Source organism: Denticeps clupeoides, chromosome 3 (genome assembly GCF_900700375.1).
Source record: "Denticeps clupeoides chromosome 3, fDenClu1.1, whole genome shotgun sequence".
In the NCBI taxonomy this organism is placed as follows: Eukaryota; Metazoa; Chordata; class Actinopteri; order Clupeiformes; family Denticipitidae; genus Denticeps; species Denticeps clupeoides.
In genome coordinates this window covers 13531203-13636838 of record NC_041709.1, presented here as the reverse complement: position 1 = coordinate 13636838, position 105636 = coordinate 13531203, and the positions used below count along the sequence as shown (strand labels likewise).

General features: G+C 41.9%; 6 protein-coding genes and 1 long non-coding RNA gene across 19 annotated transcripts; 3 read left to right on the top strand and 4 right to left on the bottom strand.

Annotated features, from left to right (window-relative positions):
- The first annotated feature begins 8660 nt into the window (after positions 1–8660).
- Positions 8661–14959, top strand: LOC114787143 (macrophage mannose receptor 1). Its single transcript, XM_028974969.1, has 17 exons — positions 8661–8911; positions 9026–9200; positions 9284–9505; positions 9847–10016; positions 10087–10157; positions 10261–10361; positions 10471–10590; positions 10685–10831; positions 11267–11421; positions 12098–12197; positions 12280–12515; positions 13141–13330; positions 13447–13695; positions 14139–14321; positions 14456–14512; positions 14661–14806; positions 14915–14959. Exons 1-17 carry the CDS (start codon positions 8732–8734, stop codon positions 14957–14959), a joined length of 2547 nt encoding a protein of 848 aa, XP_028830802.1. The 5' UTR covers positions 8661–8731.
- A 276-nt stretch (positions 14960–15235) lies between these two features.
- Positions 15236–48255, bottom strand: aff1 (AF4/FMR2 family, member 1). 2 transcript variants are annotated; one of them, XM_028973946.1, is made up of 20 exons: positions 47922–48247; positions 41053–41173; positions 39575–39634; positions 38819–39200; positions 31914–31955; positions 31265–31351; positions 30869–30905; positions 29342–29390; positions 26523–26694; positions 25024–25851; positions 23996–24102; positions 22199–22439; positions 21597–21688; positions 21248–21311; positions 21036–21172; positions 20851–20922; positions 20626–20719; positions 20208–20248; positions 19846–20066; positions 15236–18214 (listed from the first exon to the last, which is right to left on the bottom strand). In XM_028973946.1, the coding sequence occupies exons 2-20, from the start codon at positions 41163–41165 to the stop codon at positions 18090–18092; spliced, it is 2964 nt and encodes a 987-aa protein (XP_028829779.1). In that variant the 5' UTR covers positions 41166–41173; positions 47922–48247; the 3' UTR covers positions 15236–18089. The 2 variants fall into 2 exon arrangements, with proteins under 2 accessions (XP_028829779.1, XP_028829778.1); XM_028973945.1 differs by having other exon boundaries at positions 38819–39634; positions 47922–48255.
- An 8248-nt stretch (positions 48256–56503) lies between these two features.
- On the bottom strand, positions 56504–60109 carry LOC114787139 (uncharacterized). Of its 2 annotated transcripts, none has more exons than XM_028974936.1 (5): positions 58809–60109; positions 57819–57988; positions 57621–57701; positions 57329–57471; positions 56504–56934 (listed from the first exon to the last, which is right to left on the bottom strand). In XM_028974936.1, exons 1-5 carry the CDS (start codon positions 58958–58960, stop codon positions 56779–56781), a joined length of 702 nt encoding a protein of 233 aa, XP_028830769.1. In that variant the 5' UTR covers positions 58961–60109; the 3' UTR covers positions 56504–56778. The 2 variants fall into 2 exon arrangements, with proteins under 2 accessions (XP_028830769.1, XP_028830770.1); XM_028974937.1 differs by having other exon boundaries at positions 57819–57985.
- A 2994-nt stretch (positions 60110–63103) lies between these two features.
- ppef2b (protein phosphatase with EF-hand domain 2b) lies at positions 63104–71282 on the top strand. Of its 2 annotated transcripts, XM_028971669.1 has the most exons (19): positions 63104–63733; positions 64228–64284; positions 64383–64475; positions 64618–64626; positions 64854–64981; positions 65197–65251; positions 65344–65519; positions 65630–65744; positions 65823–65869; positions 65956–66122; positions 66234–66270; positions 67250–67399; positions 67480–67800; positions 68680–68865; positions 69045–69187; positions 69433–69539; positions 69712–69875; positions 70344–70431; positions 70669–71282. In XM_028971669.1, the coding sequence occupies exons 2-19, from the start codon at positions 64239–64241 to the stop codon at positions 70947–70949; spliced, it is 2313 nt and encodes a 770-aa protein (XP_028827502.1). In that variant the 5' UTR covers positions 63104–63733; positions 64228–64238; the 3' UTR covers positions 70950–71282. The 2 variants fall into 2 exon arrangements, with proteins under 2 accessions (XP_028827502.1, XP_028827504.1); XM_028971671.1 differs by having other exon boundaries at positions 63110–63733; positions 64458–64475; positions 64618–65251.
- Positions 71283–71670: 388 nt separating this feature from the next.
- Positions 71671–81414, bottom strand: nup54 (nucleoporin 54). 9 transcript variants are annotated; one of them, XM_028971672.1, is made up of 15 exons: positions 81333–81414; positions 79948–80049; positions 77460–77537; positions 76822–76986; positions 76128–76211; positions 75673–75828; positions 74935–75158; positions 74629–74816; positions 73971–74167; positions 73828–73882; positions 73366–73459; positions 73024–73131; positions 72812–72931; positions 72557–72667; positions 71671–72365 (listed from the first exon to the last, which is right to left on the bottom strand). In XM_028971672.1, exons 1-15 carry the CDS (start codon positions 81376–81378, stop codon positions 72237–72239), a joined length of 1857 nt encoding a protein of 618 aa, XP_028827505.1. In that variant the 5' UTR covers positions 81379–81414; the 3' UTR covers positions 71671–72236. The 9 variants fall into 9 exon arrangements, with proteins under 9 accessions (XP_028827505.1, XP_028827506.1, XP_028827509.1 ...); XM_028971673.1 differs by having other exon boundaries at positions 72226–72365; positions 74935–75155; XM_028971676.1 differs by lacking the exon at positions 76822–76986 and having other exon boundaries at positions 72226–72365.
- Positions 81415–82141: 727 nt separating this feature from the next.
- On the bottom strand, positions 82142–102359 carry scarb2b (scavenger receptor class B, member 2b). 2 transcript variants are annotated; one of them, XM_028971549.1, is made up of 12 exons: positions 102050–102359; positions 95279–95439; positions 94244–94391; positions 93946–94137; positions 93769–93860; positions 93471–93590; positions 90889–91067; positions 86998–87116; positions 86571–86644; positions 86402–86453; positions 86121–86273; positions 82142–84347 (listed from the first exon to the last, which is right to left on the bottom strand). In XM_028971549.1, the coding sequence occupies exons 1-12, from the start codon at positions 102164–102166 to the stop codon at positions 84276–84278; spliced, it is 1479 nt and encodes a 492-aa protein (XP_028827382.1). In that variant the 5' UTR covers positions 102167–102359; the 3' UTR covers positions 82142–84275. The 2 variants fall into 2 exon arrangements, with proteins under 2 accessions (XP_028827382.1, XP_028827381.1); XM_028971548.1 differs by having other exon boundaries at positions 82142–84318; positions 102050–102358.
- An 859-nt stretch (positions 102360–103218) lies between these two features.
- Positions 103219–105309, top strand: LOC114785378 (uncharacterized). Its single transcript, XR_003749055.1, has 3 exons — positions 103219–103265; positions 103366–103401; positions 104264–105309. It is a non-coding gene; the product is annotated as an uncharacterized LOC114785378 (long non-coding RNA).
- Positions 105310–105636: the final 327 nt, after the last annotated feature.

The window sequence follows — 105636 nt, the reverse complement described above, 5'->3', positions numbered from 1 at the left end:
CAAGAAAAAACTGTCAGAAATTTCCTGATTAGAAATTAGAAACTAGAAATCCCTCAGCAGAAAAAGGTTAATTTTCATAATGGCTATCAGTTAAGACTTAAGTTTTTTTTTTTTGTAGCTAATCCACCCACAAGGTGTGACATAGCCAGTGGCTGGCACCAGTATCAGTCCAACTGCTACAAGCTGAGGTCCCACCTGAGGAAGAGCTGGGTTTCTGCACGTACCGACTGCTTACGGGAGGGAGGGGACCTGGTGTCCATCACATCTGCAGAAGAAGAGCAGTATGTTTTAGGCCGCCTTGATCCTTCTTATTTGGACATCTGGATTGGTTTCTCCACTCTGGTAAGGGTTAGATCTGAGTGAACCAGTTGATTATCCAATTGAAGAAAGGAAATAAGAGACATTCATGCAAATATATTCTAACAGTTCTAGTTAGGATAGGCCTTGTAAAACAATCACATTTAATGTGGTGCTGTGTTGTCTTTTTTGTTGTTGCTGTGTCAATGGTAGTGTTACGTGTTTGATGTCTTTGAACACTGAAGCAACGATACCTGACTGCATTCTTCTATAAATTAACAAAACTAAATAGGTTAATAATTTGTATTGTACAGGCATGTACTACAATATCCTGTCAAGTACAACCAGACAACACCCAGTTCACCTGGTCTGATTCATCCGATCCATCTAAATATGCTAACTGGGGATCAGGACAACCTGATGAAATGTGAGTAGAAGATAATTGGTTATAATCTACTCAATGCCTTTTTTATAACATGCACATCATTAGTAAAAAGGAAAATATTATATCTGAAAAGATATTATATCTGAAAAAGATATCCTGCAACAGTAACAACATAGTGGTTATGTGTGGAATCAAATGTAAACGTTGATTTGTCACATTCACTATTTATATGCAGTGGATATAAAAAATATTAGAAACTCATAAAGAATCTGTCTTTTTCTTATAGTGATAAGCAAAATGGATTGTGCACCACTGTAATAAAGGACTCCGGGGATAATTTTGGCAAATGGAGAACTCATGTATGCCGTTATGAGCGCCCTTATATGTGCAAAAGAGGCCTAAATAGTAAGTCTCAGCAAATGTTACCTCATGTTAGTTCCCTAAGATTACCCTAAAAGCAAATTTCATAAACTGATGTTAAATTGGTAAAAATTAGAACGCAATTCAATTATTTGCTTAGATCTGAATTCCTGGAGGAAATGAAATTGACCACAGATTCAGATTTCACATTTATAACAGTTCTGCAGGTCACAATAAAACAGAACTTTATTTGGGAGTGTGTGCTGGTTTTATGTATCATGGATGCAGCAGCACCCACAAAGATGCAAACCTGCTGTGTTTAATTGGGAGAAGTCAATATAGAGCATAATATGTGTCTAATATGTGTTTTCTGCATCAGCCGTTTGCCCAGCTGGGTGGATCAGCTTCAATGGGAACTGCTACTGGACCGTCAGCAACATCAATCTACTCACCAGCTGGCACGAGTCTATGACCAAGTGCACCAGTGTGGGTGCAAACCTTGTGACAATAAAGAGGTAAGGACAGCCGTGCATGACAAATCTGTTACATTTCTTTTTATGTGTGGATTGGCTTGTGCCGTATTATGCATATGTTTGTATCTATGGATATACGCATAGTGAATTTAGGAAATTGCATGTTTTTCTGTAAACCTCAGTTGTCTGGTTTTCTGTTTTTCCCCCATCAGTCAAGATGAGCAGCTATTCATCAATGCTCTTCTCCCTGATTTTCATGAAGGGGGTGTTCCTGACATATGGATTGGCATTTCAGGTATGTACTTTTATTCTATAACGTCAGTAAAATGTTTTTAATGTGAATTTTTTTTTCAAATGCTCCAGTGAATATTTTCCTTTTTGTTCACGACAGATAAGGACCAGGATGGCAACTTCAAGTGGGTGGACAAGACACAAATTGAATTTTCTAACTGGAATGCAAATTTTCCTCAGAACACAGAAAAAAACTGGGACTGTGGTCAGATATTCACAGGTGAGGGACACTTCAAAGCTGCAAACAGATCTGAGCAGAATTGTGAAGTGAATAAGAACCTGCTGCAGGATACATTTCATACTGATAAAGACATAGAATACGATGCCCCCTGTAACTGCAGTACAGCTCATTTCTCTACTTCTGCAAACTTCAGGTACTTATTCAGGAAAATGGGAAACTACCAATTGCTTTAAAAACCTGGGATATATCTGCAAGATGTCTGGGGGTCAGAATATCAAACCAACTGCACGTCCAGGTCAGTAGAAGACTCAACAAATATAGTACAATGTGGTACAATCCTATACGCATATATTTCTCAATATATTATGTTACAATATATTTTGTGTGTATTCATATATTGTGAATGGTACATAGTAATATATGTTGATATATTCTATAATAATATATTTTATAGGCAATATATAAATATGAAATAGGATATATGACAATATATGAAAATACTGCAATTATTGCCATTTTTATATATTGAATAAATACATTGTTATACTATTTAATATATTATTATATATACTGAAAAACATTACATGAGATTATTTTTTGAAAAGGCTTTGCAAATGTATGGGAAAGTTTATCATATATTGAAATGTATTTACATTTACATTGCAACATAAATTCTGTTAAATGGCAATATACGTTTGTTTCGTACGTTTGTTTGAGCTGTATGCTTCAGTGGTGCACTCCAGAATGTGGAGTGCACCATTCTAAACCCCGAAATTGTCCCCAGACTCCCACTGTGATGAAGGTTACCTGCTGTTTGGAGACCACTGCTACCACTTTGAAACTGAGATGACCAAGAACTGGAATGATGCAGAGGCTTATTGTGTCAATCAAAATGCAAATCTGGTTAGCATTCATACTGCAGAACAAGTCAGCTTTTTGACAGGTGAGCAAAGGTTATTGTGAACCTTTTTTTTATCACAGTGGCACAGTGGCATTTGATAAGGCTAAATATGCCTGGAATAGATTTATTAAGCCGTCTTCTGGTTTGTGAATACAGCACATATGTCTAGGTCCTCATGGGTCGGCCTGAATGACATTCAGAACGAGAATCACTTTGTCTGGTCAGACGGTTCACCAACTGTAAGTAAAGGAATCCCTGTCGGATCCTTTTTGGATGTGAAGCTGATTTTTATGCACATGTTGCTCAAGAATTATGTTTTCATTGAATCCTCCAGGATTTTCTCCCTTGGGAGCCAAATCAGCCAGACAACTGGCAAGGCGATGAGGACTGTGTTCATATGCGAGGTGTGGAACACTACAACCCCGGGACCCTGAATGACCTGCCCTGCACGTCTTCATTCCCTTTTATCTGTCAGAAAGGTACACTAAGTATATTCATCTCTCTCTCTCTCTCTCTGGCTATCGTAATGTAAACCAAACCCTTGCGTATGATTCTTGGTTTCTCCTTTGTTCAGCGAAAGGGCAAGGACCTCCACCCGTCCCCCCCACCTCAGGCCCTGGTAAGACATGTCATGTTTGCTTGATATGACCAACCCTTGTAGTCAAGAAAAGTGGTATAAGAATGTCTGCTGAGTACTCTCTGTTTGTGCCTTCAGGCTGGAATGAGAAGTGTGGCTTCTGGGTGTCTGATCCCTTCAATGATTACTGCTACCTTTTCAACTCCCTATCCATGAGGGGCTGGGCGGAAGCTCGCCATGACTGTCTGAACCAGGGTGGTGACCTGCTGAGCATCACTGAGCCTTTTGAACAGGGTTTCATCCATGGTAGAGTACAAATTGGACTAGTTGTTGTGCTACATACTTGCTACCATGAGATTGCAATGCCTGTTATTGCATAAATACACAGCCCCGTATTGTCATGTGCTCTTAATCTGATGTTGAGACCTTATCAGGACAATTAACACTTCTATGCTTGGCTGTGTCATAGCTCAAGTGCAGATGATCCCCACGGGTGTGTCCATGTGGATGGGAGGTCATGATATGGTCACGGAGGGAGGTTGGGAATGGACAGATGGCTCTCCTTTCCGATACATCAACTGGAACTCAGGTGAGCGATGGCACCACTATGATTCAAGAGAATCTAGAACCTGGTTTAGTTACAAAGAACAAACGGCAAAGATTTTCCAATTAAGCATTTGAATACAGTACAGGCCAAAAGTTTGGACACACCTTCTCATTCAATTAATTAACACATGTGAAGTTATGTACTTAACAAAAAAGGTAAAATAACTGGAAACATGTTTTATATTCTAGTTTCTTCAAAATAGCCGCCCTTTGCTCTGATTACTGTTTTGCACACTCTTGCCATTCTCTTGAGCTTCAAGAGGTCATCACATGAAAGGGTTTTCCAACAGTCTTGAAGGAGTTCCCAGAGGTGTTTAGCACTTGTTGGCCTCTTTGCCTTCACTCTGCGGTCCAGCTCACCCCAAACCATCTCAATTGGGCTCAGGTCCGGTGACTTTGGAGGCCAGGTCTCCACTTTTTAAGTACATAACTCCACATGTGTTCATTCATAGTTTTGATGCCTTCATTGATAATCTACCAATGTAAATGGTCATGAAAATATTTCATAAAGAAGTGTTAATTGACCTGTACTTTATATGATGTGTCAAGTTTCTTTTTTCACTTTGAATTGCCATTTAACATTATTTGAAGACTACAATCAAATTGACCAAATTTTTAAACAAATGGATGACAGTGTTTACCACATTTTTACAGTTTTCTACATTACAAATAGGCACCAACTCCTTTTGTGTGATCATTATTAAGTAATTAGTTCATATTCATTTGCTCATAGGAAGAGCTTATCATGTGGTCACCTTTCCATGTATTATCTTCTTATTTGTTTACTGTGGTGAGGACCTGGGTAATTGGGGAAAGTGTCATTTTTTTTTATTCACTCCATGGGCTCTTTAAGGCAACCCTGATGACTACTATGGGGAAGACTGCCTTTCCATGCTGATTAACTCAGGCTACTGGAATGATGACAACTGTAGCAACAAAAGAGGATACATATGCAAGAGGCGAGGTACATTAGCCTTGATCCTGGAAAGGTTCTTACAGATTTATCTTTTGTTATGTGACATGTAAAATGTAATTCTTTTTTTTTATTATTGTTCATAGGAAACACCCCAGAGCCTCCCCCACCACACCATGGTATTTTAATATTATTATTACTAACATGGCAATTCAGCTGATAGAAGCTAACCATCAGTGACTGAAAATAACATTAACAGAGTGATTCTGTTCACCATCCTGCAGGTTTCACCACAGCGTATGCCTGTCAGGACAGCAGCCTCGTCCTTCACTGTGCCGTGAACAGTGTTATCAACATCCAGTCTGCTTTCTATGGGCGGAGAAGTGACAAAATCTGTCCTCATGGTGATGGGGCCTCAGGTTCTGTATAATTAATTGTCATCAATCAATTTCAGTCAATTGATTAAAAATTTACGTTATTAAAAATGTTTTTTTTTTTGTAGGATCTTGTACTGTACAAGGCATCATGCCTTTAGTACGGAAATACTGTGACAACAGAGAAATCTGCTTTGTGTTTGCGGCTGTTGAACATGATCCCTGTCCAACCATCTCCAAGTACATGGAGGTGGTGTTCAGCTGCGAGCAGAATGGTGAGAGTTCTGGTGTAATCATTACAGTCCATTCTTCAGTCATTCTGGTGAGTTTGTGTGCTAAGAAATGGCATATTTTTTCCAGTATGTGTCCAGGGACTCGGGATGGAGCTTGGTAACATCACAGACTCCATGATCACAGCTTCATCCTCCATGTCTGGGAAAGGTCCGGAACACGCACGGCTCAAAGGCAGTTCCTGCTGGATGCCTGCTTCTTCCTGTGAGTGCAGCACCACTGTAACACGGCACTGGAAATTCTGTACATATATGTTCATGTCAGTTATGCAAAGGACCTGGAACATGCATTCAGATTAGCTTTATGTACCCACAGCCACAAGCTCCTGGATCCAAGTGGACCTTGGAGAAGCCAAGAAGGTCACTGGAGTCGTCATCCAGGGATGCCCAGCTACAGACCATTGGGTGACTACATTCAAGATCCAGACCAGTGTAGACGGCACCACATGGAAGGACTACACTGAAGATGGAGGGGTACAGAGAGTAGTTCAGCCAGGTTACTACACAGTTTGAACCTCAGATACTACAGATACTAGATGTGGTTTGTGCTGCTCCCTGATCCCATGTAGGAGTTTGTGGGCAGTGTAGACAGGAACTCTCCTGAGACTCGGCTCCTGGGCACCCCTGTCTCGGTGCAGTTTATCCGTATCCTGCCCCTAACATACAGTGGAGAAGTGGGGCTACGCCTGGAGATCTTGGGCTGCACTCCACACTGTGAGCACAGATACAACTTTTTTTTTTCTGCATTGATAGAATAAATTATTTGTTTAAAGCAGTGCAATAGCCAATGCCTTTGTTTTACTAATTTTCTGCAGATGCCATTTCTTGCAATTCAAAGGTCAATTTTGACCATTCCACTGATCGACGGCTGTAAGTGAACGTTCTTGTTTAATGTATAATGTCTATAATATAATGTCTAATGTTTATAATATAATGTCTCTGTGTGTATGCAGGGTCCATTGCCCTGCCGGATGTGCCTCTCAGCCCTACAATGTGTTTGGAACCATGACATATCGTGGAGTATGTGCCAAATGTTGCCGATTGTGTTATCATCATTTTATTTGCTTTATATTAAAGCATCTTTTGTGTATGTGTGTGTGTTGCTCCTTGTAGGACTCTAATATCTGTGCAGCTGCAATCCACGCTGGGGTCATTCTGAATGAGAACGGTGGTGATTGCACCCTTCTCAAATCACCTGGCCTATCGTTCTATCCCGGCTCAACCCGCAATGGCATCACCTCCAACCAGTATGTCCCTAACTGCATTAGGCAGAATTTACATGATGCTGTGTTTATGTAGATAAATACAATAAATTCTGTTCTATATCATAGATTTGATGGTGACTATCAAGTTTCTTACGAGTTTGCGGATGGAGGTAGGCTGTGCTACAGAATAGAACATAAACACTTTTTTTTAAATATTGATATTCTCAGATAAAAACGAGAAACGCTTTCTGTAAGGGAACCTATCATATCTCTGCTAAAGCCTTTCTTGTGTCTCGTGACTATGTTCTCCAATGCAGAGCTACGTTGTGCCGGGCCAGACTGGTATGAATTTGGGGAGTTCTGCTACAAGCCTTTTGAGGAAAAGAAGACGTGGTATGCAGCACGATCGGCCTGCAGGGCCATCAATGCTGACTTGGTTTCCATCTCCTCCCTTACCGAACAGAGTTGGCTGGAGAGTTACCTGTACTTGGGTATGAGAAGCCTGGTGTCTTGTAAAAAGAGTGAAGCTACTTGAATTTTGGAACACAGCCTCACAGACCCACCCTCCTTATTCCCTTTTAGCAACCAATGATGTCTGGATTGGCCTTAATGACCTTGACTTTCCTGGCCTTTTCATCTGGTCTGATTATCATGAGGTCACTTTCACGCACTGGGCACCTGGGGAGCCCAACAACCACCTGGGCTTCAAAGAGGACTGTGTGGAGATGCATTATCAGGTGTCTGTCCCACAGCATCCATTTATTTCTGTACATTCAGTACCTACTGGATCATTTCCCCCTGGATGGTGGGATCTGAAGCAGGGTTATTAGTCACTAAGCTCCAGCCAATTTAGACATTCAGCATTAATTCTCTTTTAACTTTAGAATGGCAGGTGGAATGATGTGACTTGCACTGAGCTCAACACTTTCATTTGCAAGAAGCCCAAAGCTCACTTTCCAATGCCTTCAGTCAAACCCACTGTCTACGGATGCTCACTAGTAAGGCTTCTTCTCTTTTTCTCCAAATTAAAACGAGAAATGGTCCTGAGTTTACGTTCTTTTGTCCTGTTCTTGACTCTAGGGTTGGGATGCCTTTGAATACTCCTGCTACTGGTTTGAAGAGACTCCTAAGACCCGTGAGGAAGCTAAACAGTTTTGTGAACATCAGCATGGAACACTGCTGCATATATTGGACCGGTGAGTCCCTGATGGTCAATGTCCTATTCCAAAGCATGGTCAAAGTCCTATTTTACAAGCACTGGTTAACTTACTCTTTTATCAATAAAATATGTGCTTTTTAATCTGAAATAGTATATTATATAAGAAATAGCGTTGCCACTCACTTTTTTTTACTTTTTTGTTATTTTTTTGTTCTCCATGGTCCATTTACATTGGAAGTGTTGTAAAGGAGGGAAAGGGTTTACATTTTGTGTTCTTCAGGGATGGGATTGGGGAGCAGTAAAAACACCTTTATGCAAATATATATCAGCACGTGTGAGTAGGTGAGTGGAAATGATGCTGAAGGTGAGATACTCTCTATGCTCTGTGGCAGCTATGAGCAGGCTCACTTCACGGTGAAGATGAACAGCTACTCTGGTGACTGGTGGATTGGGCTGAGGGGCCATGGAGCTCTCGTTGGGGTGGATTACTTCTGGGACAGTGGAGCACCACTGAGCTTCACCCACTGGGACAAGAACCAGCCTGGTTGAGTAGAACCCGTGGAACACAATCTTACTAGACAATCACTGCTACCGCAGATTTGGTTATTTAGCGTGAAGAGTAATTCATTTGTGTAATGATGACATAAATAATGGCTTGAGAGCACGGTGCATAAATAACTTCTGTATGCATAGATAACAATGGAGGGTACTGTGTTACCATGACAACGAAACCTGTGGCTGGGTTCTGGGACAACCGGGCCTGTGAGGAGTCTCACTCCTTCATATGCGAGAAACCACGAGATGGGATTTCCCCTCCCACGCGACCTCCCACACCTCCACCTGCACAGGGCTGCGAGACTGGCTGGACGGCGCAGCCGCACTTCAGGAACTGCTACAGGGTGAGACCACTATCCCTTTGAAACCTAAAAATGTATGTGAATAAGACACATATTAGACATCTCACTTTCCAGCATCAGCGTAACTTGGTTCTACGTGTTTGGTGCTCTGTCCAGCTCTTCTCAGTTGACTACTCAGAGAAGAAGAGCTGGGAGGCAGCGCGTCTGGACTGTGTAGCCCGCGAAGCCGACCTGATCAGTATCCACAATTTCGAAGAGGAGAATTTCCTTGCAACGTACACGAAGGGCAAGACCTCATGGATCGGCCTGAGGCACAACCCCATAGAGAGCGGTAAGAATTGACAGACCGTTTGCATTTGACAACAGAATTATCAGTGTCAATTAGTATAGACTGATCTTATTGTGTTATTCAAGGTTATGAATGGAGTGATGGGTCACCTGTCAGCCATACCAACTGGGGTCACGGTGAGCCCAACGACCACGGTGACCGTGAGGACTGCGTGGAGTTGGTGACCACAGCAAATGGCACATCATTTTGGAACGACATCAACTGTGATGCCCATCAGGACTGGATCTGCATGATTGCCAAGGGCAAAAAGCCTGTCAATCCTCCGACGGCCCCTCCTCCTTCACCAGGTAATGAGGACACAAGTCCTGCACAGCTTAGAACTTTCCATGTTCTACCACACCTCATTTAACTCAAGAACTGTGTGAAAACGAGTACAGAGGTTCAATCAGGCGAACACAAAAATGTACAGGACAAGTGCCCTCCAGGACCAGGGTAGGTGACCCCTGGCCTAGACGTTATTGACCACAATATCTGAATATGACTGCTTCCAATCTGTTAAAAGACATATGGTGTTTCTAACCCATGGCCAATGTGAAGAATCTTTCAAACAATAAATTAACCTTGTGGCCAGAGGACTGTGAGAGAAAATTGTGGGACGGAGCCAATTTGGATCTTTTTCATCTCTCAGCTCCTGACTGTGGCTCTAACCCTGGTTGGAGGAAGTACAGAGGAGTCTGCTATTACTTCAATGACACAGATGTTGTGGACTTCTACCAAGCCATGTACAAGTGTTATCAGGAACACGCCCTGCTTGCTTCGATTGCCGACCAAGAGGAGCAGACCTACATTGTCAGCATGGTATGTGTGGGCTCATGTGTGCAAATACAGCCATGGTCAAACCTAAACAGATTCCATTTGTTTCCTGCAGGTTGGAACAGGACAGGTCGAGGCCACCTGGATCGGGATGCGCATGGTTGGAGTAGCAGGTGGAGATTACCAGTAAGTGTCCAACAACTTTCCTTCTGATGTAATTATGTAATTGATTCCCTCTGTATTTATGGAAACATCATGACATTTCTCTTTCTCTGTATACGTTCTGCAGCTGGGTGGACATGTCACCTATCACATATGTTCACTGGGGGCCAGGAGAGCCCAATAATGCCAACGGGGAGGAGCAGTGTGTGCAAATGAACCGATATCCAGGTCTGTCTACAACAAAGTGGTGCACTTTAGGTTCTGTGTAGTTCACTTTTTAGGGTTTAATTTGAGTGTATTGGTGTGCAAATGTAATTTCTCCATGTTTTCCATGCAGGTTCCTGGAATGATGCCAACTGTGGCCTGGTGAATGCTGGCTATGTCTGTAAGAAGCTGCCTGGAGAACACCATACACACGCACCCCCAACCCCAGCCTGGTCAGGAAACTGCCCCAATGGTAAGTCAGTAAATGCCTCTAACATTTCATCACATGACATGACATGCCATGTGCGGATGATCTAAGTCTAGTTCTGCTTCTTCCGTTGTGCCAGGATGGATGCTTTTCCGGAACAAGTGCTTCATATTTAAAGGAACAGCCTCCAAAAAGGAGAACTTCAGAGCTGACTGGTCCACGGCTCGCAAATGGTGCAAGGACAATGGAGGAGACCTGGCTGTCATCGATAATCACTATGAAAATGGTGAGGTTATCTCTTCTTCTTAAAGTTGCTCAGCAGTTGGTAAATACACTTATGATGAACTGAATAAACTGTGACCCTAAAATCAATAAATGAAGCTTGTTCACTCATAACAAAGAACATGATACAGATGAAAAAAAGCAGATGCAAGGCCAAAATTCCAGAGGGAGGCTGCAACAAAATAAGAGACTATTTTCTGTGATTAGCAGTGAAACATTTATCTTATAATATTAATGACATGAATGCTCTGGCCCCCTCGACAATCCTAAACGAGCTAGAAAACAACATTGCATATGTGATGCTCAATTTTTTTTTATTGTTTATATTGTATTGTTGATGTTTTTTCAATCTGTATAGTGAATAAACAATTTTTATGCGCATGTGTTTAAAAAGGCAGCAGTTGCCTCTGCATCACTATAAACCCCATTTGTGTTCCAGACTTTGTATCCAGTTACCTGAGGGACCTGGTCTTCCCAGCATGGATTGGCCTTTCAGACAGGCTCCAGGAGGGCAAGTTTACTTGGAGTGATGGTGTGAGCCAAGTCCTGTACACCAACTGGGCCGACAAGGAGCCCAACAACAATGATGGCGAGGTGGGCCGTGTGCATGGGGTTACATCACTCTCATTGTGCTGAATCATAGATATCTGGACCATGGTACGCAGGGTTTGTTGGTATCCAATATATAATTCAGTAGCACCTTCAGATGAATGATTTACAGATGTAGCCTTCTGTTTTTGCTGACTGACTTTAAGAAGCCTGCAGTAAATGTTTACCACACCAATCACAATCATCTTTTATATGGGTGATTTAAAAAAAAGGGTGAACAGAATGTCATTTACAGATAGAACCAATCAATGATTAAATACAAGGAAAGACAAAACCTGTTTAATCATTGGATAAAATGATTACACTGTCTTAGATGTTCTGTAAGGTTTAAGACAATTGCAGTGTCAATTGAATGTGTCACATATTTTAAATGACCAGACAAGTAGGACAAGCACAGTGAAATGTTCCTACAGGACCATGCTGCAGCACACAACACAAACTACACACAACACAGTACAGCATACAATGGAGAGTTGCAATTGGATGTTGTCTTGGCCTGAAAAAGCGGTGTCATCTTACATTGTGGGTCTTAAATCAATTAATCAATGATTAAAATAGAATAGTGGTGTGAATGTTTGTGTGGAGCAAAGTTATATTTTAAGAGTTTGATGACGTATGCACAACTATTTGGTTTTGAGTTCTGCCTGCTGATCTCACACAGGAACACTGTGTGGCCATGACACACAACCATCTTGTGACTGGCCGCTGGAACGATGACAAATGCAATCAAGAGAGAGGTTGGGTGTGCTCTAGGAAGAAAGGTGAGCATCAGCCCGACTGTATGACACTTTTACTGTTTCATCATCTACCTGAACTGCCCAGCTTAACCCTCCACATTTACAGACAGCAGCCTCCCACCACCACCTAGCAAGAACCCCTGTCCAGACGGCTACATCTCCTGGTATAAAAATTGCTACAAGCTGGTGGTGGATGAGCCCAAGCCATGGGAGGAAGCTGAAGCCGCTTGTAGGAAAGAGGGAGGACATCTGACCAGTGTGGACATGAGCTATGATCAGGCCTTCATAGCTGGAGCTGTTGTGCAGGGGAAGTCAGATGCCTGGATTGGCCTCAGGAGACAGGTCCAGACATTTTACATGGTCACTTTAATTACATTAACAAACAGCTCATAATCTAATGAGACTGAAATTGTAGACAAATCTGACAGACACTACATTAAAACTACCTGCCTATACCACTTCTGGAATTGTCCTGTAGTTTCCAGGACCAAAACCTTGTCAGCATATAAATATTATCCTGCTGAAAGAGACCGTGCACATCACACAGTTGTAGTAGTGTGTGTATCTTTAAGAGCTGAGAATTCCCAGTAGAACCATGGTCAGAAGATCAAACTGCCTCTGCCGGCTTGTCTTCTTCCCATAGTGCATCTTACTCTCATCGTTAGCTCCAGTTCTGATGGGCCAGAGTCACCATGGTTACGCAGCAATCTGTTATACACTTTGATGCTTTCTGACACCTTTCTGTCATGACCAGCCCCTGACTCTGTCACCAGTTCTCAGCTTGTCAGTCCTTGGACCACTTTTGGTTGGTACCGACCACTCAGTGCCAGTCAAGATTCCACAAGACCTGATGTTGAGATGTTCTGACCCATGTTGTGGGAACTGAAAAGAAAGGTTATGTGTTATATGGAGATGGGAAGTGTGTGGAAATGTAACAGAAAAAGCGCATGTGTGCTTGCTCTTGCAGGAAGACAGCGGTGTGTACTCATGGACGGATGGCTGGCCGGTCTTCTTCACTCACTGGGGTCCTGGAGAGCCGAGCAATCACAAGGGAGAGGGATGTGTGAGCATGCACGCACCATCATACTTCATCCATGGCACGTGGAACGACACGGCCTGTACTATGGCTAAGCCCTATATCTGCAAAATCAGCAAAGGTGGGTCTTTTCGAACCCTACGCCCTCCTATCATATCGGATCATGTCCAACATGATTGTCAGTAGGTGATCTAGAATGTAATATGAGGACATATGGATTTGTGTGCCCATCCTCAGAAACTCCACCTCCTACACATGCACCTGGCACTGGGAAATGCCTTCCTGGTTGGTGGCCATACGGCCGCTACTGCTACTTTGTGTACAACGGGCAGAAAGGGATGTCCTGGCCGGAGGCACGGCACTACTGTCAGCTGGGCTCAGCTGATCTGGTGTCCATTCACAGCCGAGCCGAAGTGGAATTCATCCGGAACATCAACTACACCAAATACCATAATATCTGGATTGGCCTCACCAGAGACTCCGCCTGTGCGTTTTTCCGCCTGTAATGTTTTTCTAACGGGGAAGTGGTGGCCTAGCGGTTAAGGAAGCGGCCCCGTAATCAGAAGGTTGCTGGTTCGCATCCTGATCCGCACAGGTGCCACTGAGGCGCCTCTGCGCAAAGCACCCCGGGCGCCTGTCATGGCTGCCCACTGCTCACACATTTCGTTGTGTGCACTATGCTGTGCTGCAGTGTTTCACAGTGACAATCTTCCTTTCACTTTCATGTTACGGCTATAGCACAGTTTAAACGTCATGACTTCACACGATCAGCATCGTGTGAATAGCTGCAGCAGTTGTCTATAACTCAGCACGGCATAGAAAACTGCATAGAAATGGAGGAACATATTCAATGGTGTGACACAGTGTGTAGCATAAATGCTGCTATATTATGTGATTGCTATATTATGTCTTCTGAATGCTCGTTGCAGTTGGATGGGGTTGGACCGACATGACTGCACTTGGCTTTGTGAACTGGGCTCCGGGTGAACCCAATGGAATATTCCACGGTGCGAACCTGGGCAATGAGGACTGTGTGGAAATGTACCCCGATGGCCTGTGGAATGATAACAACTGCTTGGAAAAGAGAGGATTTGCTTGTCGCCATCGGAAATGTAAACACACTTTTTTTTCTTTACAAGATAGCATTTTTTTTGTGTGTGTCCTTATATAAAGTTTCATCACATTGTAAGTATAATACTCATCTGTAGTAAAAAAAAAAATAAAATAAAAAATGTTTCTCCTGCAGACCACACCACCGATGAAGGTGGAATTGTTATACCTACAGACCCTCCTCCATATAATAGTGAGTAGTTTCAGCTGCATTGGATTTAAAAAAAAAATGCTTAATGATCTAATTAGCTGATCAAATAGTAGAATTGGAATTTTCTTGAATTATTCACTGATTTGCAGGTAAATATTAAACTCCAATTTGTGGCACTTTCCTCCCACAGGTGGACTGATCGCTGGGGCCATTATAGGAGCATTAATTTTTGCTGCTCTGATAGGTGGGCTGCTGTATTATGTCTTTAGGGTGCGTGGCGTCAAACTCCGCAACATCAGCCTCCCCAGTAGAGAAATGAAGAACAATATTGACGTGGTAAGGCCAAATAATGCCCTTTACATCTGAAATTAACTAAACCTTGTATTTATACACATACAAATTATAGCATTATTATCATGACACTTTATTTCTCTTCTTTTTCAGCCTGCATTCCACAATCCAAATTTTTCAGGAGAGTCTGAAAGTTAAATTGAGACATTTGATACTCTAAATATGCTTCAGCAGAATCACAGTGCATTTATTGTACCAGGAAATTTAACTGCGAATTTTCAAAAAAAAATAAAAAAAATTAAAAAAAAGAGCCAAATATTTATGTACAATTTAAAATGGTCAAATACTTCTTTTGATGTTATGTATATATGTTGTATCATTTTAATAAAATGTTTTAAACAATGAATTACTAAAACAGCTATTATAGGCCAAAATGCATGTGTGTACATTAAATAAATTATTCTTAAAACTTGACAGATTTTGCACATTTTCTTCATTTTATTGCCTTCGAAACATCTTACCAAGCAGAGCTGTTCAGGACATACATACCATTCATTTGAGCAGCAAAAGCTACAAAAAGTCAAAATAGCTTTATTGAAGAAGGAAAAAAGGGTGGTGGGGGGTGTTAAAGTGAACTGCCATATACATTACAGCTATTTACATATGTTTACAAGGCAAAATAAACAGCTGAAATACAAAATAATTCTGGGTATTCCTTTGTAAAAAAAAATTCAATTCTTTTAAGGTTGGGGGAAAAAAAAAAAAAAAAAAGTAGCTAGACAAGAAAATGCTCGTTTTGTAGAGCGAGAACTGACTAGAGAGAAGGTTTAGAGCTCAAGCGATTGAGACAAAAACAAGAAACTTCCCCTGTACAAAACACACAAACCAGACAGGTTTCATTTTAATGTGCAGATCTGCCTGAACAATTTGAGAAGATGTCAAAGTAGTATGCTTATATACAAAAAAGCAGCCTTCTTTGGAGGAATCAAACATGAAACAAACCTAAAAGCCACTGTACATGTGTACTCATTGTTTTTCAAAAACTGGGTGTAAAATAAATACATATTTCTTTATAGTGATTCCATGTGCAGTTCTTACAATTTCCCTCCTCAAATTCCATTGGACAACATCTCCAGTGAGTTCCCAATTCATATTTATAATATACGAAAATAAGTACCTCATGGCTCAGATTTCGCCAAATGGTGAAGTCAGCCACTATATAAGATGACTTCAGTAATTCAAATAATCATTAGATTTTAATGCTCTGTTCACCTTTCACTATGGTCAGCAGTCACTAAAGTCATGGGTTCATGATACCATGATTACAAAAAGGAAGAATTATTTCACTCAATTACATTAAATCAAATCAAAGTGCAAAAAGGGAGGGGGGCTGGATTAGTGTGAGACACTGTAAGATCACAAATGACGATATTTCAATGCCGATGTCACCAATAATAGTGAAGGAGTACAGCAGGAGTATTCAATAGAAAATAAATAAATTGGTCACTAACAGATAAGCTGCAACAATAAATATAATTCATTCAATATAATTAAAAAAAGGAAAAAAAAATAAAAATCATACCCTCACAGTCCTATTCAACTGAAACCATCAGAAGCCATTGGGCAACATGATTAAATTTTTGAAAGAAAAACAGACATCATTTAGTATATTAACCATACTAATTTCAAGTAAACCTGTCAACCGGAAACCTGATATGCTGTTACAGGATTACCAAAAAAATCCTCTCCAAACCTGTTTAGTAAAAGTTCACTGTGTAAATATAGGCACTCAAATCTAAGATTCAATGGTTAGTCAGTGGATTTAACTGATTCAAATCGTATCTATGGTAGTGGATTTAGTTTAACAAAAGTGGCCTCATCTCCTTCAATACATTTTCTTTACATCGGCCCTGCATTTTTGTAGGAAGTGATACTGGAGGGCAGAATTTCTGAGGCACCCCTTCCTGTCAGTACCTGCTAACAGGTCGCTTGCTTCTAGGCAGCAACATGTGGACTGACACTGAGGGATGGCTTGAGAAGGAGCAAATGCCGATGGCCGCTTTTTAAAAACACGTTGTCTCCAAAGCTGGGGGTCGGCCAGCAAGTCACTTTGCACTTAATCTTGCAATGAGTCACTCAGAAAATCACTATAAATAAGTCAGTTGAAGGAGAGTGGGATACATTCGGCCTTTGGAAAGAGGGGACATGGGGGACAAAATACTTTGCAACAATTCAGACACAAGTAAGGCACACAGGTAAAGACTTCATACACTGTTAAAATGCAAGAACAGGGGCAGACGTTGAGGGCCATCCACTAGTATCTCGGACAGACGTCCACCTTCACCGCATCAAGAGGTGACAACCTGACTGGTGTGACATTTTGGGTGAAATGGAGATGTCAAATGAAGGCAGCTGATCAGCTCTCTCATCAAAATGACTCAAAATCAAGATTTTTAGAAACAGTTCTAATTCTGACAAATCTGTGAAAATAGTTGGCTTTTAGACCTCCTGTCAGTTGGTAAAATGTCACTTGGTTCTAAATTATCCATGCTGGGTCTGTTGTGTTCATCTGAAAAATGACATACTGTAGGATCCATCCCAAACTCGGATTAGAAATTGAGGAACAAAAAAAATAAATACATTTTTGTGAAGGTGTAAAAATGTTAAGACTTTTGATTTCACTCATACTTTGCCATTCCAGGTAGGAGAACAATAGCTGGTTTCATACTGTTGCAACAGAAATCCATTTAACTTGGGGAAAAAAAAAACATTACATTACCACAATTTTCTTTTAATATTATTAATAATAAAAAAAAACGAGTTACTCTGGCACAATTGCAGCAGAGATCCTGGAGGCCCATCTAATCCATACATTGCTTATTAATTCATCAGTTTTGTAATATACATATTCACGTCGGCACTGGACCGGTGTTTTTTTGGTCTGTAGTGGTCTGTAGCACTGGGTAACGTTGCTGCCTTGTCCACAGTCACCATGTCAAAGTAAGACTGGGCAGAATGAGTTGTGATTGAGGCGTTCAGTCCTTCAGTGGCTAGAGTCGCTCACAGCTAGAACATGTTCAAATAAATGATATGTGCCTGTGTGTGAGCTGAGCTGTGATTATGGTGAATGCTGCTATATACCGTCCTCACTTGTTCCAGGTGCATTTGGGACCGCAGGGAAGAAATGGACAGGGCATTGACATAGTTTAGAAGTAGACAAAGTGCAAAAGAACGCAGTTCCATATTTTCTCTTCTTTCTCTCTTGTGCGAGTGAAACATCAGAAAGGGGAGAGGGGTGACTGGGTGGGTGGGCATATTTTGGCAGGGGTCAGTGGGTCTGCTGGGTGCTCAGTCTGAGGCAGTGTAGACCCTCCCGTGTGTAACGAGCCATTGTACTCACGCTGGAGGTCAGGCTCAATGGGCCCGAAGTAGAGTCCACCGCCAACAACAGCCCTACAAAACACACAAAAACATTAAACATGAGGACAAAATAAAATAGGCAGTGTTTCCAAAGCCTGGACCCTGGGTAAGTCACATGGCTTCACAACCTGCCACACTCATTATTAGGCCATTACGAAAATAAATAAATACATACATAAAATAAATGGTTACACTAGATTTATAAGTATATTTCTTCTTTCTTTTGATTTTTTATTTTCTTATTTCCTAAAGACTTTTATTTTGTTTTTGAGACCCGGTTCAGGTCTCTTGGACACATGGCGTGAGCTGTGAGAGGTGCGTGGGGTTTGTGTGCAAAAAGTTATTTCTTTCATTTTAATTTATGTACATATTAGGAATAAATTTAATGTGTGTTTAGTGATTTTTTTTATGTTCTTTTAATACTGTATATTGTAGAGAGAGGTGCAGAAAGACGCGATGTGTGACGCGATGTTCTGACGCGACCTTGCTTTTTGTACAGGGATGCAGTATTGTAAATTGTGAATGCTTTATGTTAATGTTCAGTTCTCTTGGACACATGGCGTTAGTTGTGAGAGAGAGGTGCAGAAAGACACAATGTGCGACCTTGCTTTTGGTACAGAATACACTTTGCACAGAAAATCTCTTGGGTGTCAGCTCATCATTTGTGGTTCAAGAAACGAAATCAAAAAGTTACACAACGCAGAAGAAGAACCGCTACAATATGATGACTTTCACCTTGATATTTCAGCGCGGATGTATACCTAGCCAAATTGCACTGTAGGGGACGAGAACGAGTCTTCGAACTGTGAAATTACCACATCAAACGTGACGTGGTAACATGGATGCAGCTATTAAACTGAATAAACAGTTGGTAAACACAAGTACATCTTAATGAACATAATTTATTTTCATCACCAATTATCATAGTAGTTATCATGTGATGCAAGGTGGTAGGTAGCCTAGTGGGTTAGACACTCGCCTGTGAACCAGAAGACTCAGGTTCAAATCTCATTTACTACCATTGTGTCCCTGAGCAAGACACTTAACCTTAAGTTGCTCCAGGGAGACTGTCCCCGTAAATACTGATTGTAAGTCACTCTGGATAAGGGCGTCTGATAAATGCTGTAAATGTACATTTTGGAAACAGGAGATGAGCCCCTGGTCTAATGCGCCACCTGGCTTGAGAAACCCGTTCTCAAAGACTTACTTTTAGTGATTATTTGGGTAGCACACATATTCTGAATGCCTTCGGCAGACTTCAAATGAGCCATTTTAATCTAGATTAATATAAAATATAGATTACTCTAGATTAATTCCAAGATTACAGTGAAATTAATCTAGATTAAGAAAATTCATCTATGGCCACCTCTAATATATATATTTTCTCTTCATTTTTTTTTTTTTTCCCAAAGGTTCAGCAACAGCACCACCCAGTGGCGTGTGTAGACTAGCAGTTTCTCACATATTCAAAACTAGTCCTATAAATTAAAAACTAAACCAATCCTGAACATCAGAGCTTGAACATGAGCCCTCCTTAACCCACATGGCACTCATAAACCTAAAGGTAAATCCAAACGTGTAAAACACAGTTTCCTTTGTTTTCTAGTCACACACTCCATTTTGATGATTAGGGATGTTTTGGGGGGTTAAATGTGGCCTCTTACCACTGCCTCTCTGTGCCAGCTCTATGGCCTGTTCCCAGGTGTCATGGGCATTTAGGAAGAGTGTGGTGATGTTGACGTAGGATGACGCCACCTGCTGGATGACCTGGGGTATTGACGTAGTGCTCGCTGACCCTGCCAAGCTGTGGCTGGAGCTTTGGCTGGAGCTGGCCGAGCTGGCTGGGGAAGGCAGGGGAGAGATGGGGGAGGGTGTGCCCATACTTCTAAACGTCCAGGGAGAGAAAGAGAATTTCTCTGAAATCTTCAGTTTAACAGTCATTTGAAAATCTGCATTATACATTCATTCGGAGTCACTGTAAACTGCATCTAACAGACTCCATCGCAAGGAGACAATGAGTTCTTACTTTGAGATGCAGGGGGAAGGAGCCTGAGCAGACTTGGAGCTCTAAGGAAAAAAAAAAAAAGTTGTCAATATTAGTGCTGGGCCAGTTTATTGTTGTGGTAATGCATTATTTTAAACTAACGGCTACAATTATTTTATTTATAACGCAGTTTTCTTTGATTATTTTTATTTTGAATACACATACATTTAAACCCCGGGTCAGTACTGGCTTAGAATGGAAAAAGAGTAAGTAAGCAAGAATTTTGAATTTATCATTGAATGTTGCACATAATAAAATTAATAATGATTAATCGAGAAGGGGAAATTCTATTTTTCTCGTTGCCAGCGTTGTCAGTATCCATCACATGACATTTTAGTTACTCAAACTAATATCCACAGAGTTGTGTTCATTAGTGATTGAGAACCCAAAAGCTTCCCACCTTGAAATGATCTGTGAGTGTTCTGGAGTACTTAAGTGCTGCTTCTCTTTTGTAGCGAAACATGGCCATTTGCAGAAGGGACTGGCACTTCATACTGAAAGAGGAAGAAGAAAAAGAAAAAAAAACAATGAACAAGTTACCATGGAAACCTTAATTCATGTTCTTTCTGAAAGGAAAGAAAAATGTTTACTACAGTAAATAAAATTTCTGAGCAGTGCTACTCACCATAAAACTGCAAACTCTCTCTCGGTGGCAGGAGCCGCTGGGTCGAGAAAGTTTTTCAGCTTTAGTATAAATCTGCACAAACACAAAACAAATGTCAAAAAAGACTGACACCAAGCACGACCCAAATAAATCCAACCTCTGAACTCCTCTACACTTCCAGGAACAGAATCCACTGCAGCCCTCACCTGATAAGGTCCACAGTTTCAGAGAACATGGTGTAAGCTGATTTTGGTGTGTGGGGATCTGACTCCATGGCAATGCCACTCTCCACGAAGGACATGGCAGCCTCCAGGTACTTGAAGGCTTTGGAAACTTTATCTGACTGCAATTAGGGGGAGGAACGGTGGATGATGAGCACTGACAAAGAGTGAGAAGGTATAAAAATAAAAGAACTTACCATGGCATCAGCTTTGTGCTTCAGTTTCTTGGCTTCGTTCATGTGATACTCCACAGAATTTTGTCTACAAGATTGAAAAAAGTGGCAGCATTGAAATTCAAGATTAGGTAACAATTCACTTAATTTGGTATATTACATAACTGTCTTTATCTTACCTTTCTAATTGGATATCGTTTTTCTAAAGGGTTATCTTTGTGCCAAAGACACAATTTCCTGTCCTTTCATAAACAGGATTTGTTTAATTTGTCTAAAACTATGCTCTATACTGTAAGGCCAGCGCAGCTCTACTGCTATACACCTTGCCAGAATGTGCTCCTCAGAAGCAAAACAAGTTCATAAACTACTGTACCTCTCATCACATCTAAGCAGGGCTCTGTGATGAGCTGGGGCACACGAGGGCTGGGCCGACTCCGGTACTGCAAAGCTGCCCTTTGGTGCCTTCTGTAAAGAATAAGAGAAATATATGAAGATGTTTTTTTTTGATGTAAGGTGCAGAGAGAGGTTGCAGGTTCATATTCACTTTCACTATATTTCAAAGTATGAACAGTGAGGAACTGTGAACTGTGTACATTTCTTTGCACCTGCACTGAAGCTAGCAAGACTGCGATCGCCAATCTTTCTTCAAACAAGAGAAAAAGCAGGATTTTCTGGCACACCATAGTGTCAATAATAATGTACAAAGCAGTAAACATCTGCCCTGCTATCACTATTGACAAAACCCATTTGTTTGCTTTACGTAACATCTTTTTCCTTCCCCAGGTATGATCAAAATAAAATCTTCAAAAAGAGAGAGTGATTAAGGTAAAATATATCTTTATTCAGCATTTGATCATGTGGGGTAAGTTTTGTATTTAATTTATTAGAAAAAATATAGCACACAGTCAACTTCTATTAAAATGTTGTTTCTAATGTTTGTTCAAAACATATCTACGAATGAAAAAGAGATCACACCTTGCCAGTCTTGTTCTGCTCAGATCGTTTTCCTGAGCTCTTCTTGTGCTTGAGCGTGGAGTCCCCACCCTCCTCTGGTCCTCTGAAGCCTGGAGGTTCACCCAGACTTGGTTTGTGCTTTGACCCCTTCACAGACTCTGTTGCCTGGGCCTGAGTGTCAGCTGGAAGGCCCTTTTCCTTCTCCTGCTTCTTTTTCTTCTTCTTCCTCCTCTCCTTTTGCTCTGGACTGCCTTTGGGAACCCTGTGAGGGAAGGAGCCGGGGTGCATGATTAAGACCAGTAAAGAAAAAAGCTGATGGAAGAACATAATAAACCCATGTCTGTATTGCAGGGACTTTCCTATTAACGGTCATAAACATGTCCACACCTGCAGCACCATTCCTATAGAAAATAGACTGTTTATATAGGTATATGAAACAATTTCAAAATCTTCATTCTTGCTGCCCTAATTTAATTTACATAAAGTTTTTTTTTTACGAATTGAGTTCCTGTGTGGGGTGTGACATATGACGCAGTGCAATACATAAAGATAGAGCCAAACAATGAACTTCCATGCACATTCATTAAATTTAAAGTGAAGAGATAGTCATTGTGAAACACTGCAGCACACAGTGCATACAACGAAATGTGTCCTCTGCTTTTAAAAATCTCCCTTGGTGAGCACCCTTGGTGTGATTATGTGCGCAGAGTGATTTACCTTACTGCTTTTTTTTTACTATTATGGCTCTTTTTCTCATTTCTTTAAACATTGTCTGTTACTCATTTGCACACCTTCACCCTACCAGTTACACATATGTTATGTTAAAGACATAAAAGTGTAATATTTGGTTATGTTTGCAATATTTGCATATTGGTTCATTGTTTACTTGCAACATTTGCAATACTGTGGTCTGTAGCAGTTGCAAAAAGCATTTCACTGCACATCATACTGTGTATGACTGTATGTGACAAATAAAATTTGAATTTAGAATTTAAATTGGTGTGGGGACGGTGCTTTGCTCAGTGGCACCTTGGCGGATTGGGATTCGAACCAGCAACGTTCTGATTACGGGGCCGCTTCCTTAAATTGCTGACTTGTTGTCTGTGAAAGATGCTTTACTTACTTATTTTCAAATAAAAACATGCGACTGCTGTGCCAAAACACAGGAGTAATGGGTGGTAGTGGCCTAGCGGGTAACACACTCGCCTACGAACCAGAAGACCCAGGTTCAAACCCCACTTACTACCATTGTGTCAACCCCACTTACTACTGATTGTAAGTCGCTCTGGATAAGTGCATCTGATAAGTACTGTAAATGAGTAATGTACATGCATGAAGGAGGTATTGTGGTCTTTCCATTTGAATTACTATCTTTGAAATAATTTTAAGCGTGAAAGTGAAGTGATTGTCACATATGATACACAGCAGCACAGCACACGGTGCACACAGTGAAATTTGTCCTCTGCATTTAACCCATCACCCTGAGTGAGCAGTGGGCAGCCATGACAGGTGCCCGGGGAGCAGTGTGTGGGGACGGTGCTTTGCTCAGTGGCACCTCAGTGGCACCTTGGCGGGTTGGGATTCGAACCAGCAACCTTCTGATTATGGGGCCGCTTCCTTATTCGCTAGGCCACCATTGCCATGGTTAACAATATTCATTGTTAACCATGTCTTGCCATTGTATTAACACTTCTTATTCTCAGGGATATCAAACGTCACATCCTGGTAAGCGGTGCTGAAGTCTGGAGTAGGGAAGGAGTCACATCAGACCGTCTCAGTACAAGCAGGACTGCATTGGGCACAGTGTCAGTTACTCACGCTGGTTTTGTGGAGTCCAGTTGGGCTGAGACGAGCGAGGGGGGTGGCTTGCTCTCTTTGTCCAGTTTTAACCGTTTCCTAGGCACAGATTTGTTACTCTTCTCCGCCTGTGAATCAAAGCACCATCATTGCCAATAAGCACCAATACCTTCATATGAGCAAATATGTAAAACTCTGCTAAAACTTTTGTTGATAAAAAATAAACTCGCAGTCAACACTTTAGTGAAGTCAGTCAGCGTGAGATTAATAAAAGTTACAAACATACAGCTTAGAGCAAACCACAAAGTAGGGCAACAGCATGAATAATTTGTGGCCCAGTCACTTCCACTACGGAAACAAAAAGCTCATTTGGCATGAGGGGTGCTGAGGGAAAATGGCAAGCAGCATTCGGTTTGATGTCGATGCGCTGAGATAAAGGCGGCTCAGTGGAGGGCAGATGGTTCTAACGTCAGTCTTGTCGTAACAGGACCCCTTAGGGGTGCTGTGCCGTGAGTCACCGGGATCTTGCATCTCCCGCTGGAGCAGTGTTGGGATTTTCGGCGCTAACCTGGAGCCGAGCCTGAGCTACAGCTCTCAGCCAGCGGCTGCTCAGTCTCGTCCTTTGTCTGCTGCATGCGGGGCTACGTGGAACTACAAAACACTGTTTGCTAGAAAGAGCAGGTCGGACAAGCCAACATGTTTACAGTAGAGAGTAGGCTTGCATGTCTACAAAAAATAAAATAAAAAAACGAAACGCGCACAATAAATGCATGCACCGCAATCAATAGGTATAATTGTTTTATACTAATTTCTATACATGCATGTTAAAATCACAATCATATGACTGGATTTCAATCCATAATCCTGGAGAGATCAAGGTCTTCAGGGAACTGGAATGTATGATAACTACACATGCAATCATGGAATGTCATTATTAAAAATAATACAACCTGATCAAGCATCTTTATATTAAATGAACACACACAGTATACACAATTATCAAATGATCTCAATTTCTAGAAAGTTGAAATTCGGAAAGTGCAACTCACTGGTCTCTTTTTGCCAGCTTTAGTGGAAATGTCGTCACTGTGCGACACCTTCTTCTCTGTCCTGGGTGCAGAGGGCTGCTGTGGGACTCTAGAGAGGAAGCTGAGGTTGATCTTCACCACAAGGGAGTGTGGAGAACTCGCTTGAGTCTTAGGAGGAGCGCCACTTTTGCCTTCTCGCACAGGCGAGTGACCCCCATGTTTTTTGGAGAGTTTGGGGTGGCTGCTAGCATGAACGCTGCTGGTTTTGGCCCGTGGTGGAGGAACCTGGACAGGGCTGGAAGGTGCAGGATTGTCCCCATCTTTGAAAAGAGCTGTGGTCTTAGGAACAATCTCTTTAGTTTTCTTTTTGTCAGACAAGTTGCGCTTGGTTGGCTTCTCATTTGACACTTTGTTGGCGGATGTCCTATGGTCTGCTTTCGTCTTGACTTTTGGTGGATCCTTAAAAGCAATTTCTTTGTCCTGTTGTGCCACCTCAACACTCTCTACCTGCAGCCCAGCATGGCAGTTCTCCTGCCGAGTGGCTTTAGAGGTTTTGCTCGGCTGCTTGTTGCCTATGTTTTTCCTGGACAAGTTTTCAACAGGCTTGGGAGATTTGAGGCCACAGTGTTGGCTTGTGCTCCGTGACTTCACCTCAGCATCGCTGGGCACCGGCCGTACATGTGGAGTGTGAGAACTGTAGTAGTTGGATGGCGTAATGACCTCCTCCTGGGGTTTGGATGCAGGGTTGAGGTTGTGGAGCACCTCTGACTGTGTCTCCACATTCAGGCTGGGCTGAGGCTCTTTCAGCCAGCGGCCCAACTGCCAATCAATGTCAGCAGGACCTTCATTCTGCAGTCCACACACACACACACACACACACACAGAGAGAGAGAGAGAGAGGATACCACACAGAAATTAACAAAAACCTTGAGCTTGATGTCTCACGATACATGCAATTAAATTATAGGTTCTCCTTAGATTTTTTTTAAACCACATTTTTATACTTAATTTTGTGGGAGGTCTGGGTTTGAGTCCCAGCCAAGTTTTCCTAAATTTCCTTTTGGGATCATTCATTCATACATACATACATACATATATATATGTGTGTATGTATGTATGTATGTATTTCAGTAAAATCAAACACTAATTTTTGTTTATTTGTAACCAGCAATAATAATAACATAAAATAAATCACTACAACACTACCTTTTCATGAAATGAATTGTGTAACTGAGCTGAAAGAGGACAGGGCTGAGAAGAAAGGGTTAAGAGTGCTGTGGAGTTCAAAAGGGAAGTTGTGGACAGCGCTTGGCCAAAACAATGGTTACCACCCAAATTCATCTATAGAAACCCAAAGGGGGATTCTGAATGTTTACCACATGGAGTGTTGGTTTTTGGGACCTTGTTATCTCTGCAACTGCTCGCCATCACATGTGTGAAGGTCTGTTGCACTGAGTGAGTATGTTGCACCAGACAGTATATTTTAATAAGTGCAGTCGAGCAAGAGGACCATGTTGTACCTTGGCAGGAGGAAGGCTGCTCCTGGCTGGGGGAGCAACTCCCTCTCGCTCTTCCCCGCCACTTTCGCTACTCTCACTGTCGGAGTCTGAGCTGCTCTCTGATTCGCTGGAGCTGGCCGTCTCTCCACCGCTGGAGTGTGCAGGCTGGGCGGTGCTGCAGTCTGGAGCCACACTGGGAGAGAAGACACGATGGCAGCCACAGACAACAATAATGCAGATCAGTCATATGTCACATTAATCAGCTGGAGCTTTTCAAAAACACAACCATGATATCAACACACATCCACAAGCACAAGTATTCGCAAAAGGCTATTTAACAACAGTTTATATATTTTTAATCAAGACCATTGGTCATGTGATTGCTACATCATGACACAGTCAGAGTTCTGGTCTTGGCTCTACAGAAAATAAAGCGACTAAGCATGACAGAGTGCAGACGAGAGAAACAAACAGAAAGAGCGAGTGAGAGAAGGGCGGTTAGAGGGCGAGTGCGAAACAGGAAGGTGGAGGCGGGGCAGGAGGCCTTGGATTCCAGGTTAAGCACATTAAACCCCCACTGGCTGAGGCCTGTGAAGCCACAGCAGTACATGTGCACCAAGCTGAAGAGATAAGTGCTGCAGACTGAAACAGCCAGCATTTGACCACAGAGAAAGACCCTCTTATCTAAAGCCAGAGGCCTAAATCACATTAACATGGTCTGCAAGGGGGGAAAATGAGCACACATGCTTTACTTTGTAACTGAGCTGCCTGTACTCTGCCTGCTGAAAATTATAAAACACTAATTGTCCTGATCAAATCAAGCAGTCAAGGCACCAAGACGGATAAACAGTGATGGCAATTTAGCAAAATGAATTAGGATGAAGGTAAATGTGCCTTCATGAGCAGGGAGACTTCAATCCATTACAGAGTGGCTTCAATCCATTAGTGTGGTCACCAGCGGGGTTCTTGGTGACTGGGGTCCCGGCAGCAATCAGATCTTTAACAAGCTCCTTTTGGGTAGTTGTGGGCTGTTCACTCACCATTTTCATGATGCTCCTAACCCCATGAGACAAAACCTTGCATGGAGCTTCATGGAGTCTAGGGCAATTGATTGTCATTTTATATTTCTTCCATTTCTGAATAATCATATTAATAGTAGTCACCTTCTGACTGATTCTCGCTCTTTGGTTTTGCCGATGGTGATGGAGAGGTTGTAATGGAAGAAACAGATTCTGTGGACAGTTTTATACACATGACTAGGGGCAGTGATGACCTAGCGGGTAAGGAAGCAGACCTGTAAATCAGAAGGTTGCTGGTTCGAATCCAGCACTGAGCAAAGCACCGTCCCCACACATGGCTCCTCGGGCACCTTTCATGGCTGCCCACTGCTCACAAAGGGTGATTGCTTAAAAGCAGAGGACGCATTTTGTTGTGTCACCGTGTGCTGTGCTGCAGTATTTCACAATGACAATCACTTTCACTAGATGAGATCAGGTGTATCTGTAATTGATTTATTGCAATTAGTGTACCTCACCAAACACTTTTCACTCAAACGCATATCAATTTATGACTATGTACACGTTTGTTGATATTCTGTCTCTCTTTGTTAAAATACAACTATTGTAATTAGAGACCGATCATTTCTCTGTAACAAACTTACTAAATTAACAGGGGATCAACAAAAAAAAAAAAATAAAAATAAAAAATCTCCCACTGCATATGTCTGGATTGACACTGAAATAAGAGCTGGTGGCTACTTCTACTGAAGACGTAACATGGCACTTATTGTACCATGTTTCTAGCTACTAGCTAATATCCATACTTTGCTGTTTCACAGCATATGGGTTTCCTGTCACATGAATTAAACACCTTATATATGTTAAAATGTGCAAAAGCACAATACGTTTACAATAACACAAAACACCTTTACCATAATCAAAGGCAGCGTAAGAATCTAAATGGAAATTGTGCTTTAAGTGAAACTGAAGTGATTGTCATTAGGAAATTGTCATTACTCCATGTTTGGCTTTGTAGGCCAGCATCAGTATTTTGAATCTGATGCGTGCAGCTACTGGGAGCCAGTGGAGGGAACGTAGTAGAGGGGTGGTGTGGGAGAATTTGGGAAGGTTGAAGATCAGTCGTGCTGCTGCATTTTGTATGAGTTGTAGAGGTCGGATAGTACTCAGAGGTAGAGGCTAAGACATACAGATGATGAAAAGCTCGTCCTATCATCATTGGCCTTCTAAAAGTTGAGGTCACACAGTAACATGTTGCTTCTATGAAAATGTGCATGCATTAAAAAGGGGGTTTTCAATGCTAGACTCTAAATCTACATCTTTTCTGTTTATTTTTCACTTTCAAATTGATTCTGACAAGCTTCAAAACTAGAAGAAAGCTGGAGGGGGAAAAATGTAGAAGCCAGTATGAAAGATTCCATCTATACCTAAAGTTTCACGAGCAACTCCAGTATAAGAGGCAGACCATGAATGATGAAGACATGATCAAGGTCACTTGACCACAAAAAAGTTAAATTAAATGCTCCACATAGGAAGAACGTTCATATGGGGACAGAAATAGACTAAGAGGAGACATCTTGTGACCACATTCGTCACAAGACGCTGTGGTGTGACAACAGCCCTGCGGGTCATGTCCAAGTGGCAGAACACCGTGTGTGAGAGTCTCAAATGTCTCTTTCCACTCTGATGTTAACGAGGACTCCCGCATAATGAGGTAATGAATAATGGGTCTGTGCAGCAGTCTGTGCTGTCGGCTAATCAGAGGAGGTTTCCTGCCCTTCATAGCAGCATAGTCTCAAAAAGGAGGTGAAGAACTATACTCACGATAATTCCTGTGGACAGGACGCCAGTGGAGATTTTGGTGAGCAGTATTCTGGGGGAAAGGAGAAGAAGAAAGTTAAATGCCAAGGAGGAACAAAAAACAAGAATATTTCTAATACATTCATTGTGAGAAATAAAGGGATGACACAAGCATGACAATAGATCACAGAATCTCATTAACAGAGGTGAACAAAGAGCACTTTAAATCCACCATATTGAAAATCACTAAAATGCACTGATGATCAGTCTACAAAGTACATGCAACTCTGTAATAAACTGAAAATGTTGTTCTTTATTAGTACATACTGTATAATATTCACAAATTCCTTCATATTCTCTCACAAACATTCGTATTTCCTTAGTTACAGTTTTATGTATTATATCATTCACAACACACACATGTAACATACATGGAGAAATCGACTGATTCTGTCAGATGTGCTATAGAAGATGCATTGTGCTGGGTTGGGAGTAAGGTGTGTGAGCGCTATCCCATTTGAACCTAAATTGATAAAACAGTCTTCTGGGTGTCAGAAATAGTTAAACGAAAAACAATCACGTAGATATTTATCAGGTGGCACTCATGTTTTTAAATGGTTATTTTTGTACAATTTTGTGAAGGTGTTTGGCACTGTGAAATTGGACCTTCTTATTCCAAACAAAAGGAAGAAATAATATTACAGTTCATCTTGGAATGATACTAACTCTGCCTGGGCAAAAAAAAAAAAAAAAAAAAAAAAAAAAAAAAACACATTTTGTGTGTGTGTGTGTGTATATATATTTTATTTTTTTTGTGCGCGTGTGTGGTTAAGACCTTGGTTTCTGAATATAATGAGTGGCCATAATGGAGGAAGTAACAGCTATAGTGATTAAATGTCAACACCGCCCTCACATTGTCAAGGGACCGTTGTAAAGAAACATTGCAGCCACACCAGGAACACAACCCATAACAGTATAGACCTCAAAATGAGGGTATCTATGGGGTATCATAGGGGCAACTCCAGGAGATACAAGACCCAGTCTTAAACCAAATGCTTCTTCCCCTAATAAGAAAATATATTCTCTTCTCTAGACTAGGTAGTGTTCCTGTAGCCAGGTCTTTATGTGGCACTTGTTGTTGGTGGGATCAGCCAAAGTGGGTTCAGAGGCTTTTTTTTGGGGACACACTAAGTCAGAGATCTGGTTTTCAGCCACTTGGATGAGTCGATTGTGGAAACAGCAGCACAGCAAAGATAAACAGGCCAAGAGCCAGGCAATGTGTAACTGCACAGGAAGTTTCAGATCTGCTCAGCTCACTTTGAAGTTTATTCTCCTCTGCAGGGCTTTTAAAGCCTTGATCCACCACTAAGCATAATGTGAGGTGACAGCGGAGAAGCGTCCATGCCTGTGTGCGCGCACAGATGACATTTATAGCATACCACAAAACAAAAGAAGAGCAAAAAAATCTTGACTACATTTTCCAGCCCTTTTCTGCTCTTGCCAAATGATCACAGTAACTAGTCGGGTCTCACTTTCAGCTCATTTACTTACTTGGTATTGAAAAGCCAGTGTGGACATGCTGTGGTTCCTGGGGGGAAATTAGAAAGATTAAAGGTTTCATTGAAGCCCTGTTTTTTGAGAGTTGCATAAATATCATTGATTCTGATCACTGTTTCAAAAGTGCAGCATTTTCAAAAGGTATCAAGAACGATTAGAATCGTGTCAACTTTGGCTGCAATTCTCTGTGTTTTTCAGCAGGTCAAACATTTCTGAAAAACTGGTAGAAAGGGGCTAAAACAATGTGATAAATCTGAACTAAGATGTTTAAAAAGATGCTTCTCCGAGACGACTGAGCCTGTAATTAGTGAACTAGCTTTGAGTAACAGAATCAGTTGATCGAACAGCAGTTGAACTGATCAGGCTGAAACTGTAGGCGCGCACACACACCTTGACAGGGAAGTTGAACTTCGGAGGCTCGGCAGTGCTGGGTGTGTTGATGGCGGTGAGGAGCGGCGGGCAGAAGCGGGTCATTTCCTGTGTGGAACAGTAGAACGTTAGAGCATGCACACCAGGGTCAAACAATCAGCCTCAAAACAGCGATGTTGCTAAACATATGAACCCACCTCAGGTCTAGTACCCATGCTGGATGGCTGCAAAACCATTTTAAACTTCACTTTGTGTGTGTGTGTGTGTGTGTGTGTGTACTATATTTTTTATATATATATATATAAATAAAAAACTACCTTTTCATCCTCAGTGTGTTATTCTAAAGGTTTTACTATGTACTGTACCAGTATTGGTTCCAGGACCCATTTTATTTGGAGGGTCTACCAAATGAGTAGCCGTAACAAAGGGTATTTCTTCTGCATAATTATCATCCCTGCATGCACTCATTCACAGATGGGACTTAACCAATCATACTGCAGTCTTGGTTCATAGTTCCATAGTTCAAAGAGCAAGGACCATTTTCTTTAAAACCAGACAAAATGTACCTGATTTGATTTTGTTTTATGACATGCAACTGTGCTGGCGGCTTCCTCTGGAGGTCAAAATTGGAAAAAGAGTGAAAAGAAGGCCTTTCAGTGGCTGAACTTACCCTCAGGATCTCCTCCACACACTGGACCTCATTCGACAGAGTCTGTAGGAGGAGTCACAGGACAGGAACAGTGAGTAAACATGGAGGGGGCGGTGGAGTCTTCTCACAGTGTATTTAATAAGCACAGCCTGGTCAACCACAACGTTCATAAACACAAGAATTCACATCCATGTGACTCAGTACATGCTCATGTGCATGTACACACAACAAGAAAAAGTGATTCCACCAAGGAAAAATGTTATCTAAAAGCAATGCATTTTTTAAAATATATGTACAAGTTGTTTATTTTGTTCCCAAATTATCATCAAAGTCTCAATTATCATAACATTGAGACATACATTTATAGGGATTATGAGTGTTAAAAAAATATATAGATTTTTTTTTTCTCTATAAATATTTTGGTGACATTTGACTATCCCCTGAATCAGGATACAATCAGCATAAATTGAGAATATTTGGGGCTGTAAATATGTGCTGGTTGTAAAAGACCACAAAAAGGTCCAGACTGAGCCCTATTAATTTTGAAATTTCTGTGTGTTCTTTCTAATTATAACTTCAAATTAGATGGGCATTTTGCATTACTTTAGGTTACTGTAGCTATGTGAATATTATGGCTATGCCACAAAAGAATAGCAAACATCTCAAGTTAACATGAATGTGCCCCTCTCATCACACTGTGCATCTTGCAGGGTTTAAGAATGCCACAAAATGGTCACATTCTTGAAACTAAACATCTAGATTGCTGCTGAAGATTACACATTCCAGAAATAAAAGAAAACAACTTTAGAGTTATCTGTAGAAGCAGCATCCCTACTACCCAATCAGTGACTATTTTCAGAGTAATCTTCCTGTAAAACTATGGCCCAAACTCCCCCAACCCTTCATTGTGTGAAATAATCGATCGGTGTTGACTGATTTTAACAAAACTTCAGAGCTGTTACATAAAGTGAAAAAAAACGCATCACTGTGAAAGCGCTGCCACTTGAGCGTGTGACCTGGCACTGGCACTGGCACTGACACACACACACACACACACACACACACACACACACACACACACACACACACACACACACACACACACACACACACACACACACACACACACACACACACACACACACACACACACACACACACACACACACACACACACACACACACACACACACACACACACACACACACACACACACACACACCCCACAGGGGCCTCAGTTCTGCTCAAAGCAGCTGCCACATTGTAGCCTCAAACGCCAGCCTGCAGGCATAATTTACATTTAGGAAGAGGTTATTTAAATATTGCTGCTAACTTCACTAAAGGCTCATTTTAATAAAGTACATTGCTGATATAAGAAAAAATGTGTTGATTTTTTCCCCAAACAATTTAATGTCAGTTTCAAAATCACTCAGTTTGACTACTGTGATTTTCAGCAAATTTCTGAGCACATGACCGGAAGCATGTTTTATGTCAGAATCTAGCCACCACTGAAAGCGGGAGGGAGGAGGGAAAAAAAGAGACTACAAATCAATGGCTTCAGGAAAATAGTATGTTTAGTAAATGGTATTTTTGTGTTCAGTATCAGTGTGAGAATTGTATTTTTTTATATGACTGAGAACAATACAAAAAAAAAAAAAAAAACACACAAAAAAAAAAAAAAAAACGTGACTGGTGGCCTAGCAGCTAAGGAAGGGGACCCATAATCAAAAGGTTTCAGGTTCAAATTATCAGCACAGTCTGAGCAAACCAAGCACTACATTGGTATGGAATCCAGCCTGGAAAAGAGACTGCCATCAGACCCACAATGTTAGCATGATAAAACCTAAATATGAGGGGACACATTCCACAAAGTTCCAAACCAAACCACCTGAACCAGACAAAAATCATTTATCCTTACCAACTGATGGAGAATAGCCTCTAATTACAGAACTAGTGTCAGCACCAGCCATTAGAAGTTGGACAAACTTTATCCTCTACTTTACTTACTATTTTAATTACTATTTAACAAGCCTGATGGAGCATTCACCATTTGGCCCTAAAGTGCTCACTCATGTTCTGTACTCTTTTAAATATGTTAAAAGACCAATCCACACCAACAAAAAATCTATTCAACTAATGTCATTGGAACTTGCTTTTGTGCTCCACGTACATTGACCAGCAATCAGGCTCATTTGAATTATTAATAATACATTTTACATCCCTTGCATAATTCTCAGAATAGGGGTGACTAAGAAACACATTCAAAATGAACAAGAACAAGACCAGTCTTGAAATGTGGGGAGGAAAAAAAGATAAAAAAAATCCACAAAATTCCTAATCCCTCATTCAAAACGCCGGATCATGCTACAGTGCTCTGAGCGGGACAGACGTAGATACACTGAGTCAGCTCTTAAACCCACACGCAGGGCCAAATGCTGCTCGGAGGACGCAGGCTGCCAAGTCTCACCAACGGTAAATACAGCGAGCAGAAACCTTCGCTGTCTGCAGTTTCTCGTATTGGTGCCTGGCAGAACTCCCAGTTCACGCCTCACTCTCTGTGGAGACGATAAGCGCAGTTTATCTTACGGTTTTACCACAGTGCATTTACACGGCCATAAAACAGGACAGCCGTTACTAGACGTGTCCCCATATACACACACTACATGCTTAGCAGGGGGAAGTGATGTATTGATTTGTAACTAATCATCTCAACAACCAATGCCAGATCAAAAAAAAATAAATACACATGGCAACAACAGAAAGAATGAAAGAGAAGTGATTCTGACAGTTTGCATTCGCAAGAGTTTCATTTGTGAGTGCATGATTATCTATAGTTTTGCTGCCTAAAGCGCTAGAATGTCATCTACATGATCATGCAAGGTATTTGAGGGTGGTAGTAACCTAGTGAGTAACGCACTCGCCTATGAACCAGAAGACCAAGGTTAAAACCCACCTACTGTCCCTGACACTTAGTCTCCAGGGGGGGGCTGTCCCTCTAACCATATGTACAGCAGTGCAAGATACATAAAAAAAAAATAATAAAAATCATAGCCCTTGTATTGTGATATGTACTATATTTGAAAATTCTTGGCAGTAACACAGCCCTACTGGGTAGCAACAGAATCAGCCAGAAAGCAAGAGAAACAGAAATTATAGAAAACAGAAAAGATCTGGGATCAGAATAAAACATGCCAAGGTTAGCGTGCTCAAGCAAACATTTGTGTTTGCCAGCATCTGTCCTAGCCAAGATATCTTCAGTTGACAAAGAGAAGGACATGAAGCAGATATACAAACACTTTTTTTTTTTTTTTTTTCTGACAATGAATCAGCCTCATCCACATGGGCACCGCAGGCAGCAGGTGTGGATGGAGAACGATGCTCATCCTCCAACCCTCGGGGGAAAGGGATGATGAGATCCGAGTCTGCAGGCTGCCGCCATGCCGGAGCGCAGCCACGGCAGCTAATGAGGAGCCGGAGTGATTAGCCAAAAAGACCTGCTGCTGGCAGATCAACTCAAGTGCCCCAGACTCATTACAGAAACATTTCTCTCCAGGTATTGAGATGGACCTTGAATCCAGGCTTTTAGAGTCTTATGTACTGTTCTGGACAAAGATCATGAAATAACATTCGCACTAAATGGCAAAAGGTTTTTGGATCAAGGTCCAGGACCAGGCACAATAAGAATAAAACGTTACCATTGTAGTGTACATAGGGCTGGGAGATTATATAAATGATTTGAGATAAAAATAAAATAAATATGATGATTTGCACAACTACCAAATCAGAATCTACCTCTTCCAATGGCATTTATATTGTGACTGTATAACGCCTTGCTACTTCTCACTCACTACAACACCGCAGGCTAACTGCTGTTTAATATTCTTTATCTTTCTGCCGCACGTGACGCAAACTGACTGTTCCGAAATTCAGTTTGGCGTTGCATGACGCCACTTCTGAGCTCGTTTGAGCGCAGCTTAGGACAGTTCAGCTAGAAAAGAGCACCACAGTCCAAAACTGATTACGCAAGGTTGGTCTGGTTACCGCTGTTATGGTACAAACTTGTGCTGAATATTGTAAAGTTATTTTTCTTTATATGCTAGTTAGCGCTTCTACAAATGTTTCAAATTCATTGCCTCTAAAACTTGAAGCATGTGAAGCAGTTCAAGTGTGTTCCTTTGCTTTATAAAAATTATGAGCTTTCTTCAGGTTTCAGTCCACAAGCTCTCAAACCAGCAATATCTATATTGGAAAATATATCGTGAATTCTCTGTAACTTTTAACTCAACCTGCCACCTGCCAAGAAAAGAGATCTGTGCCTGCCAGTCAAGGATCTAATAGTGTTTAGAATGCGTTTTTACGAGAAGCTTGTTCCAAGGATCTCTAATATGTATAGAAGGACTAAAAGGCTCTTTTTACCAGATAGATGTTAAAGGGCCAAAATGTGTATGGCTCACATTTACATTATTACATTTATATTCCACATGATATCTAACTTGGTTACATACATTTGAATTGATTTGGTACATTTGTTGCCTTTATTTTATTTTAGTTTATTTGTTCTGTACATACCAAACTGTAAACATTCTTATATTAGAGCTTACACAACTGACAAGTGTAGTAATACGGTTTCTCCTTTCAGAAAGAAAACACATAATTTAAAACTGCCTGTAATAAAAATGGCAAAAGAAATAAATAAAAAACAAAAAACACTAACTAATTAGATAATTACTGATGGCAGCATGCACAGTATACATACATATAAAATATTACACAATTTAAAATGCTACAGTATATTCAATGCATGTTATGAAAGGCTTCTGTGTGCATGCTGGGACATGGTTCCATGGTTCATTATCTTACCATCATGATACTTGATTCACACACCCTTATTTGGTCTGTTGCTCTATTGCACAATCAGATTTGTTAAAAAACACACACACTGTAAAGCACTGAAGTTGGTGCTTTTCGGAGTACATACATTACAACCATACCTGCCTGGTGTTTGTGCTTTTTTTTTTTCTTTTTTCCAAGCAATATAATACTTTAATAAATCTGGGCCAGCATTTACAAAACCACAATCAAAAACATTGCTTGCTCCTCTATGGACATGTGTCAAACCACCAATCAGAAGAAAATTATTTCTGTCTGTGAAAATGTGCCTTAAATCAGGAAGAGGATTTTATCAGATTTAACTCCAAATTCCTTGTCATGCACTGGAGTACATACTCTTCCCAGCGTCTGACACTCTGTACACCGTGTGCTCTGATCAGCGCGCAAAGGCACAGAACACCGGTAGAGGAGAACATCTTTTATGAAAATGCAGAAAACAGAGAAGGCTGCCACCCCCCGCCCGATAAAGGCTTGAGGAGAAAAACCTCAGAGACCAACAAACAACTACCACAATCTCAAAAGTCCTATATTTCCACAATGTGCATGCAGCATGCTTGCAAAATTGAACACCCTGCAGGCTAAAACGGATTAAAGTTGTCAATTAAGCACATTTCTAAATGGTAATTCCACTGGTGTATTATCAGAGCGGCACTCGTTTTACATGCTGGAATAATAGCCAATTGATGACACACGCTTTCTTTTCCTTCATTTACCAAAAGAGCAGTGCCATGGTAATTAATCGGAAACAGACTTCAGAGAAATCCTCCTTAGTGTGAAGGGCCAATTTGTTCGTGGAAACAACGGACACAATTCTGAGCAAATTCCATCAAACAGTCCAAAGCATCCAGCACAGAATCAATCAAAAACATAATGGCCCCTGCATCCAAAGCAAACTGATTGAACCGTTTCGTACAGACTTGACTTGATGCTTTTGCCTAGAAGCGATGTGTTGCGTAGGAAGAAGTGAATATTGAGGTGTTGGGGGTTTAAGGTCACAGGTTTTGAGGAGGGAAGGGCTGATGTCCGGGGGGTTGTGTTATGAGTCACTGCACAGCCATCCAAGCCAGGATTAGCCTGTCCAGCAGTGAAAACAGCTTGCCTATTCAGCACAAGCGGCTCTGGCTGGGCTCGCACGTCCACGTGTGCCAGGCCAACAATGCGAGCAAGGCCAGGTGCAGCGAGCACAGCCATCCCATGGCAGTGGGACCAGAGGAGCAAGGAACGGAGCAAAAACTGGACAACGCAGCAATGTGCACTAGTTAGGAGCCACGTCCGGTACGGCACAGGCAGTGTTTGGGTTCGCAATGGGATTAGTTTCTTATAACCGTGACGCACCTATATACGTTACTAGCCCTGAACGACCTAGTTACCTTCACCGTTTGGGTGATTTACTCAAATGTCTAGACTAATTTGTATTGGCAGGACTGTTGTTGTGGGAATGATAACATTATTAGCACCACGAGAGGCTCGCTTCCTCTGAAACAGTACAGTGGTAAGAATTCACACCGAAGCTGTGAATAGAGCAAAGAACAAAATGCATGCAAGGCTACATAAGCTGGCTTAAGGTTCAGTGTGCACACTTTTATAGCTCTGATTCCAAAGTGGTGAAACTAAAAAGATAAACACAACTAATATATACTGTATGGTTTAATAAAAAAAAAAATAAAAATAAAAAAAAAACACACATTAAAATGCAAGAAATGCTTAATACAATCTGATACACACTGCACTATGCCAAGGTTACATAAGTTTTTTTTTTTTTTTTGGCCCAACCAATTGCAGCGAGTTCAAAGTCCGCCTCTGAAGTCCAGTTTGCGCCAGTTCAAACTCATTCCACACTCATTCTCTGAGTACTTGGCTGCGTCTCAGGGCTGGCTCAACGCACTCAGGCATCGCTCACATCCAAACCCATTCAATGGGCTTCTACTCCATAAACTCCAGCATGAAGCAGTAATTATTCAGAGGTTGCTTTAAATCCAGATCATTAAATAATTGATTAAATCCTAAAAAATGAACAATAAAAGAAAGCTCTTACCTCCAGTGACTGTTGTGGTATCTTTAGCTGAGAGAGACTTGGCTTGGTGGTGCTCTTAAGTTCAGGCAAGTTCTCGTAAGACTGGCCACAGAAGTCCGGCGAGGGTTTCAAATCTGGCGACTCACTGGTCACCTGGTCCGGCCCATCTAAAGGCCGTACATATGCAGTCGGCTTCTGGGGCATGACTAGGTTGAGCTTGGATGGCAGAGAGAAGGTCTGCGATGGAAGGCAGGTGGCCTCACTGCCCTGGGAATTACTCTCTTTCTGGGAGTCCATGTGAGACACATCCATTCTGGAGGATCCACGGGGTTCGTGGGTCAAACTACAGCGTTCAGGGCTGTCCTTGTCATCGGTGTCATGATGATCTGAGTCGCTGGGCTCGCTGGAATGTAATGGAGAAAGGGGGTCAGCTGGTGGCGAAAGAGCAGGGAGTACTGGAGGTAAGCCGGCACAGTCGTTCATGTTTGGCCATGAGTCACTTTCCCTCTCACGGGCATCTGGGCTCATCTGGTCATGACTCGAGGAGGGATGAGCGTACGTGGAAGACAGCGAGGCGTGATCGGGGACAGAGACCTTCTTTGATGGTTGTGAGGAGGTGTGGCTGAGGGGGGCGGTCTGCATACTACAATAAAGGGAAGAGTTCTGGATTGGAGGGTTGGACCTGTCTGGATGAGAGGGCCGACCAGGCCTGCCATAGATTACTGGAGGGGGCAGGTCTTTGGGCATGGGGTCATGGCTTTGGTTTGCGATGCTCACGTCTTCATAATTACCCAGCATCTGTCTAATGCGATTGGAGAGCTCATCGCCTTTGTTGATCTGAAAATAAAGAAAACGTTTCTAAGAAAAGACGACTAAACACTTAAGAAACAACATCCCAGTTTTCAAGATGCAGATGTGAATCACATTCACACTGAGTCAATCACAAAGTCTTTCTGGACTACATTCAAGACATAACAAATGTGATGTGCACTGTTTGTGCACATCACAATTTGAATATATGCTTTATATGATCTTCCAGCAACTAAACAGGGCAGTGGTGGCCTAGCACATAAGCAAACAGACCCGTAATCAGAAAGGTTGCCAGTTCGAATCCCGAACCGCCAAGGTGCCACTGTGGTGCAACTGAGCAAAGTACTGTCCCCACACACTGCTCCCCGGCCGCCTTTCATGGCTGCCCACTGTTCACTGAGGGTTGTTGTGTCCATGACACATACATTACTTAACAGTAACAGTTCAAACTAGTAAGTAGGTAAATAAGACAGTAACAGAGAAAATGGGATTCAGTGACAGTGATGGTGCCAAAAAAAAAAAAAAAAACATCAAACTCGAGCTGGCTCCGGCTCCTGACCTACAGAGTGCCTACTGAGAGCGCAAAAAACGAGGCAAGACCATTTTAGGTTACATATTGCAGTATTTCTTACTTTTCTCAGATTTCTTTCCTCCCTGTCTGCCTGTCTATCTTTCTTTCTCTCGCCATCATTCTCCTATGAGTCTAATTAACTGCTTTGCCTGAATAGCAGTGATGTGTCCTGATGGGATCAAAAGTGCTCAGGCTGTTCACATTCCTAATTTTAAGAACCCACTGCTCCTTCCCCAGACCCCCCTGGGAGCGCCGCTCATCCTCCCCACTCTCCCCTGGCAGAGGGGGCTGCAACAAGAGGCCTCATTAAAAGCCACTCAGCTCCCCGCTCACGAACAGACGGCTGCGCCCCGGTCCAGTGGAGTGCACCGCCACAAAAAGCTGCAGTCTGGCTAAAAGAGGACTTCGCGAGCGACGCACTGGAAATGTATACAAAGCGCCAGAAACACGTGCTCTCAGGGCTGGGCAGCAGTAAAGGACTATTCGGGAAAAAGAAGCGGCTATACAAATCTAAACAAACACTGCAGCTACGGCTCACTGAACCAAAATTTTACATGGTGGACAAACTGCCGATACAGAATACATTTTCTGAAATAATAAGAAGATTATGAAGTTGCCTCTTTTCAAGTAGCAATAAATACAAGTTAAGATAGGAGCTGCAGAACTGCTGAGAAACGTCGTTGACGGTTAGAATAATAGGCCTAATACAATATTTGAGTCGGTAAGGTAACGCCATCTGACAGATTTCCGGTCTCAAATGGCCAAATTACCCTGCATGGCGATAAAAGCCATTACCACTCTCCAAGCAGTTGTGAGTGAGCGACACTGCAGGGACCGGCGCCCTGAGAGTCCTGCGGCACAGGACGGCTCTCACCTTGTAAGGGGCCCCAAAAAGCGGCGCGTTCTCTGGGTACAGCTCGCGCTCCTGATGTGCCTCCTGGTTTCGCCGCTCCCATTCCCTGCGCCGTAGGAGGTTCCTCTCTTCATTGTGCGAGCTGTGGAGAACACACCGCGACAAGCATGTAAGCAATTCAGCATCTGCAATTAGACTGCAATTGAGGTGATTTTATTTATTATTGACTGAACATTTCAGAACGCTGTTCAACAGTGCCAAAAATCCTAACTTTAATACGAGCAGCATAGACCGTAAAAGAAGGACAACAAGGATTTAAAAAAAAAAAAAAAAAAAGTGGTCTTAAATCCCAGAGGAAAGTGCAAAACTTGGCAGACCAGACGGTTTATATTGTGTTATCCATCAGGGGAGTAAGGGCGCAGTCACAGACTCTAACAGGACCAATTACTAACGGAGTCCTGAGGGGCTGCCATGACATGCCACACAACATCTGGCCCAGAGAAGTCTACCCTTCACAGCACTGGCACCATTTAACACAAGGAGTTGGACGAGGCGAGATATTTAGAAATTAGAAAACTGAAATATGCATTGATTGCATGAGACTAGGTGGGTCTACTGGTCAAATGATTCCTTCCTACCGGAAATCCTGGGAAAATAGGACATCTGGTGCTACAATGATACACACACAAAATAACACATTCAGTAAATTTATAGCTGAAAGCAGCTAACCTCACATCCCAGCCATCTCTGCTCAGCTGAACAGAGTGCAGTGTGGGTCTGTCTTGTGCCCACATTAAGCAGAGAAAAATGATTTGTGTTGTGATGCCACAATCACAATGTTCCAGTGTCAATAACAGGAGAGGACACGGCAAACTGTCTTCTTTCTTTTCAATCTCTGCGCACCATCTGCAAAGCCGACTTCCATCAATACAAATAAGAACAGATGGGAAGGACTGACAATATTATCAGTATATTTGGGCATGCTCTAGTATCTGATGCCTTCTCAAACGTGCTGTACAAAGCGATATGTTTGTGCGTAGTATGGTTTGGTGCCATGAAATATTTAAACATAACGCAATGGAATTTGTTTGCTAACATGGGAATATCTTCAGTCATATTTTATACTGCCTCCAACTGCTCAGGGGAAACAATTCTAATACCAGAACTCAGTCTAAGGCAATGAATAAAGGAGCAATTGAGAAATTTGCAGCTTAATTAGTGGCAGCAGAAGAAGAACGGCAAGACGGAGTGACAGGACCTTGTGGGCAGATGGGAAGGCAATTACTGAAACAGTGAATTACAGACAGCGCTGTCAAAAGCACCAGCAATTTATAAATCCATCTATGGGCCATCTCCACCATGGTATGGTTTATAAGGCTTGCAAAATTAAAGGACTTCATATTCCTGGAAGTTAGTGACACCCCTGAAAGCCCCTTGGCTCCGCTGGATCCACAGCAGTGTCCAAGCTCACTGTGCTTGATTCCAGATTATGCTCTGCTAAGAATACTCTTCATTATTCACATATGTACAGAGATATGTAACTGGCACAGAAACACTGGAAAATTACTCTCTTAAAGGTAACTCTGCTGATGCAACCATCAGGGTTGGAAAGATCTTTACAGTGATTACACATACTTCCATAAAATTAAATATTTAAACATTAACAATAAATGTATTTGCTTAAATATATAAATATCCTTACTATCTTAAGCTTTACTGAAACGCTCATTTCAAGCCCATGAGCTCTCTGGAAAGTACAAGAGTCCAAAAAGTGGACCCACTCCGCTGACAAGCACAGCAAAGACAAACTGAGCAGCGCCAACTGCTTGCTTACAGCTGGGAGACTGCTGCAGCAGTTTGAGCTCAGCTCATCCCATCCACATTATGAAGAATTTGCTGACAAGCCTCACGAGCCCAGGCTGTCTTTAGTTGCTGCCACTGTGTGAACCGTGGACACAGGCATTTGATGAGAGAAAAAAAAAAAAAAAAAAAAGAACAGGTTGCACTGGTGCTAGTAGAGTTCCCAGTTAGACACACCCAGTTACCTTCGAACAGCAAGTAACTATTAATCATCACCCTGCCTTGCATGAATTAATGTTTGATTGACTTCAAACTGAGACACGATTGAAAAATACTTTTGTTGATCTACTAATCTGAACAATATGCAATGTGACTTAACCTGTCACTGTCAGAACACCGTATGAGCCACGTTTAGTTTTGGAGCGGTGGTTGGCCTAGCGCAGGGGCCTCAAAAGCCATTTGGACCCAGTTTCCAGAAAAGAGAAAGCTATTTTACTTTTTATGCTATATATAAAAGAACTAGGCTAGTGTTTTGCTTGTGATGTGTGCAATGTTTAAATGACCCTAACAATTCTAAAAACCCGGCCGGACAAATTCAGGGAAAAGAGGAGATCTGGTCACCCCAAATTAGCAGCACTATGCTAACTCTACACAATGTACTTTTCAACTTAAGGTCAACATATGCAAATAATTCAATACTAAATATTGCAAACCGCTTTTTACTGAACTCCCAACAGGCTTCAGATTTTGGAATGCTACGCTAAATAATAGGGCATGTGTGACATTTTTTGCCACAAATTGAACACACTGCAATTTAATGTTACAAGATCACAAAAATCTTTAAATTTCAAATTACAACGAAAAAAAAATGATAAAAAGAAAATACACCTTAATTATTATTAATTCGCCAGAGCCACATCGTAAACGGTTTAAGTTGATTCAAGTTGTCGGTTCTTGATATAATTAGACTTGATGCTGTATAAGTGCTGGCCAGAGCAGAGAAGCTTGTGTTATTTTTAAAAGGTGAAGTGATTGTCATTGTGAAACACTGCAGCACAGCATATGGTAACACAACAAAATGTGTCCTCTGCTTTTAACAATCACCCTTAGTGAGCAGTGAGCAGCCATGACAGGCACCCAGGGAGCAGTGTGTGGGGACGGTGCTTTGCTCAGTGGCACCTTGGCAGTTCGGGATTTGAACCGGCAACCTTCTGAGTACGGGGCCGCTTCCTTAACTGCTAGGCCACCAATAAAGAAAGAACCCAGAATCAAGTATGAGGCACAGACATGGGGCGCCTTTAAATAAAAGCATTATTATGGCTTGACATGTTTAAAGTTACGATGCAGATTAAATCATACTTTTATAGGATGCACTTTTTGAGGCCACTAATGTAAGGTCTTCCACACCAGTTGCCAATGCAGCTCAACACCAGCATCTGACCTGTGCACCACCATCAGTCTGGTTTGGAACAGACACCAAACAGAACTGCAAACCCCACTGCACTCCATACGGGACTTGTACACTGAGATCTCAGAAAGAAAATATTAAGTCACTGACCCCACACACCCTGGATGCATTCTTTTGGCAGACAAAACAGAAGTGTTCACACCAGAACAGACACCATGTTCGATGTCCTCAATGCTACAGTAATGTCTCATACACTCCATTTTGGCACATTACAGTTTGTTGAACTTTGTTCTCTATTGTGAATATTGTGTGGTGTGTTCCTGGTGTGTTAACATGCTTGGTCAATAAACATGATTCAGTTTCATTTAGAAAACATGACGACACTAAAGGCCAACAAAAATAATAATGATTGTGTGTTCATGTAACGGCATCCAGGTTAACTTTTTACCCGCACGCTCACAGTCCTAGAACTGTGTTTTTGAAAACCAACTAAATATTGCAATACTCAACAGAATTGATTTTCTCACCCCCCCCCCCTAAACTGCAAGGCTGACAGGAGGGCTGAAAAATTGAGCTGGGTATCGGCAGATACATTACCTTGGCAAAGTTGATATAAAACCAATTAAAAGTAGGCATTCAGGGTTCTTTGGGTTTTTTTTTTGCATGGGACAGCATATCCTAAACAAAATTCTCCCAGGGGAACAAACCTCAAATTAATGGTTATTTGCCATAAATTATGAGGCATATGGAAATTAAAAAAGCAAAAACAGATTTGACTATAAAAAGAAATGAATGAATCATTAATCAAATTTCAGATTAGAATTAGGAAAAGGCAGAGGAAAGCCACCACAACACTGAGCTCATGAAATGATACTACAAGTTATATAAATCAGAAGAGGCGGTCTTTTACTTGCACGCGCATCACGCTACCGCAGCACCACAGCTAATGGACTGCAACTGAGGGCGCAAGAGTAAGCACTCTTCCAGTGGCTATATCTTCATTAGGGAGGCGGGGTGGACAAAGTGAAGGCCACACACCCATTTTAACGTCGTAACCAGCAGGCTCCTCTCAGAGACTGGGCGGACAAGAGTCCAAAGGCCAGGTCTAAAGGACTCCCCTCTAAATTGGATCTCAAAGAGGCAGACAACCAGCCTCCAGTAAACAAGTGGGAGTCCGAGGGGGAGGGGACTGATTAGGCAAATCCCACTCTGCTATGGACAAAGGTCACCATGTCAGTCACACAGTGTGCAGGCAAAGAAGATACTGCCCACCTGATGGTGCACTGCACAGACATTTCCACATTTCTCAAAAATGTCTGCAGGCACACAGAATTCTTGAACTGCTGCCAGGGAAGCAGGCAGCACCAGAGAACATTTACATTTTACATTTACAGTATCAGACACCCTTATCTAGAGCGACTTCCAAGCAGAAGATACAGGGACAGTTCCCCTGGAGACACTCAGGGTTCAGTGTCTTGCTCAGGGACACCATGGTAGTAAGTGGGGTTTGAACCTGGGTCTTCTGGTTCATAGGCGAGTGTGTTACCCACTAGGCTACTATCACCGAGGATGCCATTAGAAGACAGAAAGGTGGTCATAATTGTGTTTAAAAATAGTATATATGAAGATGTTGCTGCAGGAGTGGGTAATGAGGCAAGCAGAGCACAAACGCCGCTGCGGGTTTCTTCTAATAAATCACGGTAAATAGCCATGTGCAAGCTGGGGCTGAGACGGTTTTCAAAATTTCAGTTTTCATCTGTCCTCATAGTGATGCAAGGACTCTGCTTTCAAATGTCTCCCTCAGCCTTTCAGCATATTTCTGTAAGGGTTTGTAAAGCAGCCAGAGGGCAGAAGCACAAAGAGTGGCAAGGAAAAATACATCAGTTCACCAAAGAAAAAAGGAGGAAAAAACTAATCACAATAACAACAGTAAAATTATAATCATAATGCAGACAAAGAAAAGACTTTTATTGTCCCTAACTCCCAACACTGTCTGAAGCATCTGAAAATACCCTTTAATGTGTTCATGTACTCAACCAAAATAGGTAAATTGCATTCTAATAGTCGCTCAAATGTAACAACAGTAGACTTGGTGAAAACTACCAGTTGGCAGTTGGTTAGACCGAAGTATGGACGTATGGTTGTCCTTCAGTCTATTAGTCTTTTCATAATAACAAAGCAATTTCATGTCATCTTATGATGATCAGAGACATGGGCGTGGAAATGTCAGAACCTGTCAGAATTGCCATGGATAACAAAATGAAAACAAAATAAAAAGGTTGAAATAATCTGGCTTGCAGTAATGCAGCACAGTAATTTCAAAAAGTACAATGCAGTTGGTGCGCAGATAAAGCAAAATAAAGGGATTTCAGATTCAGACTAATTTAAAATATGCATTACACAAGTGATGACCCAAATCCCTGTCCCACGCTAAAGACAAAAGGCGTACCTGTTCATCCAATAGTATTGACTTAATTTTCATTAGAAAAGCCCCACAGATCCATGCAAGAAACAGAAAGCATTCCCTGTCATGGAGGTGTTTAACTATCATTATCCGTCTTAAACTTGAATGTCACCAACATGCTGGATACAGCTGGACACAAATCCAAAGAAGTACAATAATAAAAAAAAAATGCATATACACGCCTCTGTTTTGCAGGAAACCATCAAATTAAATAAGAATCCAGTGAAGATACTGACGAGGGCAAATAACAATCCTGAACACTAAACCAGGCAAATCATTCCACCTAACATGTCATTGCCATTTATTTAATTACAGCGTATGCATTTTCGATGTTGATGCTCTTGGCATTCTTGCAAACAGGCCTGTGCATTCTGCAGAGCATCGCCAGGACTGAGACATAGCAGCAGCATGAAAACAGAGAGGGTTTACACAGCTGATTACTGTGGTTTGGCCTGTACTACGAGGTTTGTCCTTTCTACTGAAATTTTGGAATGGTGTAGAGAAATGTGTATGTTAAACTACACACACACACACACACACACACACACACACACACACACACACACACACACACACTAGTGGAGGGAAATGAAATAGTCCAAACGCTGTATCCACTCAACATAAATAGTCGCCATGTTCTAAGCCACTTTACTTTAAGCTGGTTTAGGGCAGTTTGTGTTGCCATTACTGAGTGTTAAGTGTCACCAGCCTCATTATTTACTATTGATTGAATAACTAAAATCTTTTACGATTGTAAATATAAATAAACAAACTAATAACACTTGAGCCAGAAAGAAGCCTATTTTCAGTGACCAATATCAACAACTAAACTCTCCTTTTAGCCACAACGTTTGTGGAGTTTTCCCAATAAATCGTTGGAAGCAAGTGTTTTGTCAAATTTAAAATGCACCAAAACCATGTCGAAATTCCCCGGGTGACCAACTCGAACGCCAGCGAGCAGGACAGCGGGACAGGAGGACAGCAGGACAGCCGGACAGCTAACAAACAGCTGGGAGGGAGACGCGGATCCAGTCGCTTCCAGGTGATTCCACCTACGTGCCCTCTGCTGCAAATCCACCTCAATTCCCGCGTCCGACAACTACAGCAACCACGCCGGCTGAAATCGCACCTGTGCGACGAGTTTTTAAAATATACATATATCTCGTTATCATCTAGTAAAACCGGGCGAAATCCTTTTAAGCGCCGCTAGCCGCTTACCTTGACTGAGAAGCCATGGTGCGATTTACGAGCCAAATTTTAAAGTGCTTGCCATGGGCTTTAGGCAGTCTGTCGCTGACGGGCTCACCGCTGATTTCACATTGTCGCGCCGACAAACAAAACCGCCAAACGTGTCGCCGGACGGCAGCAGCCTACCGCGGTTCCTCCATAGTTCACAACTTATTGCAGCAGGACGACTGGGCTGCTGGTCCCTGGCCAGAGTGGGCTTTTCTATTCGGCTCGGAGGCGGGGGTGCGCGGGATCCTGACGTGATCGCGTCGGTTACCAACAGACGCACGTAGTGTACGTAACAATAACTATCTGCTGCAGAACCTCGGATTTCACCTTCTTCCGATTTAACTCGCGCATGCGTTCGGAGCGTAGGGCGTCGATCGGTTTAATGAACGATGGGGGTGAAGTTTTCACTCCGACCCCCCCCCCCCCCCCTTTGTTTCGGTGGTACGGTCGCATCGGTCCTATTATGGACATGTTGTTCTGTCGTCGCCTGCCAAACTATTTCCGGGGAGCAGGTACTGTACGTGATGGATGGGTAGTCCACGGCAGAAACCAAGACGTTTCCCCGTACATTTTTTTGGCTTTTGGTGGACATCGTGGCCACATGCGAAATGTGGCAGCAAGACACGTGTTGGTCTTGATTAACAGGCCATTGTCAAATTGATCAACTAAGATTATATTAAGGAGCGTGTTACTTGTTCAATCACTGGCACATGGCACCACTGCAACCTCAAGCCTGGTACTAATGCCACTTGAAAATGACAATTTTGACAAGAAATTGCACTTAATGGAAAACTGTCATCAGCGCTGTTCCTTCCCTGAGTTTATTTTATGTACCTTTTTTTTATGAGACTTGTCATGAGAAGGTGTGTCAGGACAAGAGACAAAAATTTGTGCAGGACAAATTCTTTAGGACAAATGACCATAAAGAATCAGAATTTGTACTTGGGATTAAGAGCTGGCACAGAGGAAGGGTAAACGTTTACTAATTATCACGAGTAAAGTTAGTTCTTCGAGAAGACTTGAGACCTGACCTTACACACGCCTCCTACGTAGTGTTGTGGATAGAGCCGGATGCTTCTGCCAGCACGACCAGTGTCACAGCCTTGGATTACAGGGTACGGACTCCAAGGTACAGTCCCGCCTGTTCTCAGGTCAGTGTCAGCAGTAAGGCAGTGTGTTCTTTCTCACAGTGATAAAGTCGTTACATTTTTTTTTTGTCATGGAGAGAACATGTACAACCGTCACCATATATTATAGGAATTTTTATTGTAAATTTTCAGTTTTAAGATGTTCCCCTACCAAAGGCATCACATGTTTAGTGCATACGTTATATTTTTTAACATGGTTTGGTTATTAATGGAAAAACACACTATACACCACATACATGCCAACCTGGCAAAACAAGAAGTCAACAAGTCCCCGTCTAGAAACGTTTGCGAGAACCAAAATCGTCTACTTTTGTGGTTTCCTCAGACGGAGGTGAGTTGAGATGCTGCCCGCTGTGAATTTGCCCTCAGCTGTTGGTGTATTCTCAGCTTGGTATGGTATAGATGCTGTATTAACTGCAGGCCTGTTTTGGTCGTGTGCAGCAGACCTCGGCCAAAATCCTTTAAGCCATGTCTTTCTCACCTGCCTCTGAAAGCTTTAAATCCCCACAGGGCAGGTGCCAGTGGTGCCAGCCATAGCAGACACCTACTTCGCCTAAACGGATCCTCTCAGCTGCCAACTAGGCTGGACTGGTATTTCAACCCTGCCGGATTAAGGGTGTTGGGTACCTGGCATCAGTCGGTATCAGATATCATTATGTGATTCCACCTACTTTGTTCTGCCCAAAACAGAGGGCCTGTAAGACATTTTACATTTACCCTTATCCAGAGCGACTTACAATCAGTAGTTACAGTGACAGTCCCCTCCTGGAGCAACTTAGGGTTTAGTGTCTTGCTCAGGGACACAATGGTAGTAAGTGGGACTTGAACCTGGGTCTTCTGGTTTATAGGCAAGTGTGTTACCCACTATAATAAAGTGAAGTTAAGGGATTGTCATTGTGATACACAGCAGCACAGCACACGGTGCATACAGTGAAATGTGTCCTCTGCATTTAACCCATCACCCTTGGTGAGCAGTGGGCAGCCATGACAGGCGCCCAGGGAGCAGTGTGTGGGGACAGTTCTGTTATAATTAGCGTCTTCCACATAGGTCCATTTTAAATGTAACAATATTACACAGTACAGCATAGTACATTATATTTTGTTCAAACTGTAGTTTCTACTAAGGGCACCCACTTTGTAAAGTGGACACCCCCTGGTCTCAGGGGCTTCATATGGTTGACAGGTGAGAAAATGCCAGACAATTTCTGTGCTTACTGTCCTCGGCTCCGGGATACACCTCAATGTAGCTTCATAGCTTTTTTCACCTTTTTGGCGTGGCTGTATATCTGTTTCCCAGAAATCTGTTTATTTTAGCAATAACTCGACCTGAGGGAACTGAAGCACATTAACTGATGCTGACCAGGGGTATTTGTGTGTCGGTGCGTTTTCACTGGGCAGTGCTTCTCTTGAATGTTGAAGTACAGTGGTGTGGTGTAATTTCAAGGGTGTGTTGCTTTGCAGGAAGTAAGGTGACACATTGTAAAGTATGTGTCTGAAAGATGTGTAAACCATGGCAGATGCATCATGCATTCTCTTTAGATTCGCCTCTGCCTTCTATCTCCATGTTCCCTGCTCCATTTAACCCTGTTGCCTCACCCTACACACAGACACATTGTGAATCTTTCTGGACTTTTTTTTTTATTTATTAAGACCAAGCCCACTGAACAACATGCACTAATTAGATGGTGCAATGTAAAATGAGCTGAGGAACATAATGCATTATACAACAGCTTTAAAATGAATAAAAAACATTGTATTTTCAACTTGAGCTGGGCCAAACTGCCTGCTGGTTTTCTTTTGTAGTCTGGGGCCCACCTTTCCCGTTCTCAGGCCATGACTCTGAATCTCAGCCTCTTACCCATGCCTGCACTCTGGGCTCTTCTGTGGGCCCCGGTCTCTCCACAGATATTCATTTTCTAGAAGCCCCTGAGGCCAAGAGGTCTAGCAAGGCGCCCCAGCAGGGTGTCAACTTGCACTCACATCTGAGCCCGAGCCGTCTTACATCACAGTGGAAGTACAGCTCTGTGCACTCTGTGAAAAAGGCTTTAGCACTAATCAGCAGGACAACAACATAACACAAGGCAGTATTAATACAAGATATCTTTTACATATCTTATCAATCCTAAACTGCAGTCAACAGGTACGCAAACACATTCATATATTTATTAATTTTCATTACTGAATTAGTAAACCATAGTTACTGAACAATCTAAGGTCCTGATTTCTGTAATGTTATGAGATTAACTGCACTTTTATGGCTGTTTGCCATTATGTAAGGAATATTGAGTCATAATAGCTGTTGTAAAAGGCCTGAAGTAAGTATTTTGCTGAGAGTTGGTGATTTCCTCATGGCAACAGAACAAAAACAAACTGTAGATCAGTCCAGCCCAGGCATTTCGTGTTCCATGTTGCTCGGCCAGTCGTCAGTCTGGTTGTCAGTGATAGGCATGTGATTGCCCGGGGAGGAGTAGGAGGAGAGTTCAGCTGGAGTGAACATGGCCCCGGACACGTGCAGCCATTAATATGCCTGGTGACTCAGCCAAGGAAAAAGGTCAGACACTGGACACTCTCTCCACAGCTTTACTGGCAGCCTGACAGGCCCTGGGGGAAGGGATGGCTGTTTGCATGTGTGTGTGTTTGCAGTAGGGGTGGAGAAACAGGCAGTACGGTGGTACAGTGGACAAGTTTAACACTCCTGAATGTGACAGTAAAAAAAAAAGAAAGATATAGAGCATTGCACCACATGTAGTTAACTTTCTCAGTTTTGGACGGCATACACTAGAATTTGGGGCAGTGGTGGCCTATCGATTAATCCCGAGCTGCCTAGGTTCCACTGAGGTGCCACTGAGCAAAGCACCATCCCCACACACTGCTCCCCGGGCACCTGTCGTGGCTGTCCACTGCTCACCAAGGGTGATGGTTAAAAGTAGAAGACACATTTTGTTGTGTGCACAGTTTGCTGTGCTGTAAATCACAATGACAATCACTTCACTTTCACAAATTAGCCCAGAGTGATTGACACAACACCCCCCCCCCCCCCCCCATTCCAGTTTAGAAATTCCTTCTGTCAGCCAAACTTCAGACAATGTGCTTTTTTCGTTGACTGATGCAGCGCCATCTACTTGTATGTTTGAGAGTGGAACCCTTTATACAGCTATACTGAAACTTAATCCCAAAAACACACCTTTAGTAAAATTAGATGGGGAAAGGAAAATGTATGTCTGTTAAAAATAATAGCAGAATTTCATACCTCAGAAACACTGATCTTAACCTACTACAGTGTCACCTTCATAAATTGGGCATAACTGAAAAAGCAGCCTTTATTGTTAAGGGCTAAGAGGGCATTGACATTCTTTGTTTACAGCCAGCAGTCAGGATTATCAATGCGAACACAACACATGTGACGTGTGTTAAATTCATAGAAAATTGCCACATGCAAATTTGTGTGCATTATTACAACTATCCAACAGGGGGCATAGCAGTCCAGATAAAGTACAGTTAGTCTTGACACAGGCCTACACCTACAAATGACATAATAAAAGGCTGTAAAGAAATAAATGCCTTCTGTATGTACATGCGCTTACAGATTATTTAAAGCGGTTCCAAACATTTTATGTATATTCTAACTGTAACATATACATTATTGAAAAAAATAGTTGTACGACCATACAATTCTGCTGCATTTAAACAAATGTACAGCCAGGTCAGTCTCCAATACCAAATACATAAGGTACATAATATTTATGTACCTTAATGTACTTAATGTATTATATGTACATAATATTTATGTCTTGGCCCCTCGGTGGTGGAATGAACTTCCCCTTGTGGTCAGAACAGCACAGTCACTGAACACTTTCAAACAGCAGCTCAAGACCTTCCACTTTAGAGAATATTTTGATTAACTTGTAACCTTCATATTGTCTGTCTTATGTATAGGAACTACAACATAGTGAATAAAAAGATTGTATTCATAGTTGGGGGTCCTAGTGAGCCAGAATCGATCACTTCATCGATGGTAACATGGAAGCACTCTGTATAAGGGCGTCTGCCAAATGCCTTAAATGTAAATGTAAATTTACATACTGTGCACAGTGTAGATATGCCAACCTTGTAAATATGCTAGAGTGTACAGCAGCTAGTCTTTTTTTTTTTTTTTACAGTCTGCAAGTGTCTGTACTTCTGTCTTAAGAGGTTTGAAACATGTAAGTGCATCAGTAATTGAGCAGCTTCTTGACACATTTTGGTTTTTGAGCAGGTTTTTGTTTGCACAGATATGGGGCATTCAGCAAAATGTGCATGCAACTGCCCCCTCTTGCATTCCAGTATACTGCAGTTGGTAAATTGTATTGAAATTCTGTGGTGAAATCCTGCTAATGGCATTCTCTTACACTGATATGGCAAAAGTGATGGTGGTCCAGCTTATGTTTTGTTTAATGAATATACTATGATTGGTACTGTAATGAGACAAGTATTAATTCACTTAAATAGTATGTGCTACGTTTTACTCTATATGTAATCCACTGACCTGAAGAGAACGTGAATGAGAATGTCAAGTCACCCCCCACCCTGATTAATTGGAGAGTGGTTCATCTTTTGCCAGACAGTGACCAGGAAAGGCGGGCATCTCAGTTCCACTCCAAGGGCACTCAGTTTTGGAACCGTTTGGACACAGAACACTGAATGCCGCTCAGACGGTCTGAAGTATGCGGTGACGTCAAAATGCAGGCCACATGCCTCGGGGAGTGTGCTCCCACGATGAGGTCCCAGCCTGTCCATATGCGTGAGCGACGAGACCTGCAGCGCGAGGGATCCGCTCCTCACTTCGGACGACTCCACCGGCACCACGATGTAAGCTTCACGCAGGGTGTCTCCAACGTTGCACTCCACCTGGGTGGACCAACAGTACTCACCCAGCTCCCCTGAGAAAGCATTCGGTTAAGAGGTGTAAGGTTATAGTGCATCGAACATGACAAAAACCTCGACTTCACAATGGGGAAGCGCTGCAATCTCTCTTGCCAAGCTGATAAAGAGCCACTGAATCCTTCAGCTTGTCTGATGTCTAGAATTTTTAGCTGCAAATGATTGATCCCACTGACTAAACGTTTACCACCAGACTTTTTTTTTAAATATTTACTTTCAGAGATAAGGGTTAATTTTATTCTGTTTTACCCTATTTCATTTACTCTTCATTTTCACTATATACAACTTTTTCAACTATATTTTTTTATCAGTCAGAAGACTGTACAATCAGTGACAGTCCCCCCTGGAGACTCTCAGGGTCAAGTGTCCTGCTCAGGGTATAGGATGGTAGTAAGTGGGGTTTGAATCTGGCTTGTCTTACCCACTAGGCTACCAGCACTCCGTTGCAAGCATTCATTTAATTAGATATTTGAATTGGTCTAAAAGCTGCATCTCTCAGAAAGTATGGATTGTCAACAGAAAAGTCCAGAGTGCAGGAAGAACCTGATTCTTCGCCACATTGTGCTTGCCATGCATGCTGCCTTCTTGGCCGGTCAGTGATGTGTGGCCAGTGGATGACATAACTCTGCACAGTGCAACTTCTGCTCGAAAATCCGCATGCTTCAGAACATCTGAAATGAGGCTAAAGAGGGGTGGTAGTAGCCTAGTGGGTAAGACACTCGCCTATGAACCAGAAGACCCGGGTTCAAATCCCACTTACTACCATCGTGTCCCTGAGCAAGACACTTAACCCTGAGTGTCTCCAGAGGGGGACTGTCCCTGTAACTACTGCTTGTAAGTCGCTCTGGTAAATGCAGTAAATGTAAATGGAAAGACTCCCCCCGACACCGTCCCACTCACCTGCGTCGCGCCGCTTGAAGCGCACGGTCCGCGCGTCCTGCCTCAGCAGCATTTGCTGGTAGGTGAGCGCCGTGCAGCTCAGCACGCAGTCCGACGGCAGGTCCCAGTCCGCGCCGGTCTCGGCGAGGAGGTCGCCGCGGCCCCGGCACCCCGCGACGGGAGCGGCGGAGGCGCCGCACAGGAGCAGCAGAGCCCCGCAGCGCAGCGTGGGAAGGAGCGCCATGAGCGAGACCGAAGTGCGCAACAGGCTGCCAGCGGCGGCCAGGCAGGAATGCAGCCCCCGCACACGCCGAGCACAAATTAAAGGAAGGCGGGAAAAGACGTCATTCCAAACGGTGGAAATGGTGCAGAAATAATGATGCAGTCTACAGTCAGCGCGACGGCGTTCAAGAATAAAGATGAAAATAGATTGAAAGTGACAGGTTTGGGTTAAAGAACTCATTTGGAATTGCATGCACATCTGTTACGTGTTATTAACAGCCATTTTCAGCTCCTGAAAAGTCATTTACCAGGTGTCTCGTCCTAATTTAATGCACTAAACCGTTGATTCCTACAAGAAACAAGTGCATTTTTAGATGACCCAAAACCCCTGAACCATGGTGTGAACCTCAGGTCACCTCAGAAATCTCAGGTACGGCGGCCTAATGCACTGAATGTGCTGCAAACTAGCAGTAAGGCTGTAAGGTGGTCCGAGATTTTTCTTTGTGAGCCCTGACCATTGTAGTAATAAGTAATAAAAGGATTGATAAATTATGATTCCCCTCAGCCTGAATATGTTTTTTTTTTTTTTTTCCAGAAAGGCTGACTTTGTCCTGTGTTGTGTTAGCAATTAAAACCCCTCAGTTTTTAGCCTGGCTATTAGCTTTTACGCTTTCATAAGTTCACAGTGCGGTTTATCCATATCCTAGTTTTTTTTATTTACCTCAGCATTCGAGGAATGTTGACTCCGGTGTAATGCACGAGAGTTAATAGGAAGCGTTATCAGAAGATTGCATAACATCACAGCACGTAGAAGGTTCTAGAAAGTTCAAAGAAGAGGGTTTCACAACGTTTGAAACTTGAATTCTTTATATGAAGCATTTATTTAATAAAAAGAAGAATATGATATACAAACACATATAAATTAATACAGTGCTGCATTTAATGTTTAAAAGTATGCTGGTCAATCTATTTTTGGGCTAAAATGTTAAGAAGTGATAAATTAAAAAAAAACCCACAACAACCCAGTGGTATTACTAGCAGAGATTTCAATTTAGTGCAGTAGAAACAAGGAAACAAACCACAAGCCCGCTGCTTTGGTTATGAACCTTTAAATGGCTCCATTTTGGAGAGCGGTTAGACCTTCTGCGCTCTTTGCATTTTTGCGAGGAACACTCAGTAGCTGACCTTTCTATTTCCTTGCATGGTTGTGAAATGCTGGTGTTCAAATAGCTCAAAGCACATGAGAATGTTTAATGTTGGCAGAATTGCTCGCTTTAAATGTAGCGTGATGGAGTGCAGCTCGTTTCTATGAACGCATTCCACATTCAGGGAAACAACAGAGTCGTTTGAACCGAGCAATTTCTCCATGCGGCTAAAATTAAAGCAACCCCACCGCCATCCTGGATATGCTGCATGGTTATGTGCAGAATGCATATTGCATGATGCACACAGTTGCTGTGAGTGTCACACCGTGTGGTGCAATATGCAAAGTGTTTGTAATACACTCCCCAGACAAACGTGCCTCTGCCTTACATGATTAGTTATCAACATATAGACCTATTCAGAAAGCTTAGCAAGCTACACTTGTGCATGCATATGTTTTGTTTTTTTTTGGTGTACATTTTGTGACCATGACAAATAGATCGTGGCGATGTAAGACGTGCAGCCTTTTAGGGTTGTGGGGGGTGGGGCTGGATTTGAGAGGCCAGTCCAAGTCCACAGCCGCACTCACGGGTCAGACGCACTGGAGAAATGACCATGGAGCCCAGATCGTCCAGATACAGGAAGGGCAGGACATAGTGGGCAGTTGACTGGCAGCAAACATCCTGTGTTAGTGGTGAAAAAGAGGAGATGTCACTAAACAAGGCTCTAGGAACTACTTCTGGCCAACAATACAGTTCACAGCAGCAACGGTAAACATGGATGCAAACACAGTAAGAATTAGTACTGTTGCAAGGTGTAACTGCTGTTCTCAAAAGAGACCTTGGCAGTAGTACACAGGTTCAAGACTCCCAAAGAACATTTGTGATCCTTGATAGTCAAAGCATTGATATCACTGCCACAGGCACCACTGCAGTGTTAACAAGCAGCCAGTCTTAAGTAAGGGTTGTCGGGAAAACATTGAAGCGGACTGATTCCTAAAGCGAACGGGGCAAGTGGAGATCTGAGAGGGCTGTTGTATGTAAAACGAGATGCAGCAGCGGTGAGGGACTCGGGTACCTGTGAGGTGGCACCTGTGGTGCCTGTGCTGGAGGTCTGGTCGCTGCAATGAGAGGAGGTGAGATCTTCTTTGGGGTTGCAGGCGCTGCACTGGGTGAAGGTAAAGCTTTCTGGGTAAATCACCCAGTTCTCCCAGCCCAGATCTGAAAATTACAAGCTATTAATTGCACATACCCTCTTTACCAGAGGCTGGAACTTGTGTTGGGTGTGCAACTCATTAATATATTTCAAAAAGTAACTTCAACGTGCTACTAATAGGAATATTGGGGGATCTAGAAATGCTCTTGAATACCTTTTATGAAGATCTGGGAGGACAGCTGGCAGCACTGCAGCTCTGTAGTGTTGCTGATGGAAGGAGCCTCAGGTTTGTCCTCTGGAAAATATAAAGAAGCAAGAAACCAGTATGCACATCAATCAAACAGCATTGAAAATTCCTACAGTTCAAATTTTTAAGTGAATTTACTACTAGAGGATCTTAAAGCTGTTATACCCGCAATTTCAGAAGGCACGTGAGCAAAGAGAACATTGGTTTTGAAGGCTGCCTTCAGCTTCTCTCTCAGGATGCTCATCCTGGAGCCCTCAAGTTGAGGCGCCTGTTGAATATTCAGCTCCTCCAGGATTCTTTTCCGGATGCTCTGTAATGGCTCTCCCAGGCATCTGCTTTAGTGACAATAGATCATTAGCCGATTTTACTGGTCTACAGTTTGTGGATTTAGAGTTCTAGTTGTGGGTGAAGAATTGAATTATCAACTTTGCTCAGATTGTAAAAAGACATTCAAATAAACCACAACTTTTTCCCCATGAAAAAGACTGAGTTGCTTATGTCAAAATGTAAGCAAAAGGTGACTATTTAGAATTTTCAATCCATTTGCGGCTGTACAGTTAGTGTCATTTTTAGTTTCGTGGTTCTGTCTATGAAGGCTGAGTCAAAGAATACAAGGTACAAGTAAATCTTATTTGCAGGGGCACTACCCACGATCCGCAACAATGTTGTTTTGATTAGGCAAGAACAGACAGGTCGTGCTCATGGCTTCCAAAAGCTCTCAGAGTTCATGTGACCCAATAGTTCTTCTGCTGATGGAGACATGTTGTAACCTGTGAAAAATGCCGAGGACCATTTCTTTTTATTTATCTGTGGCAGTGAGATTTGTCATTGCCTCCAGAGGGCTTACTGTTACTTAATTTATGTAAAAAGGCTACGCAGTCCTTATTCATCCATAACGTGCATTCTTGAGTCTTTCATTGATGTCCTAGATATGTGATCATGTTAGACATAATTACTCATTATTATCAGAAGCCAATCCTAATATAATAAAATATATTTTTATGATTTCTAACCACTGAAAACACATTGGTTGTGACTTGTCAGGAACCGGCAATGGAAAAATAAAGTTTCACTCCACATCTACACAATTAATATCTAAAGCCTCCCACTTTCATCCGATCTAGCTCATGGTGGCAAAGAGCAGGATGTACTCACCTGCTGGTCCTCTGAATAGGTGAGGCAGGATCTGGGAGGACAGGCTCACTCTCCAAGGGATGGAGCGCCTTGCCCAGAAGGCATCCAGAGAGAGCCACTAGAACAGACAGCATCAGGAGCATCTCCTTCTTGGTTTTACCGGGAACTGACATAGCCGTATTTGTTATATGTCTGCAGCATGTGCAGCGTAGCGCACTTGGGTTCTTCTCTGCAGGACCAGTGTGGTCGTTCAGGATGCTACGTCAGGATATCAAATGGAGGTGTACTGAGAGGAACAGAACGGTTGTTGTCTGTAGCAGCCTGGGAACTTAGGTTTTTATCTAGACACTTGCCAGGTTGTCCTTGGAATACTCTACATTGTTGTCATGTCTTCTAACTGTGAGGTGAAACTGGGCGGGTGATACACGAGAAAGAAGAGAAAGACAGGATGAGAGTGACTTTTTTTTTTTCTATGCTTTCTGTCCTCTCCGTGGGCCACACAGAGGATAGTAGCGAGTGTTACCTCCCGTGCAGATAAGCTGCTTTACTATTGCAGGTGTGTGATACATTTGGCCAGAAAAAAATACCTACAAATGATAACAGACTCACAAAGAATTTCTTGGTGGTTCTGGGTGATGTTAGAAGCCTGTTTCATTTTAAAACCATTTTTAAAAAACTGTTTTTAAAAAAATATAAGCTATATTGTAAATTGGAAAACATTTGCACTTATAAATTGAATAAATAATTCAGAATAAAAAAATATGTATTTATGTAAACCCAGAGGTTGCTAGTAACCTTACAACATTGTTCAATCATGCCTACTTATAATCATTAAGTCCTATCACATTTACATTACCCTGACCTTTACTCATTACTCTACTATTTGTGGTGGGGTCTCTCTGGAAGTCCAGGTCCAAGAAGAGAATCCCTTTGAACCCCTTTGACATTTCAGGTCTGACGTGATCCAGTGCTAACAATCCTCTGAATTTGTATTCAAACCTGCAACCGCTTGGCGATAACCTGTGTGTGAAACACATGCACTAGTTTATCGAAATCATCTTGACTTGGTTATGTCCTCTTGAGCTGACCACATGAATGTGCTCATAACAGATAACAGTGTATAAAATGTACTGGATACTTGTATGCAAATCAAATGTATGTATTCAAAAATATACTGTGGGTAGAGAAAGATTCATTTGAGCCCAGCTGTGTTTGATTATAATGGAAAGTCACACCCTTGATTAGGAAAGCCACACCCCTGTCTATATAAGACCTTACAGCTCACAATGCATGTCAGAGCAAATGAGAATCATGAGGTCAGAGGAACTGCCTGAAGAGCTCAGAATTGTGGCAAGGCATCTGGTCAAGGTTACAAAAACAATTAAGGTTCCTAAGAGCACAGTGGCCTCCACAATCCTTAAACGGAAGATGTTTGGGATGACCCGAACCCTTCCTAGAGCTGGCTGTCCAGCCAAACAGCTATTTAGGGAGAAGAGCCTTGGTGAGAAAGGTAAAGAAGAACCCAAAGATCACTGTGACTGAGCTCCAGTGATGCAGTCGGGCCATGTGAGAAAGTTGTAGAAAAACAACCATCACTGCCCTCCACCAGTCAGAGTGGCCCAACAGAAGTCTCTTCTCAGTGCAAGATACATGAAAGCGCATGGAGTTTGGAGCAGAAAAAAACACATGAAGGACTCCAAGATGGTGAGAAATAAGATTCTCTGGTCTGATGATACCAAACCAAACTTTTTGGCCTTAATTTTAAGCAGAATGTGTGGAGAAAACCAAACACTGCTCGTCACCTCTCCAATACAGTACCAAAAGTGAAGCATGGTGGTGGCAGCATCATGCTGTGGGGGTGTTTTTCAGCTGCAGGGACAGAACGACTAGTTGCAATCAAGAGAAAGATGAATGTGGACAAGTCCTGGACTAAAACATTCTCCAGCTTCCAACAAGACAATGACCCTAAGCGCACAGCTAAAATAATGAAGGAGTGGATTCACAACAACTCTGTGACTGTTGTTGAATGGTCCAGCCAGAGCCCTGACTTAAACTCAATTGAACATCTCTAGAGAGACCTAAAAAAGGCTGTTCACCAACGTTGACCATCCAACCTGCCAGAACTGGAGAGGATCTGCAAGGAGGAATGGCAGAGGATCCCTAAATCCAGCTGTATTAGATTAAAAGAGTGCTTCTACTAAATACTGAGCAAAGGGTCTGAATACTTAGGACCTAGTGATATTTCAGTTTTTCTTTGTTAATAAATCTGCAAAAATGTCAACAATCCTGTGGCAGTATGCTGTGTGTACATTAATGAGGAAAGAATGTAATGTTTTTTGCAAATGGCTGCAATATAACAAAGAGTGAGAATGTTAAGGGGGTCTGAATACTTTCTGTACCAACTATATATCCCTTTGCTCTGATCCATTGCTTTTGCTGTAGCAGGCAACATTTTATATAGGTTATAGGTCACATGAAAGATGGTCCAGTGATATGAAAGATATCCAATGCATATGCAGAAATACACAGCAGGTTCAGCACAAATCTATCTTTTAAAAAAGACTACAAGATTAATTAACAAATGCAATGTTGCGTCTCATGTGTTTTTTTATTCACAAACATAAATCTGAAAACCTAAATATAGCTTAAGGAACACTGAAACCAGACCAAGGATGGTGAAACAGCACTTGAGGGGTGTAACTACTGAACGCAGGGAGTGGGCGCTCAGACAGACTGGTTGAAAGGAAACTGACAACATCCATTAACTCCCTCCAGTCCTGGCTGCACATTAAAGCCACCAATCTTTCATAGATATGGCACTGAATAATATTTATGCTTTGCACCTGCCATCCAAGGACAGGAATTACACAGACATGGAAATCCAACAGACGACCCAATTGAGGCCATTACAAATTCTCTTATTTAACTCTTATTAATACAGTAATGCAATACCCTTAACCAATCATCTGGTTAACTATGTGTCAGTCATGACCTGCATGGATTCACTTGATTTCTGTGCTCAAGCTGCAAGATATGTGTAAAATATTTAATATACAGGATATCAGCAGTCAGGCTGTCCTCAGATGAACTGTGTACTCTGCCCTGCTTCCAAAAAACAACAACATAACTGAGTTGCAGTGAAATACTCAACCACATCCAACTCCAGGAATCATCACAGACAGACCCTTCATATTTTTACTGAATTTGTAAATGTGCACAGAAAACAAATATGACAGGTTTTTTCTTGCCTCCATTTTCAAAAGCCCTTGATTATCTAGGTCTATAGCTGCATTTCCCATGTTTCTTATTAGTGTAGTGCAACCAGTGAGTTGCGTTAAAGTGAATAAAATTTTCATTATAATCAGGCAATTTGTTTTTTTAATGCAGAAACGTTACAAATAATTGATGCTCTAAGGAATCGCGACCCTCTTACCACAACTGCATGACTATCTTGTTCTGCAATAAAGCTAATCTGGTTTAAACAGCAGAACGTATTTCTGCCCTTTTTTCTAATTTAGTGGAGATTTCAGAGTCAGGTCATATTTAAAGTTTTCTCTCATAATGTCATGTACCCTCGCACTGCCATTAAAAATAAAAAAAAACCTGCAGAGGAGTTTTTTAGAATTCATTGTGCATTAAACCTTCCAGTTGCTTCTTAACTGCGTGAACTTTTGAACCCCAAAGAGCAGAATTTGGCCTTCACAGTGAGAAAATATCTCATTGCTCCCTAAATAAAAGTTTTTGTGTAGCTGTAGGGAGGTTTAGAGCACCTGGCAGCATAAAAATCTCCGAAGACAAGTAGGCAACTCCCCAAAACAGTCTATAAAAAGAAACAGTGTGAATGCCTTCTTCTGGGGGTTGAAAGTACAGGTGGGGATGTTCAGCGGCCTTTGGCAGACCTTATATTATCCTTTGTAAGTGAATTGTTACATTTTCTCATCATCAATTTCAATGAAAAAAGGGATTGCAGGAATGTAGTCGAACCCACGATTAGCTGATGTACCAAACTAGTGTGAAGAAGGCCAGTTTTATAGCTTCTTTAGTTTTCTGTTCTACTAGGATGATAGTAAAAATGTTTCCTAATAATCAATAAAGACTTGCGTTAGTGAACACAGCAACCATTTGGAACTCAAGACTAATTGCTGTTGATAATGGGCCTTTCTGCATTTATGTACATTTGCATTTACAGCATTTATCAGACGCCCTTATCCAGAGCGACTTACAATCAGTATTTATACGGACAGTCTCCCTGGAGCAACTTAGGGTTAAGTGTCTTGCTCAGGCACACAATGGTAGTAAGTGGGATTTGGACCTGGGTCTTCTGGTTCATAGGCGAGTGTGTTACCCACTAGGCTACTATTATGTAGATATTCCATCATTAACAGCCATCTACCAGAGTCATATACAACAATTTTATTCTATTTTCCTTGGTAAAACTATTGCTATCATAAATGTTCTAAATTACTTTCAATAATTATTTCATTTACTTTAAACATATGTTGGCATAGTCAAACAATACCACTCAAATCCTGCTACTGTTCTCACAACATACACAGGCCCCATCTAGGCCCTAGTGTGAGCAGCTACAATCTCTTCTTCCATTTGATGCCCTTTACTACGATCTTTATCTATCTATTCACAGTGCCGACAAGCCCAAGCGAGACTTAATCCTAATCCACTTGAAGCTTGTTGTTTTGATGAAGTGATCACGGGGGGTTTGCCAGAGACACTCACCACTCTCCCGGTGAGAGGAGTGAGACAGCGGCTTAAGGAGAGAAAAACACGAGCATGGGCCTAGTTCCACAGCAAAGGCGTTCACTGTAGCTGCCACGAGTAGCCGGTCCTCTCCAGCTCTGAATCATGCCGGACAGATGGACTCTCACGTGCGCCAGCTTTGTTCGGATACCTCAGGCTTTTTGTTGCTAAGGCTGTGAGGAAAAAAACAGGTAAAGGCAAGTAGGACTGTTATTGTTCTGTTGTGATGGCTGACATTGGGTCACCAGCATTCGCAGAGACACTGGGATTTTTAGAATGTTTTGACACTACAATGCTTTCTAGTTGACTAGATTAGAGTGTGCAATTGCTGCTGAACACTGAAATCGGGCATTAATGAACTATATGGAGAGTATGATATTGGACTCAAAGCATAGCATTTTATGGCAATTTCAAATGAAAAACCTTAAATATTGTACTTGAATTGCACTACACTGCAGTACAACAATGCGTAAAAAATAAGAGTTATGCTCCTGTGCTGAAAGTGGCCAGGAATGTGTGTAAGCACTCTCACAGCCGAGCTGCTTATTTCTAGCACAGCATTGTCCTCAGCTAAACCCATGGGCCTTTAATTAACAAGTTTATTAGAGTTCACTGATAGCACTGCCGGGGGAAAGAATATAGGTGAAGTTGTTTTCCACTCTGTGTTTTTTTTTTTCTACAACAGCATAGAGAGAAATGGGATGTGGAGTCACAAAACAAAACCAGAAGCAAATAAAAAAAGGTACCATCTCCTGCCTGCTTATCAAAACCGTAAAACGACGAATGGCTTCCATTAGAAGTTGGGCCAGTGGTTATTTTTCTGGTTTGTTTGTATTGCAGACAGGATGCCAGGAATTGTTGTGCGCGCACAGTTTTCTGAACTGCAATCTGTTTTTTTTCCATGTCAACATTCAGCCAGCTTTTCAGTACCAGGTGAGCTCGGGTGTTGTTTTTTTATTATTATTATTATTATTATTATTATTATTATTATGCAGAATAAAATCAAACCAGTACCAAACCTGCGGTTTATGTACAGTAGTAAAATTGCCTGTTTATTCTGCATCCTGACCTGAAGCTGCCACTGGTGAGTTTTACTCAGCACAGACCCGCGGATCCAGCTTTTACCGGATAGTTCTCAGCAGGCTGCAGCCTTTACAGCCAGAACCCTTACACTGACCTACCCTGGTTCTCCCATGCGCCCAGAGCAGCCGCCTGCTTTCTTCAACACCCACGCACGCTTCCGCAGAAAAACAGCCAAGCCCTGCCTCACACCACTCACATCTCATCACGTGCTCCTCTCTCCCCCTGCAGCCATGCGGGCAGCCCTGCTGATCCAGCGCTGGTACCGGCAATACGTGGCCCGGCTGGAGATGCGACGCAGGTGCACCTGGAACATTTTCCAGTCCATGGAGTATGCAGGAGAGCAGAACCAGATCAAGGTGCTAGTAGCACTACAGTGGTACAATTATTGTTTCATTCAAAAATTCTTTAGTTGTAAATAATGCAAGACCCATCAAGGAGTAGGTTTGTCCAAGCTTTTGACTGATAATGTATGTCAATTTCGGATCAATCGTATCACGGACCCAACCTTATTATATCTTATATATGTCAAATATATCCAATGTATATCTTAAAACTCCAACTGTCTCTCCAGCTCTATAAATTTTTTAGCTATCTCATGGACCACTTCACACCTGCTAGCAGTGAAAGTAAGATTCTATTAACACAATATTTCTTAAATATGTTTTACAATACAATAGGAACAACAACAGCCAATAATAATAATAACCATGTTTGTTAGGAAACCTCATCGCTCATATCTTCAGAGAGAATGAAGTATGTCGGGATGCTGAGTGGGAAAGATATTTCAACTACAAGAACATAGAAGTACCTGAGTTTTACTCAGGACCACATCTCAACTTCCCTCTGACGGCAACCAATGCCACCGAGCTGGTGGAGGCCTTCAGGACCAAACAAGTATGATGCTTAAATGTTGAAAAGCTCCAAGGTCCACCCATTCAGATAATGACCTGAATGCTACCAGAGTGTATGTGTTCTTAAGGTGGCCCCTGTGTTTCTCCTAGTAGCAGCTTCATTCACGATATGTTCTCCAGCTCCTTGTGGAAACTTGGAAACTGTTGCGCATCCTGCCAAACATAAACCATGTTTCCACCTGCCACAGCAAGGAAATCACCATCTGTGGTGAGTTGAAGTTAAATCCTCCCATTTAACATGCAATTAAATCACATTTAAATGACAAAATACATCTTCATCCTCCAGGTGACTTGCATGGACACCTGGAAGATCTCCTGTTGGTTTTTTATAAGGTGTGTAACATAGATTTCGTTAGAAATATTAAACTTGGCAGATTCTATATCTAGAGCTTTAATTGTTATCAATTTTTTCCCTTCAGAACGGTTTGCCCTCCATGGAGACGCCGTATGTCTTTAATGGAGATTTTGTGGATCGAGGGAAAAACTCCATGGAGATTTTGCTGATCCTGTTTGCATTCCTGCTGGTGTATCCCAATGATGTTCACCTGAACAGAGGAAACCACGAAGACCATATAGTCAACCTTAGGTAATAATTGCAGTTAGGGGTTTCTTTTTTTAAATCACACACCATGGTGTGATTAACAAACCAGCTCGCTCTGTTTTGACCTGTCAACATTTTCTTCTGTGGTTTCCCCAGATATGGCTTCACAAAGGAAGTGCTGGGGAAGTACAGGGTAGGTATGACTCAATTATTTTACATTATTATACAAGGCCATTTCAACTTACAATGTTTTAATAGTACATACATGTGTACATATGGCAATAGGTAATAGCCTAGTTTGTAACACTTGTTTATCAACAGAAAGACCCCGGTTCAATACCCACTTACTACCATTGTGTCCCTGAGCAGGACATTTAACTCTGAGTGTCTCCAGAGGGACTGTCCCTGTAACTACCTATTGTAAATCACTCTGGAAAAACGCCATAAATTTAAAATCTTCTAACCTGTCAGTAACCTTATCTGCACTGCTGCTTGAGTAAAGCTGTGGGTTTGTTTCACTGCTATTTCTGTTGGACATGTGGGTCAATCATAAGCAGATTAGCTATCCTTTTATTCTGTGGGCCTGCTTTAAATAGCCTCCATGCTGACCTGGTTTAGACTGAGCTGCTTGTTGAAAAGGTGATCAGCGAGCAGCATTTAGGGTTTACATTTCAGAAGTGTCGACGAGGTGTCTGCTGCCGCCATGCCACACCCTGGATTAATCTTTGCTGGCTCCAGGCAAGGCAAATTCCACTTGGCAGTTAATAAAAAACAAGAAATACCATGAACCAGTACTGGAAAACTATGAACCAGATGACCATAAAGTTGTACTTACTACCATTGTGTCCCAGAGCGAGACACTTATGCCTGAAATGCTCCAGGAGACTTTTTCACACTGGATTAGGGCATCTTCCAGATGTCATAAATGTAAATGTGCTGACCAGCCCAACCCTGGTCAACAGAAACGGTGTGTCCTTGTGAAACTGGCTATTTAACTTTAATAACATTAAGGCACATTCCTAATCCTGTTCTAAGACCAGCCCTAACCTGTATTATTCCTCAATAACCTAAATTACAGGGATGTCAGATCACTGTATGAGTTCAGTTAAACTCCCTACTCACAAGCAGTAATCCTTCTCACGATCAGCACGTCTGGGTTACTTTTATCACAGGTCCATGGGAAGAAAATTCTTAAACTGCTTCAGAAGATCTATAGCTGGCTGCCACTGGCCTCGGTGATTGATCAAAAAGTGCTGATTCTGCATGGAGGAATATCAGACACAACTGATCTCGATATCATTGCCAAGGTGGACCGGCACCGAGTAAGACATCTGTATTCAAACAGAATGGTTTGTGAATTTTTAAAGATTGTGTTTCCACCCACACTGTTGTCTGTGTCCAGTACGTTTCTACACTCAGGCCTCCAAAGCAAAGAAAGTCTTCAGCCAAGAACAAGCAGTCTGACCAGGACTCCTGGGATGAAGACAACATGACCAGGAGAAGAGTGCGCTCCATGACTTACAGCAGCCCTGGAGTTAGCAGGCCTGAGGTCCAGCGGCACTCTCTCCAGACCCTGTCCAGCCAGGTGGAGGAGGAGCTGCGGGAGAGGAGACGCAGAGCCGGATTCAGTCTGTCCCACGGAGACCTCCACAACTCACTCTCCTCTGACTCTGACTCAGATCCCGGTGAGAACCTGGAGACAGATGCTGAGGACTGGAAACAGGTATGAGAATCACCACGGAAATGTGGAAAAGTATAAAAATCTCCCTGTGAAGATGCCATGACCGTTGTTTACTTGACTTACTTGGTTTCCTAATAGACAAAATTGCCAAACACCCTTATTAGGTGATGGCATGTTCAGGACATGTAGAATCAGGGCAATCACCCTGCAAAGCAGGTTATCACAGCAGGTCCTGATCAGAACAAATAATGCAAAGGACAAAATGTTACACTTCCATTTATTCCATTTATCAGACGCCCTTATCCGGAGCGACTTACAATCAGTAGTTACTGGGACAGTCCCCCTGGACCTAGTAAATGGGATTTGAACCTTGGTTTTCTGGTTCATAGGCGAGTGTGTTACCCACTAGGCTACTACCACCCCAGTTTTGTAAAACTTAATTGCATTAGTTGTAGTTGTAGTACTACTAATGCCACATATAATACCATTACTTTGAAAACAGCAATGGAGAGCAGGGGAGGTCTGAATTCTTGCTCCAAAGCAATGATTTCTGGTACTTTTGTCACCATCTATCATGCTACAAATGTAAAGACAACTTAAAGTGGGTGGTGATATTTGACCAAAATCAATGGAAGAAACATGACACCACTCAATATTAGACAATTTCTGAAAACAAGCAAAAAACTGAAATATTCTCTGGAAGGTTAATCAAAAGAACCCCACCTCCTCAAAAGAGTTGGTATTATTTTTGATCATTATGATGGTCCATAGTGGCCAGATTCATAAGGAATTACTACATTTTTACAAGCAAAAGTCTGGTGAAGTGCAGGTGCATGTTTGGTTGAGTCTGAAGCTTGAAGATTGATTTCCAGATGGCCTGGAAAGCAAAGAATGTTAATTAGCTTGGCTCTTTTTCTGCAGGTTGTAGACATGTTGTGGAGTGACCCCATGCCAATAGACGGCTGTGTGCCCAATGAGGTGAGGGGTGGAGGCTGTTACTGGGGTCCGGACATTACCAGGGAGGTGCTGGAGAAACATAACCTGCAGTTGCTCATTCGCTCCCATGAGTGCAAGCAGGAGGGGTATGAATTCTGCCACAACCGCAAGGTAACCCTGATCTCTCAACCCACATACAACTGTTCTTCACATTCAAAAACAACACAAAATTTAAAAATAAAATCTTTATGGTAATTGAGTTGATGAAATTGCTTAAATGCACAAGAAAAAATCCCATGTGCAGACCTTAGAACCTTAGAAACAACCTTTTCCTTTGTCTTTATGGTTAGGTCCTGACTATATTCTCAGCATCAAACTACTATGAAGTGGGCAGTAATCGAGGGGCCTACATAAGACTGGGTCCGGACCTGGTCCCGCATTTAATACAGTACCAGGCCAGCCGCAGTACACGAGACCTCACACTCAGGCAAAGGTATGGGTTCAAAGAACCGGCACCAGAGACTGGTGGACAATTTAATGTTGTAGCAGCCCTGGGAGCCCAAACAGTCTCAACAGTTGCTTAAAGTTTTCTTTGCTTTATTTGAAGTTCATTGAAGAATCCATTAGTGTCTGTGCCTTTACAGCACCATGAAAACTGTATATGCAGTATGGTGTAAAACATGGTTCCATGTCATGTTTATACCCTTGAGGAAACAGGGTCTGTTGTGTTGTGTGCAGCGTCGGGCGAACAGAGCGCTCTGCGCTCCGTGCTCTGAGAGAGCAGCTGTTTGCCCACAAGTCTGATCTCATCAGTGCCTTCCAAGAATTTGACCCTGAGCAGACAGGTACAGGAATCACTCTGCACTCCCTCACATCTTCTGTCTCACATCTTTCATGTCTCACAAGGCCAAATAAGGCCTTTTTTGCAAATTAATTCTTGATTTCTTGCAAGTTTTTTTTGGTCCGTGTGTCACACTGAAAGCACAGTTAGTAAATTTCCCTCCTGTTCCTGGTCAGGTCTAATATCACTGAACCACTGGGCCACTGCCATGGAGTCTGTGCTACAGCTGGGCCTGCCCTGGAGGATGCTGCGCTCCCAACTGGTGAACCACACTCAGGACGGCAAGCTGAACTACCAGAGCTGGTTTAAAGAGCTCGCCATCATGGAGCCCAACACACAGGTCATGCCTGTGCTTTTTGTGCTTTACCCCTGGGTCAAAAGCCTAAAGAAATGACCATGCTCTGATCATTTACATTTACAGCATTTATCAGACGCCCTTATCCAGAGCGACTTACAATCAGTTACAGGGACAGTCTCCCTGGAGCAACTTAGGGTTAAGTGTCTTGCTCAGGGACACAATGGTAGTAAGTGGGATTTGAACCCGGGCCTTCTGGTTCATAGACGAGTGTGTTACCCACTAGGCTACTACCACCCTCATATAGTTTAGAACTACACCAGCTTAAAGTTAAATTAGATTTCATTCAGAAAACACATGATTAAGCCAGACTGACTCAGAGTATTTAGTAAGCACACCAGTTTGAAAACGGCTTTGTCTTAATGAGAACGACGGCCCTGCAGTAGTGTGTTAGGAAATGATGCAAAATGAGTCAAAAATGAATGACTTCACTGTTGCTTTCATTTCTACCAGCTGGCACACACCAACCTCCTGGAGACTCTGTACAAACACCACTCCAACCTGGAGACTATCTTTCGCATCATAGACACAGACAACTCTGGTGAGTCAGAGGTTCGAAGCTGTTTTGGCGCTTACTCAAGCATCTGTGTTGAGCAGGATTTTCGGATTACAATTGTTTACAACTGCAGTTGTAAACCATCACGTTCAGATATTAACATCCAATGGGGTGGGTTTTAAAATAATTCATATTTAAAGATAGACTAGAACCCAGAACAGTTGCTGTATAGATAAGCGCATAGGTGCAGGAAAGCATGGTCTGTTGGGTGTCACTCTCCAGGGCTGATCTCATTTGAGGAGTTCCGTCAGACGTGGAGGCTGCTGAGCTCCCACCTGCAGATTGACATCAGCGACGAGGCCATCTCCGACCTTGCCCAAAGCATCGACTTCAACAAGGATGGCAGCATTGACATTAATGAGTTCATGGAGGCCTTCCGCCTGGTGGACAGAACCCAGCAGGAGAGAAGCAACAGCACCCTGAGTGGGGTTCATCCCCACCTTCTCCAGTCAGAGCACCCCACCAAGACATTGTTAGTCTCTGCAAGCCCACATTTTGTATAATGAGAGATCTTCAGAACATGAAAACAGCTTAGGGAGATATCGCAGCTATGAAATATCAAGAGAAACATGAACATGCAGATAGATCATGTGACTACCTCCAGACCCAGATAGACCATCTTCTTTCTTTTTTTTACACTGACATTATTTTCCTATTCCTGTTATTTGATATAGGGATCATAGTTGTAAACAAGATGGGCGACATGAACTTAGTCTTCATTTCTGCTACGACTACTGAAACTAAAGCACTGATTAACATAACTGCATTCACAATTGAACTTTTGACCTTGATTGTGACCTTCACATACAAATATTAAAGCACTGTTTTTTTAATAACTTTGTTCCTGCAACAGCTTGATGAAATGAGGTGATTATAATGTGGTAATCAAAGGTCAGCTTGTGTTCTCATCAAATTCAGACTCAAGTATGAAGTGGTGTGGGGACAGATGCTTATTATGAGTGGTGTCCTAATCCTGTCTAACACAAGCTGATTGTTTTTGCTGACAGAGCTGGAGCTGATAGGTTTGTCACATGGTACAAAAATGGTCCTATATTCTTCTCTTTAAAAGGTATTCGATTAAAGACAGCCCAGTCCCAGTTGAAATAATACGTAATTGATTATGTAGTGATGCCGCAGTATTCACCAAATGCAGGGAGGTCATTTTCCCCACCAATCTTGAAGAGCAACACTACTCATTTGTGTAGGCTGGGGAAAGAACCACACTTTCGTAGCTGAAACTTTATTATTATCCAATGGTCATACAAAAGGGACAAACAAACTCTATAATAAAATTGGTATTTATATTAAAATAAATCATAAAAATATGACAGTCTGACCCCACCACAGAAAGAAACACTCCAAAGGTAATGTTGCAGCTTGGCTCAGATGTTGTCCCATTGCATACAATGTGTTGCTGTAACATTAAACATGTTAAAACTGTCCAAACAAAAACACACTATTCCGAATATGAACTTGCCAGTGCAGTTACTTTTGTACCCAGATATGCATTGAACTCCAACTGACTGCAAATTGCAATTATCTTTTGGATTTTGGATGGGTAAATTTAATTAATCCAGTCTGTAAACTCATCTAGTATTTGTCTGTTGAACTGGTAGACAACCAGTGTTTGATACTCATCAGATGGATAACTTCTGCAATGGCTCAAGCATTCTTTGGCAAAGTGTTTATTCCAGCAGACAGTGAGTTTAAGACAAGGCCTGAGGCCACAGGCTGGTGACCCTTTGATCGAACAACCTATAATGCATTGAGACAGGTGGCTGATGACAGGGTCAGCTCAGTTTGCCCCCTCTCATGTGGACACTGTCGTGTAGACCGTGCTCGATGAGTTTGATGTCCTCCATGTTGTCTTTGATGACGCTGATGAGGTGACTGAGGCCATCCTGCTGCTGCTTCAGGTGCTGTGGTGGAGAAGTCGAAAAATTCAGGGTTCATTCTCTCACAGATCAGTGTGGGCAGGTTAATACTACTAATTTGCAAGATTATATTCAATACACATTTTTAACCAGCACTGCACAACTAACTTTATTTGGGTCATTGTATCTCTTTGTTTCCTTTAGCAAACATTCAAATATTTAATACAAAGACTGACCTGTTTGATTTCCCTCAGTAGGTCAGCATCCACAATGTATCTCTCCTCTGAGCGCACAGCGCCAAAATGATTCTGCATTCGAATCTGAGACATCAGCTCATTCAGCCGCCCCTGCAGAGGAAACAAGAGAGAAATATATATACTAAACTACGACAGACAAACAGTCCAAACCCAGCCCAGAGCCACACGTGTATTATCTGACTAAACGCCACGTTAAACCAAAAAGCTTTGTGCAATTTGGCACAGGAAATTCACCTTGAACTGTGTGGGGGCATTAAGTTCAGACTGGATGGTGTCTAGCTGCACCCGCAGGTGCTCCTCATCCACCTGAATGGCGTAGCCACTCTTTCTGTGGATCTCCTGCTTGATCAGCACCTGTAGATGAACATGTGCACATTTTATTTGTAAAATACTCCCTTTAAAGTGTATGTACAGGATACATATTAAAAAAAAAAACCCCCACATACCTGTAAAACTCTGTGAGACAAGTCCATCAATTTACGTTTATACTGTGCAATCTTAGCCACTGTGGTTGCCTGGTTCTTCTGTAACTCACTGATGTCACTTGCAATTATCTGTTGTGTGACAACATATGGATATTTTGGAAAACATTGAAGATTTCCTTTATTTTTCTTATTCATAACAACTCTTACATAAAAATATCAGGTCAGCATAAAATGGCTCAATACGTGTTTTTAATTACACTACAATTGGTGTAATGAATAAAAATCTAAATGTTTATATAAAAAAAAAAAAACATGTATACTGTATGTGTATGTGAATCTATTTATATAGTGCTCTGCACTCACATCAACACGTGTCTGGTGCTGTTTGGTCATTTGCTCCTGGATCTTCAGTCTGCGCAGCAGCTCTTTAAATCCAACCATTGGTACGGGAATCAACCTGCAAGTACGAAGATTAATGGTGGTTACTTGCTTAACTTCATACTTTATAAATCTGAAGCACATATTGTTGAGACTTTCCACCTTGTGAATTATAATTGATCTTACTTATCAGCCTGTTAATGAGACCCAGGTGTGAATAAGTTCCTCTTATGGAAGGCTGGAAATGTATTATCTAACCTGTTTTCTATATCCATATTCAACAGACCAGCAACTAAATCTGCTTGTGGGTAACAAACTCACCATTCAACCACTCATTTGCCCATATTGCCATAACTGAGAAACACACAACCCTGTGTTGTACTAGAGCCTTTGACATTGTTCAGTGAATTGCATGAATGTGATAAAAGGTGAAACATGTACACCTACTTCTCAGGATCGGGGTTGTCCACCTTGGCTTGTTCCCATATAATGGGATCCACACCTATATGATAAAAAGAATAACCATCCATGCACTAACGAAAAAAAAAAAGTTAGGTCATTGAATGAGAGCTAAACTTTAGCTGTCATACCTGCAGGTGGGTTCTGCAGAAGCTGCTTGAGCTGGGCAGGGGAAAAAGCATTGCGGGTGACTGTCACGACCACACCCAGCTGCTGCAGCTGAGCTTTGACATTGGGCTGTTCGACATAACTGAAGAGTGTGCTGGAAGGAACTCGCTTCGAAGTGCCATTTGGAGCACGCTCCACCACATAGACGATCACCTCCGTCCTTCAGAGAGAGAACAAGACAGGAATAATCAGAAAGAAACACACTTACACTACCTACTCATTTTTTTACATTATAGAACAAAACCTGAGACAGCGTACAATGAAATAACACACATGAGATTATTTAATAAACAACAAAAAAGGGTGGTTTTCCAAACAGTCCTGAAGTTCTTTTGCTGAAGGCTTCATCATTTACCCATGTTAACAAGCATCTCATGAAGGGGCTTTTGGTGATAACAATAGTGATCAAAGCACAGTCATGAAGGCTTGTTTATCCAGAGGCGACTATGAATAAACTTTCTAATAAAGTTTGCTTTCACCTGCTACAAAAAAGGTTTCTTGCATTGGATTCTTCAAAATGGCCTTGATCTTAGAGTAACCACCATAGAGTATATATATGTCTGCAAAATGTAGAGTATATAATGCTGTTTCATTTACATAAAAACACCAACATAAACTCACTGGTCATCTGGCAGAGTTTTGACTCCCTCCACATTGATGGAGAGGGTTGGGTTTCCACCCAATACTTTGTGTAGAGACTCAACAAACTGCTGCTGCTGACTCCTCACGTCAGCCTCCTTCTTACTGAGAGCTAGAACCACAAAGCCATCCTCGTCCTTACTGCCTGGGATGCAGCTATAGCCCACTGCCTGGAGGACACAGAGACAGGTTGCAGTATACACTCATTCAAACGAAAAATTGTTAAATACAACTATACCAACAATTATTTGACTTACAGCTGAGCCACACATGGATTGTAAATTTTACCTTAAACCTACAGAAGGGATTCTCCTGTGTGAAGTCTACAGGAGGAATGCTGTTGTTAAAGAAGCCCCTCCCAGTGCCCCAGAAAGCTTGGAGCTGGTTCCACTTGGCCAAGATGGCATCGCGTTCATCCCCCAGCAGGGTGGGCGCTGACAGGGCACTGGCGGTGTTGATGAGCTGGTTAGACTGTGCTGGAGCTTGGGCCTGCTGCCCAAAAAGGCCTCCTGCTGAGCAGCAGAAAAAAAAAGGAATGTGCTGTGTAAAAGAAGATCTCCACAGAAACCAAGTGGGTGGGACTGGGATGTTGACTAAGGGCTTGTGTATGAGAGTGCTACAGCATTATTAACTCAGCCAGACAACTAGAGGCTTAAATGGCATGTTGTATCTAAACAAAATAATAGCAATGGCTCAAATGTTCGGTTCCTTAATATAAGCAGGGAAAATATAATTGACATATAGCACAAGGAAATACACAATTATCTGACAAACTTACACATATATGTGCCTGATATTAATCAAATGAAATTATATAATACATAAAACTAAGACTAGTTCCTCTTAATAAATCAATAGTGTATTTCATGCAATATTTTAATTAGTAAATCAAGTCAGCCGTTAGAAAGGGGGTTTTCATTTTTGGAGCAGACCTTTAAAAACTAGATATACAATAAGACAGCAATGGTCTGCTCTCACAATTCTTCGCTGTTGACAATGGGAGCTCAGTTAATGAGAGTCTCTCACCCTGCTGTGGCTGTGTGGGCGGGAGGTTGAAGCCTCCAAACCCCAGACCCCCTCCTCCCAGTCCTGTGCCAAAGCCTGTGCCCCCTGTTGTGCTGGTGCCCAGACCAGAAGAGAAGCCAAAGCCCTTGTTTTGGTTATTTCCAAACAACAACCCACCTGGAAGAGTAAAGAAAAAATACTACATTTATAAAGTCTGCACAATTAAAAACGAACACAAATAATATTTCACATGCCTTTGATTGTGCATAGAATGAACCAAGGCACTGTTTAAGTGTCAGTATTTCCAAAAAAGCACATCATGGTGCCATCTAGTGGTATTGCTTCACTATTCTGCCTGATGCAGAGGGCCCTGAGAACTGCATAAATGGGCTCAGCCCCTGTTCTTTACAGTGGGGAATATGTAATATGTGAAAATTAAATAGTGATAGTAGTGAGTTCATCCAGAACTTCATTACCTCCTGTGTTCGAGGGAGTTGCGAAGCTGAATGTTGACCCCGGTGCTGCAGATGTAGTGGTGGTTCCAAAGCCCCCAAACGCTCCTGTGCACAGATATATAAACCATACATGTTTAACAAGGAAAAAATAGGACGGAAAAGACATGAAAGGACACAATGGAAATGAAAGTGTGTGAAAATGACAGGAAAGGGGCATAATAATCCATCTGGTTCCACAGTGACATCTGCAGGCTTGTTCTTTCTGACAGACTGGAGTCAAATTATAATCTCTCAAAAAACTATTCCTGTTCTTAGCAGCATGCCAGGTCATTGTGCTCTGCCCAGTACAAACATGAGTGGACTATGTACAGCTAAGCAGGAAAATAAACCCCAAGATGAAGTGGCCAGAATCCCAGACACAGTTCAAAGTGACATGACAACTTTTCTCCAGGACAGATTAAGGTAATGGGGCGTTGCTGTGCCCACATTTATTCAGGTCACACACAAAAAAAAAATCACATTCACAGTTCATGACAAAAATCATGATTTTCAATAAAAAAATAAAAATAAAAAAAAAGAGGTTAAAAAAATGAGATATGAGGACAAAGTGTCTACAGGCACTAATGGAGGATGCTGATGAAGCCAAACATTACAAATAAATAAATACAAACAAATGCTAGTGTGCATGACTGATAAGTTTTTAAGAGGCTTCTACCTGCACTACCCAGGCTACTGCCAAAATTGAACACAGTTGCTGTAGTGGTGGGGGCGCCAAAACCCCCAACATTAAAGTTGACTGCAGCCGGGTTGGCATTTATTCCAAACCCCCCAAAAGTGAACCCCCCAGCAGTGGTGCTGACAGCACCCAGCCCCCCAAATCCTATATGGGGGCCAGGAGAGGCAGCGAAAGACAGAGAGAGAGAGGGAGAGAGAGAGAGGGAGGGAAGGTGAGAGAGAGAAAAAGAGAAAGAAAGAGGTGTGGTTAGTGGAAACAGAGAGGCTAAAGGTCAAATCTTCATTAATCAACAATATATCTTTATATTATTCTAAGACATGCACCCACAGAAAAGGGACAATATCCAAGAAATTGAACATGCCCTAGTCCTTAGGCAGGCTGTTCCACTTGCTTTAAATCAATCAGCGGTGCACCTTAACACTAAAATCTCCAAATTTTGTATCTATGATATTAACTAATTATTCACTAACCACTGAAATAAAGTATATCCGATGCGCAATAAACAGACATATGATGTTTCTCACTATTAGATACATTTTGTTAGAATCTCCAGTCTCTCTAGGGCATTTTTGGGGCAGGAAAGGTGGCGTGTACATAGCTCCTGTGACTGTTCATACCTGTATTAGTGGTGCCAAAACCAAAGCCAGTGGGGGCAGCTGTTGTGGTGGCAGTACCAAAACCAGGAGTAGACAGAGCTAGAATGAAAAAGCATATTATACGACAGTCAAATTAGTGAATACAGGAACGCAGTATATTTTGGACCACTTTCCAACCAATCATCTACTAAGAGAAAGCTGGGAAAGTAACAGAGAAAGAGAAACATCACAGTCCTCAAGTAATTTATGTTATTCAAACCAAATGTTTTCTTGATCCTTGTGTTTGTCTCCTTAAGGCGCTCCCAGAAGACCATCTCCCTACATTCCCTCCAAGCCGGAAAACAAACTATGGCTACAAGTGGCAGGGTAAAGGGCTGTATCACTGCGAGGCATTACTTAGTATTCAAGTCAACCCCGACTATAAATCAGCTGCCTCAGGCGCCTACACAGCAGGACCCAAAACCTGCACTAAGCAGAGCACACAAAGCCTCTCCTTCTGAATCTTGGCACAAAGACAGATGGCTGACCTGTCTGGTCGCAGAACACAGCGAGTTCACTTATGTTTGTCTTTCCATACCTTCTGAAAAGATTGTGATTGATCGGGCCTGCCAAATGACCAAAGATGGCCATTCAGTCAGAAAAGTGGTCCGACATCCTGGCCATGGGAATGGCCATTATGTCAGCAATGAGGAGGTTTTTAAAAGAGCAGAATGGTGAAAAAGTAAGTCTAATTGCCAACTGGTGGCACAGAAACCTAACTGTACAAGATAATGCCTGTCAGCAGAACCCACACATGGATCCTGCAGCATATAAGATGAGAACCAGACAGAGGCGCATAACTGCATTCAGTTGTCAAATATGAAACAATTTTAAGTGCTAATTTCAGGACAAAATAACAATACTATACAATTTACAGGATCTGAGTTAACAATTCTTTTTAGAAAGAGAAATAAAGAAAATTTGTACATGGTGCCTCCTTGCATCACAGTAAATTCTGGTAGTAAATTAGAAAATTATTTTATTTAAATAAACCAATAAATTTTTTTTTAATTGAACTTGATCTTGTCAACACATCTAAAAATGGAGGGGGAATGTCGTGGTGTGCACTGCGTGCTGTGTATCACAATGACAACTACTTTCATTAATAGGTTTTGCTAAGCAGATAAATTCATATTAAGACACATTAATACGAACTAGTTTTAAAAAAATCGAATGTTGAATGTTTTTTTGTTCCTCTGTTTGTGGCACGCCCTTGGATAGATGGCACCCATTGCATTTGCCTTTGCTATGGGCTGGCACTAGCACAAAGAAAAGGGGTATTGAAATTAATCTAATGCAGTGCAGAACATGCAGTGACTGTGTACAGTGCCGCTCCAGGTAGGAGTAAGGACTTATCCAAACAAATGAAAACCTTCTGAACACCAATGCACTTTTTGCTGTGCTTTTTAGCTGCGCTCAATTGCCGTTTGTCTGGCGTTTGCGCGTCGCTGTTTAACACTCCTTGGGATTTCTTCAAAAATTGATGTCAAGTTAAACACTGCATGCAATGTTACTTGACGTCATCCGAATGCGCAGCTGCACGAACTCTGCTGCTGAGCGCCCGAGTGGACGCGCCAATGAGCAGAAACAGTCGATCTGCGCCCACCTGATGCCACCAACACCAGAAAAATGCCAGGTGAACGAGCCCTTAATTTTCATCTCACTGATGTACTTGTAAACATAACGTGAAGTAATGAAGAATTGATTGGATGCATTGTGGTGCATCAATAATCGGTGCGCCAATAATCGTAATTATCAATGATCTGATTTGTTTATCTCCCACACATTCTGGGGTTTTTTTACATTTCATTGTCATGTGCTAAGCAATCTGAAGTATCCTGAAATCTAATTAATGCCACGGCTGTGTATTGCAAAAGTGATATCATCTGTGCAACCAGATGAGAGATACAGGATACAGGAATTATTGCCTTGAAGAGACATTTTAGTGTAGTTTTTATTTTGTAAACCACATTTAGTCTAATTTTTATTGGTCAAAAATATTACATGATATATTTTGCAAGAATGTTGAAATTAAACTGACAGCTTATCAAGATTAAAGTTTGGTGAAGAAATGCTATGAATAAAAAAAAAAAAAAGCCAATGAGTGTAGCATGAGTGTAGCATGATTTTAAAATTATTTTCAGATATTTTCAAAATACTTACTAAACACAGAACAAGCAAGCACAGAAATATTTCCTATCAGAATAATATCTGTAGGATATTCATAGGGTGGTAGTAGCCTAGTGGGTAACACACTCGCCTATGAACCAGAAGACCCGGGTTCGAATCCCACTAACCACCACTGTGTCCCTGAGCAAGACACTTAACCCTAAATTGCTCCAGGGAGACTGTCCCTGTAATACTGATTGTAAGTCGCTCTGGATAAGGACGTCTGATAAATGCTGTAAATGTAAATGTAATGTAAATGTAGGAAAGGCTTGAATGAAGATGGAAGGTGTAATGAACTTACTACCGAATCCCGATGAAGCAGTGGTGGTAGTTGTGCCAAAGCCAAATGCAGTGGGAGCTGTGGTTTTGGCAGCAAATGAACCAAATGAAAATCCAGAGGAGCCTTGAGCAACAACAAAACAAATCATTCCAAATACAAACAAGAAACAAACGGTAGCAAAAGGAATGGAAATGGTCCACATCAAAACCCCTTTTTATACATTTCAGTTTCCTAAAATAGTGGTTGCCTCACTTGCCAGAAATTGTTTGACCTTTGATCTATATTTAAAATGTGGACACACTGATGCTGGTGGAAAATATGTAATGAAAGTGCAGTTACTTCATTCACTCATTACAATTTTAGTTGCTATTGTATACAAAACCATGGCAAAATGTTTAATAATGGTGATGTAGTGGGAATCATGGGAGCAGTGTTTTTGTCGGTTTTGTCACTAATGGGTTCAAGTCAGCGTCTGCCATTATAGAGGTTGATTATAGCAGTGATAAGGCTCATCACGATAATGAAATTTCAAAATCGATACCAATACTAATTATGGTAAAACAAACACTGGGAACTTTTCAATAAAGAATATTTTTGAATATTGTTAAGTCAGAAGGCATGTTTATAGCAATTAAACGAAAGCGTTTCGAGGATGGCAGTATGCTGTTGGAGACCTGCCAGATTTCACAGGAGGATGGAGGTGAGGATGGGCGGAGGAACGCCGATCAACCATACAGCCCCTCACATTATTCAGTGCTCTTTTACTGTTAAATATTTGATTTAGCGGGGGTTTTACTAACTATTTTCCGCCCTTTTTCACATCAACTATAATGCTAATTCATGTATTGAAAGGAGTTTGACAGTAGACAGCATTTAGTACTGCTGTAAGGTAAACACTGCGAGATTTCAAAATTGGAACAATTACATTTTCAAACATTCCCAACATTGCTTATTCTGTAGCATGAAAGAAGACCGTTTTGCACATTTGTATCAGTCTAGCTTGCCATGTAAGAGGTTTTTGACACAAAAAAGTACCATACTAAATGTTAATATATAAATATAAATTAAATATAAGTCTATGTTAGGACTAGCCCGGGGACTAATGGGGGACTTCTGGACAAACTGCACTCTTCAGACTTCCTAACTTGTCTACATATGTGGTACAAACATCACGTTGTGTCCCCTGCTGGGGACAAAAAGACCAAAACTACCGACACGGGCGAAGCGGTGGCCCCTACTTCTCACGTCCACCGGGCAGCCATTAGCTTACTAGCCGCCGACGTTGTACAGATGCAGCGGTAACATCACGGAATTGTCTTCATTAAAGCTCACACACGCGTCCCCCCCCCCAAAAAAAAAAGCGATGCCGGCCTCCGCCAGAGACAGCATCATTCACCAGGACTTACTGGAAGGGTTAGCAGCGGCGGCGCCGGCGCCAAAGTTGAACGCCATGTTTACGGTTTCCTGTGTCGGTGTCCCGCTGCTCGGTCCGACGGGAAACAAAGCATTTGACCAAAGGGTTCCGAGTGCCTCCTCGACTCGAACATGCGATTCAAGCCGAAAAGAATCGGGCTCCGGAGAGACCACTTCGAGTTAGATTGTGCAAGTTTTACAAGAGGCACAGTGTAAATTTGTGTTACACTATTTCAACATTTCTGCTGTCTGTATCTGTCTACCGAATGTGCCCTTTGATTATCAAATACACTGAATACTGAAAGACACGGCGTCCTAAAACTAAACGGTATCGAACTTTTGGGAGTTTAAAAAGTTAAAGTACTAAATTAGACAGGGGAGAAGTGTGTAGGACAATCTATTTATACATTTAAAAAAACATTATAGCATAAAGGCTTTTTTTTGCAGCCAGAGAGCATTTCTCTTACTCTTATAAGTCTCGAAAAAAACATTTTAAAAGAGACGACGTGGAACTGACTAAAAGCAGAAACTATTAGGAAAGGGTGCAATAATTGTACCCTCAAAAGAGCATCTGATAGATGTCAGAGGATGGAAGCATCTAAACAGTAAGTAATGGGATAATGGGACAAAGGAACATGGAAATGAGAGGAAAAAAACTGTACTGCAATTGCAGTGCAAAATTGCTTCGAATTTGATTTACCTCTTTGCTTTTATTTCCTCTGCAACATGACAAATCCTTCACAGTGTAAAGAAACATGTGGAACATGCTCATTTTTTAATTTCATTAGTTGACAAACAGGCCTGCATCAAAATATAGTTTTATTTATTGTAAATATACAGAATTGTGTTAATACAAAATAATTCTGATATCTAGGAAAAATGTGTTACCGTCACAGCAAGATTAATACCAGATTGTCGTTTACATCGTCGTCCCCCCCACTGAAAAATATGGGAGATTCTTAAGAATATCTAGATTTATCCTAGGCAGAGGCTGATGAAAAATAGCCTATTAACAGGATGTAGGATTAAAGAACAACATTCTGTTAGGGGGCCCAAAATTCCAAGCGATGACCTTGAGCGTATGGCACTTAGTGTAAGTAATTTTTTAATTAAAAGATAACATTTCTCACAGATTAAAAACAGGCAACATTTCAGCAATTCCCTGGTTTGTCAAACTATTCAGAATGTATGAATAAAGAAGAATATACAATATTACATCTATTTAAGGCATGATAAACATTGTTATTTTTCATCAGACTAAACAAGGCACATAATACACAGTGAAAGGAAAAAAAGGACAACAGTTAATAAACTGAGCGCAAAAATGACAAAAGTACTGCACTACACTGTATATTTGCATACATTTGTGCATGTATGATTGGCAGATCTGCAGATGATGATGAAACATATCCCTCCAGCAGCTGTATGTCCTGTATTATCATTGTTCACAGTATTTATTGGCTGTTGTCCTGAGGATTATGTGCTTATTGTATCACCTAGGGAAAACGTATGTGTGCACATTTAGTATAAAACTATTCTAAAGTAATTGGAAGAAGAAATCAAGATTTACAGGGGGGGTTAATCAAATTTCACATGATTAAATCTGGATCTGTAATCTCAACACTCTAGTTGACATACTAACAAAACAAACCCAGTGTCCTAACTGATTAATCTAACCAAAATTAATAAATCTATCTTATTATCAGAAGTTAAAACACACAAATACAATGAAAAGATTCATATGACTGAAAAACAGCACACAAAGCAACAACAAAAAAGTATTCACATCAAAGTACACAGAAGAAATGTCTTCGAAATACAGGGATATACTGTACAATGAACATTACAACATCTGGGCCAAACTTTGGACCTGGTCAGCCAATCATTTCAGAATATTGACCTTAATAATCATATGACCTGAAACACTAATAATGTCCCTGTATGAAATGCTTCTCTTGTTCTTCATAACAAAAGTATACAGATCATTTTACAAGTGATTATTTGTTGGTTTAGATAAATCTTATCAAGTGTAAGTCGTGCATGGGCACAAGAGGTGAAACGCCTCTCGAACACTCAGGAGCAGGAAAAAGTGCCTTTACAGCCTTTGTCCCACATTTCAACAATTCCTTTCTTTTTGTAAATGACCATAATTTGCATGCTGTGCTTTAATGGGCGTGAAATGGCTGAAATCAGTGCAAGATGCTTGGACCCATTCAGTTAGGAACAGCAGAAATATGACACGTGCTTCTTTAGAAGTATGTCTTGGGGTGGACCTCTTATGGAACACTTTGTTGCACAAAAAAGGAAATGAGACAAACATTGTTCCAGTCCTTCTTTTCTTAACAGGAAGACATTGTTAACTATGACATGGCTGTGCTACATGCTAAATGTAGCATAGTGCAGAATACTTTCAGCTGTAGAGTGAAATCTAGTCGTGTTATCATACTTAACACATTGTTAAGTCTTTTTCTTTTCATAATACTAACATTTTAAATTACATGCTAAAGAATACAAGGAGCTTCTAAAACTACCAAAAAGTGCAGAAACAAACAAACAAAAAAATAATACTTTCTTCAGTTCAACAACAGAACATAAAACATACCAGCATAGTAACAGGTTTTGGGCATGTAACTATGTCTGAAAGAGTAGGTAAATGTAGGTAAAACACTGTGATGGCTGAACTTAGCAAGCTTCCTCACTGAATTGTATACACCAACGCAGAAGGCCCAGTGCAAAAGACCCTGATTGTAGACATGATCACCCATCCTGTTACACACAGAGACACACTTGAGCAAACACACAAAAGCACTTACAACTCTTACTCAAGACCTACACCGGCCCTGGTTCATTTTTTTTCACTGTACTGGATACAGGGGTTAAGCCAACATAGTTGCCGTTCTTGGCACTATTCTCTGACGAGTCCTCTGTTAAGTCACTCATTGGTGCTGGGGTGTAGGCTGTCTTCTCCTTTGCAGTTGTCTATGGTCAGAGAGAAAGGTATGACTAGCCTGTATTTTGGAAATACATAAAGAATTTAGAAAGCGGTAGAAAGTTGCAAGTGCGAAACAGAATACACCAATGAAACAGGTCATAACAAATTACAAACACAGATACGTGTAGTCGTGGAATCGGTTACTTTGGCATTTTCTTTCAAAATGGTTTATGTCTGTCTCAATTGTATTTATTATTCTACTACTCTGGTTTACTATGCTGTCTAATTGTAAGTAAGTGTGTAGTAGAATAATGTACTCTATTAGACAATGGGTTATGGTGGTTTCCTCAATATGATCGAGAGTGTCCAACAACCTAAGAACATTTGGAATTAGTGGTGCAACAGATCACTGTTGATCTGTGATCCAAACTGATCACTCTTTGCGGTTTGTCACACATGTGATCCAAAGATTCAGAAAAAAAAGATCCACTGTGTAGTAGTCATGGCCAGCTGTAGCTGTCCAAGAGGAGACACAAAGAAGCTCGAGAAACCTCCAGCATCACTTAAATCTCATGTGTGGGAGCATTTTGGCCTCCCCATTAAATATATTGAAGGGAAAAGGGTGGTGGATAATACCACTACAGTTTGTCAACAGTGTGGCACGAGGAAGTCGTATGAGGCTGGCAAAACTGCGGGCATGGTTGATCATTTGAAATGGCCATGGTGTGACGGGAACTAAGACGAAGGCTGATATCTGCGGTATTTTACGCAGCACTTTGCTGCCCAATCCGACCAGGATAAAGCTGTTACAGAAGCTATTGGGATGTTTATAGCTGCCGACATGAGGCCATATTCAAAGGGTTTACACATGTGATGAAGTGCTTGAGCCACACGCTATGATATCCCGTCGCACACCCACTTCAGTGGCAAGATTGTTCTACGTATACGTAAATAAAAATAGAAGGAAAGTTAGATTTGTCTTGTCTTTTTTTTTTAGCTGTTGCACCACTATTTGGAATGTTCTATATATCTAGGCTGCTTGTACGTTTGATTGGTGTCTTCTGATTTGTATAGTGAGTTGAGTTAGTGACTTACAGGACACGAATGGCAAGCTTCAGCAAAATCAAAACGTTTCACTTCACTCTGAACACAAACACGGGAGTGGAAGACAATGAGTGAACCACAGCAGAGGAAGGCAGCAGTTCCAAGGTGTTAGAACCAATATACAGTATGGATGATTAGTTGGTTAGTGAAAGGGCACAATGTTAAACCCTACCTCATTAGCTCGATACATAGATGTAAAGCTAAATTAGTTTCAGTGTTCTCGAATAAGGGGTCGAGCCATTCTTCAATGTGGGTGCTTAATTGTAGTGCATTCAATGGAGTCACAGAAAGCATTCACACAACTGACTTACTTTTTTACCACAATAGATCTGCTTATTCATTGTCAGACATTTTTGTTTCAACATAATAGCAAAGAATTTTTGTAGCGTTATTTCCCACGACACAGTTGACCCCAGAAAGCATTTTAAAGAGGTCAAAGAATAGATCCTTTCATAACCGATGGCTTCTATTCTAATAAAATGTCTGAATGATTGTTCAAAAAGTAATCACCACAGAAACAGACTAACTGATCATGGAGGGTCTTGTTATGTGTGAAGGGTTATCAGAGTGTGTGGGGGCCATTGCTACAATGAAGGGAACATTTTGTACAGGTTTAACAGGTCTGAGCAGCTTAAATAGAGGTCCAGTGAAAACTCACAGACATGAAGCCCTCCATGCATACGACCCCAAATGCCAGGACACTGAAAAGCACGGTCAAAAAGCACAGGCAAAAAAGCGCCCTTACCATCTTCTTGCGTTCACGAAGAACAAGGATGAGGAAGATGAGAAGAAACAGGACCCCCAGAGCCAGGAAGAGCACAGGAAAGTAAGACACCACCTTAGCCACCGTCAGCAGTTTGTGCAGCTTAGCAGCCGACGCATCATCTATCACCACCGACTGAAAAGGGACAAGGCGTGGGACAGGCACAGAGTAGAATAAATGAGAGAGTGTGCATCACAGCACTTCACATCTCCTCAGCAGAGTGTACGCTTCAATGCTGTGCCTTAACAAAAGGGTCCTCTCACTTCATTAAGGAACATCACCGGGAAGACGGTTCCATTCAGGGTCCGGGTGATTCTGTGAAAACAAAGAGATGCCACAATGAAAGGAGGGCCGTAGGGGTGAGGAGGGGGCAAAACAGAGAAGACCAGCATAGGCCCTGGGATAAATTCCATGTGAGAGTTTGCCACCTACGGGAATCCGCTGATCCGGTCCAAAATGATGTTAATCTGCGCTCTCTTGCTGGCACGAACAGGGACTCCAGTGGTCTTTGCAATAAAAACAGTTGAAACACAAAGAAGTAGGACAGTGGAAATGCCTGGCCCAATGAGGGCATTCACATACTAATCAAACATTAACACTGGCAAGGTTACCAGGTTATTTACCTGGTTTGAGTACACAGAGAACACATGGTGCTTCACTTAGGTCATGCATTGTGCCTAGAATATCACCAAGGCTTAATGTTCACTATGCTTAAGAAACATTGCAGGCTCCCTGGCTGAGTTTCAGCGCATGATACTAAGGATGCACTAGGGGGAGCAAGAGGACACCGTGAAAGGTTTAAAGCGCCGGTGGAAATGTCAAATGACTTCTGGAAAATGTATAAGTGTTTGTGTTGTACCGGGTTCAGGTCCAGGTATGTTTGATGGTGTTCTCTCTTTGGTGACAGTCCTGAAATTGAACCATAGTATTGTTCATCCCCAAGGTAGAAATGAGGGAACGAGACCACAACAGGAACTCCTAAGGGAGTGAAAGAAAAGGGAAAAAAGTTGTTATGGATCTGACATTGGGTCTCATTGAGGAGATTTATCCTCTCCTGCAGCAATGGGAACTGTTGTTTTACAGACACACTGGGCCCCAACAGAGTGCCTGTGTGTGTCTGTGTAGACATATTTCATTTTCCATACGAAGGAATTAACATAAAAGTAGGAGCCTAAAGGGCGAGGGAAAGTGTGTTGTCACAATCAATGGATTCAAGAGCACAAGCTCTTTCATGGAAATTTAGAACGTTTGATGAATCATGTTCATCTTCCTGCTTACAGAACAACACTATACAGTCACAAGACTGTAATATCTAACTTCCCTTTCGATCCTCACAACTTCCAGCAAAGGACAAGCATTTGCTCTTTCTCAAGTACACACTCACACACTTTTGAATGTCTGTATCAGAAAACAAACGGTCCAGCCCTGCACACCCAGCATCCCCCGTGGTGGAGGCATGAACGGTACTCCCTCTGCAAGACAAGGGAGAGGTGATCTAACCTTTGTCCCAGTAAGAGGTCACCCTGTGTGCAGGGTTGTGGCCAGGGGGCCTGCTGGGGGTGTTTTAGAGCTACAGGCAGCAGGACATTTGGATTGTGTTTTTCCACAACACAAGTCACAAGGCACATGGGCTGTGACTTCCGAACGCCGAGGCGACCAGACATTCCACTGATAACGGTGCTAACCTATACTCCAGATGAGCTGGATGTTCTCCCGAGGGTCGACTCCTTCCTCTGCCTTATGGCAGTTTTCTTAATAACAGAAATGTCTTAATCACACATAAGTGTATATAATAATACTTTGCCGTATGTGGTACGTAGGGTGGTACTTTGCCGTAGGGCAAATTTGTGTTCTTTGGGGGCAGTGGTGGCCTAGCAGTTAAGGAAGCAGCCCCGTAATCAGAAGGTTACCGGTTCAAATCCAGACCTGCCAAGGTGCCACTGAGGTGCCACTGAGCAAAGCACCGTCCCCACACACTGCTCCCCGGGCGACTGTCATGGCTGCCCACTGCTCACTCAGGGTGATGGGTTAAATGCAGAGGACAAATTTCACTGTGTGCACCATGTGCAGTGCTGCTGTGTATCACATGTGACAATCACTTCAGTTTCTTTTCTTTCTTCTGGTTGGGTGGTAGTAGGCTAGTGGGTTCACTCGCCTGTGAACCAGAAGACCCAGGTTCAAATCCCACTTACAACCATTGTGTCCCTGAGCAGGACACTTAAGTGTCTCCAGGGGGACTGTCCCTGTAACTACTGATTGTAAGTTGCTCTGGATAAGGGTGTTTGATAAATGCTGTAAATGTAAATGTATGTGTTCTCAAACTGTGCCGGGAGAACAACGAGTTGAGTCTGTGTATCGAATGTTGTTAGGGGAAATCTATATGTAGGGCACAGAAACTCACTCACAAATGTTTTGGCTGGACCTTTCAGAACATCTGTTTGGGAGGATATAGGTTTCCTATTGATGTCATGGTGTCCTGCTGATATGCACCTTTGAGTGAGAAGACAATAGCTATAGAGCCCAGTCGCGAGACAATGACGCCCGCGAGAGATGTGTGCGGTGTATGCTGTGGAACGGGACAGCGGAGGGTAATGAGATTATCTTGAAGATAATAAGATTACTCTGAAAGAATATGCAAATGATGGGAGCAGTGTAAAGAGTGCATGGAGAAAGTGATGATAATTCTCAGTGCTTTCCCTCCACCCTCCATTCTGTCATATCATTACTTATACCCCAGTTCTGACTGGCTGAAAGGAGTGCCCTGTGGTTTGTAATCTTGCTATAGGGTCATGTTCTGGATGGCCCTTTTTTTTCTCGCCTCTTTTAAAATGTCAGCAAGTTACAAAAATAGTTTTTGGAATTCTTCTGTTTGTGGTTGGTGGGGGCATGACTACACTGGCTGCACTGCTTTAGATTTGTGTCTGCATTTGTTGCGCCAACGCGGTCCTGACAACATTTCCGACAAGCATATGTGAAGTAATCCAGATTTATCTAAAAGGTTTGCACTCTAAACAGTTTTCTAACTACCAGCTATGCTCACATTAAAAAAGGGTCATATAGAAGTGACTGTGGTTGCTTGGAATGTCTGTTAATGAATGGACTAGAAGTGGAATCCCATTAATAGCAACAATTAGTCTTGACTTCCAAAAGATGCTCTGTTCACTAATGCAAATGATTAAAGAAGCAATTGGCCTTCTACAGACTAGTACAGTATATAGTGCAGATGTGGGTTCAGAAGTAGTGCAGAAGTATCAGCAGGTCTGGGTTCGACTACATCATTTGTCAATGACTATTTATCATAAGTTCTATTAAAACTGTTTTTTGTTTTCATAGAAAATGTCTAAATGTCCCTCAAGATAATATTGAGGGATGTCCTGTCAACCTTCGGTCTACATCACCTTTTTTGAATAAAGCATGTTTACTACTCATAACAAAGCAGCTACTCATCCACTATTTCAATAATAACAAGGAAAAAGCTGTTCAAAAAGCCCTGGCCAAACAATTACTATTCCACAAATGAAGCACGCTGTGGACAATGGATACAAGTAACAATTGCGACTCCTTATCCTGTTCCACGACACCTGTTTATGAAGCCCGGCTTCCTCTTGCTGCCTTACTTTATTCTCTAACATCACAGGGCACAGAGGTAGTGGGTCAGAGGTGCGAGGTTTCCTCCTTGCTTGATGACAACAGTCGGAATGAAGGGGAGGGAAATGTACAACAGGCAAGTCACCAAAATCAGGGGCGTTTCCCTGACGACTCCAAACACAAGGTCATGTGCTGCTGAAACATGACTACCAGGGGACAGATGCTTGTTAGATCTGTGTAACAAAATTGTCAAGTTACCCAAACTGACCTTGTCACACAGTTTTTCTTTTCCACTCGACCACCAGAGCAAATTTTATAAAATTTAATGTAATCAACTTGGTGTGACTTAAAGTTGTTTGTCAAAGGCTATCTCTAAGAATGTTGGCAAACATGAAGATTCAAACGGGAACTGCACAGGGACTTACATTTGCATTGTTCTGTGAATAGTAAATGATAGGGCAGATAGGGCAGTGCGCTACATGTGATATATTTTTCCTATCACACACAAACACACACACACACACACACACACACACACAAAGGGGTGATTAGAAATGTTCCTGAGCCAGGCTGTGGTCAGGTGACGGGGCTTACCGCTGCGTTAACTGGGACTGTTTAGGCTGAGAAGGGAGGCTAGAGTTAAGACTGGGCCAATCACATGTGTTGGCTCAGCCAAAAAAGAATAAGCAAGGAGGGAAAAGGGGAGGGGGGGGGGGTCAAAATAGCAGGTCATGTCTGTTGTTGTAACAAGTCACAACTATGACGAAAGATTCAAGATAATGGACTTGAACCTTGCCTTATAGAAACACAAGTAGTGGGCAGTGGCGGCCTAAGGAAGCGGACCCATAACGGAATGCCGGTTCGAAGTTGCCACTGAGCAAAAGCACTGTCCCCACACACTGCTCCCCGGGCGCCTGTCATGGCTGCCCACTGCTCACCACGGCTGATGGTTAAAAGCAGAGGAAACATTTCGTTGTGTCACCGTGTGCTGTGCTGCAGTGTTTCACAATGACATTCACTTCACTTTCAGTCCCAGTTTGTGTGCCTTTTGTTCCAGGCGAAGCTTGTGCTCATTCTTACCCTCCCAGACATTGTAAGGCAAGTTGCTGTTCGGATAAAGTAACGGTTGGCCTTGGAATAGGTGCATTTGCAATTTTCCTACCTTTCCGGCACACATCCACTTTGAGCACACCAGAGCCTAAACAGTTGCCAGGTGGCACACAATAGCCAGCATTGTCAGGGTTCTCCTTGACGCTGGCCATCACTGCACGAGGTGGAGTAAAACGATAGGCAGGGATCCCTTTAACTTCAACCTCCTTCTCAAAATCCATGTAGATGGACCTACAGTGAATAGGAGAAGAAATATTAATGCCAATTAATATAGTGGCAAAAAATATAGTGGCCTGCGTCAATATAGCATTTATAGCGTTTACAACTAGCTATAAAAACACATTACACATAGCCCTACATTCCACTTGTATGGTTTCTCATTTGAACAAGCCAGATTGACCTAGCCTATTAAATAATATAAAAAATGACATAAATAAATTCACAGTCCAGTAAGATGAAAAAGCTAAATCCTAAAGCAAAAATGAATAAGTCATTTTGTGAGGGTATATGGTGGATAATTTAATTACTCTTGACCATCTGTCTATGGTGGACATGCAGTCAGCAATTCACAGATTTTGGCCAGATCGCTTGCTCAATGGTGACGTTCATAGCATTTTCATGAAGAGACCATTTAACAGTCCAGAGCGTGTTACTTAACACGAGCTTTGCTGCTTTTGGCATTGGCCTTCAATAATAGAAATGTGCACTGAGTAAAGGTCAAATGCCGTCTATTTCAACTCTCTTCTGATATTGGCAGAAGTGAAAGATAATGGGCAGGAAAAATGGACTTTCTACACTGCAGCTGAGCAACACTGAAGATGATGGGATTTTGCAATCAGGCAACGAGGTGAAAGAGCTATAGGAACCTCCAACACACTGGACTGGTATCCAGGCCGAGTGTGAATGCCTGTCATGGCAGCAAAACAGATTCTTTGAACAAAAGAGGGAAGGAGCTTGGGGGCTTGTTGTTGGAGAGCAGTGTTCATGCCATTTTTTTAGGTCATGGTTCCCACTCAATACAGATCCCCTCCCTCTACACCCAACCAATAGGAACAAGCCCTTTCTCTGCAGGTAAAAAGTCATTTGCTCAAATAAGTGGCCAAATCCACTCTGGATCTATGCCCATCAGCCCGGTGTAGTAACATAATTTTTGGTCATTAATTTGAAGCAAAAAAAAAACAATTCAAGGAAAGCCATTAGGAAGACTGAGAAACACACTGGTGTGGTAAGCAAGACAGTAGGTGGAACACATTTGCAGACCTAGAACACAATGTCCACACAGTATAATCAATAAACCACAAAGGTCACACTCTTAAAAAAAACTAGGGCTGTCCATCCAATAAAACAAGAATAATTAATAAATATTTTCATCTTGTACCATTTGATTTCCACTTTGAATGTGCCATATAAAAGACAGAGCACGTAAGTGGCTCCTGGGTTTGTGTGCCTCAGCACCTGTGTGTCTGCATTTGAAAAACAAATTTTTTGTGTTTTATGTGTGGAAGCCCCAAAAATTTATTTAATCTCTTGACCAATCTTTTAGTGACCTTCGGTGGTTCTTCATTTGACCTCTGGTCCTTTCTGGTGCCTTTTAAAAAGTGTGCATGTGGCCTCACGTGAGAGGCTATAAAATATGTCAGTGCCGTCTGTGTTTAGAACTCTCTGGTTTTCTTTTGTCAGATGAGAAGATAACTGTCTTCCGGTCTATGCATTTGAAATTCCCTTGCCTGCAATAAATCCATCCGTCTGAAACAAAAGGGAGGAAGCTTACACACGATGTACGACAAGTGCCAAGCCCTGCCACTGCACAAATAGCCTTGACATCATGTCCTAACTAAACAGGTGAAAAGTCACACGCTACTGCCTGGAAATGACATTTTTCATGTCTTCTTTGTAATTAAAAACGAGCTAAACTGTTGCCACAGTTTCTACTTAAATGCATCCAATTTTTGTTAGATACAATTAATTAGACAAACTCGTACATGTCATAAAACTTGCAAATTCATGCATTAGTTAAAACTTAAAAATAATCAGAACAATGTGAATAAAAACTGTTTTGGCATTTAGGTAACTATTTATTAAAGCTAGTGTGCAAACTGAAGGTAGGTAGGAGGTTGAAGGTAGGTTGGTAGGTAGAACTTTATCAATCCCTCGGGAAGGGAAATTCAGTTTCGAGCAGCCATACACCGGCATAGAATATAAGAATATATATATAAAGTGATATAAAATGACTAAAATTATATAAAAAATTATTAGCGGAATAAAAAAGAGACGCAGTCATAATAAATAGTGGTGGGATAAAATTATTAAAGAAATAATTATTGCAAGAGTACCAACATGTCATTGTGCTTCCACTGTATCTCTTTAATAGGTGTGAACTGGTTGCCATTTTCTCAATAACCATAACAATTGTACGTGATTAGCACAAATTCAATTAAATTAATAGCTGTCAAATGGCCATTTTATATGGTCTCTAAGTTACAGTAGAGGCTTGGGATAGTGTGCACAGTGTCTTACCCCACTTTCTGGTGACATACTGCCCCCTATTTGCTGGAGCACCATATAAATTGCACCTTTAAAGGCAATAAAGTTCCTGATCTGTTCTTCAGGATCTCGACATTGATAGGTAGATACCTGCACAGGTCTGCAGTGAAAATGTCCAGCCGCTCTTCTTTGGTCAAGAAAGGGTGAAACACGCTTCCATCTGTTCCTTTGATCATGTTGCTGTAGTCTGATGACCAAAATGTCATTGCTCTGGAACAGAGTATATTTATAGAAATAAACAACAGTTTTTTTTAATGAATTGGTGATTTGAAAAACTTTATTTGAAAACCGGTGTAGCCGGTGAATTCTTACTCAAATTAAGAGTAAAAAACCAAGTACAAGTATGAGTTATGTCTGTGTTCATAGACATATAGAATGTTCTTATCACCTTTGTCCGTTCCACGTGTCTATCTTGCCATAGTCCAGATAGTTTTTCTCTCCAGTGTAGTACACAAACTCACCATCATGGCTGCCATTTTTCTGAAAAGATGTCAGACATGTATGAATGAAATAGTTTGACATACCCCCAAGACTCTAAAACTAGGACAATGAAGCAAAATAGCACCTTGTACATAAGACCAAAGTACTCTTCAACCTCAGGGCTTTGTGTGTGGATTTTTGTCAAAAGTGGGTCTTTGTAGCCCCACAAGAGCTCATTGACGGTGCGCGTCATGAATATACCCGCTTTGACATTCTTCATCATAACGGAAACCATGGTAGCTTTAAAGAAGCTGCCCTTCAATTTGTTCATCACTGCCTGTAATATACACAGAGAAGGAAAACATACATACACAGACTCAAGAGACGTGCACATAGAAACGTATTCCGATATAATGATATTCAGGCCAAACGAGACACGTTACCACTGCTGGAATGTTGACGGTTGTAATAAGCTCGACATCAGGGTCTCCCACTGACCGCTCGGGCAAAAACACGAAGGTCTTAGGAGTATACGCTGCCACCCGGGTGCCGTTCTCAAAAAACGTCACATTCTCTTTACCCCTATATTCCCTACAAATAGAAAAAGGAACATGAATCATAGGCAGCACAGGTTACATTGTTCAGTAACTGTGACATCTCAGGGCTGCTTCAGACATCGGCGAGCATCTAGACCAGGATCATGGCATTTCACATTTGGGCTCCTCTTCCAAAGGAATATAGTCAGCGGTGCATCACCTGCTGTGGGGGGCTCTTTCCCCACACTGCAGGCTATACTACATCTTTGTGACTCACCAAAGCTTAACCATCAGGGAAAATTATGCAGCAGTACCCACAGCCGTGGTACCATGTCGTGGTAAGCACACTGCAGTGACAGTATTGCACTTGGGGCTTTAAAAACAAGCATCGACTTCTGCGACATCTAGACTTAGTTCTCAGACACTTCAGTTGAAGAGATTAAAAACATGAGAAAGGCATAAATTGGAAAAAAAAAGAAACAGATTAAGGGGTGCCAGGCAAACTTTGATCCACAGCATCTGAAACCAAATTGATATAAACAACATAACATTTTGTAGGATCTGAGTAAAAAATAAGTGCGTAAAGGGCGGTGACCCCTCGGGGGAGTTCCTCTTGACTGAACCCAGCTCTTTTTAACTCCTCTTTGTGAATGTTGTGTTGTTTATGTACACTGGGATATTTATGGAAGGAATTTCCTTGCCTTTTTAGCGTTCAACATCTATGCACAAAGACCCTGAACAGGTTACAAATGAAATGGCACCATTTCAGTTGTGAAAAAAAAAGAGGCAACCATGTTTCTTTTTTACGTAGGTTGTTTATTGGTTGCAGTTATAGTAAAAGATAACAGAATGTCTCAAATCGGAAAACATTTTCACATTTTCACTCAACTTAACATATATTTGGTTAAATTGTTAAAAATGAGTTGACTGAGGGTTTCGTACCTGTAAGTAAATGGTCCAACTTCAGTGACCGATGCCTTGGCCTTTCCCTCGAGAAAGTCCTCTGGGTTGGTGATATTAAAGAAGAAGTACTCCATAAACACAGGAGGTGGAGGATTCTTCCAAGTCTCAAACACCCTACTGTCGGGTGTGAGCTTTATCTCCTATAAATGGAAAAACAGTTTGATGTGAAAAATCGGACTGAAGTGGAGAAACCTTGGTGCAACAGTATCTACCACCCCATTCCAGGAGCCCTCTGCAAGACCAGTAATTAGTAGCGTGTTGAGTGAGAGCAGCATTTAAACAGATGTGGTTGGTCATATGGTGTGCCAATTAAAGAACTAGATCTAAATGCAAAACAGCTATTGGTTTAATTAGATTTTTTATCTATTAAACTTTAATGCTAGTGAATAGATTGAAAATACAGGTCATCTGTCTTGTTTTGTGACCGTATAACCAAACAGGCTCTGAAAGGCATCAAAGACTTGCATTGAAGTGCATTGTTTAGCGTTTCCCAGCACCATGGGACATACATAAAAATAATATTTAGATATTTCTGATCTTATTTTTGGAACCAGAATTCAGTGAGCTTTGAGGAAGTCCCCTCCCACCTGTTCCACCCCTCAAGAAACGGGCATGATTTCCCACCTTTTTTTTGAAGACACATCCCTTTACCCCATGCTTTGATTTCATGCACACATACACATTTTAAGTATTTGTCAAAAATAAAAACCAGACAATAAACGAGGTTATTTAACCTGATCAGCCCTGGGCCCCTTTTTTGGATGGACATACCCAAAATTAAACACACAGAATATCACAGCAACTGAATGGTCTATTAGTATAATTATTTATTCTTAATTCATAAGGAATCAGAATATATGTCAACTGGGTCAGAGAAAATGAAGATGGAACACTGGAGAAAAGAAAAAAGAAAAAAAGTGCACTTTTTACAGTGATTTGGCCAACTGATAGAGGCTGTAGGAGCAATATTGCTAAATCCTAATAATAATCCTGCATCAAACATAATTCTATAAAACAAAACAGGGAGCATTAGTAGATAATATTTTTACCCATCCATTTAAGCACTGAATCACTATTGTCGCTAGAAAACCTGAATCACTATTCTTCCTGAATCACTAATAACTTCTTCTGCCTCAACCCCCCTCTTCATCAGACAATCATTTCTTTTGCTGCGTCATCATATTTTGGTCTTCGTTCAGAATCTACAGAAACAGCCACAGTGTTCTAGTCTATTCTACCCGTAATTCTGCACAACATGCACAGGAATATCTTGCATTAGAATGCATCCAGACCCTATAGAGTTGAGGGAACTTTTGTGGAAATAACGTCATCAACACATTCATGACAAGGCGCAAAACACCATACATGCGCACAATGAAGGCTGGATTATGGTAGGGGAGAGGTTTTTAGACTGGAATTAGAATTGTGTTTTGTTTAGGTAGTTTTGATCACTGTGTGCCTTTTAGTCCAGATTCTCCACGTCAAGACGATGTGCGATATGTATGAATTGGTAGCTGTTTGGTGGGTGTTAATATTTTGTGTGCTGTGCTCCCCCGAGACCGGGGACCTCAGCTCTGATGAGGTTTAATAAACGAACAGTGTCTAGCTAATCATTCTCAGATAAAGGGATTGTGAAATGCCATTTATTCCCCAGTAGCTGAAATAGTGCATCTGAGGTGCTGCGCCATTGGAGAGGACAGGAATAGGAAGAACTAGGCTAAACAAACAAAACAGATTAAACAGTTCAGCTCAGATAAGTTCAAATCAGCATGACAACAAGATAGCAGCTTGGATGTTACAAAAAACATCCTGTCCGCCACCAGACAGAATTGTATCGATGTGTATGTCTGAGTCTTGGACTTTTTGCAAGTAGTCAAAATGCAAAGTAAAATGGATTCACGCAGACTTTGCACATCCTCCAATATGTGCAAAGATGTTTGGTCTTAACTGCCAATTAATCTCAAATGAATCTTGAGGAGAACAAACAGAACTCTACAAAAGCGCTAGACTGAAAGCAGAGTTGATGTGATGGGAAAGATCTCTTCCCACCAGAAGAAGCCTCTGCCGGAGACGGTAACACAAGCACAGCTGGAATACGGGCTTCTGATCCCAGCTGTTTAAGGCATGACTGCATGGAAATCAAAGGAACCCTCCAGCTGGGTTCCCCCTTCCCTAAAACTTTGAAACCAAATAACTTTCAGACACACACACACGCACACACGAGCAATGTTTTGACAGTCAAACCGAACTGAGAAGAAAATGTGAAAACTCTACTGTATAACAAAGCTGAACAAGATGCTTGGAAGGCCTCTGTGGAAGGTGGATTTCGTCATGTTGGGGACATATCGAGGATGGCAGCCTGGGTATAGCCTTGTTGTGAACAATTTGCATTAACAAAAATATGAAACTTTGGGCCTTGTGCTGGTCCTACAAGGTAAAGCAGCTCTTGCTGGAATAGGAAAATACTGACTGGTTTTATTATGAAAGCATGGTGCCATCAGTGGCCTGAGAAGAACATCACACCTGGATTAAAGTTGGATGGTCCTGGTTGAACTATTCAGTTTGCAAGCCATATAAGAAAAGATCACATGGTCTGACATAACAAATGTAAAATGATGTTTTATTAGTTATGTTACTAATAAAACTGTTATATTGGTCTACTGCCACAGCTGGTAGAGTCACCTTTACAGTGGTATTCGAAATGTTTTTACAGGCATGCCCTACTGTGTAGTTAATACCCCATGCTGCTCGCGCCACAGACTATTACTGCAACACTCCCTGTTTTTACTAGTTTTAGGAGTTGCGTTGCTATCTTAGTTTCTTTTAACGGTTATATTAGCCGCCAGTGATTTCACCATGGTTGTTGGTGTGCAAGCAAAAGCTTATCAGCTGTCCAGTTTCCTTTTATGATTTCACATGGCTAAGCAAGGGAGCCTACAATTCAATCATTTTGAACCATTTTCTGTATGACTTCCCTAATACATACATGGCAGCATACGCAGTAATTAAGTGGTAATTGTGCAACATGATACATATCCTTATAGCAGGTTTTACAGCACATTTTATTGTTCAACCCCACCTGCGTGCTATAAACTTGACAGAAGAAGAATAATATATACAACCTGTACATCATATCTAAACCCACCCACCAAAAAAAAAAACAAGAAAACATCCGAGTAATCACCGTAGACCAGAATTTCACATTATCCAGAGCTGCAGAGTGCAGGGTTCTCCAAGAAACTATGTAATAAGCCTACTGCATAAATACATGGGTAATGCTACAGTTATTGTATATGCATTCTGCAATTATCACTTATCATCGCCTAACCACACACATGCCAACAATTTCTTGAATTCATCTTTAGTCCAATCTTAGCTGTAGTCTTTAATGAGCTCTTTCTCCTTCAGAGGCAAAGCAAGAATGTTACTTGATGAGTCAAATTTACCTCAGTGGATCTGAGCTTGGGCAAGTTCCACGATCCATGTTGTGCAATATCTAAGCTTGTGTATGACCTTTTCGCAGGCCCCAGCTCTGCATCGATTACGCTGCTAGGCAGTGTGGAATACTGGGAAATTGGTGAAACTCAGCCAGAGGCTATGGGGCAGAGTTGAAAGCAGCCAAAGGGCCGGTTGAGGAGAGCCGAAGAGATGAAAGGGGAATTGGCAATCCAAGACTCTCGCTCTTACTTGTGTATGCACTGGGTAAAACCGTCATAACAAGATCTGAATATTGTTTGTAGCCCTTGCAAAGCCCAACTTCCCGTGATATACAAACTGACTTCACCAGGCGACATTTTCTCCTGCTTGTCTTTTCTTTTTTAACTTCACGAAATGTCTGTTTGACAATGTCATTCTGACTTCTTAGTTACCCTGGTTTTAGTCCAATAGATTAGTAAGAATGGTCAAATATTGTACTTTTGACAGAAAAATAAAAAACATTCCAAATTGTTCAAAACTGTGAGTGCATGTTGCGTTGGGCGCCTCTCGAATGCCCCATCAACGTCCAGCGGGGTGCTCTAATTGTCAGAAAAATTGTCCAATATGCAGTTCATGCTAATGATTAATAAAAGATTACGTGATGGCGTGTTGATGTACATCTTTCTTATTTTTTCATAGAATACGGTAGTCTACATCAAACATGTGTAAAATGGCCAAATCTGGTCAAAATGAGATGTTTGTCCGAACAGAGAAAAACAAATAGGGGCACATTAGAGAATATCATGCTTCAGGCTTGAAAAGTATAAAATTATGATCAAAGACACAAGTCTGGAGCAGTCCTGGAATGGCTCCAGTATAAATAAAAGTGTGTTCTGCATTTACTGGTGATAGTAGAGGGCCCTCCTCCAGTGGCCACATGATGCTATTGCCAAATAACTTAATATAAAGTAATTCTGTCATTGTTTATTTTTGTATTATATATTATATAATATTGTATTTTTACACGGTTTAACTGAAATGTTTTATTTCAGTGAAATCTACTGGTAATGTACTGGGGCAGTGGTGGCCTAGAGGTTAAGGAAGTGGCCCTGTAATCAGAAGGTTGTCGGTTTGAAGGGTGATGGTTTAAAAGCAGAGGGTACATTTCGTTGTGTGCCCCGTGTGCTGTGCTGCAGTGTTTCACAATGACAATCACTTTCACATCAGTTTTTTTAAATGGTCATTTTATGAGTTAATTGCACTGTAACAAACAAATATTAGTGCTATTATTTAGCGGAACAATAAATTTTCTTGGACATCCCAACAACACAACACTTCAGCTTTACAGGTCATCCAGCCAGCACTAGAACATTATCTGTCCCTGCCAGGACACTCTTGATTCCTTTTAAGATGCAAACTCACTGACCCTAGATGCAAGGCTTAATGCAGTTTATCAATTAAGCTGTTAAGAAGCTGCTAAATATGATTTGTACGTTAGCAAAGCAATGCTGATGTCTGAATAAAATGTGCCTGTGTGAACAAAGTCAGACAAGCATCTTTTTAAAGGCCAGCTGGTTCCCTGGAAAAGTGTTTGCTGTGGTTTGGGCCCAGAGGTTAAAGATGCAGACATTCCAGGACCAGGAGGGCGGGTTCTCATCTGAGGGTGTGGCAGTGAGGGCCATGTTTAGCCTATCTCCCATGGCTAGTTGGCTATTCTGGTCTGTGGCTTCTCTCGCATGTGCATTTCCACTGGAAAAGTCAAGAACACTACACCACACTCTTCCTCTGCATTGTAGTGATTGTCGGTCATAAAAGCAGTAACATACAATTGAAAAATGGCTTCGTCAATAATATGCACAGATGAGATATGTTCTAAAAGTAAAAAAAAAAAAATAGCATCTAAATAGTATTGAAAACATGAACTTTTTTTCCCTTGGGATTCATTTGAGTCAATTTGATTGGCATTTTTATTCATATTAATATTCAATACATTGCCATATATGGGGCCCTATGATTTCCATGATGCAGAATCCAACAAGTAAAATGAAATCCCCTATAAAACGTGGAGCCAGTCACGCCAGCAAACTCCTGTTCATGCAAACAAATCAACAAGTGAAAACGTGATTTTATATCATGGTTCCAGTTCATTATGCAACTTTTTTTTGTATTCCGGGCCTCTGTTAAATGTTTATTTATTTGTTACGGTTTTTATGTTGAGGTCAAATGTGAAGCACTTTTATTTTACAAAAGGAAGAATGAGTAATATTGTGAAATAGTCCTTTGCATAAAATGCACATATTATTTCAAAGTAAGCAAAAAGTAAATGTCCACTCAGTTGCGATTAAATGTGATTTGTCATATTGCAGGTTATTTTTTTCCCCACCCACTCCATAATCACATGGTTTTTAGGTGAATAGTTTATAGGTTTATTTTAGGTAAACTTTAAGTTTATAACGGAAAACATGGAGTTGTGAAGAATTAAAATGGGGAAAAAAATTAATTCAGGAAAAAAAAAAAACGTATTTCATAGGGCCCTACATATACGTAATAACTTGTAATATATTCCAAAATGTAAATAATGTAGTCAGTATACTTCTAGAATACATATAAAGCACATCTTGCGTCTGTCTTCTGTTCTTGTTTTGTTCATTTTAGTGCAAAATATGGGACATGTAGGCTGATACTCTACAGAATAAGAATATCTTTATTGTCATTGTAACAAGTACAACGAAATTAACGATATTCTGATTCTACACATCAAGATGAACAAATGATCAGACTTGACTGTCATCCACATACCCATTTTCATTGCAGCGTATGCATTCTAAAAGTTTTGTAGGTAACCACATTCTAACGTGTACTGAGTACAGACGTATTTTTTTTTTTTGTATTCTGAATACTTCTCGCTTTTACGTGTATTCTGTTGCACCCTGACCATATAAGCAGAGCTATTATCCAATAGGCTCACGCGCCTATTATCCACCCCAAAAACGCCCACCCTGCATGTGGGGGGGAGGGGGCGCTTGGAAACGGGCCACTTTGTGAACTTCGGCCAAGATCTACTGTCCGTAAGGATGAGCAGGTGTAGGGGGGGGGGGGGCATCTGTTTACACTGAATGCGTGTGGGTGAATATGATGCGTGGTATGTAAAGCGGATAATAACTGCTTCACGCTCCAGGCTGCTAGAAAGACCGAGAAAAGAAAAGAAAAGGAAAGCAAAAGAGAAGAGAGCGAAATGCAGGCGCCTCGTGAAACTTTCTGCATCCCCCCCCCCACCGCGCGCAGAAGTTCGCCATCCTCCTTCTCTAGACACGCACTTTTTCGCACACTCACCCCTTTGAGTCGGTTGCTGATAAGCGTGGGGAAAACGTGTCCGATCATCAAGGCGACCCCGACCACGAGCAGGACGACCCCGACGATGCCCACCACGGCGTACGATCTTCGCATCATGGTGCGGCTGCTGCTCGGCGCCCACTTCGGAGTTCGTTCCGCTCGCTTCCTCGGCTGGAGTCGTTTAGGCTGGAGTCGCTCGAACTTTCCGTGCGTGGACGCTGAACGCCCCTCGCTTCGCCCGCCGCTATTTCATCAATGGGCTTCGCCGGAGCGCGCGACGTCATCTCCGCGTGCACGCGCGTCATCGCGTGCACGCGCGCGGCTCCCCGACCCTCGCGCAGCGGGTAAAGAAGGTCACGCCGCTGCCGCGCCACGCCGCTCCTGATTGGACGCTCCCGTCGTCAGACGCACCCCCCTTCCCCAGGCACACAAAAGGAACTTAAAAAGAAATAAAGTAAAAAAAAAAAAGTTATTTGCCCCGGGGGGTCTCGGCACTTCCACGCGACACAAGCTCGTATCTCGCCGAGCGCAGATGGCCGATGGGTCTCAGCGGCGCATCAGACTAAACACGTTCCCGCTCGTCAAGGGCGAAGCCGCGCTTTGTCTTTCGGGACGATAAAAGGCCAGACGAAGGTTAAAGCGTCCTTTTCTTCTGGGGTCTCTCGCTTGGGCAGGACTCCGTTGTCTGCCGTGGATTTCTCTACGTTGCCCATTCCGCGTGATTAGATGGGTCTCGCCTGGGTTCAAACAAAATGCATTTTTGTGCAACACTGGCGTCTAGTGCAGCTAAAACCACTATTGCCCACTGAGGGAGAACTTTTTAGGGGTGTGTTAAGGAACCTTTCACCTCTTTTTTTATTTTTAGTCACCGTATATATATATTTATAGGCTAGAGTTCAAATAGTAGCGCACTGAAGCTGCAGGAAAGAGTAGCCAGCGTTTGTCACCAACACATGGCCTTTGTGGCCACTTCCAGATACTCTGTACGCTAATGAACTCACTCATTAATGAATTCCCCGCTGGTGAGTTTTATTTAGTGAAAGGAAGCCGTTAGAGCGCCATCTAGTGGCGGCCAATCCCGAGGCCCCGCGGCGACAGGTTCGGGTTTCATCACCTGTTCCGAATGTCACACACACATGAAGAGCATGTGCGCATCTTCTTTTGTTCCCTGTCGGCCGCGAGTGTTTAAGGGCGAACGGGTGTGAATTCAGCCACGGTGAGTTCCACACACTGGTAGATTAGAAGAAAGGCTTGTAGAGGGATATAGAGAAATTGTTAATAAATGACAATGACATTGACAGCTGATGTTTCTGCAGGTTGGAATGTGCTTGGAATGCCAGACCGAATGCCAGGTGTGGGTTATATTTTATATATACAGTACAGGCCAAACGTTGGGAAACACTTTCTCATTCAATGTGTTTTCTTTATTTTCATGACCATTTACATTGGTTGATTCTCACTGAAGGCATCAAAACTATGAATGAACACATGGTGTACTTAACCAAAAGTGGAGACCTGGCCTCCACAGTCACCGGACCTGAATCCAATGGAGATGGTTTGGGGTGAGCTGGACCACAGAGTGAGGGCAAAGGGACCAACAAGTGCTAAACACCTCTGGGAACTCCTTCAAGACTGTTGGAAAACCATTTCAGGTGACGACCTCTTGAAGCTCATCCAGAGAATGGCAAGAGTGTGCAAAGCAGTAATCAGAGCAAAGAAACTACAATATAAAACATGTTTTCAGTTATTTCACCTTTTTTGTTAAGTACATAACTCCACATGTGTTCTTTCATAGTTTTGATGCCTTCGGTGAGAATCTACCAACGTAAATGATCATGAAAATAAAGAAAACACATTGAATGAGAAGGTGTGTCCAAACTTTTGGCCTGTACTGTATGCTTATGAGTAACTACACAGATTGGCGACAGTTTAGTGCTTCTATAAAAACTCATAAGAATTTCTATTTTCCTTTTAATCGAGAGACACAATGCCATGGGCATTTTTCTGCAGACAGCTGGACTGTGAAGAGACTTAGGCGTATAGACAAAATCAAACCAAACATGTATTTTTGCTGGGCCTTTTATGGGCCAAATGTCATATGAGCAAAATGGGGCTTATTCATTACCGCTGGTAATTTCCTGACTTGTACTCCGGTGAGGCAGGAAATGTACGTTGTGTTGTAAAGCTACTCCTTATGTCCCCTCCTTCTTCCAGCCTATCCTCCTGACCTCTTGTCATGCATTCCATTCCACCATCTGTGGTTCTAAAACAACAGGCACCAGGCTCACTCCTACTGTCTGACTGTAGCGTACGTATCTCGAAAAGCCTCCACCCTGTCGCTTCCTCCACAGCCATGGGATTCAAAGCCCAGCAAGAAGCTATATTTTATACTGTCAAAGTTACACTGTGTTGATTGAAATATATCAGCTCGTTTCTTTCTCTCTCTCTCTCTCTGTATACATACACATAGCATATAAATGAATGACTGTATTGTTTTAGCTGTGAACAAATTGCCACGGTCATTCTAATAATTTGTTTGTCTTTGACCCAATGTCTGACACCGAAAGACAGTAAACAAGTAAATGCAACGAGTTTCTTATTCGAATCCTATAGGTTGCATGACTGTTGTTAATAACCAAGACACACATCCGCTCTATATTAATTGTGACCCCTCACCCCCCTGCTGCAGCGTGGGAATGCAGTAACCTCCATTGCAGTAATCTCCATTAGGTCACATGCAAATCTGTTGTCCCTCACCTCCAGTTGTTGCTTTACAAAGAAAAATAGAAATGCTCCATCACCTGGCCACTCACTGCTGCAAAAATAATCATACGGCAGAAATGATGCAGCCATCACACGCTTAGCGCGTACAGTGACAGACCATCCAGACACTGAACTGATCAATAGTCCCTTATCCGCCCCTTGTCCCCACTCCCATCACAGAGCGTTTACCACTGTCTGTTTGCTGTTGTACCTTCCTGAACGTCTCAGATGTGATGTGCCTGTTTTTTTTACTGTGTGACTTCTTCATGCAGTGAGACCCAAATTTACGGTTTTAACCGAAGCTTGGATAGGAGCTGGAATTGGTGAATCCACTGTTTTTGGTGAACTCAAGTAAACTGCTCATTCAAAAGCATGGAACACCCAAAGGGGAGGCGGAGTGGCTTACGTTTTGTAAGGAGAAGTTAAAATTGAGATTGCTGCCTTCTGCAACTTATTCCTCTTTTAAATTACGGTGTGTAAAAATACAAATTACTACAACCCCCATATTAAGCATACTGGTTTGCAGACCTTCTAAGCACAATAAGGGACTTCCAGACTTACTGTCTTTCTATAAGGCATCTTATGATAGTTTAATGATTTTAGGTGATTTGAATATCTATGTCTGCGGTCCAGCTCAACTCATGGTTAAAGAATTTTTTTCCATGTCCATGTTTTGGTCTCCTTCAGCACATTTATCAACACACACATGTACTAGGACGTACCCTTAATCAGAATCTGTCCCTTAGACTCACTATTGACAAGTTTATTTCTGTTATTTCTTCTGGTTCATAGGCGAGTGTGTTACCCACTAGTCTACTACCACC

What these genes read in the sequence shown, in the direction of transcription:
- LOC114787143 (XM_028974969.1), top strand. Translation starts at nt 8,732, where the DNA reads ATGACAACGAAACCTGTGGCTGGGTTCTGGGACAACCGGGCCTGTGAG. An exon ending in AGACCTACATTGTCAGCATG is followed by an intron (nt 10,017 to 10,086) that starts GTATGTGTGGGC and finishes TGTTTCCTGCAG; the next exon opens with GTTGGAACAGGACAGGTCGA. An exon ending in TGCTTGTCGCCATCGGAAAT is followed by an intron (nt 14,322 to 14,455) that starts GTAAACACACTT and finishes TTTCTCCTGCAG; the next exon opens with ACCACACCACCGATGAAGGT.
- aff1 (XM_028973945.1), bottom strand. An exon ending in CTGGACTCCACAAAACCAGC is followed by an intron (nt 22,440 to 23,995) that starts GTGAGTAACTGA and finishes CTTCCCTCACAG; the next exon opens with GGTTCCCAAAGGCAGTCCAG. An exon ending in CACTCACAGATCATTTCAAG is followed by an intron (nt 20,249 to 20,625) that starts GTGGGAAGCTTT and finishes TTTTTTCCTTAG; the next exon opens with AGCTCCAAGTCTGCTCAGGC.
- LOC114787139 (XM_028974936.1), bottom strand. Translation starts at nt 58,960, where the DNA reads ATGTCAGTTCCCGGTAAAACCAAGAAGGAGATGCTCCTGATGCTGTCT. An exon ending in CCTATTCAGAGGACCAGCAG is followed by an intron (nt 57,989 to 58,808) that starts GTGAGTACATCC and finishes TTGTCACTAAAG; the next exon opens with CAGATGCCTGGGAGAGCCAT. An exon ending in CCACAGGTGCCACCTCACAG is followed by an intron (nt 56,935 to 57,328) that starts GTACCCGAGTCC and finishes CCACTAACACAG; the next exon opens with GATGTTTGCTGCCAGTCAAC.
- ppef2b (XM_028971669.1), top strand. Translation starts at nt 64,239, where the DNA reads ATGGGATGTGGAGTCACAAAACAAAACCAGAAGCAAATAAAAAAAG. An exon ending in GAGAGCAGAACCAGATCAAG is followed by an intron (nt 64,982 to 65,196) that starts GTGCTAGTAGCA and finishes CTGTCTCTCCAG; the next exon opens with CTCTATAAATTTTTTAGCTA. An exon ending in ATTTGACCCTGAGCAGACAG is followed by an intron (nt 69,540 to 69,711) that starts GTACAGGAATCA and finishes GTTCCTGGTCAG; the next exon opens with GTCTAATATCACTGAACCAC.
- nup54 (XM_028971672.1), bottom strand. Translation starts at nt 81,378, where the DNA reads ATGGCGTTCAACTTTGGCGCCGGCGCCGCCGCTGCTAACCCTTCCA. An exon ending in AAAACTCTGCCAGATGACCA is followed by an intron (nt 74,168 to 74,628) that starts GTGAGTTTATGT and finishes CTCTCTCTGAAG; the next exon opens with GACGGAGGTGATCGTCTATG. An exon ending in TACTGAGGGAAATCAAACAG is followed by an intron (nt 72,366 to 72,556) that starts GTCAGTCTTTGT and finishes TCTCCACCACAG; the next exon opens with CACCTGAAGCAGCAGCAGGA.
- scarb2b (XM_028971548.1), bottom strand. Translation starts at nt 102,166, where the DNA reads ATGATGCGAAGATCGTACGCCGTGGTGGGCATCGTCGGGGTCGTCCTG. An exon ending in TCAGCAACCGACTCAAAGGG is followed by an intron (nt 95,440 to 102,049) that starts GTGAGTGTGCGA and finishes TTCCATTTATAG; the next exon opens with GAGATAAAGCTCACACCCGA. An exon ending in TTCGTGAACGCAAGAAGATG is followed by an intron (nt 84,319 to 86,120) that starts GTAAGGGCGCTT and finishes CTCTGACCATAG; the next exon opens with ACAACTGCAAAGGAGAAGAC.